General features: G+C 44.8%; 2 protein-coding genes across 10 annotated transcripts in view; one reads left to right on the forward strand and one right to left on the reverse strand.

Annotated features, from left to right (window-relative positions):
* The window catches only part of RAB17 (RAB17, member RAS oncogene family), a gene marked incomplete at its 3' end in the record, with an annotated part of 2,448 nt that extends 847 nt beyond the window's left edge, over window positions 1-1,601 (reverse strand). The window contains exons 1-3 of the mRNA XM_082285481.1: window positions 1,430-1,601; window positions 328-479; window positions 1-78 (exon numbers count right to left, since the gene is read on the reverse strand). The exon at window positions 1-78 is cut by the window's left edge and continues 48 nt beyond it. Coding sequence (XP_082141607.1) covers window positions 1-78; window positions 328-479; window positions 1,430-1,586 — 387 coding nt within the window. The 5' untranslated portion in view covers window positions 1,587-1,601. The remainder of the gene's footprint in view (window positions 79-327; window positions 480-1,429) is intronic.
* A 16,597-nt stretch (window positions 1,602-18,198) lies between these two features.
* Window positions 18,199-121,182, forward strand: LRRFIP1 (LRR binding FLII interacting protein 1). 9 transcript variants are annotated; one of them, XM_082284647.1, is made up of 25 exons: window positions 18,199-18,406; window positions 63,620-63,706; window positions 70,370-70,387; window positions 73,618-73,665; window positions 74,939-74,983; window positions 75,505-75,555; window positions 78,866-78,898; window positions 79,961-80,008; window positions 82,925-82,981; window positions 85,776-85,856; window positions 87,980-88,045; window positions 90,971-91,048; window positions 97,883-97,915; window positions 98,673-98,798; window positions 99,308-99,379; window positions 101,459-101,629; window positions 102,493-102,585; window positions 103,045-103,137; window positions 104,286-104,378; window positions 104,846-104,987; window positions 114,552-114,598; window positions 115,550-115,667; window positions 116,098-116,177; window positions 116,798-116,902; window positions 118,358-121,182. In XM_082284647.1, exons 1-25 carry the CDS (start codon window positions 18,317-18,319, stop codon window positions 118,466-118,468), a joined length of 1,986 nt encoding a protein of 661 aa, XP_082140773.1. In that variant the 5' UTR covers window positions 18,199-18,316; the 3' UTR covers window positions 118,469-121,182. The 9 variants fall into 9 exon arrangements, with proteins under 9 accessions (XP_082140773.1, XP_082140776.1, XP_082140775.1 ...); XM_082284652.1 differs by lacking the exon at window positions 18,199-18,406 and adding an exon at window positions 55,908-56,016; XM_082284648.1 differs by lacking the exon at window positions 18,199-18,406 and adding an exon at window positions 56,659-56,759.
* Window positions 121,183-127,607: the final 6,425 nt, after the last annotated feature.

The raw sequence follows: 127,607 nt of genomic DNA on the forward strand, positions 1-127,607 counted from the left end.
CAAAGCAATCACAATTTCATCGGGAAGGAATTTCTTCTCCAGCTCCTCCAGCCACACCTTTGCTCTGCTGAATGTTTGCTGGAGAGATGGAGACAAAACCACCCAGTGATCTGGTTTTGATTTAATCCCTTTGTCTCAGACCAAGCTGGTTGGGTGGCAGCAAACCAAAGAGGGTGAAAGAGATGTGGTGGGGAGGTTCTGATTGCCCTTCTCAGGGAAACAAATCACCAGCCCTCAAACACATTTAGGGACAAATCACCCTTGGATGGGGTGCATGGCAGCAGAAATCAGCCCTGGGTGGTGGCATGGTCCTGCCAGGGGCCTTACCTTCTTAGCAATGTCATAAACAAGGAGGGCAGCATGGGCATCCCGGTAGTACAGGTGACAGACACTCTGGTACTTCTCCTGGCCTGCCGTGTCCCAGATCTCAAACTTGACAGTGGCCTCGTCCAGGTTGAGTGTCTGTGTGAAGAAGGAGCCTGCAGGCAAGATGCAGGGTGTGTGTTCACTTGGAGCAAGAGCAGGGAGCTCAGGTCCCCTGACCTAAGGCCAAACCCATCCCAAGGGTCAGTGAAGATGTTCTAACGCACAGAATCCGGGGGGGGAGGGGGTACTTCTTGTGATCACTGGCACTGGGCTGACGTGGCCCTTCCTGGCAGCAGATTCGGGTGGATGACAGCAGGTTTGATGCTGGATAACTCTGAGCCTTGCAGAAGAGCCCCCAGATAGAGAGACAGCTCCACCCGGCTGGTGGGCCAGAGCTCTGAATGGGAATATCCACGGAAAGGGCTCCCACTGGAGGAGAGCCTCCATCCCTGCTCCCGAGGAGCAGATGGCTGCTTGTGGACCAGCCAGGGACAAGGCAGAGGGACAAGAGGAGAAGTTCCACTTTGTTCTGCTCCACCAGCTGGCTCTTCAGTACAGGTGGGATCACAGCCTCCGTGCCTGCTGTGCCTTCTTAAGGCAAAACCCAGGTGCATCACGTGAAATTAACATATATAATGTCTAGGGGCTATAGGACTTAGGCAGGGGGGATTGAAACTAGGTGATCTTTAATGCAAACTGTTCTAAGAGACCCTCCTGGGGTGCCTGAATAGCTGGGAGGGCAGCACAGCATGCAAAGAGGTGAGTTGCACAGTTTGAATCCCAGGGTTCACTCATTCTGCTGCTCGCCTGCTTCTAAAAAGCAGCACTAAGCCAGACTTGTGTGATGTGGCTTTTCTTGTGGCCTGGTGCTGAGGAAATGGGCGGCAGAGATGTGAAGAGCGAGGTTCTGGCTTTTGGGCAAATCTGCATCATGTTCCAGAGTGGGTCTGTGCTACTGCAAGATGGACCAAGCAGTTCTCCTGCATCCCACCCTGCTGCAGGGAAGTGCATCAGGCCTGGCCTCTGGCCCAGAGCCTTCGAGCTGTTGGAGCTGCTCACTCACATCCCACGGTTGGCAGCAGCTCCCTGAAGTCATTTTTCACGTATCTGTAGGCCAGGCTGGACTTCCCCACGGACATGCTGCCCAGCAGGACCACCTTGTACATGTAGGAGGGACGAGGCCCCTCCGGGGACGTGCCCGGTGTCACCGTCTGTGCCATGTCCTGCAAGGAAACCAACTCTGTTCAAGGCACATCTGCAAGTGGCCCCAGGATCAGCTGAGCTGCCTGCGGCAGCTCCAGCACAGCAGCAGCAGGGCACGTGGGGCTTAACTTCGAAACAGGCTGGAGAAAAATCCTTAATATCATTAATTGCAAATTTAATGCGTCAAAGTCAGTTATGACCAGAAGGTGGAGATGTTTAGGAAGAAACTGGATGCCAGAAGCCTCCTTGGATGAAGGCAAGGAGACTGGTGCATCTCCTTTAAGGGGACAAGCTGGAGGAATTTCCTGGCAGAGGGAAACCCCTTCTGGCTGTGCTTTGCTCTCCAGCACACCTCCTTCCCCAGAGTTCTGGTGAAGAGCTCAGGCTGATGTCTCACATTTATCCTGGTTAGAAGTTTTATCAGGAGAGCCTCAGGAGTGAGAAGCCCTGGCCTGAGCAGCCCTGAGGAGCAGCAGCACACAAATCAGATGGCAAATGCTCCTGCACCGAGGGTAAAGACCCCCAGGCAAACCAAGCCCCTGGAGTGCCACCCCCATGTCACCCTAGGGTGTGGCTGGGGCCACTCCGTGCCCAGGGATGGCAGGGAAACACAGACCCAGTGACAGTGATTGCCTCAAAGCTGACCTGAAGAGAGCTGCTGCAGAGCCTTGGCTGTGCCCTGGGCAGAGGCTGGTCGGCGGGAGCCCTCCTGGGTGGCCCGTGCATCCCCTCCTCCCAGCCCTGAGGTCAAGGAAGTGCCACTGCCCCGCTGCTCGTGGGGACTGCCAGTGCAGGGCAGCAAATAACACTCTGCCTTGCTTTGCCCTGGTTCCTCCTTGCAGAGCTCCTCCTCCGAAAACACTCTGCTCATGTGAGCAGTTATAAAGGAGAGAGGAAAGTTCATGGGGTGTTGGACTGAGCAGGATGCCAGGGTGAGCACTGCTGGAATGGGGGGCTTCTCTCCATGTGGGAGAAAGCCCTGGTCAGGCAGACAGCAGGGATCTGCAAGATTTATAAGGAAGATTTGGTGCAATTTCTACCTCAGGACCTCAGGAATCTGGCTGTGGAACTTGGCTGGCGAGCAAGAAGTACCTTTACAAAGACACCTACAGCAGCACCAGCAATGGAGCTCCCGGCTCTCTGCAGCTCCCTGCCCTGACAAAAGCCCCTTGTTCCTGTGAGCTGCTCATCCCACGTGTCTCCCTTATTTTGCCTGTCCTCCGTCTGCAATCTGGCAGGCTCCAGACCTTTAACTCTTCATTAAGGCTGCCATTAAGAGTGTTCCTTGGCTGAACCCAGGCCTGTGTCTTTACATCCAAGTAGTTTTTCTGCTGGGTGAGATGGGCTCTAATCCCCTTAAAAAACACAGGTAACATCACCTCCCCCAGCTCATGCAGCCCTATGATGAAGAGCAGGATCACAGTTTGTGCAGAACACCTAGTTAGACATATTTTTCAAGCAGGAAAAAGATAAGCCCTGTGGCACAGCAGAAATGTGCTCCTTACGGTATTGATTGCATACATTTGCCTCTTTGTAGGCTGGAAATAAGACTGCCATCCATTCTGGGCAGTTATTGTCAGTGATAAGCCATAAAACTCTCTAAGGAAGCAAGAAGCTGCTTGAAAACCACCCAGGATTGTCTATATTAAACACAGTTTCTCATCATTTCCCTCTGCTGCTCTCTGTTCAACCTTAGAAAGTTGGGTTGATGCTGGAACAAAACTCACCTGAGATTTACTGCAATGAGCTTTGCCAAAGCTCACTTGAAACTATTTTTTCCCCATGTTAAGAGGCAGAGGGTGAGTCTCCCTTCCCACCTGAGGAGGATGGCAAGGAAAGCAAAACAAGTGGCTTTGTTCCCGTTCAATGGAAAACAGGATTTAGGGGGAAATGGTGGTGGGGTTGCCCTCTTTTTTTTATTGGAAAAGGAGAGTACAAAGTAAAACCCTGCCCCTTGCTAGATAAGGGGCTATGGGAAAAGCATCCAGATATCTCCTGTGATCAATTTGGAGAGCAGCCTGGGGAACAGCTGAGGTGATGCAGGTCCTCTCCTTGTGCCAAGAGGCCACGCCGAGGGGCAGGGAAAGCTCAACCTGCTCATATCCAGTATAGTCAGAGAAAATAAACCAATTTATCTTCAGTCAGCTGTAAAAATCCTGCTGGTAGATTTAGTCTCCAGATACAGCTTAATATTTTGTGGCAGTTGTGTCTAACAGCAGATATTAGGGGCAGGCTTGCTTGATCCTACACTTATCTTGAAGGTGAGTTCCCAAACAGCCACACCACCAATCGTTTCTCACTTCCTAACAGAGGATTAAACATTGCTGCACCCAGGAAATTGTGTTCAGCATCTTTAACCTGGGCTGGAGGGATCTTGGTGTGTTTATCATTGGGGATAAGCCTTTTATTTCCAAAGGAAAGCAGTAAAAAAAGAAAAGTCATGCATACCTTTGGGGATGGAGTCAATGACAAGTCTTATTTAAAACTCTGTTTAGCTGCCTGGGAAATTAATGTTGTTTAAATGTAATGATGTCTAACTGGTGTCTAAGCTTTTCTAGGTCCTAAAACCATTAAAGACAGTTGCTGAGTCTCCACAGAGGTGCAACAGTGATCCAGAACAACAATTCATAACCACCTCAGAAAAATTACAGGACTTCAACACCTAACTGTGTAAGTCTGCAGTATTTAACCCTGCAGGTTTTGGATGTGATACTTTAGGTCCCTTCAGATTTAAATACTTAATTTCCCCCCCATACACACAAGGTAGTTGTCATGCACCTACCTCCCCAGTTAACTTCTATCATTCAGCTCAAAGCTCTCCTCTGTTTTTAGGAGCCTCCTCCTACCTGCTTAAGCTCCAGCTTAAGTAGGAGCACGGCCACTCGGAAAGTTCACTTAAGCCAGGGTTACCACGGGACGCAAAAATCCCAACTGCAAGGACTTAATGTGTAAATATTAGATTTACACTGTGATGATTTCTCAGAACAAACAGCTCCCCTCAAAGCGGAGGAGAAGGGAATAAGGATCATTAACCACGCAGGGAAGTAAGGCAGCAATAAACGGGACCGCCCTGGGCTGTGGGAGAGACCGGGAGCTCTGCTGAGACCTTCACAACAGCTCTGGAAGGATGGGGGCAGGGCAGAGGGCTTCCTAAAACCTCTTCTCTTGGGCAGGGAGTCACTGAGGACCGTGCCACCCTTCGTGCACCCTTCGTGCCTTGGACGTGAGGCTGCTCCCGTGAGGATGAGTCTTTCCGGAGCTTGCCTGGGAAAGGCACCTTGGAGAGGGCGGGTGGGGGCTGGGGGCCTGCCTGGTGAGGAATTCCTGAGCAGAGGATGCCTTTACCTTCCCGAAGCCTTGCTGTCCTCCCAGGGTTCCGGTCCGTGTGTCAGGGGTGACAGGATGACGGCCCCATCCGTGTGTTCGAGCCTCTCCGTGTCGGGAGCAGCTAAAAGCGAAAGCGCCGGCTGCGGGAGCGGTGTCAAAGGTGAGAGGCAGCCCGAGATCAGTGAACCTTAGACCTGACACCAGGTCTAAGGTCTGGCAGGCAGACAGCACGGCGCGAGGCTGTTGTCACAGTGGCCATGCCCCCAGCACCCCTCCATCCCTCCCTCCGTCCTTCCCTCCCCACCTCCCTCGCTGGGGTTTGGCGGTGGGTGGATGGATGGGCGGACAGACAGACGGATGAATGGGTAGGTGGGGCTTTCCCCATGTTTTGGGATCCAAGAGCAGCCCAGCTACCAAGGAAATGGGGGTGAAAGCACCTCGGACCCGTCAAGGTTTGAGGACCAGGGAGGGCTGGGTGTGCCCGGAGCCATGGCATATCCGGGATCTGTCCTTCTCCGGATTTTTATAACATGGCAGTTTTTGCTGACGAACATTAGGCCTGGCTTTGGTCTTGTGCCAGGTACAGGCTCAGATATCCCGGGCTTGGGATTGCAAAGGGGATTTCTTCTGTGGCAGAAGACGTGCCCGCTTGTCTGGCAAAATGCTTCAGCTGCAAGACAGCTGCTCCTGAGCTTGGCAGGTACAAAGTGAGCAAAACCGGAGCATTTTACTGCCTGTTAATTAAGGTAGTATCTGGTTACCCCAGGCAGCTGGGGCTTCAGTGTTTTGAAGAAGGCTGCTCTTGTTAAAGCTTTAATATCTTGAGAGAGAAATCACAGCATGTTATATTGCATTGGGATAACGGGTCTGGAATAAGAATAGGATGATCTGATAATTAAACATCTGAACAAAGATAATTCTGTGTTTCTGTCACTCCTCTTGTCATCGTCAGTGTCTTTCCTTCAAGTAAGATATCTGAAAGTGAAACAGACTTAGCAAAATCTAATCCTAATGGTTATAGAGAACAGGGTGAAAAGCAGAAGTCCTACAAGAAAGCTTAAAAACAATATCATCCTAGTTTTGAAATGAAAAATGTGTCTTGTGACTTCCAAGGCCTAAGCACTGCAGTTCAATTACTTCCCATTTCAGGAACGAAAAGCCATGCATAGTTTACCTTCCCAGGTCCTTCCCATCAGCTCTGCAGAGGCTAGAGCTGGATTTCGGGATCCTTTGAACACAGATCCTAACAACCCTATGAATACATGTAATTTTTCCAGCCCAGAAGCAGTTTAATGTACTCCCACCCCTTTCTCCTACAACTTGTTTCCCAAAGGAGCTGATCTAAAGCCTTATTTTTTTTTTCTAGGACTTTGGATTAGTCAGTCCTTCAGAGTTTGAGTCTCTGTGACCCTGTGCACAGTTGCACTGGCATAGCAAGGGGGTAGGAAGGTGTTTCAGGATTTTGGAAGGGCTGGGAGCATGGATACCTTGGGCTGGGGTTGCTGCAACAGGAATCCTTGCCCACAGCAATGACTTTACCCACTGGTTTGGACCTACAGGCTCTGGTAGCATCATGCACCTAAACTAAGCACCAAATTTTTAGTAGAAAAAAAGCCTGGGAGGCTTTGAAGCCTTATGAAAGGCTGGCTTTGTCACTGCTGCATTCCCAGGATGTGCTGCTCTGTTATTTTCATACCAGCCTCCTCTGCCCGAGCAGATGTCACATCTCAGAGGCCTTTGTGAAGGGCTTTTCTGAAAGAAGATGGTGGGGGTGAGGTGCCCAAACAAAGTGCCGTGGCCTGGCTGGTGTAAATACCCTGGAGGCCTGCAGAGCCCAGGGAGCGTGTCCCCTGTGTGGGCTGGGACAGCCTCCCCCGGAAGGCTCTTCTGCAGCTCCCCCCACTAGAGGGCACAGCTCATCTACCATTTATGACCGCGAGGTTGCAGCTGCCCAGTCTCATTTCTGAACTGGGCGGCCGAACAGACACCAGTCCATGTGAGATGGACTGAGGTCTCCTGCCAGAAGTGTGTCTGGACAGCCAAGCTTCTCTTGTTCTTTGTTCTCCAAACAATTGGAATGAGAACGTCTCTGATAAGCACCTTTGCAGTGCCAGGGAGCCAGAAGGTTTTCCCCTGTATCTCTGTCTGCTTGCCTGCTTCTTGTGAGGGAAAATATCCAGGATGGTCAGGATCAGGCCTTCTTCAGTGGCGAGTGGTTTGCAAATAGACACTGTGGCTGCATCAATACTGGATGGGTAGAGCACCTGGAGTGTCCTGCACAAAGGGATGCACCTTGCTGTGCTTGTGCAGTGAAGGGTTTCTCACTTGAAATAAATTTTACTGGTAAAAATGGGTCCTGGGATGTTTTTTCGAGGTTTAGGGACTGCATTTCATTTTATGCTCACCTGATGTAATTACATCACGAGAATTTGGAGGACGGGTCTGGCCACAGGAGTGGTGTGGATCAGATACAGCTGGAACCCCCTTGCAGACATTCCCCCACTGCTCCACCTAAGCCTTTTTCTTTTATTTTTAACTGTGAAGGAAAGGGTGATGTGTCAGTGGTGCACAAGAATGCCAGAGCAGGTCAAAATAAAACTTCTAGGCTAAGCACGCAAGAATAATTCCAATAATCTTGTATTTCTGGCTCTGCCTGCTGTGTAACTTTGAGCAGGATGCCTCTCCTTCCCCCTTTCTCTGAGTTAAAGGAGGCACAAGCACACAGATCTTTGTGGGGCAGTTTAGGAGCTCCTGGAGGGCTCTTTTTCAGTGGTTGTGTAGGATTTGGTTCTCCCTGACTGTGACTGCTGTGAGGAAGCATCGATATGGGCACTGTAAAGCCTCCCTTGCTTAAGGAAGAGTGGTTGTGTGGGAAAGGCAGCAGAGTCTGGCAATAAGGGCACTACCCTGAGCTGAAAACAAAGACTGAAGCCTCAGGTTTGCCACTTGTTTGCTGTCTGCCTGTGGGAAGAGTTATTTTTTCTCCCCTGACTTGTTTCTCCCCCTCTGCTTGGCTCATCCACGTGGATTCCATGTGCTCCCTGGTGTGCCCTGTGCAGGCAGCCCAGCGCAGGAGGTCTGATCACTATCAAGGCTCCCACACTGTTGAAATGATGCTTAGACTTTGTGTTGCCCAGAAATTATGCTCATCTTCAGCATTTTTGGTCCTGCATACCACGAATTTGTTCCTGATGGGTCAGTTTGTATCCGAAAAACACTCTCATTTTGTATTTTTTCAAGAACAAACACCTGAGACCACGGTCAGCAAAATTAATTCGAAATAATCAATCCATCCAGAGGTCACAACAAATGATGTTCTCAGAACTGTTTGCCATACCTGTGCTGTTAAACATGCCATCTCTTGTTTGTATGCTGGTTTTCATGCAAAACGTGGCTAAGGAGTTAAATCAAAGAACAGAAATGCTTGAAATGTCCTGGTCTTTGCTGTTTCCTGTTCTCTGTGTGTGACGAAGTAATGAAAACCCAGGGTAGCCCACTAGTGATCATGATGCCATGATGATTTTTTGCCTTTTCTTTTATATCCCTTTTATACCTTGTAACTTCTGTATTCTTAGTGTTTTCTAGCCTACATTCTTAGACTTACTTTGTTAAGCTAGGAGACTAAACATCTTAGAAACCCCAGACACCAAGATCCTCTCCAGAACACATTTTGTAAACTAAGATAGAACCATCCAGGGGAAGGCACCTTGGGGAGGGGGCTCACTTGAGCCTCTCATTGGGGAATCTTTGATAGATCTGCTAATTAGTAAGATCTATAATGTTATACTCGATCGATCGTGTGTGTGCATTGCGGGGCGCATTCTGGCCCATTCCACCTGGGCGTGGTGCAGCTAAGGATCCTTATAATAAATACAGAGGTAAAAGCCTGACTCTTGATTTTAAGACCAGGAGAAGGCATCAATCATACAGGCAAGGTCTGGCACCACTGCCATGGAGCATTAAAAGATCATTTTGTTGTGAGAGAAGGAAGGGTTGTGCCTTTGCTAGTGAAAAAAAACACTGAGATCCACACTGGTACAGTGATAAAAAGTTAAGAAATATTTTAAGGATTGGTGGAGTTGTAATGGTGAACAGATCATTCACACTGTGGCTCAAAACTGTGAGCCTGCCCTGAACTGCTTCAGGCCTCTAAAATGTTCGTCTTCCTGTATTAATTATTAACGTTACTAAAACACTCCAGAGATTGGCCTGGAAACATTAAACAAGCTTAATATTAATAGCTCCCAGATGATTAGTGATGGTGAACATTAGCATGTGTTAAAGACTGAGGAGGGAAAATAACTACTGACTACAATAAACATTTGAAGTGTGGTGGCATTAAATTACAAAAAGAATACAAGTGTGAACCACAAGAAAGGCTTTCCTACAGCATTAGCGCTTGAAGAGACAGGTGAGATTGTTTTCACCTCTGAAATCACACTTGACAGGTCACAATAAATAGCCTTGAGGAATGTGCTGAGGTTCTTGCCATGTGTGTAATAAGTAAAGCGCAGCTTGTGTGAAAAGTAAATGTATGTGGCTTGCTCAAGTAAAGACGTCTGCATTGAAAGGTTTGCTTATTTCAAACTTCACGTTCTCTTTTCTCAGCGGACCTTGGCTAGGAGGATGCTCCTCCACAAGTCCAGCCCACCTTGCCAGGAGAGCTGCCACACAGAGACCTTTGGCTCTAGGTTGGGTACCCAACTTCAAAGGAAAAGTCGGCTCCTGAGGGCTACGGAAGTGAAGGAAATGGTTCTGTGAAACAAGAGATATTGTTATCTAACAAGGCACAGGTTTGGCAGCATTTTACATGATTAAAGCATTTAAGCACTCTCTTCCATGTGCAGGGTCTGGTGTCTACCCTGAGCTCCACGTGCTGCTTTTTTGCCAGTGGGGATCACATCTGGGATGGACCTTGACCTCTGAGAAAAACTTGGTGGCAGCTGGCCAGCTGGCTTCAGCTTTTAGTGTGGGACTGGCAGAGTGATCACACGTTCCCTTAGGAAAGCAGGCTAAAAATGGCTGTCAGTGGTACCTTTCCAAGCAAAGGGCTATAGAGGAGCTCCATGACAGGCAGAAGTTGCTCAGTAATCTCCCCCAGAAGCGTTTCATCTCTCTGTGTTTGCGAGGCAGCTGTATCAAACGCAACTGAAAATGTTTTGCCTGTGCTTGGAAAGAGAAATATTTAAGCAATACTGTCTAGCACAGACTTGAAAAGCTCATGTGGGTGTAAATATAAGCTTAGTTTCCCTGAAGTCCCCACCCAGCTTTGGGGATGCCTAGCCCAGAAAACGTCACAGGGCATTTTATGACAGGTTTTGCCTCTCCATGGCAGCCAGGCCTGTGGCCACAGGACAGTCTTGTTTTTTTCAGGTCACATCTAAATGTTTGGCTGGTTTTCAGTTGGTTTTTAGTCTCAGGCACTGGGTGTTACAGGCATGGTCTGTACAGGCACAAGAATAGGAATTATTTCATCAGTTTGAGCCTGAGTAACCTCGTTTAAGGCCAGATGCTGCTGGAAGAGTTGTAAAGCAGTCCGCTTGGGCAGAGATTAAATGAGTCATCTGTTGCCAATAAACTTGGAAGGAACAGAGATGCCTCAAGGTGGAGGGGGGGACCATTATCTGCTGTTACCTCGAGCAACCCATTTAATAATTGAAAAAGGTATTAAAATTTATTTTGGGAATTTCTAATTAGTTGAGTTGAACCACTAATGCGCTCCGGATGTTTCGGAAACTTAACCTAGTAACTTCCCCAAAAGAGGCCATGCAGAGAAGTGTCTTTCCTCCCTTTCTCCTCTGCCACCACAGCTCCAAGGTCAGGGAGGATGAAAAAACCTCTGTAGAAACTGAAGTTGAGCAACAAAGGCGGTGCCTGCCAGCCCCTGGGGAGGTGCCTCCTTCTAACAGTGCCCAGACATCCATGGCTTAAGGCTGGAAACCCTGCAATATATTGAGTAGCTGTCCTTAGGGAAAGGCACAGATAGGAAAGGCAGAAGGCAAGAGGAAGGAAAAGCAGAGGCTTGGTGGCAGAGGCCATTCTACTCCTGCCTCTGGCATCTGTTTCCAGCATGACCCATGACAGATTGTTCAGCCTGCTATGGAAATAGGTAGTTTCTAGATGCAAAATATTTTGCTTTCTGTCCAGTTTGGGGTACTCCGTGCTTTATCTACCTATTGATTTATTTATTTACTGGTTTTACAGCAGCTGAAACAAAAGGGTTTCTGCAGCAACTCATTGTGTTCAGAGGGGGGAAAATTATTCTTCTAATTGTTGCCACAATGGGAGGGAAAACTAAACGCTGGAGACTTTGACAATGCTTGCCTGACTGTTTTGGCTCTTTGTTGATGGGGAAGAGAGGAGCTGATTCCTTCACATTCCTACAGGGAAGGATCAGAAGGGTTTTAGTGCCATAATAATTAAGGCTGTGGAAAAGCTCACAGGAAAATGTCAGAGCACATTACCTGCTGCAGGGCTGGGATGGATGAACTGGGTTGGGATGCCCAGCAAGGCAGAGGGCAGTCAGTCCCATATGCCATTCATCAGTCACTCTGCATGGAAAGCCAGGAATGCTATGGATGCCAGGAAAATGTGCTATTATTTAAAATCAGATGCACCAGCTCTAACACACTGTACCATCTCAGATGTTTTGTCTCCATTTCCTCTAATGTTTTGTTACCAGTATCATCTTTCACTTCCCAGTTTAGGCAAAGTCCTTAATTCCAGGAAACTATAATGACCTGCCTTCCTGCCCTGCTGGTGATTATCCCAGCTGGAATGCGAAATCCTTTAGCACCAGCATGGCTTTAGGTAAGCCAGGAATTGTTAGCTGCCATGGCTGGTTCGCTGCTGTTCTGTGTGGGTGAGCGACTGGAGAGGTGACAGGAGGTGGGATAGGGATGCACGGCTTCAGATCATAAAGCAGAACCGTGAGACATCACACAGGTGCTCTTCTGTCTGATGTCAAGTGGTTGGAACCATTCCCTGAGAACAGGACTGGCAATTTCTCACTTTGCTGTAGAATAGGTGAGTGGAAAATACCTCTTCCCTGACAAGAATGAAGGATGGTTAGAAGCCGAGCACAGCTTTCCGTGCTTGAGAAGAGGGATGGTTTGCTTCTGATTTGTGCCTTGGATGAATCTGGATGGATTTCCACGGGGACAATAAATGGCACCTCCTTCCCCTCTTCCACTCCAGCTGAGGGAGTTTTAACTGTGATGTGGTTTCCCAAAAGCTCTTCCAAAAGCATGTTCATATGGCTTTTTACAGAGCACTATGACTAATTAGTGCAAGCACTTGGTCTTTTGCAAACAACTGGTTGTTTTTAGGCCATGTGTTGTGGCTATGTTTTACTCCAGTCCAAAACAACTGGCGTTTAAGAAAATCTGGAGGGCCTGATTGGAAAATGTGGCTCAGCTTAATGCTGCAACATTTGGGATGGGAGTGGATGAGGCCACACAGCATGGAGCAGGAAAAACACAGGGAAACTTGTAGCGAGGCAATGTGACTCCTCACTCCCGTGTCTCCAGGCTGTCAGTGGGGTGAGGACACCGGCACCATGGCAGCAGGAATGCTTTGATATCTTAATCCCTAAGTGATGCAGGGTTAGTTCCTCAGCTGCTCCAGCTGATGTAATGCGTTGTCTGCACTGAAGCCAGCCCGATTTTGTCTGGCTGAAGGATTTACTAGTTCAGACTATTTTTTTGGACAGATGTAGAGACTGTATTCCCAGATTAAATATGTACATTGATCTCTCACCTGCATTCCTCCTGGAGTGCAGGCAGAGGGGATGAAAGGCATCCCACAGCCTGGAATAGGTTTTAAGTCCACAGCACTTGAGGTAGGGAACAAGGGGTGTTTTTAGACTAGGTGGAAGAAACTAGGATGTCTTTTCTTCTGAAAATAGCACGGGGCTCTCTTAGAATGTAGCTTTTTTTATGCATCAAGGGGGGAAGCCGCAGGAGAAGCAGCCAAATTTGGAGCTCAGCAGTGCTGTGGCAGGCTGGGAATAGCAGATAGGAGTGGAGAGAGCAAACAACAGACCATGACCATCCATCTTTGGGAGCCAGCCTGGGGTGGGTTTGGCTCCCCACAACCACAGCTGCTGTGGAGCTGGCTTCACTTTGCTGTGCTGCAACACTGAGCTGTGGCGTGTCTGCTGCTAATTAGATTAAGTCCACAGAGGCTGCCCTGAGTGGGTTCCCATTTTTGCCTGAGATGGGCTGTTCTCAGTGCGCTCAGTCGTGGTTTGCACATTGCAGGTAAGCTCCCTGCCTGGCACAGTCCCACAGAGCGTGTGCGTGTTGGTCTGCGTGAAGGCTGGCTTGTACCCTCCACAAGAGCATCGATGGGACAACAGCCACCTCTCCGGGGTCACCAATTGTCAGCTGGGCCGGATGCCCTTGTCCCAGATTTACTGGCAGGGTGAAAAGCCTGCAGTGTTTGGACTAGTGCTTGCTGAGGCACGCAGACTCTCAGGGTAGTGCTTACCACAGACTTGACATACTTCACCCCAGCTACTCGCAACCTCTTTTTGGATGCATGTTCATCTGGCAAGAAATCTCTGGTATCCAGACTAAAATTATATATGGCCTGTTTAGCTGGATGATTTTGTGCTAACTTGGCTTTAAGCTTCACATAGCATCATCCCCATCCCACTTATCTCCAAAAGAATTTATAGAAGAGAGATGCAGTTGTTCTGCCTTTGGCTAGACAAAGCAACCCCTTCTCATCTCAGTAAAGTCCTCCTGCTGCTTATCCTAGGAGCTTTTCTCTCCACAGCTATTCAAGCTTGATTTCTTTTTAATATGGAAAAGCAGACTTGCAGACACCATTTTAGGTAAGGTCTTGCAGATGGTTGTGCAATGACCCTTTCTTGAAGTGCTCTCAACGTTAAATCCAATATTTTGGTGTTTCTGTTGTGATGGTGGCACGCAACCATGCCATGGCCAGTTTATGACCCCAGAACTTCCTCCTTTTCCCATATTAACAGTTGGTGAGATCATGAACTTAGCCTTTGGCATGGTATTGGCTGTCTGCTTGATTTCACTCCACTTGTTTCTCAAGTCCTTAACCTCTTGTATGACTTTATCCTCCTTTTTTTGGTGAAGTTTAACACTGTGTCATCAGTTTATTTCATTAGTGCTGTCCTACTTGTGCCAGGGTGCAGATGAAAATACTTAATGAAATCAACCCCAAGGTTAACCTTTGAAAAACTCCAAGGGAAGATTCTTCCTCAACCCTAGAAGTGATCCAATTCTGAGACCTCGAGATCCCCAAAGTGGCATCTTCAGTGACCTGTGAAAAATTTACGAATGAAAAACTCTCTCATGGCATGCCAAGGTGATGAGAGGAGGCCAGTAACTCATTGAGGAGCTTTTGCAAGATGAAGCCAACAAATAAACTTTCTTCAGAACAAACCCACATCAAGTTGCTGTTGGTAAAAGGGATCAAGGTCTGCTGCTGTTGTAGGACTCTTTTTCTCCAGTCCTCCTAAAGCTTGGCTTGGAAGCCCACAGTATTCTCCCTGCCAACCCAAGCCCATGGTTCTCTTTTTTGGACCACCTGAGAAGACACTAATCAGGTCTGGCTTTGCTGTGTGACTACAAACCTCAGGCTAGACATGACAAAGCTAAGCAAGGCTCCCAAAGGGCCAGAGCTCTGCTGATGCAAATAGTGACCCTGCTGACTTGAAGAGATGGAATAACAGTAAGGAATTTCATCCAGACAAAATACGCATGGACACCACCACTCTCCTGAGGCCTGTCTTGACACTGCTCAGATGCGGCAACACACCTGAAAGCTTTTCCCAGGAGATATGATTTGCTGGAGAGGATCACCTTCCTTCCCTAGGAAACCTAATAAAGTACAAGCCCTTTGGTTGCACCAGTGTTTTTCTATTTTCCTGCAGAATTTCAGTGCCAGCACATACTTGTCTGTGATGTAATTTTTTTTCCATTAATAAATCCGCAGACCCTGCTGGATACCACTGCTGTTATGTTTGCAAAATATTGCAACGCTAATGGAGCTCTGCTCATCTCACGTATCCTGACAATCCGAAATACTGGCCTCCTCAGTCTAGATCTTCCAAGGTCTTTAAAGCATTCCACTCTCCTTGGACTAATGGACATCTTGTTAAAGCTGTCAGGCTTCATTTCTGGTTTGGCAGATGCTGTGACCTTCCAGTGGAGTGGAGAGGTGCCCTTGTGTTTGCTTTTAACACCCTCACCCAACCACTGGATTCCCCTATCCCAGGGCTTGCCTCTAATAGAGATGTAATCCCATGTTCTGGCACGGGACACAAAAACATCCATTTTATTATGTAAAAGAGGTTTGTCAAGTACACCACCACCCGTTTTAACAGCTGATCACTTTTTCTGATTCTCAGCAGTGAGGTTTTACAAGACAGTTGGGTTTAAGAGCAGCACAGAGGGAAGACTGTATCTTTTAGGGTGTGCTCTGCACAAAGCAGCCTCCTTGCACATGGGATGCTGGAGAACGAGGGGTGTATTATGCACTTAAAACTTAAAGAGCCCTTTAAAACTGGCATGGGATACTCAGTGTTGTCCGACTGTCATTCATCACAGTCATGACTTTCAGACAAAACGAGCCTCGCCTTCGTGTTGCTTGTTAAAATAAGGAATGTATGTTCAGTGTTTCATTTTCCCTCACTGCGCTCCACAGTGCAGCCAAAACCAACGTGGTTTGAATCATTATTTCACATTTATCTGGACAAATTCTCCCTGTATAGTATTTTTATAGCAAGATGGCTTATTTTGTCTATGTTCAAAGAAAAAAAAATTACTGTGCACGTCTGGAATGCAAGAAAAAAGAAGGATTTCTTACACTGCAGAGCACATTCAGTGGTGTGATTTGAAATCTGACTGCAGTCACCCACTAACGTGTTCTCTTCCAATTTCTCTGCTTTACTCTTTTAATTCTTCCTTCCCTCCTGCATCTTTCTTTCTCCCTTCCCCTGTATTTCTCTTTCTCTGTTTCTTCCCCCCTTCTTCCTTTCTCCCATGCTCTATTTCTTTCTTCTCTCCCTTTCCCCTGGATTTCTTTTCCCCCTGTTTCTTCCCTCTCCCTTTCTCCCACCCACTTCTTTCCTCCTTCCCCTGTATTTCTCTTCCCCCCCCCAGATTTCTATTTCCCCTCTCTGTCTTCCTCCCCTTCCTTTTTCCCCTTTCCTTTGTCTCCTCAGTAGTGTTTTTTGGACAAAAAAACCTGCCTAGCCCAAGGCTCTGCAAGGCTTTCAGCCAGCCAGGCAAACAGCACTGATGCAAATCCTACTGCAGCCCTGAACAGGGAAATTCCTTGCATGGATACAGTGATGCAGCTGCACAGGTGGCTGAAATCCCTGGGTAACAGGGACCTAAAAATAAGGCACTGCCCCGCCTCTTTAGCCAGAATTCCTCAAAGGGCAGGGGCAAATGCGAGGATAAGGGCTCAGGGAATGAGTTATGCAGAGCCTGAAAGAGTGGTAGTGCTAAGCCAGGGCTTGGGGAGGTGAAGAAGGGAAGCCTGAGGGATATCTAGGAAAACCAGACCCAGCAAGGCTTTGCCTCCAGAGTGAGAACTCAATTTAAGGCCCCTGTGCTGCCTTGCAGAGCAGGCCCTTTTTAATCCATTTGTGTGGGGTTCAGAGTAAACTTGACGCCAAATCTGAGGGTGTGACGCAAGTTCTGCTGCCCAAGCAAGGAGGGGACTCATCCATCTGCTTCTGCTGACAAAATAATCACTTGATTCTTGCAAAGATAAACAGTCCCAGGTGCAAGGAGCAGCATCGATGCAATATCACTACCCAGTCAGTCTGAGGATGACTCAAATTGCAGGTGTTGTACATGAAAACTGCCAATAAATATTGAGCAGGCAGGTGTTGCCTTTTACCTCAATCAAGTTTAAATCCATGGTAAAATTAAATCATTAAGATTAAACGCAGCTTTCTGGTCAGAAGGGAGTGGGTGGATTTTGTGGTCCTTTTTGTAGTCCTTTTTTCAGTCTGTGTAATAACGTGAGCTTGAGAGACTTTAATTCATAATTAGGGAATTAGCGTGAAAATTGAGGTGTAAGGGCTGTGACAGGAATCCCAGAAAATACATGTTCCTTGTCAATGTGAATTAATTAAGCACTGATGTACTTGACACTAAAATTAATCATGTCCACTTATACTTAATAGGAAAAGCCGTTGCTGAAGAGACCCCACAGGGCTATGAAGCTGTGTGAGGTGTCAGGGCACGAAGGGTCATATTTCTGTCCTGCTCCCCCTGTATTTGTGGCAGAGGGATGCCCCAGCTTTACTTCTGGTGACGTTTCGATGCCCATTTCCATGATTTATGGTAAATTTACTGCGTCCAGCTCTGGGCTTCTCAAAACAAGAGAGACAGAGCTCCTGGAGGGGGTCCAGCAGAGGCTGTAGAGGTGAAGGGACTGGAGCACCTCTGATGAGGAAAGGCTGAGGGAGCTGGGGCTCCTCAAGAGGAGACACAGGTGACAGGGAACCTCTGTAATGTGTGTAATTATGCAAAGTGGGGGTGCCAGAGCATGGACCAGGCTCTGCTCCACGGGGCTCAGCAGTGGGACACAAGAACAGGCAGAAACTGATGGTTCCACCTGGACAGAAGGCAGAACTTCTTTCCTGTGCAGTGACCGAACCGTGTCCAGAGAGGGTGTGGAGTCTCCCTCTCTGGGGATATTCCAGAGCTGTCCAGACACAATCCTGTGCCCTGTGCTCTGGGATGACCCTGCTGGGGCAGGGAGGTGGGACCAGATAACATCACTGTGGTCCCTTCCAACCTGACCCATTCCGTGATTCTGTAATTTCCCCCACAACTCGGCAGGGAGCCCGGGCACCCCAGCGGGAAGGGGGCTGGTCCACAGTGGGGCTGGGGGAGCAGGAAAGGGGCATGAGGGGAGCAGCAGGTACCCCCACACCCCGATTTTGGGTAGTGAGGTGAGTGAACAGGACCCTCTCACCCACCCCCGATTTCTGGCGAGGAGAGCGAGCAGGGTCCCTCAAACACACCCCCCAATGTCGGGTGGCGAGGGCAGTGGACAGGGACCCCCCCTCACACACACCCCGATTTCGGGTGGCGAGGGCAGCGAACAGGGACCCCCAAACACACCCCGATTTTGGGTGGTGAGGGGAGCGAGGAAGAATCCCACGCACACGCCGGCTTCGGGCGGTGACGGCAGCGAGCAGGGACCGCGGTTCCGGGGGGGCGTGAGGCAGCCCGTCCCCTCAGGGCGGGGGGCGGCGGCGCATGCGCGGGGCGGGGGGCGGTGACGGCCGCGCCGGCGGAGGCGGCGGAGGCAGCGGGAGGGTCGCTGGGGGCCGGCGGGCAGCGGGTCCGGGTCCGGGTTCGGGTTCGGGTCTGGGTTCGGCTCCGCTCCGGGCTGGGCCGGACGGGACCGCCCCGCCATGGGGACGCCGGGCGCCGGGCGCAAGCGGCTGCCGAACCGGGAGCGCCTGACGGCGGAGGACGATGCGCTCAACCAGATCGCCCGCGAGGTGAGCGGCGGGAGGCGGCATCCCCCCTTCTCCCTTCTCCATCCTCCTCCCCTCGCCTTCCCCCCCGGGCTCCCCCGAGCGCCGCGCAGGCGCCCCCGGCCACCGGCACCACGGCAGCTCAAGGGCGAGGTGGAAACCCGCCTTCACCCCCGCCTGTGCCACCATCCCCGGGCACCGCTCCGGCGGTCGGTGAGGGAAGGGCGTGCGGTGCCGGAGCTCCCCCCGCTCCAGCCCCTCCGGAGGGGACATCCACCGCCAGCCACTGCTGCTGAGAACCACTGGGATTGGTGTTAACCACTGAAAATAGGCCGCTCGGGAGTGTTATGGATACGTATAAATCATAGAATCACAGAATGGTTTGGGTTGGAAGGGATCCCAAAGATCATCTCGTTCCAAGCTCCCTGCCATGAAACACCTTCCACTGGACCAGGTTGCTCCAAGCCCCGTCCAAGCTGGCCTGGAACACTTCCAGGGATGGGAGTGAAAAATGAAAACCAGAATACTGCAAGGTGATGCTGGGTGTGGGCATAAGTGAATCCTCTAACTTGGAAACTGATTTTTATATTGCCGCCCACCGGGCGCTGCATTGTGCTCAGTGTGACTTTAACCTTCTAAACCAGCTGATTGCTGATGCTTCCTGCCTCCTTATTCTTCTGTGTACACTTAAAGTGGTTCAGTGGTAACCAGGATAATGTGAATTTGGTTTTTATGTTTACTAAATCTGACACAGGCTGTTCTGCATCCTTGCTCTGGTAGTCTTCCAGTGGGGGAGAGGGGGATAAGCAGCCCTGGGGTTCTTCTCCAGTAGGGAGACTATGAGAAAGATGGACAGGGGCGATTTACAGGAGCATGTAGTGACAGGACAAGGGGGAATGGATTCAGACTGAAAAATAACAGGGTTAGATGGGATATTAGGGAAAAATTCTTCCCTGTGAGGGTGGTGAGGCCCTGGAGAAGCAGGTGCTCCATCCCTGAAGTGTCCAAGACCGAGTTGGATAGTGCTCTGCGGAACCTGGCCTAGTGGAAGGTGTCCCTGGCTGTGGCAGAGGGTTGACCTGAGGTCCCTTCCAACCCAAACCATTCTGTGATTCAGTGTCTAAACTGCTCCAGTGCTGCTGTGAAGGTGGCCATCCTCTTCCCCTAGCGTGGGTTATGTGTGTCAGCCCAGCTGGTGTTGGTGTGACCCCAAGATGGGTTACAAGATAAATCGCTCTTCTAGAAGAGTTTTAGGTCTCTTGGTTTCCTTTCCTGATTCAGAGTTGCAGCAAGATCAGGTGAATGCTAATGTATGGCTGGTTTTCGGTGGCGCTGGCTGGGAGGTTGAGTTAGCTGTAACATCATGCTCCTTATTACCACCAGTGCCTTTCCAGTTGTTGTGCACCATTTGGAATACGTTCAGTAGGCTGAGTTTTGTGTGAGTGATTCAGATAGTATGTTCTCTGCAGGCAGATTTTTGAGGCAGGGTGATGAGAAGGTTCCTAAGGACGGAGTTTGAGGTAGGAGGACAAGAATGTCTTATGTCCTGGGCATGAGATAGCAATAAGAGTGATTGTGCTGTCTGTTAGAGTCATGATAATATCCTAAGAATTGTTCTGGGATGAGGATTTGAATTCCACAACTGTGTCCTGGCTGTGCTGTCATTTGATCAAGGAAGACATCAGTCTCTTACAAGGAACCCAGTTGCTCTTCTCTGTTGCACGTTTTTCTCCCACTTTCTCTTTTCTTTATCTTAGATCTACTTTTCACTGTGTTGTGTAGTGGTTTGAGGCCTCAAATATTGTGGTGGTTTGTGGCTTTTTTTTTTTCCTTCCTTCTCCTGGGGTTTGTTTAAAGGACAACTCCATTTGCTCAAAAAGCCCAACACAAGCCTGTCTTTTATCTTTTCCCTTGAGTGCTAAAACTGTGAACTGCCAAGTTCAAGGTTCAGCATTTTCCCATATTATTTTATCTATTTGCATTGCTGTCTCAGAGCACTTCAATTGTTTTGTTGTTTAACTGCCTGTTCTCCACACAAAGGATCCCAGATTAATCCTTCTCTATGATCCAGTCTTAAAATATGTCAACTAAGCCTTTTGTCTCCCATTAACAAGGATGTTGAGAGCCTCCATATTAAGAAGGTAGGAGGGTTACTGATATTTTGGCTCTTCCAGCCTTCCTCACAGGTGTTTAGACAAAGCTGGGACATGGACATGTTGCTTTTGCACGTAGATTTTCACTTCTCTCTTTGCTTTAGTCCTTTGTTATCCAGAAGCCAGAGACACTGGCAAGTTATTTGCAGATCCTAGAGTCTCATTTTCCCTATGTTCGTATGGAAGCCCAAAAGAGCATCCAAACTAGACTGATTCACAGAGGTACCTTTTATTTTGTGACTGTCAGAATATTTTGACAAATTCACTGGTCTCGCTCCTATAAGAAGACAGAAGCACTTGTAAGGGCTTTTTGAAACTCCTGCCATTTGAATATAAATATTTTGGGATTTGCAGCCAGGATGTCTTGCTCAGACCAGGAGAGAGCCTGGCATGGTGAAGAGGGCAGTGAGAGCAATTATGAGGGGAAGTAACTAAGCAAGAGGAAGGAAATTGTAAGAGTGAAGCATCTGGTAGTGCCAAGGGTTTAGTAGCAATGTTAGTCATGTTAATCAGTAGTAGTTTTAGTGTTTGAGGCAGTTCCTGAAGTAGTTTATCACCTTGTCTAGACCCGTTCAGAGCAGAGGTAGAAGGTGCAGTTACTGCAAATCACTCCCATCAGGAAAGGGTAGTGCTGTGCCACCAGATCTGGCTGCAGGGTTTGACAGACGCGGTAATTAAGTGGATGGCAAATATGTAAACATAGTTAACACGAAAGGTGGTGTTCTGGGTTTCTAACAGTCTCACAGACTGCTGCTCAGGATTTGCTGTTCACACACCTGGCTTGTGCTGCTGAGCTTGTTTTTCCCCGGGTGTCAGCGCTTGCAGGCGGGAGCGAAGCCGATCAATGATCGGCTTCTCCGCTTTCAGGCTCGCCTTGACGCCAGTAGATTATTCTGTGTTTAGGTCAATGGAAACTTTTGGGCTCTTTCATTCCTCTCAGTGAGCACGTGCCAGCAGTGTTTGCAAAATCTAGCAGTTTGATACTGCCCAAGGTCTGTGCCAGCAGAGCTGGCAGGAGCCGTGGCCGCATGCTGCGCGCTCATCTGCCGGGATGGAGTGTGTGTGGCTCGGGAAGGCACAGTCCTGCCCAGCTGAACCTTCCAGGAGCTGGCTTCCTGCTTGGATTAGATAGCTTTGATGTGATTACTTGAGACATGGTTTCTAGGGGAATATTTTTTTTGTTAACTTCCACTCCGCTAGCTACAGTAATAATTGTTACATGAGCGGGAGTTTTGCAAATCCAACAAGGAACTGTGTAAATGAGACATTTCTCTTGCAGGCAGATAATATTAGTTACTGTTTCTTATTTTCTTGAATGAGGAAGGACAAGGTCAATTTCTTGTTTTTATTAGGAAAATAATTGACACCTTGTTTTGCAGACAGATGTGTGTTATATTGCTCAGAAAAATGAGCTGTGTGCCTTCTCTGTGCTAGAAATCTTCATCCACCATTTTACAGAGCAGAGCTCTTTAGGCGATAATTAATTTGAAATCAGTAATTCAAGCAGCATAATTTATTTTTATTGTTAAAGAAAGTAATGTTGTGAGGGTTGTGCCTTCACTCTTTGTACACTTTGTGCCACTTTCAAGAGCTGTCACCTACATCTTTGTACGTACATAATTATTACTTTTTTTAAAAGTAGCATGATCTGTTTATGGACCATACATTTGATTATTTCACTGAAGTAATCAGTTTGGGAATTGACCTGTATTCTTAGTGATTCAAAAATTGGGATGTTACACTGCTATGAAGGAGCAGAAGGTGTTGCTAATTGGAAAAATCTCAAAATGCAGGTGAAACCAGCCAGCCAGCTTTAATGGTCACAGTAAGAAGGCACTAAGTAACTTCAATAGGCTAAATTGGAGTTTAGGGACTAGTGAAGAGATGCTGTGATGGTTGAATGTGGAATCTTTTAAGTTGAGGGGTTAATTTTGGGGGAGAAAACGCTGTTTTATACAGCAGTTTAGGCAACTTCCATCAACAGAGGTGGAAACAATTTGGTACGAGTTGAAGCTAAAGCAAGCAGAGTGGCTATTTGTATATGAGAGCACAGGCCACACAAACGGTATTGAACTGTTACACAAACCAGAGCATTTAAAGCAGTGTGTTCCCTAAGGATATACTCCCTTGGGATATATTCCCAAAGTGTAAGATCGGTGTGCCTCATTAGGGTAGTGGTGGAACTTTTTTGAGCAGTGTTTGGCATTACAGACGTGTGAAGGCTTTTGTAAGCTTGAGTAAGTGTTCCAAGAGAAGCCCTTAGAAACAGCCTGGCTTATGTAGCACCAGTACTTGACTTATTTTTTTATTGCCTTACTTTCTGCCTTTATGAGTGTTAACGTATGAGCCGAACAAATGATCTGAAAAAAGCGTGTCTGGCTTTTCTGTTCTAGAACAGAAAGTTACGAAAGCAAGGGATGCTCTTGGAGGGCTTGACTCAGCCCGGCTGACCTAAATATAGGAAGGAAGGAGGACTTTGTAGGCGATGCTTGCCAGTAGGGCGTGGGGAATTGTTCCAAATTCGAGATGATTTTATGTGGCAAATATGCTCTTCATCAAACACTCCTTCCCTCCTAATGCTTTACATCCATATATCCAACAAATGGCATTGGTATCACTTACAGTCTCTCCCAAAGTAAATGCATGAAGGAGCAGTTTAAAGAAGTGAGATAAAATCTCAGGACACATCTCATGTTGGATAAATGGGTGACTGTAGCCTGTCTACAATCTGCCTCACAACTTGAAATAATTAGTTGCCTGTTTTTGTGTCTCTGCCTGGCCTGAGTCCCCTTCAGCTGTTCTCCTGTGTCTGAGGAAACAGCTGTTTAGGAACTGTGATTCCTGTTTCAGTCAAGCTAGGGACTACTGGTAGGATTAACAGCATGGGAAGCCCAGCCTCTGTCTTTGTGAGCCCAGATGCTGAGCTTGGCTGCAGGATGTAACACTAATCATTACCTCATCTAGAAGGATGTTTTTCCAGGCCTGTTGCTGGATAAAGTTGGAGCTCAAATGTACTTGCAAGGCTTTCAACACTGGGATCTTTTTTTTTTTTTTTCATCCTTTGCTTGCAAAGAGCATAATCCACATAGTATTTTGGGCTTGTGAAGCAAGGTATTTGTCCCTCTTGTCAAGTCAGCAGGTTGCCAAGAGCAGTGAATCTGTCCAGCTAGACAGGAGCCCTCATAGGCAATCCTTAAAATAGCAGCTCTGAAATATCAGCTGTTGTCTCGCTTGTGCTGAAATACTTTCTGGGGAGAAGCTGCCTGTTGGAATGGTGTGAGGGGGAAGGGGGCAAGGGAGCTGCAGTAAACCAAATCTTCCTTCAGAAAGGTGGCTTTGGGGGTTTGTATTAAACCCCAGAGAAGGGAAGGTGCATGGTCATTTCAATACCAGAAGCAGAGAAAGCTCCCTGATAACTGGTGCTCTTGCTCATCCCTCTGAATCCACCAGTGACACAGCTGGCCTTGCAGGTGGTAGAAAAATACCTGATTTTTGGGCTTCATCACACAGTAAAGATGAGGGAAGTGCTTGAGGGCTTCTTGTCAGAAGACATTTTTAACCTTCACTCCCAAGACACTCTCCTTTCCTTCACCTTATTTTAGTTATGGAATGAGAAGTAGGCTGAAGAACTTCCCTGGCTAATGCTGGGAAAATAAACTGGTGTGTGCACTGAAATGAGAACATTACATCAGGCAAAAATACATTTCAAAAGCATCCTTATGGGCAGGCTTGCTGTAGAAGGTTGCAAGAAGTAGTAGGTTGCAAGAAAGGTAAGGCAACTTTCAAAGGCTTGTCTGTAGAGCTTTTAGCTGTTGAAATTAAAGCTTGGTGTGGCACAATAAATACTAAATAAAGCAATACTTCAGTGGAAGGCATGTGATGGTTTTAATTATGCAGGAAGAGCCATGGAGTGCTTGCAGTGTGCAAATGACTTCAGGTAGCTGAATGACCACGTGACATAATTTTCTGTTATGGAGATGTGGAAGTTCTGGTCATGCTGTTAAAAACCAGTGATTTTGGGGGGCTACAGAGAGGGTACAAAAGTCTGGGAAAAAACACACTTTGATGTTGGCAGGAATGTGCCAGAACTCTGCCCACTGGGAGAGTTTGACAAGTGTCCTTACCCAGACCTCAGCACCAAAGGCATTTCCGATTAATATTTGGATGGTTTCTGATTCTGCCTTGAAACAAACTTAACTAAGTGGCATGAGGTGTGAAGGGCAAGGCTGGAGAAGTACTTCCCAAGGAGCACTTTTGTGGCCTAACCAGCTGGGAATTTTGAGTGTTGAGAGAGGAGAAGATGCAAGCAAACTCATACTAATGCTGTTTCCAAAACTGAGTGTTGCTTGTTTTGGGATGTGGATGTGTGCCTAAACCAAAAACTGGGTAGAAATGGGTGGATCCCTGGCTAAATGAAGCAGTGTCCTCCCAAGATGGATTTGACTTGCACTTGAGCATCTAGCCTGTAGTTCTGTGCTCTGTTCCTCCATCCCCTCAGTGTTTCATGTTTTCCTGTAAGTGAAGTTCTGATTCACCGTGTGCTGTTTCAGGGTGTGGAATTCTGAAAGGAGGGATGTTTGTCTTCAAATCATTTGAAAAGATGTTGGTTTTATTCTCAGACATAAAAATGTGCAAGTTTTAACAAAACTATCTATTTCTGGGTTAAGGAAGGACGGGTGTTTTGGGGTTTGGGTATACTTGAACATAAAGGGCACAGCTCTGGTCTAAAAAAATTTAAGTGACTAGTTCTGACTTGAAAGTTTCACTGAAAATATTGAAATAACTTTTGTTAATTTAAGGAGCGAAGATCCTGTTCGATGCCAAGTAAAATGAGTGTCTGAGCTAATTGCTCATTAAAAATGTCTGACCTAGAACTGGAAAGTTGATTGCTTTGAGGTGTGCTTTCAGTAGGAAATAGCCTGGGTGTGATCGGAGGAGAGGCGCATTTGCTCAGTGGCATCTGCTTCGCCCTTCTGTGTGCCTGTGAGCCAGCTTGGCATGGGCCATGGGTTTATCCACCTAAACACTCCTGCAGCTTCTAAGAGTTGAGCTGGAGACAGGGAAAGTGATCTGAAAGTGCCAGATCCGAGCTGTGTTCCCATCTCAGATGTGGTGAGGAATGAGGAAGCCTCTTCATTTCTTGCTGCTTCTACTCCTCGCTGGTTCATCACCTGTCTTTCCTCCTTCCTGCACACTGCTTTTCTCTGCAAGAGAAGAGTTTCTTTTGTCATACAGCTTAATCCTCATATTAGACTTGCAAAAACACCATGTGCCTTCTAGTTCTCTGATGCTTTGTGAGCTCCCATGCTCCGGAAGACGATATTTAGATTTTTATTTTTGTATTATATGTTGCTGTACAAGAAATCAGAGGCTTTGGTAAACCGTAATTGCCAGGTGCACCACCATGGCCATGTTCCTATTTTTAATACCTGGTAATTAGGTAGGAGAGTGCTTGTTATCTTTGGCATGTGAAAAAATGCAAAGACAGTAGTTGGGTCTCGGGGCTACAGTTTCCTTTCCTCTTAGCTGTTGGAAGGTTTAGGTGAATGAGACTAGAATATTCGATTTGTATCCAAACTTCTGTCAAAGAAACAAGCAAGATGGTATCTCCAACTGGCTTCCTCAAAAATAGATCCCTCAGAGCTGGGCTTTTCCTGCCGTAATGTCATTACTTGCAGTTTTTGGATGTAATTAGTGTCAGATTGATTTATCTCTCCCAGAACGGCCAAGTTTACTGGAAGAGAGTTCCACAAAAGGAGTTTATTTGTGTGTTTGCTGGTGTAGCTGTTTGGGCAGTGACTTGTGTGTTAATATTGCCTGCAGTGAAGTGACGATGCCTCTGTCCCACTGGTGATTCTTTGCAAACCATTCCCCCAGTCCAACAGATGCTCTGCACAGACAGGGAATGTAAAGGAATAATATTTCTTCCCTCCTGGTTTCTGCTTGTGCGTCTCTTGTGACCTTTCCCTCCGCCAGTATCTGATTTAAATTTAATATTACTTTTTTTGCCTCTTTGCCCTCCTCTTTTGAGTACTTCCTACGTCCCAAAATAACCTTTCTCTAATCCCACTGAATACCATGTTTAGTTGAGTCTGTCTCTTCTGTCTGCCTTTGCCAGCCCTTTCCAGTAGGCAGAAATGGAATACAGGAGGATCTGGCACGCTAAAAGCTGGGTCAGGTTTTTAAACTCATTCCCTCAGGTCAGATGGATTTCAGGCATCCCCACTTGGGTCTTCTAATTATGGAGCGTTTATCAGCTAACATGCTGGGATGACAGGAGAGCAAGGAAAGGCTCTTGGTGTGCTTCACATGCAGAAAAATCCTTGGGCTCTGGTCTCCTATCAGGCTCTTGTAGCTTCACATTTTTTCCCTTTTAAAACACACGTTGCTTCAGAGTCAGATAGTTCAGATATGGCTGTTTTTATCAGTGCCAAAGTGCTGCAGTCTCCACACAAACCCATGAAATCATACTTGCTTCTGCTGACTACAAACAGAGGAAACAGCCTACTGCTTTGGGACTTGGTGTTTTTTTTTTTTTTTCTTTTAATCTGTATTTACGTTTGTTTCTCTCTGATTGCAAACTTGAAGTTCTTTCAACAGACTTGCCAGGAAAATAGTAGATACAACTTGATGTGCTCTAGGAAACAAGTCAATTTTTTGATGGTCTACAACCCTATTTCTTTGCTGTGCAACTGTGCTTTTCCCATAAGGTGTTTTCCTTAAAATGTCCATTCTCCCTTATGAAAAATGCGTGTGATGGTCTTGGTTTGCTTCCTTTGCATGTGCTGCTGGGCTCTAAGAGGATTTACACTGACAATTATGTTGAACCAACATCTGTTGAAAATGAAAGTGGGCTTTTGGGACATGTTTTGTGATACCCTGAGGTCATGCTGCTCCATTGTCTCTTCCATATGAAATTGAAATCTGCCCCGATGTGAAACGAGCGCGTTGGAACAGTGATGTGACCTAACCTTTACATGAACTGTGGAGGAATCCAGGGGCTCTGGGAAATAGTGTGCTTGTGTGTGGATACAAGAGATAATGTTGGTATATGTAGAGAATGTCACTGTTTTATTTATAGAGGGTTACACAATGGTTTTAGGAATATTTGTGCGTTCTTGTTTAATTACCCTGGGGGAAAAAAAATCAGTATTTGGTGAACTGGAGCAAGTGAAGAAAGGTTCTCTGTATGTGCTGGTGAAATGCTTTTGTATCACTGATGGAATAAGCATATCCTGTCAAACTTGGCAATAATTTTCAGTCAAGAAGTAACTCAGATCTTGTTGTCTAACCAAGCAATCTACAAATTTAGTGTTGGAAAATAAAGACCAGTGGGTTTGCAGTGCTGAACCTGTTCGTACAGAACCAAGCTTTTTAAAGATCTGCGTTACCTAGAGATGCTTCTCTGGGGTCTGCTACCTGTGCTGCTGGCTGAACAAGGCTCCTCTTTCAGTCTTCCCACTATAAAATCAATACAGTGCACCCAAAAAACGTCTTGGGTGCTCTGTGAGTACAGCGATCAGGTATAAAGCCCTTAGGAATAACATTTCTAAGGTTCCTTGCTGCACCTCAGGAGCTGGTAGAAAACCCTGAGGGAACTGGGGTTTCATTGTAATTTGCTCTAATAGAATGTGATTCTCCAAGGGCTAAGCTTTTGCTGCTGGCCAATCCCGTTCTCTCACCCCTTCTTGTTGCTTTGCCATTTTTCAAACACAGCTGCTCCTGACCTTAAACTTACAGGTCTGCACAATTTGAGTGTTAAATGATTGTTTGGCTGAGGATACAGTTTATAATTATTTCTGCTGGGTGGTAATGGCTGTTAGGGAAACATGGAACAGGCAAAGGAAGGAGCTGCCCAGGGCCAAGCTGTGTTGTGCTGTTGGTGCATTCCAGGTGGCATTCTGTGATTTCCAGAATTCCAGTAAAACAGCTGTGAAGGTCACTTTTGCTGTTCCCCTAGACAAGGTGTGTGGCCCGGTAGCACATTTCAAACTGAATTAATTCGTTAGTGAGGGTTAGGACACAGCTTCTCCAGGTAATCCATTACTGCTCAGACCCAGTTTGGAGGCAGTAATCCCGTCCCACCCCCACGCAAAAGCTGTCCAATCGTTTCTCAAACAATGCTGTTTTTTTAGCCCTAATCCCAGCTGCAGGGTGGTTCAGCGCCATCGCTGAACTCTGGGCAAGTTGTCTTGACATGTGCTGGCTCTCTCGGGGAATTCCTCTTCCCAGGAGGGAGAAGGTTGTGGAATGATAGCAGCATGAGAGGGTAACTCCTGTCTGCTGGCCAGGTAAGACCATCTGACAGATAACAAATTTTTGAGCTGGTTGCAGTAGTGAGATACGGAGGACAGTGCGGTTTTTAAATTTTGGGGGGGTTTAAAATTTATTTTTTGACAGGTCTTCTAAAATTGCTGGAAAAGTGTGAATTTTTAAAAAATGTGTTCCCTGTGAAATATCCTCTGTGTGCTTTCTCTGCAAACTGAATGTAGGACTTGGCTCCTCTCCTGGAGAGCCATGGTTTCAGCGCTGTAGCTAAATGTTTGAAGTTTGATATTTGTGCTTGAAGGACAGAAAATCCAGTACAGCATGGTGTAGTGGAAGCTGTTATCCATCCTCTGCAGCATCCAGCTGTACTAACAAGAAAAGTCAGGCTTTTTTTAAGGTGGTTTCTCTGGATTTAGACACTTTCCCCTATACCGGATTTGCTCAAGCAGGTTTTGGCATTCCCTTAGTGGATATTACAAATGGAGAATTTCAGCCTGTGTTTGAAGTGTTCTGGCTTTCCCTTGAGAATATGGGCAGCCTGAGGGACAGCTGTGGGCTATTTCCTGAATCTGAATATCTAAATTAACCAGAAGCACAGTCCCTCTGCAGGAAGGTGGTACAGTTTTGAAGAATTCCATGCAACTCTTTCCCACCTGGATCTCTCGAAACAGTTGTTACACAGAAAAGTGGTCCAGTGCTTAACAGAAGTGTATAATGGTGAGGAGGCATGAAAAATCACAATTTTTACAGTAATTCCCTTGTATATGGTGAATTTTTTATTTTTACAGGAGTTTCTCTCATGGTCAATGTGAAACATGGTTTGTTTTATACATAAAATTAAAACAGTCACCCCTGGTGACATCTCTTGTAGGGTCCTTCAAACAATATAATTTATATACTGCATTTCTGATCTTCTCCAGTGTTTATGATGACTCTGGGCCCTTCTTTTAAATTTCATATAAAATCAGTGCAGTTGAAGAGGGTGAAAAAACCAGTGCCCTGCAGCTTGTAACCATTGCACAATATCCAACAAAACCGCATTGTAAACATAATAAAATGGTCTATTAACAAATTGCTTTATTAACTCTAATCAGTCTAAAGAGCTAAATTTAATTAAATCTGCTTGTGGATGAGAACATTCCACTCATGGAAGGGTGCACTAAAGGTCATCTCCTGTTCTGAATCTTAATGTTTGCATGTAAAAATTTGGTTTTGTCTTTCATTTGATTGAGGTCAGTTAGGGATGTGCCTTTAATGATTTATTATTATTATTAATTATTTAAAGAGGTTTGGTCTCCCTACCTTTTTGTGAGAGAAATTAGAAATATACCTATAAGGCATGAGGAAAAACTTTGTATATTAGATGTATGTAGCTGTAGATATGTAACACTTTTTGAAATGGAAGTGCTGTGTAAAAGAAGATGGAACCCTTTGTTCTGACTTGATACTTGAATGTTTCTGTTTTGAACTCCCACTTATTGAAGTACTTAACTCTAAACAATAATTTGCTTTTTAAATATCTTGAATTTTAGGTCAATCCTTTCCAGAGCAAAAGGCTCTTAAATGAGGAAAAAGAGAATATCTACTTTCAGGTACATGGCTGGGAGAGGAAAACGCCCCTGAGTGCATATGAAACCTTTTTCACTACTAAAAAGTTGTCTTGGAGTTATTTTTTTAAAGGGTGATCAAACAGTATTGATTGTCCACATTTTTGAGTGGCTTCTACAGAGTTATCCCTTGTTTGGACATTTTTATATTAAATTCTGGAAGTAGGCTCTGGACATCTGCCTTACCATGAGGGTGTTCCAACACGCTGATTTTTCTCCTGCTGTCAATGAGCTGTGGGATTGAGGATCAAAACTGTTGCAATGAGAGCTTAGCAGAGATAAAATAATAATTACTTTGACTCCCTAACAGTTTAAATAGTCCTGCTAGCAGCTGCTAGTGTGAGGCCCATGTAACCTGCTTTGATTATGCAGTCTGGTCACAGTCAAGTGCTTTCTTTAAAAGAAATGCTGTGTGACACCTGAGATGAGGAGTGAGGCTGTGCTGAGCAGTCAGTGCTGCCCAAATGCTGGAGAGACACGTGCTGAAGCAGAGAACAAGAGTTCTGGGAGTTGGGCACGTTAAAAACCCTTCAGTGGTCATTACAAAAATTAATTTCATTTGCATTTTTGGCATTAAACTACAGAAAGTTCCAAGAACCTAGATCGTGGAATCCTGCCTAGCAGCCAAAAATCTGAGTGTCACCTTGGGAAGGCCTGCACAGTTTTATAAATTTTATCAAGGGTAACTGTGTTATGCCTATGTTATACCTGTGTCGTGTTACTGCTGGAAACCTTAGGTGTTTCTATTTCTGTGTGGGATAAAATACACTCTCTTCTAGGAGTAAATGCACGATGGCGTCTTGGATGTATTTTTAATATGTCATTTTTAAAAAAGGATGGGGAGGCAGAGGGGAGGAAAACAGAGGCCACCTGGGGGAAAGGTGTGGTGCTGGTAGGGAGCAAAGGAGAGCTGATAAGGTCTGATGATAGCAGTGGTACAGCTTTGTCACTCCTGAAGCATTTTTTGTGAACTCCTGGGCTCAAATCTTTGTTTCTACTGCTTTGAATGATGTTCTTTATGAAAGGCTTTGCTAACTTAAAGAAATTCAGTAATGAAGTGTAAGTGGTAGGTGTGATGGCTTTTTTTCAAAGACGGAGTACTCTTGCTCCTTGTGAATATTATGGGGTGCTTTGGTGCTTTGAAAACAACTCCAAAGGGGGACTTTTTTCCCCCCCCCCCCCCATCCAGGAGAACTTGGATTTGGCGTCAGGCAGGCTGTATTATTCAGACATAGTGTGCACCAGACAGGCAGTTTATATATAGAAGCAACACACTTCTAGTGCTTTCTTTAATGTGCTAAGCTTGACAGAATTCCATCTGAGATGCAGTCAGTGGTTGCTCTGGCTGGATTTGCTAGCTGATGAAGACTGGGGAAAAGCGGGAAAGTGTGCCCTGGCAAATAATGGAAATGCAGATAATTTACATCATACCTTGAATTGTTTCCTTTAAAATATTATATGTGCTTTCAAAATGGGTAATTAAGCAGTTACGTGATTGATTGATTGATTGTCACACTCTTCACTTTGCTTTTGCCTCAGTTGTACAACAGGAAAGCAGGCACTGGATGCAGTGAGATGAAGTATTCATCCCAATGCTGCCAAACCAGGACAATTGTATAAATGGGTTTAATTTCCAGTTCTTTACTGTTTCAGGGGGTTCTTTGTGCAGTGTGACCTGATTGTGCAGGGAACACCTTGGGAAGTACAGAAATGAGATTTTTTGTATAACATAGTGGGCCTAGTTGATAATCTTCTATGCTTAGTTATTTTTTTGATACAGCTTTTCTTGCACAATGGTTTTTAAGACAGCCCTTTTTTTATAGTACATGAGAATACTTAGGCAGGGTGGGAGTCAGCAATAAATACTTTTATTCCCTAAAGTGGTGGCTCTTGGCCAACTTCTGTGCTCTTACTTATCAGCTGCTGGTCTTAATTCTGCTGAATTCAAACTTTCTTTTTTTTTTTTTTTCCCCCCTCTAATCTCTGAGAAGCAGGAGTAGTTATTTATGCATGATTCTTGCTCCTGAGTGTTGTTTCATTAATGAGATGCTGCGATTCCGTAGTTCTTGAAAGGAGTTCATTCAGGGGCCTGGCTGTGCCACTGCCCTGTGTGACACCGTCAGAACTCAATCAATAGAGATGTTGGCTTCAAAGTGTCCTTGTTTTTTCTTAAGGTTTATTGAAGATGGAGTCCCTTGAAAGATTATATGGCTGGCAATGCTCAGTACAATACGTTTTTTCCCCATGAAAAATAAATGAAATCAAACTTTCAGCATAAAGGTCTCTCTTAAATAAAAGATACCCAAAGTGAGGGCTGGATCTGAGCACAGGAAGGAATTTTCACTGTGCTGGTTTATCTCCTCATCCTGCTTGGCTGCTTATGCTGTGAGATTATGCTGCATAAAAATGAAATCCCAAGGCAAAAGAGAAAAACAACCCACACACACTTACAGCTTCCTAGAAGTTTGTCAGTCAGTGCTTATTTTAGAAATGGGCTGGTTCAGGGGCATGAGAGAAAATTATGGTAATGCCACTGAATGCTTCAGTAGTCAGATGTCAAAGCACTCTGCATTTGTTTTGCTCGAATGCCATTTAATGTTGCTGCTTTTAGAAGATAATGTTCTGCTTTCTCACTTTCATGTGTCCCATGCTGGCATCAGCTGCTGTCTCCATTATGGAATGTTCTAAGCTCATCAAATCCAGAAATTTCAATCTTCTTTTTGGTTACTCTTAAGTGAAGTGCAGAAAACAAGAGTCTGGTTTGTTTTGTTGTCTGGTGGCTTTTTCTGCCATAGCTGGAAATTCCGGGGGAAAGGGTTATGGCTGGAATGGAAATGGAGAGTGAACTTGCCTCACTTGGACATGGATTCAAACCGAGAGCAGAGTGGTCCTGGCAGAGAACTCTGGGAAAATCTGTGCTGCTGGGACAGTGAAATGCCATGTTGTGCAGCTGTAATACTTACTCAAAAGAGGAAAAAAGGAAAAATAAATTCATTGTGGGGAAAAAAAAAAAGGGAAGAGAAAAAGGAGAGAGATGTCTTATACCTTAAAACATCTTTGAAAGAAGATGTTGGTGTTGATTTTACCAGCTGCTTGGAAGTTGTGCCATAATTAAGGGAGGGGACATGATCCTGTGTGTTCATCCAGGGCACCAGTATAGAGTGAGAGCGGAACCCAGTGATGGTGCATCTTTATCCCCTTTTCTTAATTCCCAAGCAGTTGCTTCGCTAACTTTTCCTGTTGTTGGAGAGGTGAAGCAATGCTGGCTCTGGAATGGTGTCACCCTAAGGTTCTGTCTTCTTGCCCTCCCTGCTCCTGACTCACATCACACATTTGCACCCAAATGGCAAAGTTAACCCCTTAGAAGAGGAAAAATAGTAACTCTTCTGGGAAAGCACAGTGCAGGAAAACTGTTGTCCTTTCTTTTTTTTTTTTTTTTTCCCTTTGGAGTTTGGATTTTGCCTCAGCACTGGAAATGTACTGAGCAGTTATCCAGGCTGAACTAGGTCAGTGTGAACTGGCTCAGCCTCTGGTTCAGGTGTCACAGAGCTTCTCTGCTTGCTGGCTAACTTTCAGTTCCATTCTGAAACAGATTAGAGGTTGGCAGCTTTTTTTTTTGGGTTCATCATCTTGGGTATTAGTGAAACCATTGCAGGAAGTGCTTTTTTTGTTGTTGTTTCTTGTAGAAGACTTGTCTTTTCCTGCCTGTATTTGGCGAGGTAGGAAGCCACAACTGAAAGATTATTGAGATGAATTGACAGGAAGGTTAACCTTGATGTTGATAGTCCTTCACTATCTCCATGTCAGGATGGTTTTAATCTAGTGCTGGTCTCTAGCATCTGAAATCTATTATAAAGTGATTACATTGAATTGCACTTCAGAAACCACAGCCTGACTTCAGCAGAAATTGCACCGGACCTACTTTCTGTGAGTATAAGCTCCCTGGTGTAATGGATGTTGTCTTAGGATACTTCTAGAAGACAGGGATGTATTGAAAACAATACTGATTTATTAGTAAAATCTAGAGAAAGTGGGATTTTGTGCTTGGCAGTTCCTCTCCTCCTCTAATACATCTTTTTTCCAGTGCAAATTTGAGAAGCTGTGTGTGTGTGTCCCCAAAGTTTGGCAAGTTCAAACTGTATAACTTTAAATATTTCATCCTGGAGAAGAGAATCAGTAGGACTTACGAATGAGATGTAAGAATAGACAGGATGAGCCAAGAGATTCTTAATAGTTCTGGCTGCTTTTCTATGTAGTGCACCTTTTATCACTGCCTTTGGACTGGAGTCACTTCCTCACATCCAAGAGTTTTGGCATCCTGGCTCTTCTCTTAATCTAGCTGCAGAAGCTTTAGACCATGATTGCTTAGCAGTAGCCTCAAAGAACTTTTTGAGAAGAGCTAGAAAAGTATCCTGGTAGAGTTCAGGAGCAGAACTCTCTCTTCATCTGTTCCTCCCACTCTCAGAGCGACCAAGCGGGACGTGTGAAGTGTGTGCAAGCAAAGGGGGCAACAAATGACGTTTCTGAATGGGCTGGGAATGCTCATGTTCACCTACTTCTGGTAAAAATTCTTGGTAGAACAGTGAAAAAAACTCGTTTAGAGCTTTGCACTCTGGCTGTGGCTGAGGTTTTCTCCCGTGCAGGAAGGCTGAAAGCTTAGCTCATTTCTTTTACAAGATTATGTTGCGATCACTTGCCATCTGAAGCCAGAGCTTTGTCAAAAAAGACATTGAAGATGACAGCTGAGAGCTGAAAAACTGGCACACCTAAAAAGGGAGGGACTTGTCACACTTGTTGCTGTTCAGATTTTATGCAAGGCTCTCTGAAGACACGTCCCTGCTCTGCAGGTGCAGTATTAATGTTACCATATGGTCTGTGAGAGTGAAGTCTGAGGGGCAGGAAATCTGTGCATGGCAACTACAATTGAACCAGCCTCTGCTGGAAACCTCCCTGTGGTCCCCCCTATTTCTCCTCCTCAAAGGTGGCAGTGTCTGCTTTTCCCATGGTGACAGTCCCCCTGTAGAGCCCTGATGCTCGCAGTCATTCAGGTGTCACTCCTTACCTAAAAACTAGGTTTCCTAATTGCTGAAAAATACCAGTTGAGATCTGAGCCTAAATATATCCCTGAGTCTAAATTTATGAAGCACGGCATTCCAAACAGGTGTGGGAGTAAAAAGATTTATATAAAAGTTTAAGAGAGGAACATCAATTCTTTTCAACACTTTCTCAAAAGCCCATTTCGTATCTCCAAGTGAATTTTGAGAGGGCTGTTGCAGACTCATAGTTGGATGCTAAAGCTTGTCCACAAAGATACTCATGTTTACCAGTTTCAGCTGCTCATTGTACTGGGTGAAACCGTTCCATCATCCTGAGCACTTCAGGATGACAGATGATCAAACTGATTCTTCAAAAAAAAAAAAAAAAAAACCACACCAAAAACCCCCCCTCAAAAAATTACTCAGAGCTTTGATTTGTACTGGTAATTATGGCTAAAGACCTCTCTGAGTCTTATAATTAACTTTAATAACCTTATAAATATTCTCCAAGTGTAATTAAGGGAAATTACATGTTAGGGAAATAAAGATTAAGTGGCTGTGTTGGTGAGGACTAATAGGCCCTAGCAGAGCTGTGCTTTACAAACAAGACCTCACAGAGAAAGTGGCAGCTGTCTGGCAGGGATTTTGTTGATACTTCTAGTTTGAGGAGATAATATTCTTTCAACACCTTGTGCATCAAAATTAGTAGTTATAGTGAACAATTCAAGACTGGTCAGCACTAATATCACCAATCTCTGCTTGTATTTTTGAAGTCTTGAAAGGTAAGTTCAGCTTGAGCCTGATCTACTCCCCTTACCCTTTTTCCCATTGGATGGGAAGGGTGAGAGAATCTTTCCTGGAGTCATTCCCAGGAAGGGAGGCACAAATAAGGAAGGGCTGTATTACATGAGGGAGTTATGGGAGTTATTTGGAGTTGGTCAACAGCTGCAGCCCTCTGCTCTCGTGTGAATGGTTTCCTTTTTGCCACAGTGCTTATTTTAATGAACTCCATCTGCACAGAGCTCAGTCCATCACAGAGAGCAGCTCATGATCCCTATGGATGCAATATGGATGCCATGAGTTGTCCAGTCTGTCAGGTTGCACATGAAAGCTGGATATGAAAACAAGCTCATAATCTGTGAAATTTATTTTGTCGTTCAATCCCTGGGGTTTTGTTGTCATTTGGTTTTAGTTTTTTTTCTTTTTTTTCCCTCCCCTCCCCTCCAAAAGTCGTGATGATAGTGGCTTACCATTTGGGATTTTCCTGCTGTGGAAAGTGATTTTCTTTATGGAACCTCTGGCTTTACTCAGATATTGGTGTAGAAACTTGATGCCCTGTCCTTCAACCTCTTGCCAAGACAAATGTGACAAAGGAAATACAGAGTGGGATTATTTTAAGGCAAATTCCATCTGAAATCAAAGAACTTCTCTTAAAACAGAAATAAGGAAGCAGAATCAAAACAGAAATAAGAAAAATAACTGTTAGATTTGTTCATAAGACTTGAATGACACTTTTTTTAGCCTCAGCTTACTCTACCAGGTAAAGTTGCTTCTGCCTGCATCTAAATATATGAAGGATGGCATCCAAAGCCATAGCTGGCTTATTGGGAATGTATGGTGTAGCATATTTTCCTTTTCCTCTGCCATAGGTTGCATATAAATCTTCAAACAGCTCACCACACCAAAAATAAGGCTGTATAAATATCTGAGCACATGGAAAAATACCTCTCCTGTTGCTGGCACAGTAGAAATTAAAAGAATTAATCCATTTGAGGCACTAGGCGGGGACCTCTTAAATTAGTAACAATTCTCTGAACACAAACATCCAGGTTTTAGGCAGATTTCTGGAAATGAGCAAGGCAGTGCTGGCACCAAGATGACAGTTCCTAAGCAGTATTTCAGAGGAAGTGTTTGTCTGAGGGCTTGAACAACTTCCAGCACTGACATTTTGCAACCAAAAGTGTGCCAAATTAGGTAATTTATGTTGCTTTTTTGCTCTTTGTGTTCCATTTGCTTCTCCTTAGATTGCAACATTGACACAGAGAATTCCTGACTGCCTGACACAGAGAATTCTGTGACTGCCTGAATGCATGAATTAGTCACCTGAGCACTTCTAATAATCTTAAAATGACACTGTGGAAAGGAATTAATGCCTTAGGCTGTTGCTGGTGGGATCTGTAAACTTTCATCTGCAACTGTCAGGTCTGCATTGATAAGGAATTGCTGTTGCAATTGGATGCCTGTGATAACAATTAGGATGGAAGAGATGCAGAGAAGAAACTCAACTGTTAATCTGGGGGTGGTTTGCTGCTGGAGGCTTCTTGGTGCCTCCTTTGGACACTTTCTAATGACTTTTTATCCTTCTTATATTGTAGTGCCCAAAACTGCTCACAGTAATCTCTGCACTCGGTAATCTCAGTCTCCCAGGCAGATCTGAGAGCACTCTTAGTGCTTTTCCTGTTAATGAAAAGTTAATACCACCTACTCCCCTGCGGAATCCTGTGGAAGGAAGAAAGGGAGAGTATTTTATGACTTCCTCTGATTGGCATAACTAAGAAGGTGCTAAAATTCAGGATACTGTAGCTGTCTTGGTCCTGTTCCTGAGGCATTTCTTCAGTTAAAGGGTGAACATGACTTTAATATCTTAATCATCACAATACAGGATGTTCATTCCTAGCTTTTAGCCACAAACCCCTCGTGTTCAGCTGAGCTGTTTGTGTCTGGTGTGGCTGAGTCTCATTTCTGTTCAAAGGAAGTGAAGTTTAGATGGATACTGTTGTTCTTCTGGTGGAAGCAAGAATTCACTGCTGTGTCTCCGGGCAGCTTTTTACAGCATGCGTGGCTTTCACTGCTTCCAGCCCTGAAGTTGGGAATAAAAGCATTCTTTCAGGTGAAATCAAGTGTTCATGAATAATTTAGCCTGTGTAGATTCTGCTCTGCAGGACTGAACTTCCTCCATTGCTCCCGGGGCTGTGGATGCTTAGACAGTGGGGGTGACTTCAGTTGGTTGTTTTCGGGAACTTGTCCTTTTTCTGTTCGTAATAAACACTGCTCAGGTGTAGGGACCAACTAAGTGTCCATTGGCAAATATAAAAACTAAAGCTAAACACGGGGTGAGAATAAAGGGATTGTGACGGGATTAACCAGGATTTTGCCAGAGAACTGGGTTAGAAATTCACTGTATCGTGTGCCAAGGTTCCCATCTGGTTGAATTTGCTGAAACGTTATATTTTAAAAATTGCGAAACTAAAACAATGATGGACCCTGCTTTACTAATGGTGTAGCTGATGGGTATTTCAGCTTTTTATATAGGCTGTTGTTGGTGTTGGTTTAAGTTTAGATTTGGAAAAATCAAGACACTGCCTATTTTTAAATGCAATATTCTGTAAATGCCTGTGTGTTAACAAAGCTTAGTAACTTTTTACTTAAGACCACTTTGTCCCCTCTGGAGCAGCATGAACGCTTTGAAACCTGTCACCTACCAGTGAATTTGAAATCAAAAGCTTAAGGCTCAGATATGTGAAAATATTTTCTTGATTATCTAGTTCTCAGTGACTTAAAAACCCCATCTCTGTAGTTGTCTGCATTTTTTTAACATGATCATTTGGTTAAGGGTCAGCTTGGAGACCTTGAAGTGGGATTTTCAGGCTCATTGTCTCCCTCCACTGTGGCTTTGTCACATCAGGGCTGATGTGAACATTGCACAGATCCTGATCTTGTGTTCTCTGAATGCTTGAAGGAAATGACTCCTGTAGGTTTGCATCCATGAAACTGAAAACTTGTTTAGAAGTATCTGAGGAAAAAGGTTCATATTTAAAAGGTTGATTCTCATAATTTCCAGTCTGAGCAGTGGTTGGTGATGGTGGTGACAAGAAGAGAAAAAGTCATTTTAAAGTGCATTTTAAAGTGTAGAAAAAATAATTTCACTATAATTTTTTGTATTTCAGTTTCTCTTGGAAATGGTTTCCTGGAAAGCCCAGTGATGTGTAGGATGGACCATTGCTTGGGAAGCTGGGGCTGGGAATGCCTGGGGGAAGTGCAATGTGAATCTAATGGAGTGGTCTTTGAGTGCTTTAGTGAACACATTTGAAGGATAAAAAAAGCACAAGAACTGTGCTGAATTCACGATGAAACGCCCCTGTAGCACAAAGGGTTTAAATGTCACTGTGAGGCATAAAAGTGTTGGTTTAAGGAGAAAAGACTATTTTTATACAGCTTGTGTGCTAGAAAAAACGTGGTCACATACTGTCAATTCTGATGCTTCTTTAAGACCAGGAATATAATATTCCACTTATATTTAGCAGAATGATGGCTCTGTGTGAACACTTGAACATTTGTTCTTTTTGTTAAGGCTATGGGCAGCTCTGTGGGATTTGGAACAGTGCTGGTGCTTTTTGACACTTGAGGGGCTGCAGAGATGGGGACTTAAGTACTGTTCATGTTAAGACAACATAGAAAAGCCCATAGTAAGCCACTAATAATTATGTTTATACAGAGCACTGCTACCTACTAGACAGGAAAGAATCTAGTTTTGGAGGGTGATGTGTGCTGTGAGGAACATGCAGCTTTCCAGAATCCTTTCCTGGCTTTCCTGTCATCAGAAAGGCATTTGCTCGTAGTAAATGCATTTAATGAAACTAATTTTAGAACTATAGGTCAGCACTTAAATTTGTTTTCTCCTTGTGAGTCTCACAGCTAGACCAGGCCTTAGATTTTGTAACAAACAGGTCTCATTCCAGATCTCATTTCTTCTCCCTGTGCCTGACCTGTCTTTCGCACAAGTGAAAGAACACGGTTGTTGCCAGTTTTGTACCCTTTATAAATCAGATTCCATTTTTTAACACTTGACTCATATTTCCAGCGCTAGGGTGGTGCTTCTTCCCCTTTCTTACTCAATTTTCCCTTTGTTCCTGATCCTTTAGTTCTTTTGTTAGCGACAGAAATAATGGTTGCGCGAATCAGCTGCGTTGTCCTGGGGAGGCTTCACAGCGTGAACGTGATGAAAAATGGCCAGTTCTAATTTTTTTTCTTCCCGAGACGCCACAGGGGGATGAGCAGGGCAATCACTGATTTCCTGGGATTTTCCAGGGGCAGTCTGTGGCCGGACAAGGAGGAACGGGCGGTTGGTTCAGCGGTGCTGCTGCTGCTGGGCTGAACAAAGGGAACTCTCGGAGTATCCCTTGGCATCCCTCAGCGGTCCAAGCGAGGCTGATTCCCTGGAGCAGCAGGTTTGTGGAGCGGTGTGGCTCCCGCAGGAAGCAGCACCGGTGCCATCTGTCCCCTGTCGCTCGGATCCGTGTGGCTGAGGCCGGAGCTGTCGCTGCTCCAGAGGACGAACGGGGTGGGTGGCAGCTGCCGTGCCTGCTCCGGGTATTAATTCCCTAAGGAGATCAGATCAAGCTGTGCCTGCAGAATGGGAATAGCGCAGGAGCTACGGGTTCAGCACGGGAGAAGTGTGTGAATTCCTCCTGTAAATGCCAAAGTGAATATTCAGGTTGTGCAGCTGCCTCTGTGGGCACCTTCTGGATAGAGGTTTTTAAGGGATTGGTGATAATCAGCCTATTTAAGGTTCTTCCCGCTGCAGGGACATTGGTGGAAGAACGTGGCAGAGGCTCAATCCTGAACATCATTGGGGAAAACAAACCTTTCATCTTGGCTCAGCGGTGGTGAGGGATGGTTGTTATTGCAACTGGTGCAATATCACAGCAAGATTTAAAAGTTTGAATAGATACAGGGAGGATGATCAATACTCCCAGCAGTATAATTCTGTGGGATTTACAGGACTAATAAAAAACTGCATGAAGAGGGAACTACGATAAACACCTAAATTTCCTCATGAAAGAGATGGCTGGAATGAAGGCTGCACAGTGGTTTGCTGTAAGGAGGTGGGAGTATATGACTTTGCAGTGACTGTGATAAAGCTTTCCTTTTCCAGAGTACATTTAAGCCACAGGAATCTGCATCAAAGTGAGGAGTGTATTCTAGGAGTAGCACACTAAACCTGTCACCTACTTTGCTAATTATGTGCCATTTTGAGAACAAAAGCTAAACGGTGTGAAACATCTAATAGAGAGCAAACTCCATGTTTAATCCTGATCAACTAAGTGGTTTATTTTATGTGGGTGATGGTATTGGCCAGATAAATTGAGTACTGCTGACCCTGTAATGGTATCAGTGTTATACTTGCATTATCCATCATAGCTAGAATCCTTACATAGTCAAATATTTAGACAAGTAAGTTGTGATCTCAGCTGAATGTCACCAAAACATCAACATTCAAAAGGATATTTTATAAATAAGAGATGAAAAATTCTTATTTGTGAAGAGTAAATATTGTAGCCTAACTGCAACAATGTGCTGTTACATTTAAGGTGAATAATTTATCTCCAAAGGTGATACCTGGTGAAAACAAACTAAGGGCAATTTGCTATCAGTCTCTTCAAATGTATCATCCTGGTTGTGTTTTTAGTGGGAGAGTCAGTCAAAGGAGATGAGATCATCAGAAGTGATGCAAAAGTGACCACCGGAGAGGGAGACTTGTAAAGGATCAGCTTGTGTGCACTGTCCTTTGCACTGGGCAGTCGGGCTCTCCTTTGAACTCAGAAGTGGCACCTCCCAAGCCAGGCTTGGACAGGACTCTGCAGAGCAAGTGTTTGTTTTGGTGTCTGAGATAAGCTCAGCAGGGTCCCGTGTCTGATGCGGGAGTGAAATCCCGTCAGTGCTCGCAGGGAGATGCCAAGCTGAGATTCAGTGCCTGGTGTTGGGAAGTGGGACAGTGGCTGAGTGATTTGCTGGGCTGGCTGCCAGGGCCCTGGAGAGAAGCTGCAGTGGCCAGCAGGAAGGCCTGCATCCATCCCCAAGGCAATCCATAATGATGGAGTTTTGTGGGTGTTCCCCATTGAAAGCTCCGCACGTCTCTGCTCCTGCTGGAAATGTCGGAGAGCAGGGGCATCCTTCCCTCCCATCCCTCAAGGCGGTGTTTGGAGGAGACTTATTCCTAGGTTGGAGCAGGAGAACTGGCCAGTGAGGGTGGAGGCTGGGCTGGGTTCCTGTCCTGGCTGCTGCTCACCCAGTCTGCAGTGTCAGTGCTCAGCTCTCAGTCTGCCATAAAGCAAATGCTGATATGTGCTTAATGTGAAGTGACTTGCTCCTCCTGAATTGCACATTGCCTAAATTCTTCAAAAAGCAGCCAAATAAGTTCTTCTTGTGTCGCTAAAGAGCTGTTTCAGGTGTATCTTTGTATGTAAAGTTTCCTTAGGATGATACTCTACGCTTACTTGTCTCTTAAATATTCTGTGGATCAGTTTTTCTTCCGCTGTTAAGATCAAAAATAATATGGTGGAACGTTTTAAAAAATAATAACACTTAGCAATATTCTTTCACATTCTAATTTCTAGGTGCTAAGTGGGCCTTTGATATGGATTGCACTGTGACCTGTTCTTGTGTATAACTTTTCCTTGTGTTGGAATATGAGCTGTAGGATCTTAGCAGGTGTAGTGTGACATGATAGGTACTCTTTTAAGCATGTGAGCATTTCCAAGCAGTTTTTGCAGCAGAACAGTTACAAAGGCATTTTTATAAAAACCTGGGCTGTTTATCATGCTTATTCCTAGTATACAGCTGGATTTGTGGCAGAGCTTCTCCCGTTTGAAGGGATTTAGCCTTGCTTTTCCCAGGCCTGCTCTATGGATTTGCATAAGCTGCAGTTATACACTCCAATGGCTTTTCCAGTCCCTGCACTACAGGCTTTCAGTGACTTTGCTGACTGCAGCTCTTGTCGAGCCATTAACTTAACTGGGGAGTGTCCTCTGAATGTTCAAGGTGGTTTCCAGATAACCTTGGCTTTGCCAGGATTTCAAAAGCCCAGGTTAATAACAGTAGCACTCCACAGCCTTTCCCCTGCTGTATGAATGGAGCAGTGACTGATTTTGTGATATTGCTGCCCACTGAAGTGACAATTTCATTAATTGAGTAATGGTGTGAAATCTGCAGCTCCACATGTTTTATTCAGAGGAAACCTTAAACCTGCTGGTAGCTAATGCATCATGTAAGCTGGATGCATTCATGTGCTGGCCTAATCCTCAGCACTTTGAGCTTCTGTCTTCACTTAAACACGTTTTTCAGAGAAAGAGTTCCCTTTTTTACTTAATTCTCTGCTAGAAACTGTATGAAGAAGTGGCTGAATAGCAGGAAAACTGCATCTCCTAGATAGAATGAGGCTTGATGACCTCAAGGGGGTTTTTTTTAAAACTTTTTTTGGCACCTTTATCTCATGTATAAATAGCTCACAAGTCTGTTCCTCGGCATTGGCTAGATGTAAAGTAGTGTTAGATGCTTTTGGGAGGTGAAAGTAGGCTTTCTCAGTTCCCTGTGGATGGAGCAAATCCAAGCTGCATGCTATATTTACACTCTTAGGTTCCCTAGCAGCTTTTACTCCCTAAGCAATATGTGCTGATTTGGTGTCCGTGGGGTTGTCTTTGCTCAGAGACCTGGTTGCACATGGTGGATGATGCAGAAAGATGGAACAACGCGTTGTGTACCACAGGGAGATCTGATTGATGGGTGAAAACCACCTGTAATGTGGAATGCCTGTGTACCACTGCTTGCTGAGTGTCACTGTCACTGTTTGTACATAGCTGTGTATATATATATATACTTATTAATATGGGTGTAGAATTAGAGTATCTTAGTTTAGGCATTGAGCCAACAATATGGGATAAGGGGTGGAATGTCTTGGGGTGACCTTATGATGTGTATCCCATATTGCTGCCCTATGCCCAGAAATTAATTCTTGTGCCTTTCTATGCCTCTGAACTGAGCCTGAGAGGGGGAAGAAAAAACTGAGCAAAACTTCTCCAAAGCAGTTTGCAGCTTGTTCAAGGTCACACGGAGATAGCGACTTTTTTTTCCCAGTCAGCTTTCAGCCAGTTTTTCAGTTTCTTTTTCTCCAAAGGGAGACTGATAGTTGAACTTTTTTTCCTTCCCTGGAATTTTGGATTTTTTCCCTTTTTCTATGGATTGCTTCAATATCAGAACACATCAGGAGGACTTTCCACTGAGTGCAGAGGGCCTGGCCCTGGGCCAAGCCCCAGCTCCGAGGAGACCAAAGGGAGGACTCGAACACTTTCCCAGGTTTGCTCTTCACAGCAAAAGATTTTATTATTTAGCATTACTTTCCTTTTCCTGTGTGTTTGTTAAATAAATAGTTTTTATCTCTTTCCTTCGAGGAAAAATTATTTTTCCCGACCCTGCTGGGGGGAGGGGTGGTTGTGCCTTCTCTCAGAGGATATATCTCTAAATCTGACCAAACCAGAACATGTATTTAAAGTGCACTCCTAACAAAAGATCTGTGCCGGACTTAAAAGCTGGAAAAGTGTTTTGTTCCGTCAGTTTGTAGCTGGATGCTGTCAGCAGCTCCATCTTAAATTTACTCATACAATCTTTTAGGTAATATTTTGATCAGCAGCAATTCTTACATTTCTTGAGGAGCCATTTAAGATGGTCAGGTAGTGCTGCTTCCCTCCGTGGTGTTTGCTGTGAGCAGCTGAATAAGCTTGTCATTCATGCCCTTGAGTCTGCACTGATTGATTTTTTTTTGGAATTGGCTTGGCAAGGGTACATTTTCCTCAGCTCACTGGTCGTACCACAGCAGAATTTCTCAACTGTATCAAGTACCCTGGCATTGGATCTTCCTGGAACTGCCAGGGAAGTGCAGGTGGAGCTCACCGGGGACAAGCCCCCAGATTTATTTGCATTTGCAAAAGGTCACCAGGAACTCTCAGTGACCTCAAGGAGACTTTTTTTCCTTTCAGGCAGCATCTCAGGTTTCAAGGAGCTCCGCTACTTCCCTGCTTAATTGGTGCTATTGAGCCATGGAGATTTGCTGCCTATTAAGGCGTCACTGCTTCTGGCCACATGGAAGGCTTTGAGGTCTTCTCTCCAAATTTTAGTTGGTTTAAACTCTTGTGCTTTTTGACTGCCAGGTGACATGGCTGTGGGTGTCATTAAAGCTTGGGAGAAGTTGCTGGGAGTCTTTTCAGAGATGCTACGCTCCATGGAATTGTTTTCAGGGCTGAGAAAATAATGGGAGTTATTCTTTGTATACCTTCCTTACGTGTTGTGGGTTGGTTTTTTAGTATAACCTAAAAGCCTGCTCCAGCTTTAGTAGTAAACTGTGTTGTGATGATTAATGTTTGACATTAATATTCTGGAATCATTTACAACAGATCTTCTGTTCTCTGGCAGACATGCCTCTAAAACCAGTCATGTTTTGTATGTCTGTAGCTCCAAGTATTTCTGCGTCCATAACAGACAGCTTTAAAAAAGTCAGGGGAGCAGTCAGAGCTTTTATTAAAGCCTGTATTGGGGTAACTGATGTGTGCAAGGTCTATTGCCAAATGAACCCAGAACATGTAAAAATGCCATGTGTGGTTTGGGTTTTTGGTTTGTTGGTTTTTTTTTTTTCTGTGATATTGGCACTGTGTTGGATTTTACAGATGAATATAAAACCCTCATTTTTTTAAATGATCAAAGGCATGGCTTCAATTAAATTCAGATTCCTTCTTTCCTCCCTTTGTCAGTCAGTAGGATGTGCATATAATGAAATACCTGTTGAGGTCACTGTGGGTAATCCCAGAGGGAGAAACCTAGGAAAGGAGAGCAGTAAAAAACCAAAATACCGGAGGGATGAGAAGAGGACCAAACACACCCTCCAGGAGCTGCCAGAAGAACTAATGATGGGTTTCAGCTGTGGTTCCTGTGTCAGTGACCAAGCTCAGCTGTACTCTGTTGGCCCTCCTGACATTGCCCTGAGGTACAAAAAGAAGAAATTCTGTCTCAATCTATTCTTCTGTCAAAAAGTTTCTGCCAGTCTCCCCTCTCTATTGTAATTTATAGTTGAATGGTCTCTCTTTACAATTTCCACTCTAAACTAAGAAAAGCCAGTAAATTATTAATAAGTTCCAAAATACTGAGCCTGGGAGGTAAGAGACAAAACAGTGCAGGATATTCTGCCCCTAAAGAAAGCATTTAGTTGAGTCCTCAGCTTCTGCTTTAGGCTCTGAGGTGCTCCTACTTGAAAACCATCTGTCAGCACAGCACATTGCTGCCTGTTCTTCCACTTAGCCACAAGGTTGTGGGAGCCTGCAAGAAATAATATTGTGAGCCTTTTCAAACCTCTTAATGTTTTTTTTTCTGCTGTTGAAGTGATGCTGAATGTGGAAGCTGTTACCTCTTGAAAGGCTGGCTGGTAGTTAAATAAAAACCGTGTAGGCTTTGATTGAATTCTTCAGAACTATTGATGGAGCAGAAAGTGAGGATACAGAACAGGAATTACTGACAACATAAAGCTAGCTAGGATTTGTGGGTTATTTTGGGAATCTGGGGGGTCTGGAGACTTAACACAAATTGTAAATACCCCTGCCAGCTTTGTTGGTTTGCTTCTTCACATAAGTGGTTGAAATTTATCTGGTAATGGTAATAATTTGAGGCTGAATTACTGTGTCCTCAGTAGGAACACAGAGGAGTGTCCCTTCTACTGTGCTCTCTTATCCTCTAATGATAGTTTTCATCCACATCCTCAATGACTGAATAGCCATTAAACATTTATATTGAAAATTCAGGGGTCCAGCTTTGTGTGGTGGAAGTAGTGTCTCCTTAGGAACACCAAAGAGTGTGCTTTGCTTGATTTACTTTATTTGCTTGATTGCTGCTCCCTCTTGTGGGGTTCAGGCCAGTTCAAACAAGCTTGGAGTTCATTCTTGGTCTGTTTAGATGGAGTAATTAATTCTCCTCTGATACACTGGGTGGGGTAATGACTTTAAGACTTGCTTCTCTGTGTGCCTCTACAAATCAGAGCATTCTTTCATATCAAGGGGACTAAATCTGTAAAAGCATTTAATTCACTTTTTAAATTTCATTTAGTTTTTTACAAGAACTCATCCTGTTGTGCTGTAAATGTATAGGAGGGTTTACTTTTCTGTCAAAGCAGAGATGAGCCAGTACCACAGCTGTAGCAGCCTTGGCAAGTCTTGCTGTACTGGCAGCAGTAAAATTTCCTGCACCTCCTCTCCTGTAGTCAGCGCTTCTGACTTGCACTCCTCGGGCTGCTGCCCTTGTTGAGAGAGTGGCTCCTGAAAATTAAACCCCAAAAAAGAGTTCTGCCTCCCATGTGCTCTCCTGTATCCCCAGTAAATGCAAATGCTGTAGCTGGGGGAAAGGTTTTTTTTTTTTCCTTATAATTTCTCAATTGCTTTGCTGGCATAAAATCTCCACATGAAACCTATCTAATGTGTTGTGCCTGAAGGTGTAAAAATACTGCTTATGTTTGTTTTCTTCCAGAGAGACAGATAAGATCTGGACATATAATCTCTGTTCTCTGGACAAGAAACTGAAGTGCGGTGGATTTCTTCACTGCTCCTAATTGATGGCAAAGACCTGTGCAACTTCACTGACCAGTTCTTGGCCTAAAACTCCCTCAGGAATTTCCCACTGAAGCTTAAAAGACAAATTGTCCTGACCTCTTGCAAAATGGGAAGGGCCCCACATCAGTGTGACACTGAAACAAGAGCAGTTCACATGATCTAATTTCTAATATTACACCATTTCACAATAATGGTAGGATTTGTCTCAGCACTGGAAGCTCTGCAGTTTCCATCACTTAACTCATGTTGAACTGTTTCTGTCCAGGAACTGGAATACGGGTATTAAATCTCAGTTTTGGGGAGTATTCAGTGGACTACCCGAAACTTTTGATCTTCATTTTACTTGGCTTTAAAAGAATAAATCAATCTTAAATGTGCCTGCATGTAAAGTCTGTTCTTCTGTGGACACCCAATGCTGTTGTTGGACACATAATTAATTCCCTGTATATGTATTTATTCTTTCTGTGATGCAGCCAAAGGTGGGATTTTGGCTGAGATTAAACCAGGAAGGAGGTGCACTTGATGTGAGACAGAAAAAACCCCCAAACAAAACAGAACTTAGTGTCCTATTTATGCCTTTGCTTAAAGCTTTATATCATTTCTTGTCACAGACTGGGTAATCCCTAGAACAGCGTCAATAACCTTTACTTCAAGGTTTGTGATTTTCTTGTCTTTTGACTGGTAGTGTGAGCATTATTTTAAGCAGTTGCTGGGGGTGTGTATCTACATTTTAATGTGCTCTAAGTGCAGAGCTGTGTTCAGGATTTGCCAGCTTTTATTCAGACAGAAATTTGCAGTTCAGTGGGGACCAGAGTGTGATCCCCACAGATTACATTGCTTGTAGCAGTCCCTGAATTTCACTTCTTATTTATACTTCAAATATTTTTACCAGTCAGGAACAAAACCTCTGTTTATGTCCATGCATCAAAAAGATGCTGGCATCCACCCAGCCCCGGAGCCCTCCCCAACCTGCATTTATGCTGTAAAGAAACCAGATTAAAACTTTCACTTCATTGCAGGTTCCAAATGGGGTCATTGTGCTTTACTTTATGGTCCAGACAAGCATGTTGGCTCTTCAGTAACATGTACCAGTGGCTGAATTAATTTTGCGTGCATGCTTCCTTATTAAGGGTATTTCTGCTGTGTGCTGGTGCCTGAGGATGAGTTCCCAGTGGGAAACACTGGTTGGGGGTTTGCTTCCAAATAGAAGTCAAGCACCAAAGGTCTGAAATACAACTCAGCTCTTTTATTTGTGAACTCTGAGTGACTTTAATTGCAGAGGCAGTTCTGCAGTCAAACAGAAACACGGTATTTAAACAGCGCTCTACTTGGGTGTTCTGAGGTTCGGTTTTATTTAAATTTTAAATGAGGACAACAGTTGCTGCAAAACACTGCTGTTGTCACTGCAAAAGAGAAACTTCTCTCTTTTCATAAAGAGGTTGGGTAAAACAAGTAGAAGAAATCACTGGCTGCAGCTTCAAGCAAATAACTATTTCAGGAGACAACACTGGGAAGCTTTTTATGCTTTCCTTGTGAAATTCCAGCCCATATTTGCTAATGCTGCCAGTGGGTTTTGTTTATTTTTATCCTTCTAGGAATCATTTCTGATTAATTTATTTGTGTGAGTGATCCAGCTGTTTCCAAAGTCAATTTGCCTCCCCCAAAACTATTTGCATGAGTTAACAGTCTTGATGTAAAATACATGACTGCAGGATTATCCAGGGTGTAGAAAACATATGGATTTGTTCTCAGAGGTAACAGCTGTAGAGGAGTATCCAAATTCTTCCCTGGTAGGAGCAACCACTTACTGACCAGAGAGCTATTTAGGGAGAAAATGCCAACTGAAGAAGTGACGTAAATGTGGTCAGTTGATACTAACTGAGGAGCTGCCAGCCAACATCCTATCCTGGAGTTGCTCTTTCATCCCTGTTTTGCTTTTTCGGAGTGGAAACAGGACGAGTGATTGATTGCTAAATAGCAGTGGAAGTGGTGCACTCTATATATAGAGTGGTGCTGGAGAATGGAGCTACAATGCTTATAAAAAAAAAAAACCCAAAACCAACTCAAAACAAAACCCCACCAGCAAAAACATTTTCTGAGATAATAAATGCCTCTAAACCACTGCCAAGATGGAAATGATGATAAGATACCTCAGTTTTAAGAGGTGTTTTAAGATCAGTTCCTTGTGGCAGGATTTGCTTCAGTAATCCATGCAAGCTCCTGGTAGAGCTCAGTTTTTGTTTAGATTAAATATTGTTTATTGTTGTATTTTTAGCAGCAGCTCCTTGGGACTCCATGGCAATATAATTTACGAGGTAGGATGCAGCTCCCTAATTGTCTCTTGCATTGTAGAGCTGTACAGGCTGTTCACTGCAGAATAAACATTCTCCTCCTTTGTGGGGGGGGGGAAAAGGTCTGTGTCAACAAGACTTTCCAGCCTCTGCTCACATGCCTAAGTTATATCTCCAAGATGGCTTTCCTGGCAAACACATCAGCAAATGTTTCTCCACAGCAGACAGCGCTCATGTCTAAATTCCTTCATTAGACGTGGGTCTCATTCCCTCCTCCCCTTCCCAGTCTTTGGCTCAAAATGTTAAGCAAGAGGACCAAGAATGCTGATCCCTTAAACACAGATAACTCACAACAGCACACTCAGCATGTCAGAGCAGAGGGTCTGCCTGTTCCTACTCCTGGTGCTTGGGAATTAAGGAAAACAGAAAACCAAAGCTCTGGCGTTCTGAGAAACCCTAAAAACAAAATTGGAAGTCACTCTTGGAATGCCCTTGCAAGAAAAGCTTTCCATGAAAAAAATTCATCATTTAATTTCCCACCAAACTTCAGTCTTGTAGGATTGCAGGGTGTGGATGAGCCTGACCCAGGAAAATAGCTTCAGGCTGCAGTCAGGGTGGTCATGGGGAACACCAGAACAGTTCCTTTGGTCAGCTGTCCTCTGCAGGTATCCTTATTATCCTCCTTGTACAGGAGAATTGGACACTTCTCAAAGGGAACTGTCAAGTTTTTTGCTAAGATGTTTGATAATGAGATTGTTTGGTGTTTGCAGAGGATCTTAAGGTAAAGATCCTGTACATTTAGGATGCCATCCTAGTTCATTCTCTCTAGTGAATACAGTCAAATATTTGACTTGAAGCCCTAAGGATGTTTAGCTGGAAGTCTGACTTTTGGACTTGATTTTTTACTCTGCATTTAATTGATTTGTCTTTTTTTTTCTTTTGCATGTTGAGTTGGAGACCTCAGTGACTTAACTATGGCACTCCCTTAGCTTGCAAATGCTGGTGGTGTTTTCCCACCTAATGTCCCTGATGTGGGGATAGGATGAAGTGCAGAACCTCTGCCCTTTTGTGTGGTACTTTTTGGAATTACTGTTGGGTTTCCAGTTCACAGAATTTACAGTCGTGGTGGAAATGGTTAATTTCAACTCTTTAATCTCATTAGGTTGGAAGTAGAGGCTGGGAGCTGGCAAAGCTGGGGATACACCAGCAGAGAAGCACTTTTCTACAAGTGAAAGGCTCTTGCTGGATCATTTTTGTGGTTTTTTTACACAGATACCTGTACACTCAGGTTCTGTGAGAGGATCCAAACCAGAACTCTTTTTCTAATTGGGTTGGATTTCTTTTTTTTTTTTTCATTATTAAGCAAAAGAATGGAAAAGCTTAAGACTAGGTCAGAACTTTTATTATGGGAACCACTCTCGAATCTGTCTCTTCTAAAACAGGAAGATCACGTAACTTTTCATACACCCATATTTCAAATTTCTGAAGCTCAAGTAGTCAGGCTTTAATATATTCAATACCAAATGTTGATGGCATCTCTGTTTTGAAGCTGAATGACAAATACGCCACAGGGTCCCCAAGAGCCTCCCAGCTTCCCTCTTGGAGCATGACTCAGTCTGACTTGTGCCTGATCCAGCAGTTTCCTTCCTCCTCCTCCTCCCTGCGCCGCCGTGCAGCCTGGACAGAAGATAATCTGTTGATCCTGGCAGGGGATTTTGGTGCTGAAAACCGGACATTGTTTTCCTAAGGAGCGCTTGGCTGCGTGCGCTGGAGTTCAGTGCCTTGGTGACGGGCTACAAGGAGGTTTTGTTCCCGTGGCCAGCTGAGCTCCAGGCGTGCCAGGGTGCCCAGCAGGCGGGGATGATGAAGTGATGAGGCACAGACGTCACTTTTCCTGTCTGTCTGACTTCGGGTGGGTGTCACTCCAGAGGTGTTCATTGGCTTTCTTCAGCATTCGAAGAACAATACTGTGAACCTTATTTTAAAAACCCCCCAAAACCAGAGTAACCAAATACTTCTTCTAATACAAAGTATTTTTTAGCTTTTTTCCCACAAAATTAAACTTGCTTTCTCTATTCCCACTGTTTGGAAAGCCAGGAGTAAATATGATATGGACGGACACTACTGAAATTCTAAGAATCATAGAATCATTTAGGTTGGGCAAGATCAACTCCAGCCAATAATCCAACACTGGCAAGTCCACCAAAAGTGACACCACTTGAAGAGAATGTGGGAAATGCCCAACAGAATTTCATTTTTATAGATATAAACGATACAGTCTGAGTTATGTATGTTGGTGATGGGTAGTGTTGAGAAGTGGCTGCTATATTCCTGAAGAATTAGAACTGAGGTGTGCCAAGCTGGAGCCAGAGTGCTCCATAGTGCAGGTTTTTTCAGTTTTTAAGCCTGTCTCTAAAGGTTTTGACTACTTCTTTTCCTGCTTCCATGCCTCTTAACCTACTGTAGTGGTTTGGTTCAAAACACCCTTTATTTACCTGCGCCGAGCAGGGCCCAGCCTGGCCCCCGCTGGGCTGCACCGCGGGCCCCCAGGTTACCTGTCCAAAAACCGTAAGCAAGAGAGTTTTCCCGGGCTTTGTTCGTTCTTAAATGTGGATCACAGAGGCACGTCAAGCTTCTTAAGTGGCTTTAGAAAGTTGCCAGTATTCAAACTAGCCGGTTGATTGGTTCTGTTGGGACGTAGAGGAAGCTGTAAGCACCTCTTTGCAAGAGAATCGCTTCTGTGGCTGATGGAGCCCTCTTTAACTAAAAACCCAAACTATGCTGAACCATGACACCTACCTACAACATGCCCTAAAGATAAAAGAAAAAGCAATTGAATATGAGCTGTGCTGAGGGCCAGGCTTCCTCGGAATTTGGGTTTATCAGTGATAATAGCATACCTGGAGGATGACTGGATGATCTTTCCCTCTTCCTTTTAACTCAGCTCCTTGGTTGTTATGGGTAAACTGCAGTTGTGGAAAGCTGATTTTTAGGATTTGGGCCATCGTTTGTGGAGGATTGCATTGTTCTGAGTGCAGGCATGCATTCTGTGTGTGTGTGTGTGTGTGTGTTTGCAAAGGAGAGGTGTGTTCCCCGTGGGGAGATACGGAGTCTGTGTCACTGGAATCAGAGCTGCTGTCCTAAGTGCAGTAAACTTCCTTTTTTTTCTTTTTTTTTTCTTAGACATACCCAACTCATAGTTATCCCACCAGGTTTCTGGAAGTGTCAACTGACTCTTCCCGCCCCCCCCCCCCCCTTCTCAATCTCCCATTGCCTGTTTTTCTTAGGCTCAGTTTAGCGTTGTAGTACGTGCAATGCATATTTCCACTGGGAACATCCTTCCTGCCTAGCTATGTCCTGGAATTAATGTCGTTCTTCCACAGCATCCTATTTCAAATGGAAAATGCATGGACACAAGAACCATGAATAAATAAATAAATATCAATAAATATTTCAACAGTGAATAAATAAATAAATATCAATTTTAGCAGAGCTTTATATGCCTGTGCTATCTGTCTGAACAGGAGAGAGCTGTGACGAGATAGGCACTGCAGTTCCGAGGGGATGTGTCAGCACCTGATTAGAATTCCGAGCCTCCCTTTATATAAAAGCAATTATAAAATGCTGAGGTGTGTGTTCAGAGCCCTGTCAGCTCTGTTCAGTATTACTGAAAAATGGAAGTTTGCTAGCATTGAAAAGACCTCTTGATCCTTCAGTTCCGACCCAGCAGGTCTGTAGTACAGTTGTTTGTTTGAATTTATCCCGGGGGTATGTATGAAGTGTTTCCTCAAGTAAACCAAATAAAACCAAACATCTTGGCTTGGAAAGTAAATAGGAAAAGGTGGGGGGGTGGGGGGGGGTAATTTATGCCTTGTGTAGGAAATACTTATATATTCAGTGTATTTTCCAAGTGACAGTGCAAAACCTGTAGAGATTTGCCAGTGAATGTAAGGAAAGGTTAATTCTTGTTAAGCAAGAACCAGAACAAATTGTCTGTTTCAAGCTAAGATGGAGATATTTGTCACGCTGAGTTGTTCTGATTCTTTGGATTGACACAGTTAACATCACTCCCCTTCCCTTCTCTGTTAAAACTTTTCTATGTATAAGGCAATATGTATCTTTTCCTGAAGAATTAACTCCAGTGCCTGGTCCTGGCTGCCTTGGGGTGAGTTGCCGTAGTCCAGAAGTGCCTTCTTCACAGCTGAGCACCAAACACTGCAGGAATCCCCAAATCGTGCTGTTACCTGCACCAAAACAAAATGCTGAGCAGCCTCGGGGAATTAGGGCATAACTCCTCTTGGACTTGAGGCTGTTCACAAAAGACAGACCTGCTCGGGATGGCAGGGCGGAGTGGAGAGGTTTCCAGCACCTGGAAAGCAGCTCCAGGCAGCCAGGGCAGGCCAGAGGCTTCCTTCGGGTCCTGCAGATCTCTGATGGTCTTTGCTCTTGCTGACAGAGGATAAGGAAGCGCAGCAGACTGAGAACTTTATCAGCCTTAAATAACGGGCTTAGGGCTGAAGGTTACACCACCTGGAAAAGGAGAGCGTTTGCTGATGGTGTTACATTGGCCTGGTTCCTGATTTCAGTATAAGCTGTGCTGGAGGATGAAGTGAGTGTGTGTTAAATGTAGATTTAAATTACAGATGCTTCACAGGAACATGCAGTATTTATTAGTTTCTTTTTACACACACTGGAGTGGATTTGAGACAGGTCAGATTTATTTTGTTAAAGCAAAATTGGGTCCTTTACCTGGTAAAGAAGTTAAAAATAGCTTGTAGGCTCAACTGGTTGCTTTGGAGTTTAATGAAAGATGTGACCTTGGAGATCTTATTGCAGCCTTTCAGCACTTAAAGGAATTGTTATAGGAACGATAGAGACTTTTGACAAGGTGTATGGGAGTGACAGGACAAGGGGGAATGTTTTCCCACTGGCAGAGGGCAGGGTTAGATGGGATATTAAGAAGAAACTCCTCCCTGTGAGGGTGGGGAGGCCCTGGCACAGGTTGCCCGGGGAAGCTGCAGCTGCCCCATCCCTGGAAGCGTTCCAGGCCAGGTTGGACGGGGCTTGGAGCAACCTGGGCTAGTGGAAGGTGTCCCTGCCCATGGCAGGGGGGTAGAATGGGATGAACTTTAAGGTCCTTTCAAACCCAAACCATTCTGTAGTTCTATGATTTACAGAAAACCGGTCTGCTTTACAATTGTAAAGCTTCACCTGACTTCAGCAGGGTTTCTCCCAGGGGCAGGGTGCAAGTTAGACATCCCTAATCCCTCGTATTTAAAGGAAGCATGACTAGCCTTCCCAGGGACAGTGGGACATGGCTTGGGTCCAGGGACTGCCAGTGAATCCAGCTGAAGTATTGCCCCCAAATGTAAAACAGTGCCAGCGCTTCCAAATTAGCTAAAATACTGTCAGCAGCATGGCAGCGTGTGCTCTGCCAGCCTGAGAAACCAGATTCCTTGTCCTGGGCAGGCAGCTCATGGAAAAACTGAGCTCAGACTCTGGGTGGAGGCTTCGCTGGGCTCCCTGACTGCGAAGGAGGGTGCAGGCTGTGTTGCTAAGGAGCAACCTGTTTGGCTTGCCGTGGAAAATCCCGTGCCAGGAGGAGATGACTCCCCGTGTGCTCTGTTGTTGCGGCTGCAGAATGGCCGTGGGTAAAACGAGCTCTTTAAGCTTCGTAGCTCTCCCAGCTCTCCCTGGCCTTTGCGAGGGGATAGGCGTGTGAGCTTGGGGCGAAGACAAGGGGAATCGAGAGATGCTTTGGGTGAAATCAGCTGGAATCAACAGATGGCATTAATCGCCACGGAGCCAGGATATCAGCTCTGACCGTGCCTTCAGCTGTTCTGGGGGTATCGTCCCAGTGAGTGCCACTTAAAAGCACTTGTGCCCTCTAATCCTTCTGTGCCTTCGGCTCATCCAGCTCATCACCAAGAACCTTTTGAAATGCAGGGTGTCCTTATTTTTTGGCCAGCCGCTATTCCCGATTGCTCTTCTGCAGTACTGTCAGACTTCGATTACGTGTTTTGGGTTTTTTTCCATTATTCCTTAGCGTGTAATGCCATTTCTGAAAGAATAAAACCAACACCAGCCCATCCAGCACGGATGGCTCTTTTTAAGCTCGGCTCTACACAACGCAATCCACAGCACCGATATAATTGCAGCAATTAACAGCAGTGGGGCGGTTTGTTTCTGCCATGCAAAGGCCGCCTGGCGTGAACATGAATATATATTTATAAGCAGGGTGTTATCTGGTGGATGTGCAGCCCGGAGGGAGGGCGGGGGTGGCGTGCGCCGAGTTGCTGGGATGTTCTGGGGCTGTTTATCTTCCTCGGGGACAAAAAGGAGGCGAGGAGGCCCTTTCCGTGATGGATGCCGTGCGCGGTTCGGAGCGATGCCGGGCGGCAGGTGCGCGTTCTCACACAGCGCTCCCTCCGCGCTGCCCCGGCCGCCGAGCGCAGCGCCCGCTCCCCGCCCGCGCCCCGCTCCCGCTCCGCCCCCGGGCCGTGCCGGGCGCGTCCGGGCGGGCCCCGCCGGGGACAGACGGCGGCAGCGGGAGCCATGGACGCGGCTGCCGAGTGCCTCAGCCCGGCTGCCCAGCAGCAGGTAAGGCCGGGGGGCCGCGGGGGGCTCGGGCAGCGCGGCCGGGACAGCCCCGCGCTCCACGTGGTAGCCGGGAGCGGCCGGCGTCGTGTGAGCCCGGCCCGGGGGCTTGTCCCGGGCTCGCTTTGCACAATCACTGACCGAAACGAAACGTGAGCTTCTTGCTGCCCCGGGAGCCGTCGTGCCAGAGGAACCTGTTAAATGATTGCTAAATAAAGTGTCACAGCAGCCCCGTGGGACCACCTGATGGCCACGGGCGGGTCAGGCATCCCTCGACACGAGCTGTCACTCGGGCTCACCGCTGTCCCTGCACGGAGGGACAGGAGCTGTCAGACCAGCCCATGATGGGCTGTCGGGCCAGCGGAGCTGGTACGGGGGTATTAGAAGGGAATCCCTATGTTTACGTGTAGGCTAAGGTTCACCAGCCTGCTGGTTCTGAATAGTAATTTGCATTTAAGAGAAAGGTGAGGAGTGAAGCAGGATGTGGACTGACCGAGCCCTGTATGAATCAGGGGTTCATCACCATATGAGTAAGTGGTGCAAAGTGTGTTTGTATTTATAGGTTTGACCTCTTCAGCATAGAAGTCATTATAGTTGCTCTTGTTTCGATGCTAAATAGTCACCACTCACCTGGTGAGCTCCTGGAACTCCTGGGTTAGGTCACATGTTGCTCAAATGGAGACTGGAAAAACATTGCCATAGGTTAGCACTGGTTCTACCCGGTAGCTGTGTTGGTCAGCTGTGTTACAGGAATATTGCAAATCAGGTGTTGCATGACTAAAGAGACTTTAAATTATGTAGGAGTGCAACAAACTTTATCAGATTTTTAACTGATGAAGCGTGACTTGGCTAAACAGAATGAACAGTCCTATAACATTTGAGGAAGAGGGTACGGAGTACCGGAATGGGACAGCATCCATCATGAAAAATTACGTTGGCCCCAAAAATGACCGGCTGGCTTTGTCTGAAGCATGTTGGCAAGAGGTTTAAATCAGCCTGAGAATAGTTATTGCAGCAATGCACAGTAGTGGTTGCTTACAGGGAGCAGGTGTAATTTAGTCAGGCAGGCTTGTGTTTTAAGGTTTCCCTGGCAGTGGGATCAGAGAGCTTTTCCGGGTATGGTTGGTGCTGGCAAGCTCACACTTCAATCCTCCACAAAAATTACGACGCTGATTTTGATTACTAGTCTCAGAAGCAGGTAATTTTGAGTGCACTGGAATTGAGGGGTGCTTTGTATAGCTGGAAAACCCTTACACATGTAACTATGTGGCAAGTCAACATAGTCATTTTTCACCGCTCAAAAAAGCAGCATAACTTCCTGTCTTTGTTGGCTGTGTCTTGGGGCTGCCGGGCGAACAATGAAGCCCTTGCCATTTCAGGAGGGAAAGGCTCTGAGAATGCACACCTTCAGGATGTGTGTGTGTCGTTGGCCTCTACCTCAGCAACTCACCTAAATAATTCTCTCATCGCCGCGATAATGACAGCGCAGCTTCCCTGGCGCGGCGCGCGGGGCCAGGAAGCCGCGGCTTCCGTCACCATTGTGCTTTATCCCCTGGCCACGGGCACAGCCAGACCTTGTGCCCACCAGTGGTGTTTAGAAAGAGGCTGTATAGGGGCCACTCCACAGCAGCTGCAAGTCCCATATTCCCACTTCTCCCCACTGCTGCAGGTGGCAGAAGACTCTTCTCACCCTTTCCAGCTGATACCCCATACCTGGTTTGGGTTTTTTTCAGCTGTAGTTGTGCTCCAGTTACAACCTGCTTAGTTTTTCCCTCTTAAGAGCTAAATATACTGAACTCCTTAAGCCAGGGTAAAGATTTGCTGCTGCACAGGGCTGGGTTTTTATTTTCAAGCCGAGTGACCCTTAAGCAGGAGTGTCAAGTGCTGAGCAAGTAGCCCAGCAAAAGCAACGAGCACTTTGCAGTTCAGCAGTGTATTTGTTTCAGAGCTTGGTGACTGTAAATCATTCTGAGCAACTGCAATAAAAAGACAAGAATTCGGTGTGTAGATTGTAGTATTTGAGTGAGTCCCATAAATTAAGGTGATGATTTTTCAGCTGGTGCCTAGTTCCATGTTCATCTCAGCGGTGTGGTTGCCACCTCCTCTCATTTTGCCTATGGGGCTTTACGGAAGCCTCTTATGAGGATTGGGGTTTTTTGGTGTGACCTGCTCAGTAGGGCTGAAGCTGCCAGTTCTTCTTGTCAGATGAGGAGTATTTCATAAAAGGGAAGTTGCAAAAGCTTTGTAATGAGTGCAGTTAGGCTTCATATTTTTATTCTTCTGTTTTTGACAGTGATCTGTCACTTTTGATTGAGGCCTGTGTTGCTTGCTGAGTCACTAGTGAATTTTAGATGATTTTAAGATCACTTCCTTCAGTCTTAGTGATTCCTAATTTCTTTTTTTTTAATCTTTAATCCCTTGAATAGTTAGTTGAGCCTTAGGCAGCCTAAAGAATAGCTTTCAGTAAGCTGAAGTATGTGAATTTTTGGGTGGTTTTCTAATGTTCAGCAGCATCTCTTGCAGGCTGCAGTGTCTGTCTCTGCTACTGTCCTTAGAGGTGACTCAACTCTGGGCTCTGCCCAGTGCTTGGGCGGGATGAAGACCAAAGTCAGCCAGGCAAAGCCTGTTTTGGTTTAGTCAGCACAGAGAGAGAAATGTAAAGTTAGCGTTGCTGCTTGCAGCCTGTGCAAGAAATCAAGGTATTTATAGCACAGAACAGAGTCCAAGAGTCTCAGAGAGTGTGGTTTGACAAACTCCCATGAGTTCAGTCATGCCCGTGCTTCTGAGGAAGAGGCCCACAATAAATCTGACGCTCCTCTGTGTTAGTCTGAAAGTCTGGTCTGTATTTTTGTTCTTTTTTAAGGTTTGCAGCTTGAGCAGGGGGGGGTGGCAGTGGGGCTGTTCTGGGCGTCCCTGCCCTGTGCCGTGCTGGGGGACACCTACTGTACCTGAGCTGGGCTTTGGCACAGGAAAACCTGTGTGCAACAGGCCCTGTTTGGCTCCCACACTCACTGCAGGATTTGTTGGGTGTTAGGGTTGCTACCAGGCTTTGGTTTGACTTTGATAACATCGTACACAGTGAGGGGTGGACTCCTCTCTGCCCTGATGGATTTACTTCCTCTGAGCTCACGGGTGACGCCAGGTTTGTCACCAATGCCACCTACAGAGTATTAAAAAAAATTTCATTCTGAATGAAGTAATTCCATCCAGTAAAGCATTCTAGAAATGGGATTATGAAGGCCACAGGTTGACCATTTAATGGCTGGCCTGACTGTAGCATAATACATTTCTGTTGAGTTGGAGAGCACCCTCCAGAGTCTCGTGGGTAGCCTCACATACTGAAGTCTATTTTTTCCTCCTTGCATATTTCCTGTCCCCCGTTCTCTCATTTTGCCGTGGGCTCGAAAACCCTTTAGGGAAGGATGGCCTGTTTCTTACAAACCCTCCTTTGTCCAGCACAAACGAGCTGGTGTTTGGTCAGGAACCACGGTGAAAATAACTGTGTAATCATCTAAATGGCACCCAGACACCCTTGAGAAAGTGCTTGAAAATATTCCTTAGTGCTTGATGCAGACCTTAAGGTACAGCAGCCTTCTGGCAGAGAAGTTGGGGTTACTAAGGAGCCAAGAGCAGGTTCTGACATGATTGGGGGGGGCATTTATTCCTTTGTTCCGTGAGGACAGTCAGGCAGTGAAACAGGAGCCTGGAGAGGCTGTGGAGCCACCAAACTCGGAGGTTTTCAAGAGCCATCTGGACCAAGCCCTAAGCAACATGATTTGAATGTGATGCTGACCCTGCTCTGAGCAGGAGACCTCCTGAGGTCCCTTCCAGCCTGAGCAATTCTGTAATTACTTGTTTTGATGTGATGAGAACGAGTTGCTTTAAAATATGAGTGTTCAGGATGGAATAACACTTGATGACTTCTTACAAAGTATATGCTAACAACAGGTTTTTAGCTTAAAGCTCAAGAACCCAGGATACAGTTTCTGTTGTTTGTATTCAAAGATGCTTAATGCTGACATGTGGTCACGGAAAGAAAAAGTTCATAAATAAACAATATGCTTGTTCCAAGATGTAAGCCATTGTTAGTCAAAGCTGCTGAGTGAAAATGTGTTTTTATTCTTAAAAGGTTTGCAGGTTGGCTTTAAATGAGCAGCTGGAGGACTGCAAAGATGAAATAGAATAAAGTAGAGATGCTCCATGGATTGGCACTAAAACTAGAATTATATCCTTAGAAATGACGGGTTACACATGTGATTTTGCACAAAGTAAAATTCATTTAACTTCCTGTGGTTAGTATCTGTAATTTAGAAACTGGTGAGCCTCATTCTCAGGAAGGCCTGAGAAAAACTGGCTAAATTTTTAATTTTTATTCCTATTGTTCAAGTTGCTGCATTTCATATTATATTGTGCTTGCTTCTGAGAGAATATATAATTCTGCAACATGGCTAGCAAGTGTGTAAATCCTTTGGCCCTTATCATACAAGGAAAACAAGGGGAAATAGGTATAATTTGAATTACATCTGAATTTTACACACAGGCACCTAGTTCTGATGTGAAAGCTCAGCTGGTTATTGAAATTCCTGAGGTTTGACAGCTACAATCATGTTAACATCCAAATAATCTTGTTTCCTCCTTTTTCTGTCAGGAAGATACACAGCCTGTAGTGTTTGGTGTGTTTTGTTTATGGAGGCTTTAGGGCCCTTGGTTTTCCATAGGGGAAAAAACAGTCTGTGCTGATGTTATTTCTCACCTCTATCAGTTAGGATTTGCCAGTGTTTATTTTTAAATAAACAGAAGGGATCATGTCGAGTCGCCATCAGGCTTGTTTCCAGAGCTGTGATTTCGTGCCTTTAGCACACATCTCAGGGCGTGTTTAGATAGTGGGCGTCATGAGCAATTCCAAACACTGCAGGTGCATCACAGCACTGCCTGGCAGGGATTCCACCCAGGCTTTGCCCAGCAGCAGCAGCAGGGCTGGGGCTTTCTTTTCTTGGACAAACTGCTTCAGGTTGTTGAAAACACGTTTGGGGATTCGTGCCTGCACCCGGGAGCCTGCTGTCACCTGGTTATGAGTAACAGGTTATGAGAGGGGATGGTTTTGGGTGCAGGTGGGGAGGGTCTGCTCCTGGCATGAGTTTCTGTCCATGGCAGAGCCACTTACCCAAAATTCAGGCAAAGAACTCAAGGGAGAGCAGCTTTGTGCAAAACCAGCCCTTTGCTCCTTCTGCCATGGGCTTCTTTAATTCTCTGTGAAGGCTTGTTTTCTTGTTACAAGTAATTTTTCAGATTTCAGAGAATCACAGAATATTTGGGGTTGTAAGGGACCTCTGGAGTTCATCCAGTCCAATCCGCTGGGTCACCTAGAGCAGGTGACACAGAAGCCTGTGCAGTTGGGTTTGGGATGTCTCCAGAAAGGGAGACTCCACAGCCTCCCTGGGCAGCTGTGCCAGGGCTCTGCCACCCTCGGTGTACAGAAGTTCTCTCTCATGTTGAGGTGGAACTCCTTGTGGTTTAGTTTATGGCCATTGCTCCTCATCCTGTTGCTGGGCACCGCTGAGAGGAGTTTGGCACCACCCTCTTGGTACCTGCCTTTGGGATATTTGTACGGATTGATGAGATCCCCTCTTGGTCTTCTGCAGTCTGAGGTTTTAAGATCTGCATCATCGCAAGGCTCCTGGTCCTCCCATACATCAGCTCGTGCTTGATTTTCATCAGCCCTTTTCTGTTAACTGCAAGTTTCAGCCATCCTACTCCTTTTTTTGGCTTCTTTTCCATATTTTCTTTGTGTTTTTGAAGGCTGTGGCCCTTTTCCCTGAGCTTGAGTGGTGAATGCAGTTACAGAAGGGAAAAGAAATTACACCTTTCTTTTTTTTTTGTGATTTTCCTTCTGTTTAGAAGCCCTGCTGAAAGCACCGGCGTTTTGATTTCTCTGTGTGCTTGACCTTGCTATTATGGCAGTTTTTCCTGTCCATTTGGAGGCTGTACTTACAGTAAAAGGTTTCAGAAGCAGAGGAGTTGGGTGTAGCACCAGGGTGACTGGCTGTGAGCTGTGCCTTTGGCTCCCTGCTGAGCTGTTCTGAATTCCGCTGGGTGAGCTGCTCACGGTTGTACTGTACCAAGCCTGAGCTAATTTTACTTCTTCCTCTGTCAGACCTACTGACTTTGCCTGGGATTTAAAGCAGAATATTAAAAATGTTACTCTCTAGCATGTTCCAGCACTTCCAACTGGGCTGAAGTGAGGAAGCACTGTAGATCTTCAAGAGGTTCGTTCTTGGCAGAATTCCACTCCAGGGAGGTTTGGACTGGAATATGGAATTTTGGAGATTTATAATGGAGCTAGTGCATTTTCTCTCCATCATTTCAGCCTTAGCTGTGCACACTCATGCTGAACTCCAGTGTTTACCCAAATCCTGTGCCCAGGTATGTGTGCACAGTGTCAGTGGTTAGGAAAAATGGCACATAATGTGTTTGCTGTTGGTCAAATTAATTCATCAATAGAAAACAATCCATGCTGCAGGGGAGGAAAAAAAACCCCAAACCCAAAACAAGAAGAGCAAAAGCTGCCTTTCTTAAATAAATGTCCCTGTTTCCTCTACAGCCACACAAATAATAATTAAAGAACTCTTTTAAACACAAGTGCTCAGGGAGGGTAGTGCCTGCACGGGGGTGTTTTACCTGACTGTGAAGATAACAAGTTAGGGAAGGCAGGGCCATTACCTGCAATAGGGAATTAACTCCTACAGACGTGTTTACAGCCTTGCCGAGTCAAGCCTCCCCATTCCCTGCCCTGCTTCCGGAGCGTGTTCCCCGTTGGGTTGCCCAGCTTTCATCTCATCCCATCCCTGTGTTCCCGTTCCCAGGCTGAAGCGAGACTCGCGGCGAAGCGAGCGGCGCGGGCGGAGGCGCGGGAGATCCGGATGAAAGAGCTGGAGAGGCAGCAGAAGGAGGTAAGGCCGAGGCTTTGGGGGGTGCCTGGGTTGTATCTCCAGTGAGGAAGATGTTCAGAACATCTGGGGTACAGGGGGTTAATCTATATTCTGTTGAAATAGTCTGCGTGGAACTAATGTTGATCATAGAAGATCCTGGAAGAAACACAGATCGTGGCAAGGGCTTTATCTTGGTGAAGCCAGTATAATTATTCACAGAAAATCCTGGTGGTTAGTAATTCTTGTTTAATGTTAAACTTTGAAGTATGCAGCTTGTTTGTTTGAGTATCGCAGGTGGTGGATTCTTATCACTTCTTTGGAAATCCAATTAATGTGGAAGATTCCTGGCCCTTGTATAGCACCACTGTGAAGTTGTTCTGCTTCCTGCTGTGAAGCTGGTGCTGTGCCCTCCCCCAGTTTCTAAAAAGGATGGGCTGCTGTTGGCAGGAGCAAGGGTAGAAACTGCACTTGGCAAAGCATTACCTGGTGAACTGAACCAGAAGGGCTCAAAACTTGTGTATGGTGATGTGCATTCAGTGGAACAGCAGAACAGGGACAACAGTTAACCACAATTTAGTTTTTTCAGTAGATTTTTGAAGGAGAAGGAAGAAGTATGGAGTCTGGGGGCAGGGTCTGGGAATACACAGTAAGAATAAATGTGGGGCAGGACAAAAGGGAAATGGCTTCATGCTGACAAGAGGGCAGGGTTGGATTGGATGTTAGGAAAAACATCTTCCCTGTGAGGGTGGGGAGGCCCTGGCACAGGTTGCCCACAGCAGCTGTGACTGCCCAATCCCTGGAAGTGTCCAAGGCCAGGTTGGATGGGACTTGGAGTGACCTGGGCTAGTGGAAGGTGTCCCTGCCCATGGCAGAGGGTGGAACAAGATGATCTTTAAGGTCCCTTCCCACCCAGGCCATTCTGTAATTCAGTGGTTCTACATTTGCTTTAGGGTGCAGAGCAGGATCTGGTTGAGCTTTTGAGCAGTGAATCAGGAGGTGACAGCAGGATGTGGATCAGGATGTGACAGCAGAGCAGTGCCAGTGAAGGCTGCAGCAGCCAGCCCACAAGAGAAGCTCTTGGGCAGGTTGCCCACGCTCAGCTTTTGGTGAGGCAGGTCTGGATGTGTCTCAGCTCCCTTGCTGCAAACACAGAGCTTGAGGACGGTGGGAGCCTTTTCCTGCTGCAGTTGCTGCTTTCTGGAGGATGTTTCTTGCAAGCTGTCCCACAGTGGGAAGCGTTGTCACTGCGGGGCGGTGCGGTGTGGGAGCAGCCGCGGGAGGGCTGTGCTAAACAGGCACCACGTGTTCTGTTTGGGCAGCTGAGTAAATAGGGGCGTCCTGGCAGCTGACACCATCTAATTTACAGGTGACTTAATGGAGCTGATGACCCCTTTGCAGATTAAAAGCTGATGCTGCAAAGGGTGTCTTGGTAAACTGAAATTCAGGTGTGAAAACTAAAGCTCCTGCAATTAAGAGCTTGTCACCTGAAAACCTGTGAAAACTTCTTTGTATAGACAGAAATTGAATAGGGCAGGATGTCCCTCTGAGATACCACATTAATTGAAAGCTCAGATACACATCACAGTCTGTCTTGTAACTCACTGCCATAAATGACACATTTATTTAATATTTTGCAAGCTTGGACATACTGTAACTTTTCGAAATAGTTTCATCTTAGCCCCCAGATGCCAGGTAGAGATATTAAGGATAGCTGCAGGAAGTTTTTTATTGCCACAAGCGTCTTGCAGGTATAACAAAACATAAACACAGAAAATCCCGAGCAGTGGTCAACACAAGATATTTGGCACCTACCCCTTCCTTGGAGGGGAGCCTGCTGTGACACTGGGGTCTGTACACCTGGTTCTCTGCCATCTTCATTTCCCTTTGCAAACTTTTCAGAGACATAAAGAGCACTTTTCCACTACTGCCATGTTAAATAACCAGAAGTTAAAGCACTTGCTTTACTACTTCAGAAGGCTTTTTAGAGCCCTAGCTCCCTTCTGGGAGTTAAAAAGCAATAAATGAATTTATTGCGTGTGCGTGTACAGTTTTTCATGCTTAAAGCCATGTGCATGCCCTGGCAGGCTTCTTGTGGAGCATGGATTACTTGAAAATATATTTACACTGCTGGTCTGAGTTAAAAGTTTCCAGGTGCTACCACTAAAGACTATAACTATGGCAGTGAAAGAGGGTATTTTAATGATTTGGGTTTGGAAACTGGCTCCTCTCCTGCCCGCCACCTCATATTTATGACATTTCTCAATCCCGCACTTCATTTCCCTCATTTGAAAGTAATTGGGTGATTTTTGCACGAAGAGCCTACACATGTGATTGAGAAAATGTACAGCAGGAATAGATTGGCTTTCAGCAGAGAACACTCAATTGCAAGGTGAGATGTGGGAAAGTTCCTGTGGAGGACTGCACTGTGGTGGGGCAGGATTGCAGGTGTGCTCCAGAGGCGGTATCGTCTCATCACCTGGCACCACCTCATGCCAGGCAGCACAAAGAAGGGTAACTGTGCCAGTGGTTTGGCTTTTTTGGTTTGGTTTCTTTGTTGTGTTTTTTTTTTTCTCCAGGGAGGGGAAGCTAAGGAGGAGAAGATGAGCACAATTTTCATAGCAAAGCATAAGATGGGTACATGAAAAGTGTTTTCTGAAGCTGAAGAAAAAAAGTGAGCACAAGAATCGTGACCTGATCACAGAATCCCAGAATGGGCTGGGTTGAAAGGGCCTTAAAACTTATCTCATTCCACCCCTTGCCATGGGCAGGGACACCTTCCCCTATCCCAGGTTGCTCCAAGCCCCTTCCAACCTGGCCTTGGACACTTCCAGGGATGGGGCAGCCACAGCTTTTCTGGGCAACCTGTGCCAGGGCCTCACCACCCTCACAGAGAAAAATTCCTTCCCAATATCCAGTGGAAGCCTACTCTCTGCCAGTGGGAAGTCATTCCCCCTCATCCTGTCACTCCAGTCCCTTGTAAATAGTCTTGCCCCATCTTTCCTGTTGAATGGGGCTCCTGTTGGAACATTTCTAATTCTCCCAGCCTTTCCCCACAGCAGAGCTGCTCCATCCCTCTGATCATCTCTGTGCCTCCTCTGGACTCTCTCCAGCAGCTCCAGGTCCTTCCTGTGCTGGGCCCCAGGGCTGGAGGCAGCTCTGCAGGTGGGGTCTCACCTGAGCACAGGGGCAGAGGGACAGAATTCCCCCTTCCCCTGCTGCCCACACTGTGGGATCAGCCCAGGACATGGGGAGTTCCTCTGAAGATAAGGGTATTGATCACTCTTGAATCACAGAGATGTGAATCAATTGATGTATTTATTAGAGAAGGTGTTCTTGGTGATAAGGCTTTAGGAAAGGCACAGATCTAACAAGTGTAACAGCTTGAATGCTTCTGACTTCTCATTCAGTGCTGCTTTGTTGTTGTTACCCACCAAAGATGTCAATAATTAATCTGGAGGCCTGGTTAAGTTTCCTGGTTTGCTTCCACACATCAGTGAGTGCAGGACAGCTCTCACTGGCAGTGCCTGTTCTGAGCTGAAGGGACAATTACAACAGGTGGTACCTCCTCCCTTCCCTGTTTTCCCACCACTGGTGGGAGTCAGAGCAGTGATGGGTCCTGGTTTACCATACCATGCTGCCAAGCTTTTGAAACATTTGGTTGCCAGCTGCAGAGTCTGAGGCCAGTCCCTCTGGCTTGTACTGTCAAGATGTGCTTGGTCCTGGGACAAATTCCTGTGTGCGCTCAAGTATTTATTGTTAATTCACTCAGAAGGGCAAGCCAGGAGTGGTCAGCCCAGTTTTTCTGAGGAACATTTGCTAATTCTCATGGGGCTACAAGGTAAAATGGGAAGAAAAATTTTTTTCCTGTGCATTTTTTTTTTTTATCAGAAGCTTGACCTAAAATGTACTAAAGCCTTTTTTTCCTCAGCAATATTTAACAGTAACATTTTGAGACATGCAAAAGCTGCAGCATTGGGGCTGATTGTGGAGAATGCTTTCTGTAGGAGTGCCTTCTGTGTGTTCTGCTGGCAGGGCTTTAAATGTCTCTTCAAGGGCTGACACTTGGAGACCACAGTGTAAGCTGATATTAGTGCCTGAAGTGAAAAGAGACTGATCTCCTCCCACTCCTTAATCGGTGGGATAAGGTTCTTCCCTGCCAGTTCACACAGTAGATGAGCCTGTACTTCTAGTTCAAAGCAAGTGCACTGTGCTGTCTCCTGGCTTCGTTTGCAGCTCTTGCTTTAAGGGCACAGCGCAGAACTTGCCTTGGCTGTTTTGTAAATTCCTTCCTTACCTCACTTGTACATACTTTTCCCCCTTTGGATTCATATTTCTTTGGAATAAAATGCGCTACCAGTGCTTTCTAGTAAAAAAAATAAAAAAAGGGAAAAGCAGATTCTTGTGGCTTGAATGGGGAGGGGTGAGACTGACTATGAAACTTGGTGCTTACATAAGCAGGCAAGAAATCAAGGAGGTTTGTGGTGGTTCATCTGTGTCTTACACACTCAGTGTGAAGATTCCTAGGCAAATTTGGAGAGGGATGATGTGGAAGGTGTTTTTAGCAGACTGTTCTTCTGCCACCATCTAAGCATGCAACGCTGGCTTGCTCTGTCCCGTTTTAAAGCGACTTCTATGAAAAACTATTTTTGCAGGCAGCCTCTTGTGATGAGGAAACCAGGAAAGCTGGCTGCTGTTACTGCTGTGGACGAGACACGTTTGGGTTTCTTGGTCATACCCTAATACAAGAAAGTGCTCTTTAAAGCATTTGACTGCTTAGATGTGTATTGACTCTTTTTGGAGGGGGACACATCTGCAACAGAGGTGATTGTTTAAAAGTGTGTGTTTTCTCCTGTACCACACTTTCTAAAGAGGACAGTGTCGTAACAGAATCCTAAAATGGCTTGGGTTGGAAAGGACCTTAAAAACCACTTAATTCCAACCTCCCTGCCGTGGACAGGGACACCTTCCCCTAGTGCACTGCTGAGGGATCAGTCACTTTGGAGCTGAGCTATTGTAATTCCTGCTGGCTAATGGGTTCCTCCAAAATTCCAGGCTTTACAAAAAGCTGGAGTAGTTAGATGATGTGCTTGGCTTTATCCCTGAGGCCTCTCCATCTCCCTCCACTGTGCCTGGCCTGAACAAGGGCCCCGTTGTTAGCTCGTCCATTGGCAATCTGGGTCCCAGGCACAAGGCTCCTTGCATGCCTGGCTTTGGACTCAGCAGGGAATACCTGCCGTGCCAAGCCTGAAGCACTGGGCTTTGAAAAATAAGGCTACGGGGAGTTGCCTCGAGGCATGAGTGAAAAAACCAGGATGGAAAAGTTAAAGCTTTAAGGTTAATCAGCTGTGTGGTAATTGCCACGTCTGAACCTGTGGTGTTTGGCTCCTGTGCATGGATGAAAGGCACTCTGAGCGTGCCATGGAGAAGGCAGAGATTGGAATTGTGTGCAGCCTTGCGGGAGGGAGGGCCCAGTTCATTTTCCTCTTCGTGGCTTTCTTTGGGAAGGGGGAGCGGGGTGGTTACTTGTGTGGGAATGCTGGTTTTTAAATGGGTCCTCATTTTCCCTCCTGCACTTGTCAGAATGGGAATTAATGCTGCCGAGGCATTAATCTGGGTTGTGCAGTTGTCCTTCGTGAAGGGGAACCTGATCAGGAGGGCAGGGATTGAGAGACATAAGCTCTGCTTCCCAGCACTGGGATCCCTGAGAGCAGTGAATGGTAGGGATCCTCCAAATACCCCAAAATCTGGGAGGCTTGACTAACCTGCCACCAGCTGGAGGATTGTGCAGCCAGCCAGGTGTTTTTGAACAAGAAGGGTTCTTTGGGTTTGTTTTTTTTGAACCCAGAAAGGTTTCTGGTTTTAGGAAAGATGTGAGAAAAAACATGTTTTCTGTTTTCACAAAGCTCATCAGTCAAGGGCTTCACGAGCACAAAATTCAGATGCAGTAGAGTGGCTGTAAAGGTTTTGTGTATTATCAGTGTGCTCCAAGACTGCGGAACAGCAGTGTCAGCAGTGCATTTATTAAGGCCTGAGAACAGTGTGAGGCTCTACAGAAACATTAAAAATTGAAAGAGGCACCTGCAGGGATCCTTTAAGGCCAGCAATACGTGCGCAAGGAATTTTCCATGAGTTTTCACACGCTGGCACTGTGCTGTGCACAGGTGAAAGGTGTGTGGGCTCGGTGCTTTTGTAACTGTGCTTCATCCCTCAGGGACAAATTCTGTCCTTCAAAGAGGAACAGTTGGTCTGTGCTTAATGCTGTTTGCTTTTGTTGTGGTGGTAGATGCACATCTCGTCCTGGGCGAGTATTTGGGCATCCATTCCTGTCATGGAGAGAGGCTGGAAAAAAGAGAGGTCCTGGCTCACAGCAGGGCTGGGCTCTGGCCTGGTGCAAAGCCTAGGGATAAAATGAACCATGTGCATCCCAGAGCCTGGTGGGAATGGGAACAGGAATGCTGTGTTCTAGCTGGGCTCATGGAGGAGGCCTGCAAAGCAAACACTGCTTTTGTCCTACCCAAATCCACAGGGCTTCACCGTGCTCCTCTCTGTATTCATGTTTTGCTGTATTTTCTCTATAAATGCTGTTTTTTCCCTCCAGAACGAGCTGTGGAGCGTTGCATTGCTCTGTATCCATCATTCACGCTAGCTTTGTTCCTTGTTTCTTTCCTCTCCCTTTCCCCCCAGATCTATCAGGTCCAGAAGGTAGGGCTTGCTCGCTTTCATTCTTGTTTGCATGCCTTCTCATGTTGTGAGTCTTGCTACGATTTCAGAACCACAGAGCCATTTAGGTTGCAAAAGACCTCCAGGATCCTCAAGTCCAACCTGGGAAATCCTCTAAAGAGGAGGGGATGCCCAGCAGGCTGTAATTTCCCTGTAATTCTGCCCTCCCCTCCCACAGTCTCGTGGGCTGGACAATAAAGGGGAGTGGGGGAAGATGACTCATGTAAAATGTCTGGTCAGGCACTTAGTATGATTTTTCCTACAGCCTGTTTGGCAAAGAATAGGCAGTAACAGAAAAGTGACTTGGCAAAGCAGGGTTAGAGGCTCCCTGTGTCACCAGGGGCCTGTGTGTCCCCTCTGTTCGTGTGCTGAAGGCCGAGAGTCACTCTTACGAGTGATTCTTCTTCAGTACCAGTGATACTGAAGTGTTTCAGGCTGGGCAAGCATGTAACAGGTGCCAGCAGGAAGAACGACTTTCAGATGACTTTATTTGCACCAAGTCACTGAAGGAAATCAGGGATGCTGTGTTTGAACTCATAATTCTTTGGTAAACAAAGTGTACGGCCTTCCTTCCAATGACACCCAAGCATTAAAAGTGCTTTTACATTGTTTAGTCCTCTCTCACCTCATGATCTCTTCCCTCCTCCCAATTTCCTTTCCATGATGATGGCAAGGAGGATGATCACAGTAGCTCTAACTGAGGTCCTTTGCTATGTAGCAACAGAGATTTTGGGGTTTGTGTCGTGATGTTTGGCTGTTCTACACTTTCAGCATGTGTACTGTGTGGCACCTAGAAACAGAAATAGTTCCCAAGAAGATTTACAGGGAGGGAGAAAGCACATTTTTCTTCAAGGCTGCCATATTCTGCCTTATTGAATATTTCTCTTTTTTCCTGAGATATTTTTATGGCTTGCTGAGTGATGAATGTCTCCCTAAACCACAGTGTGCTTGGTTTTGTTCTGGCACTCCAGCTGCCCTAACTGCATGCTTCAAAGCCTGACCCAGCCCTGCATGTGCTTCTTGGAAGTGTGTTCCCCTCTTTGAGTGTGTATGTATATGAAGAGGGCTGCTCAAATCATGTGCTCTGGTGTTTAATCCTGACCCCAGCAATTTGCCAACAAATCTCTCTCGCTCCTGGTTTTATTTCTGGAGTTGACTACAGGCTGAGTGACTCAATGTCTGCCCATGGATCAACAGGCTCGTTATTAATCTCCTTTATGGGAACTAATGTAACCTTCTGGTGCAAAAGTAGCCTCGTGGGAGCCCAGGAGGTTGTTTACTGCTGGTGTCCTGACGTGGATGAGGAGATAAGTGGGTTCTCCTCTCAACATCCCGTAGCAAGTTTGCGAGTCTGGCAGTTTCACTCTCAGTGAGCAAATTACATCTGGAATTCTCTCTCAATGGTATTAACATCATTAATTATTTAATTGTAATGTCACTTTTCAAGGTAGACGGGAACCTGAGTCCAGCAAGGGCCTCTAACTGAAACCTAAATTAATGGATAAGCACCATTTCCTCCTTTAACCCACTGGAATCAGCCCCTGGGGGCAGAACAGAAGAGTCAGTGGAGAGAGAGAACTGAGAAAAGTGGCTGTGAGGGGTCAAAATACTTGAGAGCTCAAAAGCTATCAGTTAAGTCCAGTATGACATGTGGTCTTTAAAAGATTATAAATTAAAAATAGTCTCTGGGTAGTCTCGTTCATTAAGATTTTTCTTTAGGGGATGTTAAACACGTAGCTGTGTAATTTGAAATGGAGAAGGAGAGCCTGTAAGTGGAACTTAAACTGTGGCAGAGCAAGTCTTGTAAGGGCTGTTTCCTTATCTGCCTTTTGCAAGGCTGAATTCAGAAGCCAGTGACAGGCAGTGAGAAGAGAGGGCAGGAAAAGGAAGCAGCAAACCTTAAAAAAATTACAAGTGTGTTTATGGAGCCTTCCTATGTGTGAAAAAGGATTCTCCATTTTAATAGTGGTTTGGTTTTTTAAATTGATGTCTAGTGTTAGAAAATATTCTCTGTTGCTTAATGGCTAAAAAGCCTCTAATAAGGCTTTACCTGACCTGCTTTACTACAAAGCATGTAATCTGTAGGTTCTCATCATGTACACAGCTCTGGGAGTTCATGGAATTTTCAGGGGCCGTTCTCAGGCTGAGATGTGCATAAAAGTTAATTTTATAATGGGCTGTTGCATGGGTTGTGATTCTGAAGTGGGGATAAAGTAATACAGCGCTGAAGAACATGCAGCTCTTTGTTTTGGTTTATCAGTAAATAGTGAATGAGGTCTTGAAGGGTGAAAATAAAATTAGATTAATACCATTGAGCGAGTGCTAAAACCAGAGTGCAACACAGACCAGGTTTCTGATTTTTTTTTAATCGTTTCCATTTGGCTGTTGATACTCCTGCCTCCTCAAGCCTGTAAGAAAGGTCTATAAAATTATTCTTCCTTAAGCAGGATTTCCATTTGGCTATTGCTGCGCTTTAGGCCAGTGATTTCAATTCACAGAGGAACGTTGTGGGCACCATTAAAAACACAAAATTCCGGAGACCAAGATTTGACAGGCTTGTTTGGGGAGGAAGAAAAGTCCCATTAAACCTGTGGATCTTTGAACAACTTGCTGCCTGATGGAAATTTAAGTTAATTGGGAAGTTCCCAGTGCTGTCCTCGCCTGCACCGTGGATCTTGTCCTCTTGTACCCTTGCTGGTGCTGCCACCACTGTCAGGTGGGTCAAATGTAGGCAAAAAGCCTGGTGTTCTGAAAGGAGCTCTGTGGAGCTCTGATCCAGCGAATCGGGGTGCCCAGAGATTACTTGAATCCAACCTGTCTGCCCAGTTTGACAAACCTTTATGGGAAACATGATTTGACAGCAATTTTCATCCTAGAAGTGCCCTGCGCTCGCCTCCCTTGTAATGAGCCTTGACTTAACTGGGTCAAGAATTCAAGACTCATTACTCCCTTTGCTCCTGTCCCCCAGCACAGAGGGTTTTGCACTGCTGAGGGAGAAGAAGCTGCCGAGCACCCAAACTCCCCTTTCCCGTTTCCAGGCAGCTTTTCCCAGGCTCGTGCTGTGGAGGGCTCTGGTGCACTCGGCACAGCTCTCCCTGGCACGTTCGTGTGGAGCTGTGTGGCTTGGCCAAGGCTTGGCAGTGCATGTCTAAATGTTCTGTGTTTGCTTTTCTCATCTAAATTCTGGTTTTTTTTCCCTTTTCTGTCTGTAGAAATATTATGGTCTGGATACTAAGTGGGGAGACATCGAGCAATGGATGGTAGGACTTGATCAACGTAGCTCAACAACTTTTGCGTGTTGAAGTTCTGTGTAGTTTCCTAGAGTTTGAGGTCCCTCAAAGGAGGTATTTTCATGCATTGGGAGTGTGAATTCTGCTCCAAGCAATCGCACAGTCTTGCTTTTCCAACTGAAATGTGACTTTTGATCAGCTTAAAACTGGCAAGGACTGGGTTAGAGCCATGTCTTTTTACAGGCCCGTGTCCATGCTATCGCTGGAAGATTAGGTTAGGGTAAAGACCTGGTAAAGCCCCTTGGGATACAGGGAATGTTTGTGCTCATTTTACTTTTTGTGGGTTTCATCACCATTTGAGTCTCCTTAAATCTGCCTTCAGGTGAATTGTGGGCAAGTTTCACTCACGCTGCTTCAGTTTCCTTTGCACTTACTGGCCCAGGGGAATCCCTGAGAGGAATTATTACTGCTACGGGGGCAATCCTTGCTTTGTTTCAATAATACAATGTCCTGGATTTTAGAATTTGCTAAAGTCGTTGGATAGCAGCTACAAACTTGGCCACTAGCAACATCTGACTGTTTTAACACCCATCTTATGAGATTAAGAAGTTGCTGATGGGCTGGAAGTTACTGACTTCAAATATCTTGCAGCCCTAAGTTTATAAAATCACTTACCAGCAATGCCAGATGAAAGCTGTGGCCTTGCCCTGCAAAGCTGAGTAGTGCACACTGGAAAAGGCAGAACTGAACAGCTGGCTTCCAGTGTGGAAGGTAACTTCCCAAACTCCCCAAATTCTTTGGCCTTCGATAATGAATCAGTGTTAAGTACTGGTTTGCATGGACCACCCACCCACCGAGGGGCCCCAGGCTCACACTGAGTCTCCTCAGATCCTTGCTGGATGAGCAGAACTCCACCTTACTGGCAATTCCCTTGCTTGGAAATCAGCTCACCTGTGAGAATCTGTTGACTACAACGTTGAAACCTTTTTTTTTTTTGCTGTTTTCTACTGCCATTTCTAAATTAAGTGGCAAATCAATTTGTTAAAATCAGCTTGTTGAAGTGTAAAACATCCGATGGCGTTTCCAGTGTTGCAGAGGCTGTGTAGCAGAGGGGAAGAAATTTGGGGTCACAGAGGAGGGAGGAAGGGTTTTTCTGCTTTGACAGGGTGTCACCTCCCATTGTTTGGTTTAACTGTACTGATTCCTAAGCGTGGCTGGAGTTCACTGTGTGTTTCTGGAACACTCTGTTGCTGTGTCTGTCCTCTCAACGCCTCCCTCTGTTTTCTCTCTGCTGCCTTGGTAGGAAGACAGTGAGCGTTATTCCCGTAGAGCCCGAAGAAATGCCTCGGTCAGTACCTACTTTTGCCTTTTCTATTTAGCCAGACATTTCAGGTTAAGAAAACAGACATGTGTGAGGCACTTCCTTCTCAAAAGAAAAGAACCAAAGCAAACTCCCGCCACCCCCGCAAGTGAAAACCCCAAAGCCACTTCCTGACTTCTCTGCCCTCTCCCCAGTCCAGGGAGCTTCTGCAAATGTGCAAGAGTAAAGGGGGTGGAAAGTGGGGAAATAACCTGTTGGGAGTGTTTAATGTTCATTTATTGAGCCAGAGGCCAAGAGCATAGAGCAGGAAACACCTGAGCACAAGCTCCTCCTTCACCCTATAGTAAAATGCTTGACAGTGTTTCTTGGGCAGGGTTATGATTTCATTTGCTTTCTGCTTATAGTTTCAATGCAATTCTTTTTTAAAGACATTGAGTTTGTGCATCTTTCCCTTCCTCCTGTCCCATCAAAGCCTTCAGCGTTTGCCTCAGTGCCTGTTACTCGTGCTCTTTTCACTGTTTTTTTGTCTCTACGCTTTCTCTCGCTAGGCTTCGGATGAAGATGAGCGCATGTCAGTGGGTAGCCGTGGAAGCCTGAGGGTTGGTAAACTGTGCAATCTCTGTGTGCATGTCTGTGTACGGGTGTCACTGTCCCCCTGTGCCCCCACACTCGGAGGGCGTTGTCCTGCCAAGGTCTTCACCTGTTCCATGTTGGGGTTTTCGACGTACGTGTGGATCACCGACTCCCTCCAGTGTGTGCCCTGTGCAGGACCCTTTGTGGTCACTGCTCTTCACTCTTGCAGGAAGGACTTAGCCAGGACATCTGCAGGCACCTTGTAAGCTCCCCTGTTTCACTCCTGATACTGGAAATTTGGGAAGGGGAAGTGCTGGTGGGGTCAGTGTTTATTGCCTCAGGAAACCAGAAGCGATTGGTCAGTGGAAATAATTCTTAGGCGCTTTGGAATTGCAGGTGAATGCTCATAAAATAACAGAGTAGCCTGAGCTGGAAGGGACCCACAAGGATCATCCAGTCCAGCTCCTGTCCCTGCACAGACACCCCAACAATCCCACCCTGTGCATCCCTAAGAGCGTTGTCCAAATGCTCCTGGAGCTCTGGCTCCTTGGGGTTGTGCCCATTCCCTGGGGAGCCTGTTCAGTTCCCCAGCACCCTCTGGGGGAAGAACCTTTCCCTGATATCTAACCCCAAATCCCCCTAACACAGCTCCAGCCGTTCCCTTAGATCCTATCACTGGTTACTTGCTTTAAAAATGCTTTAGAAATACTTGAAATTCATCTGCAGACCTGAGTTTTGTGGAGGGTGGGATTAGTAAAGCACTGAGTACTTATCTGTAGAAAAATTCAAACAGTTTTTTTCTCAAAATATCCAGACAGTATTTTCCCAGATAACACAAACTTACATAAACCTTAAATCTGTTGTAACATAGTCTAGAAGACTCATTAAAAGAAAAAAAAATTTAAAATTGCTGCTGCAGAGCCTGCTCAGAGATCCCACTGTAGAATTGCACAAAATGTGCTTAAAAATATGAAGTGCTGCCTTGCTCCCTTTCTAGTGGAATCCTTATTGCTACTTATGAAATGCTGTTCAAACCTTTTTTCCTCAAGATGACAAATTTGAGTGCTTTTCAGAGCTAGGAGATGCCTCAAAGCTCCAAAGATTCAGTGAAGAAAAGCCTCTCTGCACAGCTGAACGTGAAAAGCAGTGTTTATTTTACTTAGGGTTAAACGTTGACATGTTTATGAAAGTGATTTTTGGAGGGAAAAAAGTCTCTAGTTCAATTGAAATATCAATTTTATCTGTTTAGAAGGTGGTAACAACACAAATGGGTTGTTTATGCCTGGCTGTAATGATGCAAACACACTGGCTCTGTGCTTATAGCACATCTTCATCTGAAACACCTTCTCTTCATGGAAATCCACCACTGATTCTTTCTGAGATGTTTTTACAACACAGTCCTGTGGTTTATATACATTTAAAGAGCAGAAGCCTTACATTCTGCCTCCACACCATTCCTTGGAGAAGCTTTTCTCACCCTTTTTGCCTGAGCACTCTCAGGGCTGCCCACGTGCCTTCAGGCTGAGATAACCAGCGCTGGCCTAGGGAACAGCAGCCTCCAGCTGCTCCATGGGATGGCCCCAAATTCCTCGTACTTCTGCAAGGAATGTCCTTCTCTGACAGAAGGATCTGGCTGAAACGTTCCACGCTGGTGTTTCTCAGTGATGTTGCACAGGCCCTGTCCCCATAAAGCAGCGTTTGGTGCGTGCACTGACATTTTGGCAGGCACAGGAGAAGTTTTGACGGAGTTTCCGTCCCTCATTCTTGTGTCACTGGGATTGTAGGAGCACATAAATATTTGCCAGTCTCAACTGAAATTCACAGTTGTTTTTTATTCACAGTTAATTGATAGAATCACTGGATGGTTTGGGTTGGAAGGGACCTTAAAACTCATCCTGTTCCACCCCCCTGCCACGGGCAGGGACACCTTCCACTATCCCAGGCTGCTCCAAGCCCTGTCCAGCCTGGCCTTGGACACTTCCAGGGAGCAGCCACAGCTTTTCTGGGCAACCTGTGCCAGGGCCTCACCACCGCCACAGGGAAGAATTTCTTCATTATACCCAATTTAAACCTATTTTTTGTCAGTTTGAAGCCATTCCTCCCTTTCCTGTCACTCCAGGCCCTTGTAAGCAGTCTCTCCGAACACTTTCGCGGTGTGGATTTACAGGAGATGCTTTTAGTAATTTGACCACATCTCTGGCTCATCTGTGAAGGTTTGGCTCTTGCTGCATTTGTCTTCAAAATAACAAAGCTAAAAACCCCATAATCTTTGACCAACCTTAAAAAATTACCTGAGTTCTAGTGTCCAGTTTGGCTTTGGAGCTACTTTAGCCTGACGACAGCACCAAAACCAGTTGCCTTGGGTCCACGAAGGATTTCCAAAATGACGTGGAGAATTCTGAATGATGCTGTTTTTTCAGATATTTGAAGGCTCTCCTTCCATGGTTGCAGGATGCCATTTTTGGAAAATTCATCTTCCATCTCTGGCACTCGGGCTCCTTGCACTGTGAGGGGCTGGTGGTGCCAGGGATTCCTTTTTGAAGCTCTGCTTCTCCTCTGTACAGGAAGTTTTCACTGAAATGAGCCAATACCGGACATTCACTTCTCCCTAGGACTTCACACCCCACTAATCTGTGTGGACTTTTCTCCTGGAATATTTTTGAAGTGGATGCCTGGACTGCAGGCACCAGAGATGTGCCGAGGTAGATTTTGGGGAGCTTCTGGATCCTTCTGGCGGAGCAGGCAGCACTCCACACTGCAGAACCTTCAGAGATGTTCATTAGATCAGGCCAGCAAATTGATTGAAGCTCCCCAGCTGTGACTGTGCTGTAAACAGGGACCAGGGGGCCTTGGAGTGCTGGCTTTTTCAGCAGCTTTTCTGATGATCCTGAACCCATCAACAGCTCCTGCTGCTCCTGTTTCAGGAGTTCTGCAAGCTCAATTCTTTCTCATGCAGATCTTCCTAGGGAAGCTCAGTAACATCAGCCTGTGTTTGTTGAGGCTCTCGAGCCTCTCTTCAGTCCCTTTTCTTTCATTTGTCCTGGTTCTCCCACATCCCAGCTCACTGTCTCTAATCCAACACCATCAGCATGAAATATTGTTGTGTTATCAGTCACTTGTGATTAATTTGTGCATCCTTGTTTTGTATCCCCCCAACTTCCAAACTTGTGCCTTTGTGCAAGAAGTCCTGCATTATCAAAGTTCTTTAGTTGGGATTTACATCTCCCTGCTTATTTTTGTGTTTGTTTGCTGTTTGGTTTGTTTTGGGGAGTTCCTTTGATTGACATAACTTGTGTTTTCCTTTGTATTCTGATTTTTCCTCTCATGCCTTTACAGTCTCATTTGGATTATGCCAGCACCTACCCAGTGGTGAGAATAGTCTGCAAGTTGCAGTGTGTGTGTGTGTTCAAAAACTAATCATGAGGAAGAAGCTAACACAGGTTGTAATAACTGCTCTGAGATAAGGGTGATCTGGAAGGATCCTGAGGCAGTTTGTGGTCTGTGATGTCAGGGTGCCATTTCCCTCTCCTCCTGCTCTAACACAGTTCACATGAGAAGTGACAAATGATTAAGAGAGATCTGAGCTAGGTTTAGCTCAGTAGTTACCACAGGACAGAGCAGAATGGCTTGGATTTCCCCTAAAATACTGTCTCTGTTAAAGCCTGTCCATCTTTGGACCAGATGCGTCTGGATTTATTTCAGCACAGATCTGGAAAGGAATAAAACTCTCATAAACTCACTGTAAATAGATCTAGCAAAGGTGACAGGACAAACACACTGCCTACCACAGGTGCAGCTTGTGTTACCTTCAGTTTAGAGGACAAAATCAGATTAATAATAATGCTACGACAGCGAGTATTTGCTCTTGTGAACACTGAGATAAAGCTGACTCCTGACAGAACAGAAAGGGGCAATGAGGATTAAAGCTCAGTTTAAAATATTTCTGCTGCCTTGTCTTGAACTAGAGTTGTCCTGGTGTCTGCAGGAAGCAAACTGGGCAGTGCAGTTCCATAGATCCTCCCGCTTTTCCCCTCTCCCCTCTCGTTCCCGGCGCTGTTTCCAATTAGGAGTGCAGCGCATCTATTTGTGCGTGACCTACATCCCGGAACAGTTCAAACCCCTCTGCCTTCTGCATGGCTGTATCCATACAGTCAGCCTGGACAGCTGGTAGCTCTGCTAATTGACTGATCCCAGCGAGCGTGACTGACTGGAACCGCGGCTGCTAAATTTAACAGCGCTGTCATCATTTTAACAATATTCCCTAATAACTGGGCATTTGACTCTGAGCGTGGATTCGCTGCCGGGTGCTCACTGAGCCGTGCTGTGCAGAGCTGGGCTCGTGTTCCTGCATGGGGATGTGCATGCCTGGCTCTGGATGGGTGTGCACAGACTCATTGATCTTCTCACCCTGCATTCTTAATCCCACTGCAGGCTGGATTAGAGAGTGAGAGGACCAAAAAGAAGAACTACTCCAAAGCAGTATGTATTTTTATCTGTCTCAGAGAGGGTTTTGCCTACAAACCCGCTGTGGTAGGACAAGGAGTGTGTGCAAGTGTGAGAGCTGCCAGCCCAATGTCAAGGATACGCTGTAACTTTCAGCACTGGCTAGAGAATAACGAGCATGAGTTCATCCCCAAAACGTGGAAGAATCCAAACTCTTACCTTAGTGTTGTACTTAAAGAGCGTGTGGAAAAACTCAAAACTTTACTGGAGCTACATGACTTGAGCTGTAACATGACACAGAAATAGGCAATATTGAGGGAATATCATAGAATCCCAAATGGTTTGGGTTGGAAGGGCCTTTAAAGCCCATCTTGGTCCACCCCCTGCCATAGGTGAATCTTATGGAGAGCGATTCCAGGGAGGCAAAGAGGATATGAGAGAGGGCAAAGTAGGAGTATTTCTGTGGAGGGAAGGCTCTGCATCACAGGTGGAGGCTGGGTTGGGGTTCTTTGGCACACTGGAAATGAGCAGAGGATTTTGCTGAGGGCTGGAAGTTGGATGTTGGATTGAGAAAGCCTGAAGGAGCAGCACGAGCCACAGCCTGAGGTAAAAAACATTACAAGGAGAAGTGGACACAATGGCAGTGAAATGGTTTTCTTTGTCTGTCAAAAGCAAGAAGAAAATACAGAGAGGAATAGGGTCACTGAAGGGACAAGAAGTAAAATGGAGTCATTTTAGCCTCTCTAGTACGCAGTTTTATTTGTTCCAGTTGTCATGAGGGGTAGGGTCAGATGCTTTGCATGTAAACGTAGCCTAGAACAAAGGTCAGCGAGGTCTGATAAAACTGACCCTGCTCTCCAAGAGCTGCCTGGAGCATTTGCCCTCAAAAATATGCACTGGAGAGGTTTCTGGAGAGGATGGGTCAGAGAGGCAGGGGAAATGGCCTCAGCTCTGGGGCTTCAGGCTGAAATCTGAAAGCCACAGAGCAAATGACGCAGATTCCTGTAGAAGGGCCTGAACTGTGAAGTGATGACCAGTTAACCTGGGCTCCTAGAAAGTTCATCATGCCAATTCAACTGGAGTTCCAAGCAGGGTGATTATTTCAGGGCATAAAAGATGTTACTGTAAGTTGACTGTAGGGCCCTTGGCGTGTCTGTGCGTGACATCAAGTGAAACCTTGGGCCAGATCTCATTCTTGGAAAAGGAATGTACAGTTGGAAAAGAACTTTGTTAGAAAACGAGACAGCTGGGAAGGATCCATTCCCATCTAAGACAGCATCATCTGGGTTTTTTAAGCAGGGAAAAGCAGTTCCCCAGGAGTCTGTCTTGCCTGGCTGTCTAAGTGCAGGGAGTAAACGCAGTTTCATGCAAGGTTGGACTGAAAATACTGATGATAAACAGGAGACAACTTGTCAAAATGGAATAACAGTAAAAACAAATGAGGAATACCACATCTGGGAAAAATGAAGGTACTATTACAAAGTAATAGGATGATTCAGATGGTGATCTGAGGTTACATTTAGTCAATATTACACAGCTGAAAACGGCAGACAGTTCCTCAGTGTAGCAATAAAAGGGGTGGTGGAGGTAATTGGTCTGCACAGGGTGCTGAGGCTGAGCTGCAGCGTTGCCCTCAGCTGCTGGAGATCCATTTTAACCATTCTTCAGGGGAGTGTTCGAGAAATTCAAGGAGCCTGGAAAAAAAAAACCTGGTGAAAACTGGGAAGAAGCCAAGCTGTGTGAGAAGGCTACAGCAGTATTTGAAATCAGTTCTTGAAAGAAAAGAAACTTGGATGTTTGCCTTCTGTTTGGGGTGATAATATTGCATTTCAATAGAGAATCTAAGCTTTTCCCAGAAGTAGCTTTCCCAGCTTGGCTCTGAACTGACTTCTAAGTTAATTTAATTTTTTCATGGAAGCTGCTGTATAGTAGATGATAAATATTTCTCTTGGAAATTGATTCAGATTGGTTCTAGTGGATTTTCATTTCGGGGACGCATTAAAACATGGACTTCAAAACTTAATTTGAATAGAAATTCTAATTAAATTTCCACTAAACCCCGCCCCAAATACACAGAGTGCTTCCTTGTTTTCAGTGTTAAACCAGGGCTCGTTGTGAGGTGATACCAGAACAGTGAATTGCTGGGGAAACCTGAGCTTTTAATGCTATCGATTGAGGTGACTTTTGGGTCTGTCCTCTTTTCTTCACCACCACTTTCCCAGACTAAGGACTGAGTCACTGTGATTGTTTTGTTTTATTCCCAGCACTGCTGCCATAGGGATTTGAAGCACCTCACCCTGTTTATGGAACAGTCCTTCTGGGCCTGTTTGTTTTTCCTCCTTTGAGAGAAAACATCTTCCAGACACCAGGGAGGACAGCTGAGCCCACCCAAATCTCTTACTAGCCCTCAGACTGCTGCAGAATCCTGGGGTGTGGCAGATGGCCACTGTCTGGGTTTAATTTTGATGCTCAAAATCAAAAAGAAGAGAATTTATACAGCACTGCATGTTTACTAAGCTGGATTTCTCAAATAGAATTAGTTCTCCTACTACAATTTGCTGCTTTTTAGTTGCTTAGCTGCCCGAGGTATAAATAGGTATGGTGATACAAGTCTCTAATCTCTTTTTTGTCCCCTATTCCCTTCACAGAGTGTTTGAATATAGACCAGTAATAATAGGGGAGGCAAAAAGGGGATCAAAAAGGGCAAGCAGGAGTATCCTTGACATTTTTGGCTGTTACAGAGGTATTGACACAAATGTTCGTGTCCTCGTGTTTGAAATCATGACCTAATCCCGCACTGCTCCTGTTCCTGGTGTATCTTTGAAAAGTTCTCTCTCTGCCTTTGCTTTTCATAAGTGATGACATTTGCTTAAAAACTCCCTTTGGGGTCTACGTCAATTTTTTTTCTCTCCTTTTTTGTCTTTTCTTTTTTTTCCTTTCCTTCCATAACAGACCAATGGTTATGAGGAAGACGTGTATGGATCATCCCAGAGTAGAAAATCTAGCAGGGTTAGTAGATGATTTCTACTGCTATAAAATTCTATTACGCTATTTAATGGGATTTACCTAATTAGCAAATTCTTTTCGGCAGTGAAGCAGGTTTTTCCTGTCTTGCATGTTGTGGGTTTGAAGTTTGTCAGACACTGGAGGTGCAGCAAAAAGCTGTCTGGGAGAAATAAAAAAATCAAAAATCAAGCCATGAGTGGGAAGGGGAGTCTCTGAAATTGGTACAGAAGGATCTTGAAAGCCAGAACTGCTTTAACTTGTAAAACAAAATTGGGTAGAAATTACATTGTACAGCACTGGCAGGGAAGATTTCCACGTGCTGGAAACAGAATGAGTGCTTTTCAACCTCTGCAAGGTGTTCACACCGTGCTCTAGCACTGACTCTCCTAATTTAGTCCATGCCTTGAGATTTGCATAGTTAAAATGGACTTTGGATTTTGAATTTTCCCCAAATGCGTGTTGTTTATTTGAAGTTTGCTTAACTAAATGCCTTTGGTTTGGTTTTTTCCTCTATAAACCATATCCTAGGGTTTCTGGAAACGCCTACAGAGGTGAAGAGCCCAGTGCAAGTGCTCCCACTTAGCTACTTAACATTGATGAACTTTTACTTCTAGTCCAAAAAAGCTTAATTATTAACTGCATTGTGAGGATGTAGGTCACAATGTTCCCTCCTGTTCCAGCTCAACAAGTGTTGTGTGTCACTTACAGCAGCTCCTGGATTTGTTAAATATTGGGGTTTGTGCAAATGATTTAAAGGGGCTGTCCAAGCACAGCCTGGGGTCAGAGGGGGAACTGTTTGGGGATTTTTTTTTTCCTCTTTATTTTAACAAAGCCAGACAAAAGCTCAGAGCCTGTTGATCTTTGTGCTATCAAGGCTTCTAAAGAAACTTAGCGGTATGAAGCCTAAAGCTCAGTGTTTAGGCGAAAAATAAACTCCTTTTAAGCCTCCATTTAGCCAAGTGTTTAAGCAATACACGCTGAACATGAGAGAGAGTTCAGGGGGTTACTTTGTAGGCACGGAGTTAAGCAGGCGCCTGGATAAACAGTGAAACAGGACCTGCTATTTCACGTCCATTTTAAATTGTTGCTGCCAGATAATTTAGCTGGCATTATGTGGATAAAAGACAATGAAATACTGTTGCTTGAACTGCTAAGAAAACAGCCTGTCCTGTTGCTGGCACTCTTGCTGGCCCATCTGATGAGTTCAAGGAGCTTTATTCTGTAGCACTGGTGACAAATGATGTTCTTACTCTTTGCTGACATACTCCAGTGCTCCAAGGACCGCAGGGAGAGCAAAACATCTGCAAGAAAGTCATCCAGGGAGAAGAAGTTGTTTGGTTTCCATTTAAATAATTTAAAATCATCCTGGAATTAGGGTTTTCAGCGTGAGGGTTTAGTCTGAGGAGAGCTTAATTACAGCAACATCGTTAGTTCCTTGTAGTTCCATTGCTGTTTGGAGTAATCATTAATTAGGAGGGGGAGGAAAGTTTGGGGGTAACTCAGAAGAGCTGAAACTTCAAACCAAATTGATGCCAGCCTGGCTGGCATTCACTTTTTAGGAATATTCTCTCCAAAAAGCCCAAGCTGAATCATAAAGGAGAAGGAAAAATGAAAAAGAGGAAAATTCTTCAGGCCAGCAGGGAAGCGATGGACCTGCTGGCAATGGCTGTTTCCAAAGTAGGTGTCCAGCTTTAAGTCACAGAATGGACTGATCTCCATGCGGACACTGCACTTGCAGTGTCACAGCTTGATCCCTTAGATGTGATTAATGCCATGTGCTCAGATAGTCCATGTGCAGATTGCAAACTCCCTAAGTAGGAATGAAAATAATTTCTTGAAGTTCAGTTCAGGCTTCCTTTCAGTAAAAGTCTTATTTTACAGGCATTGTTTGGGGGGGTTTTAGTTTGTGGGTTGGTTGTTTCTTAGGTTAGGGTTTTTTTTTTTGAGGTCAGACAATGATTTACCCTCAGCCTGTACCTGTGGGTATTGTGTCATATCCAAACATCGGTTTGCTTGCAGTGAGAGAGGAAAGCAAACAAGTTTCTTTGATTTGCCACAGGTCTCCCTCCTTTGTGAAGAAATTAACACCTCCATGGACCACAGTGGTGAAGCAAGGATGAGTTAGGGCTAGTAAGGAGCTGACTGCTGAAAGCAGAGAGAACCTTGGCTGTCTAGACCGCCATGAGAAATGTCTGGAGAGGAAAGGTGTCAGGGTATAGCTGTAAATGCAGGGCTCTGGAGAGTAGCTAAGGAGGTGAAGGCGTGATATCTTTCACAGCAACCATTCCTCATTAAGATCCCCTAAGTGGACCAAAAGTGCAAGGATGACTGGATGCAAGGTAGAAAGCAGGGAAAGAAGGTGTTTAATTTAAAGAAGGTGTTTAATGTGCACAGTCTCGCTTCTCAACGAGGAGTTATCTCCCCACTCAGCCTTGCCATATCTGACAGTGGCTTGCTCGCATTTCCTGCTGGGCACAGCCAGCAGTTTTGGTCCCTGGCTTTGCTCTCTATCTCCCAGGGTGTCATCTTCTCCTGGGGGTGTAGCTAACAGGGCATAAACTCCTCAGGATCAACCTGACCAGCTCTCTGGTCAGTGCATTTTTCCAGTGCCCGAAAGGTCCCACAATTTTTACACATCCTCACAGCTTTAATGCAGTCCTCTCTTCCTTTTGCATCTGTGACCACTTAGACTGCTTGCCGTTTGTAATCACCTAATTTACATTTCTTCCCATTTAAAGGAATAAAGAATGAAGCTGAGTTCTCCAGGAGTTATTTTTTGTTTTGTTTGTTGATGCAGGCTTCGTACTACTCTGACCTGGGTCTGCCCAGCAGCAGCTATGCTTCCACATCTCAACTTCCTTCCCAAAATGGAAATTGGGTCTGTTGCCCTCTGGCTTCACCTGGCCTGGACTTTCTTTGGATAATACAACCTCCTGTACTTAGGAATCAATTTGGTCTCTGTAGCTCTTTTTAGTGAAACTTAAACCCCAAACAAATCAGACCTTTTAAGATTGGAATGAGTAATGGAAAACTGTTTTCAAATGAGCACAATCAGTTTTCCTTTGCTGCTCCTCCCTTTCCTTGTCTGCCATTGGCCTCAATAGGTCTGGAAAAAGAAGGGAAATCTTAATTACCTGAAATTCTCTATTTGAGGCAGCTCCTCTGCGTAGCATGTCAGTCTGGTGAGCTTGAGACAATCCAGTCTGTACAACATGAAATTACAGGGAAGCCATTCCCAGAGTGCCAGAAGAACATCAGTGAAGCTGTAAAATCCCCAGGAGGTTGGATTATCCCCTGTGTGTGGCAAAGCTCGGCCAGCCCAGTGCCAGCAGAGCTCCAGCAGTGCTCCAGGTCCTGCCTGGGGACATAGCACAAGGGGTGTGAGTGGGGCACTGGCAGTGGGACCTGGCTGCAAGCCCTGGGCTGGGGATCACTGCTGGAGTCTCTCTTGCACCCAACTCTGCCAGACACGGCAAATGCTCTGAGTTTGTTTAACTGCTGCATCTCGGGGGAGGATGGTTACTAACACTTGTTTCAAGCTGCTCTGAGTGAAGCACTTGTGATTTTTTCCTGAATTATTTGGATTTTCTCTGCGTTTGTGAATAATAAAATACACAGGAGATGATCTTACAGCTGTGTGAAACACTTAGAGTGTGTATCTTGAAGCACTTCTCTGTAGCTCTTTTTCTGGCTTTGGTTGAAGTGAGGAGAAACCGCCTTTCTCGCTCCTGTACACAAACATGTGGGAGACAGTAACAGCTTAACAACCTAAACTTAAATTATGCTGGTTTTCTTTTGCACACTGTCGTGTCCTCCCTTCCTGTAGGAAATGCACGTGTCTGCTTGGTATTCTTATTCTTTGGGAGCTGAGATCTAATGCTTTTATAGTGCAGATGACTAATATTCTCTGTACGGAGTTTCCTTCTGTTGTAGTGTAGTGATCCTAATCTCTCACCAAGAGGGTTAATTCTGCTGTAGGTGCCTTTTTTTTGTTTCATTTTCTCTGCCAAGGAAAAAAAAAGTGTTGTGCTTGTCTCCCTCAGCCCTCCCTGCTGTACAGCGATGCCCTGCCAGCCAGGAGTTACAGGGTTTGTTGTGCTGATGCTCTGAACACCAACACCAGAGCCACTCCCCCCCAGCCATGCACATGTTGTCCCCTGCCTCTGTCTGTAATTCCTGTCGGGTGCATTTGTCTCACACCCCGGTGTCCCATCCATCTGAATGCCACGTGTGTGATGCTGTTTGTGCAGACCTGGATTTGCTGATCCTTCCTTTGATTCCTGTTGGGACAGTGCTTGTGGGGTTGCGATGCTGCCATGGGTGTTGTGTCCGTGTGGAGAGAGGTGTCTTCCTTGGTGTATTAGCAGGAGCAGGACAGAGAGGCAACATCAATTCTTTCTGATTGCTTAACAACTAACAAAAATCTGTTCACAAATTTTTTTAGACAAATTCCTGCCTTCTTGTTTAAAATGAACTTCTCAGAATTTTTTCTCAAAGCTTAAAGGTAGAATTTCCTACTCCCCTTGTGTTTCCTGAATCACAGATCTCTGTGCTAGACTGGAGTCAGTCTTAAAATACACATTTTCCTCCTCTTTTATTAATTTACCAAACTGGCTGGTAAGCAAAGCTCATCAGGTGGGAGCTTTTCCTCTCACTGCCAGCACCAGCAATGGAAGGTGAAACAGATGGGAACAGTTTAAGAATTGATGTAGCCATTGTGTGGATAGGCAGTGGAAGTGTTAAGGTGACTGCTGAGTTGAAACCCTGGGAGAAGGGTTAGGGACGCATGGGGTGCGATGGCCTGCGGGATGTGTCGGACCTTGCACGTGTCCCGTGGTGTTCCCCAGGTCGCCTTGGATCTTCCCTCGCATGCTGCTTGTGGTTGCACACCGGAGATGTCCCTGTCCTGCCCGTCCTGCTCATGGCCACGTGTCCTTGGTGAATTTGTGACTCTGCAGCCTGAGCTGCCACTCCTGTGCTGACTCTGTGTTTTAATTGTAGGCGTCTGTGTACGAGGAGAGCGTTTACAGCGGGAGCCGGCGCTATAGTGCCCCCAGTTCCCGCGCTGTAAGAGGTTTTCTGCATTTCCCTGCTCTGTGTCTGTCCTTTGCTGGGCTGAGGAACGTTTTACACGGGCTGTGTGACATCCAGGGCTTGCTGCTGTAGGCAGCAGAAGTGGGAGCACCATTCCCGTGGGTTTCTATGAACTAATGAGTGGTGATCAATGGGAACTCACCCCTCTGTGGGACAGGGAATCCAGTTCTGCCTCGCGCTTGGTTTGCAGATAAAACACCTTGGAAAGGCCATACATGAAGTCCTTTCCCTCCCTGAGACTTTATTCTTCTTTTCAAAACTGAGAAAAATACAAGTTTAAAAAACAATCAGCCAAAAATTTTAAAATCAATTCCACATAAGCAGTGTGAATTAAATGATTTGTGTGAAGATATGGCTTGCTTGGTTTTGTTTCTTGGATTTATACTCAAATATATTTTACATTCATATATGTGACAGTGCCTCCAAAATACATGTTCCTGAGAGTGGAGGGCTCTGTCATGGTTGGGGAGCAACAGTGTGAGGAATGACCATATAAATTATTTCCTTTCAAAAAAGAGAAACTCCAGGAGTCTATTTACAGATTAAAAGGCAGAAAATGCCTTCACCCCTTCTCCTCTGTTGGTGTTTGGGCCAGGTAGTCCATCTGCTGCTGTTGTGTCCACCTGGAAAAAAAAAGCCAATCTCTTTTGATTTTTAAGTCCTCCTCTGTGGGCCTGCTGCTTTTTCTGCCTGTCATCCCCTTCACTGATGATAGCAAAACCCACCCACCCAAAAAAACCCAGCAAACAAATAAACACCCTCTCAGGCCGTAAGAGTGAAAAGCCTCAAGGCAGAGCACTGATGTTACTTTAAACATTACATTTTTATTAGCTTGGAGGAGGAAACACTTTCAAGAATGCTTACTAAGCCCTTGTTGGTCCTTCAAGGGCTGTGCCATCCTCTTGCCATCCGACTGATTCACAGCTGTGAGAAGTCATTTACAGCCCAAAAACCTGTTTGCAGGTCTTTCACGGGCTGTCAGTGCTTGAGCAGGGAACACTGACTAAAACACTGGGGCTCCTTCCCCTCCCTCCATCCCCATCTCAGCCTGTGCCACAGGTATTTGGAGGCCTGTGTGTAACCCAGCCCTTCCAGTTCCTGCTGCCTGTAGTAATGAGAGAGTTGAAACAGGAGGGCTTTGCCTCAGAGGGAGTGGCTTCGTCTCAACAACTGTGGTTATTTTAATGCCTCTGCACCTTATTAACGTGGAGAGGGAGTGTCACTTGGCTGGCTGTTCCCAAAACGTGGTTTTGGATGAGCAGGTGAATGCAGGGGGTGAGGCTGAAAGTGGCCTTGCTTGGTCACAGCTACTTGCTTCCATAGTCAGCCCTGCAATGCACAGGGAGCAGCTGTGGAATAAATAGGGCCTGGAAACATTAATATGGGACTTGTCAGTGTTAAAAATGTATTCTAAACCCTTCTTTTGTTAAACAAAAAACAGTGCGGTGACCAAACAAACCCTGTATTTTTACTTCAGTCTTTTTTGTCTTTGGTTTAGGAGTTATTGTGTGATTGGCAATAGCTGTGAACAGTGTGCAGCAGAGTTTTACATTGTGCATATTCCCCCCTCTGAAATGAAGATCAGGTGCACAAAGCCAGTGTTAAGACATAAAATCCCAGAATGGTTTGGGCTGGAAGGGACATTAAAGGCCACCTTGTTCCAACCACCTGCCCTGGGCAGGGACACCTTTCACTATCCCAGCTCGGTCCAAGCCCCATCCAACACTGAACATTCCAGGGATGGGGCAGCCACAGTTCCTCTGGAGATGCCAGGGCCCCCCTCTGGGTGCATCCAAGGACACTGCCCTGCCCGAGGGCTCGCTGAGGGCTGTGCACCTTGCACGGAATGTTTTGTGGTCAGTGGCTGACCTTGTGCTTCTGCTCTAGCTGGGGTTATTTCCAGCTTACCCTCTCACCATTTATTAGTGCTGGAAGCTAATTTTCAGTTGATGCTGTGCTGCTTTGTTACTGTGACTAAAGATGACGGAGCAGCCCTGCAGTGGCCTGGTAAATGCCTGGCTGTTTCTGTAAAGCTGAAGAGTCCAGGGATTCCTGTAGTGGCCAGCTGACTTAATAAAAAAAGCCTTAAAAAGCCCCACAGCATCTCCAAAGTATGATAATTCTTCAGATTTCTGTGTTTGTATCTGAGAAGCAGTCCTAATCACCTCTAAAATAAACTCATTATTTCCAAAGTGAGTTCTAGTTCTGTTTCCCTGACACTTTAAACTTTCACTTCCCTGCTCCACTTTCACTGCATTAAAACCTCTGGAAATAAAACAGTGTAGACACGTTCTTTGTCCTTGTCAGCAACCAGCCAGCCCTGTCCTGCATCTCTGCTTAGATGTTTCCTTTTAAAAAAAAGCTAAAAGACTTTCTTTGGCAGGAGATGAGGACTGCAGGTGCTGGAAAACCAGGAGAGATACTCAGTCTCTGAGCTGGTCTCAGTTTTTACTTTAATCCCCACATATATGGATGTTTCTTCCTGTGGCCTGTGGAGCATGAATTAATTTTATATGTGTGCAACGTTGGGGAACATGGGGAAGGGATTCACCACAGAGCCTCAGAGCTCTTGCAAAGTAGTAGGATTAAGCCTTTTGTAGAGAAACTGAATTGTTTACTTGTGACTGGTACCTGAAGAGATTAAAATACATCATTAGTATTCTAAGAATTGAATCAAAACTGTACTTGAACTGCCAATGGAATTACTGCTTGCCTTTATTTTCAAATTAACAGTCTGTTCTCTGACTTTCACTGCTGTCCCTTTGTCCAGCTGCATGTAACCACCTCCTTAACTAATTTCAGATGTGATGCTCTACATCCTCTCCTGCTTTCCTTCCCAGTTCTAATGCCTTTCTCTTCTCTTCTCTCTGCCTGCTGCTCCCGGTTTTCCTGCGGCAGCCTTCCGAGTACAGCTGCTACCTTGGTTCGGGATCTCGGGCATCCTCCAGAGCCAGCTCTGCTCGGGCCAGTCCAGTGGTGAGCTCCTCTATTTCTCTTTGTCCCTCAGCTGTTTCATTCCTCTCTTCTTCAGGTCTTTTGTGTACAGAGAGGTCACTGTCCCTCATGAGGCAGTTCCTTAGGGCGTTAGTTGGACCTCCTGGGCAGTGCTTAAGACAGAGAAGCCAGAGGAGAAATTGCAAAACTGAAGTGATTTCTGTGCAGATGCACATGTTTTTACAACAGAAAGTATGCTTTGGACTCTCATGACAATGCCATATTTGCTTCAAATTGAGAATAAAGCACAGCAAGGTTATTGTGGAAAAGACTGGGTTGTTGATGGAAGTGCTGTGTCTCCTTTGGGGGAGCAGGAAACCCAAACTCTTAGTTGCAGCATTCAAGCAGTTCTGTTTCTCTCCAGTGAGCAGTATTTTGGTGCAAAGCTGCAGGGCTCTCCAGAGGCTGGATTGGAACATCTTTGTGGGACTGTGGAGTGCCAGACACTGCAGTCTTTAGCATGGTGAAGTGCTGGAAGGGTAAGAAGTACCCAGCAGAAGTTGTGGCTGAACAAGGCTCAGGTGCTAAAGGCTTGTCCATCCCTTGCTTTTAGGGCATTTCTGTCTTTAATTTTTTTAATGGCACGTTATGCTCTCTGTGGCTCTTCCTCTCTGTAGCTGTTTACAGTTCTGAGTATCTTCCCTGATTTTTTTCCAAGCCTGGGGACAGCTGCTGAGTGCAGTAGGATGTCTCGTAGAGGAAACATGCAGCTTACAGTAAACTAAACTATAATAACATTAATTTGCCACAGAGAGTGAGTTTTGTAGGCTGCCATTTGAAAACTGACAGAACAGAGCTGTGTGCTCTGAAGTTTTGGTGTTCCAAGAGTACATTCATAATAGAGGGATTTTCATCAGATAATGTATGGCAGCTGGTGAGCTAAAAATAAATCAGTATTTTAATTAGCCCCTGAACCTGAGTCCCTGAGCTATGAGTTCTTGCAGAATATAACTTATATTAGTAATACTTCAAAAATGGCTTTGCAAACTGAATTTCAATTACCCCCAAAGCAAAAATTAATCAGAATAAACAGGGGTTCCATTAAAATTCTGGAAAGGCAATAAGAACTGGGTACCCACACACTGCAGTTGGTTTCTATTAGGTGTTTTCTGTATTCCAACTGAGTCATTGCTGCAAGTTGCTTACAGGAGTCACGGATGCTGAGAGGTGCAAGGGAGGTTTTTTAATTTTAAATTCTCTGCTTGCACTTTGGCCTCTTGGTATGCAAGTGGCTGGAGATGGTTTGATGTGTCAGCACCACGAATCTGCTCTGCAGGGAGACAACAGGCACTCCTTAAATTACCTTTTTTTGTTTCAATTAGTGGTTTATTGCCCGGTGTGAAGAGCTTCCCTTATCTCTGTCACCTTGAAGAAGAGCAGAGAGTTAATGTCACAGTGAGTCTAGCTGATCCTAAAAGTTCTTAACGCTACACGGGGTCAATCCCGCAGCTCCTTGTGATTATAATATTTTTTTCCTGTATTAAACAGATATTGCTTTTCCTGTAGCTCAGACTGAGGGATCACTTTTACTGACAGGCTTCAAAGTGTTCTGGTAGCATTTTCAGTCAGGTGCTTGAGAGTGGAGAATGATTCCATGGAACTTTCTAAATGAAAGCATACAACAGCTTGTCACCGCAGCTCTGAATTTTTTCTCAGCATGTTGTTTCCCCCTTCTATCACTGTTCACTGAACAGTGAACAAAAAGCAGCAGCAGTTTTCCTGCAGTAGTTTTCCTGCTGTGCACAGCTTTGCCAGCCCATGTTCTCATTTGTTACCGTGTTGGTGATACAGTCACAGGCAGGGAAATACTTAAACACAATGTGTGAATATTTGTCTTTGTAGTTATTTTAAGATTTTACTGTATCTGAATGAAGTTTGCTGTTTGTTTATTTTTCTTTGACATTTTTCATGTTATCCCCACTGGTAATTATCTGCTGTCCTTGCAGTTACTACAGATATGCAAATACGTTGTTTAATATTAAACGATCCTCACATAAAGTACAGATCTTAAGACTACTGAGAGCAAACATCAGATATTTCTGTACAGATGGGGGTAAGTCTTGTGCCTGAGTTCTCAGCGTGTTTTGGCAGAGCTGGGCTTTTAATATGAGTTGCAGGAGTTTTGTTATTTTTCTTTTTTAAATTAAGAAGCTACGAGTGAAAAGCAATTATTTCTAAATCTGGAACAGACTCAGAATGCAGTCTGAAGAATTTATCTGAAGGCTTTCTAAGGCAAGGCAGGCAAAACAAGAGGAGAGGGCACATTTTGCTATGGTGAGAAGATGATGGCTCATCCTGGGTCTCTCCCTTCTTTTGGAGGCTCAGGCAGCAACACAAGCAGTCGGAGTTCAGCCCGAGCACACAGAGTTGTGAAATATCCTGAGCTGGAAGAGACCCACAGGGATCACTGAGTCCAGCTCCTGGCCCTGCACAGACACCCCAACAATCCCACCCTGGGCATCCCTGGGAGCAGTGTCCAAATGCTCCTGGGGCTCTGGCAGCCTTGGGGTCGTGCCCATTCCCTGGGGAGCCTGGTCAGTTCCCCAGCAGCCTCTGGGGGAAGAACCTTTCTCTGATATCCACCCTGACCCTGCCCTGGCACAGCTCCAGCCGTTCCCTGGGTCCTGTCTGTGGTCACAAAGAGCAGAGGTGGGAGCTGCCCCAGGGGAGGAAGATGCAGGCCATGGTGAGCTCTCCCCTCAGTCTCCTGAGCTCCAGCTGAACAAATCAAAAGCCTTCAGCAGCTCCTCGTGTGGCCCCTCCAGGCCCTTCCCCCTCTTCATTTGGACAATCTGTAACAGCTTAATATTGTTCTTATATTGTGGCACCCAAAACTGCCCCAGCACTCGAGGCGAGGCTGCCCCAGCCCAGAGCAGAGTGGGACAATCCCCTCCCGGGCCTGGCTGGCCATGCTGGGCCTGATGCCACAGGATGGGGATGTCCCTCCTGGCTCCAGGGCACTGCTGACTCAGATCCAACCGGCCACTGACCAGGATCCCCATGTCCCTGCTGCTCTCCAGCCTCTCATTCCCCACTGTGCCCATGCATCCAGGTCATACATGCAGTGCTCAGGTCATACATCAATGCCCAGTTGTGAACACCTTTGACCATTGACAGAAGCTCATCATGTTCTCACCAGAAATGAAATGAAGATATTGACAGACCTAACTTTGATGGAGGCACTTGCGAAGCTTTGCCTTCTCTGTATCTGAAGGTTTGGGGTAGGTTGTATCCTAGCCCTGCCTCTGACAGTCTGGATGTGCTTTGGGCCCCTCTGGGGTGAGGATTTGCTGCAGTGCTAACTTGCATTTCTGGGACTGATAAGTTTGTTTAGGCAGTGACGTTTGGCATAGCACTCATTCCTGAGAGAAGATTCTTCTCACAAACCCTCTTCAGACCTGACAAATTTCAGCAGTGGTTTTCCCCTGCTGACTGTGAAAGGCTTGTTGCTAATTGCTAGAGTTAAGGTGGCTCTCGTTGGAGAAACAGCAGGAGCTCTGTTACTGCCTGCCCCAGCCCAGCTGATCAGACTGGTAAGATGGGGGTTGTAGGAGGGGTTGTACTGACTGCAGTACCTCTTTTCTGCTTTTTAATTCCAGATTTTGTAGATACCATCCCGTGTTCAGCTCTAGCCTAACAGCTTTCCTCTGCTGTGGGCCATATTTCTATTTCAAGCTGCGCTGTGCTGCTTTAAGGGCAGGAAATGATCTTAATTTGATTTGTCACCAAAAAACCCCCTTGCTTTCGTGAGGAAGTTGAGCTAAGTGCAAGATCTGAGCTGGACCTGGGCAGTGACAGCCACATGCTGAACACTGAAGTTGTTCTGATACCTGAGCTTGGGACAGACAGAAGAGTTCCAGGCTTGTTCAGGAGCCTGGAAGCTGGAAACTGTGCCTCAGTCCTGGTCTTTGTTGATTATAAGAGCCCTTTACTTGCAGTAGGTGTTTGTTTGGTGGGATGCTCTGTGGTAGTGCTGCAGGGATTCATCTTGGCCTGGACACTCCACTGGTGGCAAAGAGCTTCAAGGGTTAACCCTTTTAATCTATGGAAAACAGGCACTTTATCCATATAAAGGCTTGTGGGGTGGCTTTGCTCGTGTTATGTTTCCAGCTGTGGTGAGCTCTGATACTGCTGACATTTTTGTAATGTGCCTCTGGATTTATTCCGAAATCACTGTCAGAAGAGGCTGAACTCTGATCCCACTGCACTTATTTTGCAGAGACCAGCCAAAACAAAGATGTGCGTGCTGGAGTTCCTCAGAAAATTACTTCCTTTTCCTGCTTTTTTACGCACTAAAGTACAAATTGCCCCAGTTGTTGGTGAAGAGGAAGATAATCTGTGATTAGAGACAGACCCATACCCTTGTGCAAATGAAAAGTAGTAGTATTGTGTAAATTAAAGGTACCATTAGGTGAATCCCTTTTTAAATCTCCTTTACCGACAAGTATTCTGTCAGTCCTTTATATTTGTGTGTGGAAAAGTCCCAAAGCCAGGATATTTTTATGAAGGGCTGTGCTGAGTACTGTGAAGGTGGAGAAGTTCTTTTCAGCCTATTTAATAATAGCAGTATCCTTGATTGAATGCTAATACAGAAGGTAAGTGTTTTGGGCAAGAATTCTGTACAACATCAAATAAAAATAAACATTTCTCTCCTGACCTTTCAGTGTTTCATTTATTGCTGAATCAACTGCCAGAGGGGGACTGGCAGAAGGCTGGAAACCTGGAGTTCCCTCTAGTGGCTGATTCCTTCAGGAAAAGTTTATATTTTTAAAGGAGTGATGCTGTGAATTTCTCCAAACACGAGCAGGATGAAAGCTGAATAAAATATTAACCTAAGATTAGGCTTCTCTCTTTCTACAAGACAGATTTTGGCTTATCACTGCCATGCAACCATAAAATTAAATGCTGCTTGTTTCCGACTGGCTTTTTGCTGAGAAAAGTGTCGTGTAGCAGGAGGCATCTAGGTAATGTGGGGGTGTTATTTTGGTGTGAGGAACTGGCTTTTCTCAAAGTTGTTTGAGTTTTTAAGTGTTAATATTTAAACAAATTGGTAGGGATAGTTACTGGTTTTGAGGAGGAACTGCTCTGAGTATGGCATTCATGGCACCGGATGGATGTGTGCAAGGGCATCACTAGGGAAAATGAAATCTGGTTGGTTTTCTTAACCATCTCAATTTTAGATGTTACTCAATAGCTTTCATTATTAAAGATTATGCCCCATTAGGGTTATTACTTAAGATAGTTTTGCAATAAAGGTGTAGCAGGCTTCATAGGTGTGGTTATGGGTGCTCTGAGTAGAAATACTCACTGTAGTTGTATCTCTCACCACCTTGTCTTCAGCATTCCCCTTTGTAAATGGAAGCTTTTATTTGACTCGTGATGCATCATTAAAACAATATCAATATTTGCTCCCTTCTTTTTTTTGCTAAAAACTGAGGTTGCACTTGGTTTCACAAAATAGAGGCCATTGTGCAAATGGCTGAAGGAAAATAAATATTTTTAGTTGTGCCCTGGAAGACAGATTTTGCAAAGGCTGTACACAGATTTCCAGAGGTAGATGTGTGTGTACACACTAATCTTTTGTCACATGCCACTACTGACACTGCCACAGCTGTCTTGATAAACAACAACACAGTGTTTGGCCGGGCTAGAAGGCTGCCAAACCCAGCACTTGGAGCTGTCTGGCATGAAAATAAAAAGCTCTTTGCACAACTTTTGTTCATTGGGTCTAAGTGTCTGCCTTCATTAATGACCCTCTCTTATTGCCTCCAAATTCAGAGATTTGAGGGGGTTTTCCCTAAATATTTTGTGTATTCAGTGTCTTTGCAAAGTTTAGATCTAGTGCTTTAAGTCTGGCTTATTTTACTTCAAAGCCTCAGACTTAAGTTTTCTTAGTGTTAATTCATAGGGAATTTTAGCTGTGAGATGCCAGTGTAAAAAGCTGATTTGTAACAGGTATCTCTCAGTTCTGGGATTTTTTTTTTTAGTAGGGTAACATTGGTAGCATCAAAAATGATGAGTAGGATCATACCCGTATTATTCTATATAATTCAAAGAAAAAACCCCAACAACTGTGCCAAATGTGTACTGATTAGAAAGAGATGTAGGTTTTTTGAGTGTGTTTTCAATGGAAATTATCAGCTTAACCTCAATTATCCCCTGCCTTCCCCTGAATCAGGTCTGTCCTGATTGTTTTTCCAGTCATTTCAAAAACACTATTCCCTTTGGCCATTAGACTCTTCTTGGTGTGGGGAAGACATTAATTTTCTAGGAGTCTTTTGGGAAACCATCTTGACTGTGCTGAATGTTCCAAGAAGAATTCAGGACTTGTTGAGTTCTGCTGAGTTTTTCATTTCATTCAGTCCTTTTTACACTTAGTTCCATTTTAGATGGAGATATTCCGTAACTTTTAAACATTTAAGCTGTCTGCATCCATGATAATTTCCTGTCCTCCTAAATGCTACTTTCTCACTGTTTGGGTTTTTCTAGACTAGTTTTAGTGCAGGATCTCTCTTCTAAATTAGTAAATTGCAGGGAAGTACTGAAACCCTAAAAGAGCCATTTATTTAGACTTTGGGCTGATCCCTGATGTTTGACTCAAGGATCAGTTTTGTAGTCTTGGATCTCTGAAGTTGCAGTCCCTGTTGTCTTGGGTGGGGAGTATTTACCACAGGTTGGAAGCTTTAGATTTCAAGTTTAACTTGGTATCTTGCTTTTTGGGAGGGGGAGGATGTGGTGGCATTTCTGGTATATTACTGCTTTCTCTTACCCTTTATTGACTCTATTAATGATTCCTTCTCAATCTCTCTTTTACAGATTGAGGAAAGGCCAGAAAAAGACTTTGAGAAGGTAAGAAGCATCTTATCAATTATTCTGACAATAGTGCATTCTCCATTCCTTTTGGTAGGTAGAGTTTGCCATGGGTGTACAGAAATCTCCTTTAAGATCCATTGTGGGGCAAAAATTTGAATTTTTGGAGCCTTCTGCTAAAGGATTTTTGAAGATGAACTTTTCAGCCCCTGCTGACTCAATGTTAAATAGGTGACCTTCAACAGCAGTTGGCTGAAACTGCTTTAGGCCAAGCCACACAAATACTGTGTGTGTTTATTAGATCTTGGTTATGAGACCTAAGTTATTTATGTAAAAATAAATAAATCATCATAATAAAAGAGGAGGCTACTACATTAACCCTGAGTACAGTTGAATAGTTCATGTGGCCACTGCTGCAGAGTAAATAAATATCCATAAAGGAGAGGAGCTTCCAGAGCTTCCACAGAATGTACTATTACAAGTTTTGAAAATGCCTGGCAGGTTTATACTAGCCCCTAAGGACTTTGTCCAATTAAGAATTTATAGTTAAAGGCTAAATTATGGAAAATCCTATTGCAGTACTATTTAAATACTTCTGATCTGCATTTTCTCATTAGTTTCCTTTGTTAAATCTTGATTTTGATTTTTTTTACTTAGAAAGTCTGATTTTAATCAAAACTGCATAATTTAGAAGTGCAAGGATTGGTGTAATGTGTGTATAAAAAAAAAAATCTAAAACCCCATGATTTGTCTGGAAAAGAAAGTTCTAAGCAGGTTTATCTGTGTGTGATCCTAGGGAGCACGAACTGTCTCAAGTTTATCAGCAGCTACCTTGGCTTCTCTGGGCGGGACTTCTTCACGGAGAGGCAGTGGGGACACGTCCATCTCAGCTGACACAGAGGCATCCATCAGGGAAATCAAGGTGAGAAGTAATTAAATCCAGGATAAACTATGGAATATCCTTCAGGCTCCTTTCCCAGGAAGAAGCTGGCAGTTGTGGCGGTGAATCGGGTGCTGTGAAGGAGGAGTGAACAGCTTTGTTGGTGATATCTCTCAGCTGTAAAAGGCACCTCCCATCCTGAAACAGGGAATGATAGGAGGATGGAGATAACACACTGCACTCCTGGAGAGGAGAGGAGAGAGAGCCTGTGACAGAAGATGATCATCAGTGAAAGGAGTAGAGAAGGGCTGGGCTGTGATTGTTGGAGCCTTTGAACCTGGGTCTGCGCCTTGTCCTTAATGCTGAAGATTCTGTTTTTTCCAGCCAAGAAAGCAGAATTAGCACAAATTCCTAACCAAGAAATCTGCTTGTTTGGCAAGGCCTCAGCTTAGGATCAGAGCCCTTAACGTGTGTGGGAGAGGTGTTGAAAGGAGCACTTTGAGCGCTGCTTGTCCCTCCCGGTCACTGACCTTTCTCACCGTCTCCCTCAGGACATCTATGAGTTAAAGGACCAGATTCAGGATGTAGAAGGCAAATACATGCAGGGGCTGAAAGAACTGAAGGTACTGGTGTGTGAGCATTAACCCTGGCCCCAGTGTGAGCCCCAGAGCTGCCCTTGCATGCTGTTCTCCTGGAGAGGTTGGGAGCTGTGTGCAGAGTGTCTCATTAACCGGCAAAGTGTCTGTTCTGACCTGGGTTGGTTGTGGTGAGAAATGCTTCCAAGTGTTCACTGAAAGGTTGCTACTGCATGTTGTCTTTGCTGGTTTGAGGTGGTTATCATTTTATTAGCAAATTAAGATTATTTGGGGGTTTTTTAATATAGTTTCCTAACCCAGGAAACCTTCCAATATTGGGAGATGAAGTAGAACTCATGTCCTGCAGGACTAAAACCAAATCTGAGTTTAGAACCTTATATGTTTTTATTTTTATAAGGTCATGTGAGGTGTCATTTTGGTTTCATCTTTAGATGGCAGAAGACGCCCTTAAAGAATTCTTGCAACAAAACTCCATGTAACATAGCCTGTTACATGAAGAAGGAATGCTGAAGCATTCCATGAAGCCATAAATACACTTTGGTGTCACAACCAACTTGTACATCCATGTACCACTCTCCTCATAAGTGAGCAGTGATGTGAGCTGTGGCTTTTTGGAAGAGGCAAATAGATAAATGCAACATTTGCCAGCATTAATTGCTGATTGTGTTATCAGCTCAACGCTGTGACAGATGAAGGTGTTGCCATCTTAAGTGAGTTTTCAATGGAAACAGAGTAGTTGAGCCATTTTTTGGTAAAATTTGGGTTTTTTTCCTGGTCACTGAGTTAGCAGATGGAGCAAAATAATCACTCTGCTAAAAGATTTAGGTAGTTTTTCAATCCATGCCCCTTAGACTGCCTTTTGGGGTGATTTGGACCTAAGCTGCACTGTTTGATGCTAAGAAACCAAAACGTGGCATGCTGAAGGAGTAGAGCAGAACTTCCTCAACTTTTTCCTGGCACATACTTCCTTTCCAGCTTCTTTCTGAGCTTTCCAAATCCTGGTGGCTTTCCTGTCCTTGGTATTTCCAGTCTGGAGCTGGAAGGTGCACCAAAGCACGGTTAAGCATTTGGAACTGGACAAATTGATGTCCTCCAAGACAAATCATCTCACTTGTTAATAGAAATGTCAATTAAACTGATCTAGATTTTGCCAATATCATCCTTAGTTCTGTTTATTGGCTGAAAAAGGAAGTATATGAAACTCACCCGTACTTCAGTTGAAATAATTAAAATTACACAAGTTCCAAGAGAACATATTTGATCTGTAAACTAAAATGTTGACATGTGTGTCCTCCTTGTTTGCACATTTACACCGCTTTGTTTATATAACTCTTTGTTTAAATAACTCTTTTATTTCTGTATTAAAATCAAGTAGCGCAAAGTTTGCATGCAGAAATGAAAAGTTATGCTAATCTTTATTTTACCAACATTTGTTGTTATAAATATCTCAGAGTCTCATATTTGAATCAAGCTGGTAGAAGGGGTTTTCAAGACACTGGGAGTTGTATCTTAGAAATTAATTTTGTAAAGAAGGCATGTGATTTAGGAAACCTAATGGGAGATCACACATCAGGTCACAAAAGCTGTAGCAGCTTTCTCTTTCACAGTGAATTCTAATCCCTGAGTCAGTATTTAAGGGTTCCCACACTGCAAGGATCTCTGAAATTAGTGTGAAGTGGCTGTCAGACTGCCTTAATTTCAGGCTTCAGATCTTAAGTGATCTTAGATCAAGGCCAGTTTACCTTTAAAAAAAAAATCCCGACTTGTCATCTTCAGCAGCTGCTTTGAGCTGCCAATGTGCAGGGGCAGGGGGAGGAGGGAGAAGGAAGAAAACCGGGAAGGCAGAAGCTGAAGCAGCAGAGAACAGGAAGCATTTTATCCGTGCTGAGGTAAGGCTGCTTGCTTGGAAGCACAAGTGTGGTGGGGACACGGGAGGTTTTCCTCACCTTGGGGACAGCTGGGAAGCCTCCAGCACAGGATTAATGCTGCTTTCCATAGGCAAACTTAGTGAGCTTGTGGTTTGGGGCTTTATTTTCTCACTGAAGGTCTTGGTTGGCAAAGTGTCCTTCAGTGCTGACTCTGACCAGGGTTGCTTGTTCTCTGCAGGACTCTCTAGCTGAAGTTGAGGAGAAATACAAGAAGGCTATGGTGTCAAATGCTCAACTGGACAATGAGAAAACCAATTTCATGTACCAAGTGGACACCCTGAAGGATGCGCTCTTAGAGTTAGAGGAGCAGCTGGCAGAATCCAGGAGGCAATATGAAGAGAAAAGTAAAGTATGTAAATAGCTCTGGCATGGGACATCACAGGGAGAGATTTGGAGGGGGGTAGAGATCTTTAGGAGGAGGCAGCTAAATTGTTATTCAAAATTTTGAACAAGTTGCTGGTTTAATTACTGCTAAGGCAAGTGGAATAGCAGCTTATTGTGTATTTGTGATCATATAAATAAGAATTTTCCCCAAGCCATTTCTGAGGAAGGGGAGAAATGTTCTAGCTGGTTGATATATTGATATTATCACATCTCCTTTTATATTCCATCTCTAAAGTTAATCTGGAGCTGTTTTACACGCAAAGATGTCTCCAGACAGCCTGTGGGAGAGTTGTGCAGTTCAGGCAGCTCCATGGTTAAGTGTTGAATTTAATTTTACATGAATTCAATTAGTGATTTGGTGTTAAATAAAATAACTGGGGCTTATGTTCTCAGAATTGCCTTCTTGTAGCTTGGGGCATTTGACTACACCCCACTTCAAAACACAACTCCTGGAAGATACAGTGTGGTTTTTCCTTTTTATTTAAAAGTCCAGCTAACCTTCAGTGCATGGCCGTGTGGGAAGAGTGAGTTAAATTCCCATCCGTTCATCTGTGCAGTCTGTAGGACTGGAGTGTCAAAGCTCTTCAGCCTGCTGCTCAGCTTATGAAATGGGCTAAATGATGCCACTTCTATATTTGGTGCAATAATAGCATCTTGGAAAAAGGACAAACTCGATAAAAATTGTACTCTTGTGGGATTGTGATTAGAGGAATATTCAACAACTACATTGCAGTAAGCATTTTCTTTGTGTTTGGGCTTATTTTCCCCATTTTGATGGGATGCTATTTTTGATTAATAATAATCTTGTGAATATTCCATTATTCACAGGAATTTGAGAGGGAGAAGCACGCTCATAGCATATTGCAGTTTCAGTTCATGGAAATCAAAGAGGCTTTGAAGCAGAGAGAAGAAATGCTTGCAGTAAGTAACTTTTTTTTTTCTTTTAATGGCTTCTTTGATTGGTACATTCCAGTTAGCAGTAGAGTGGAGAATGTGAGGTATGGAGAAATTTATTCACTATTCAAGTTTCTCACCAGAAGAAATATTAGTGTTTCAGGCCAAACAGGTTCAGAGCTGACTAATGCAAATAGTACTTTTTAAAGTAGTATCTTACTCTTCCTAAGTATTGCATTTTGGACAGTTGTTTGTGGAGATTAGAGGAAAATAACAGAACTGTATAACTTGTTTTAAGTCATGTTGTGGAGAAGAAGATTGTCTTCAGGAGCACAGGTTCAGTTGGGATTTCAGAAACTGTGCATTGCAGATACTCATTTACTTTAGCACCTGACTTTTTTCATTCTTTGCCATCACTGCAATCTTGGCCTTCTTTGTTAACCTGTTACCTGCTTTCTGTCTTCTTGTTTTGCTCCTGCCCCTCAGGAAATCCAACAGCTGCAACAGAAACAGCAGAGCTATGTCAGGGAAATTTCCGATCTTCAGGAGACAATAGAGTGGAAGGACAAAAAAATAGGGGTAGGACTTGTCAACTCCTGAAATCTGTTCCAAGTGGCACTGTCATTCTCCACCTGGTCCTGCTTTTATAAAACCCCATGGATAAAACCCTCCTTAGTGCCTTTGCTTGGTGTGGCTGTCCTAAGATGTTGCCAGTGAAGTAGCAAATAGCAAGTTTTGTCTTTGGCCAGTATCTTAAAATCCAAGGAAAATCTAGCAGCTGGTCTGCTTTCAGACCAAGGGTAATTGATTTGCTGTGCTGCACCATTTGCATTTGCCATATGGAGAAAGGAAGTGCTATTTATAATGCAATTCCATCAGCACTGAATTTTCGCTTATTCAGATTTAATCTGCGGACTGAGCAGAAACGGGAGTGGGATAAAGAGGTAATAGAGCTATTTATAGGCTGTTGGGATGAAAGTCTCCCTTGCTTCTCATCCCTTCCCACCACCTCTTATCAAAGCCACATGGAAGTCCACTCTGGTTTTCTTTTCCAGCTGAACACTAAAAGGCTTCCTGTGAATAGAGCAGGAGAAAGAAATATGGCAGCTTGCCCATGTTTGTGATGTCCAAGAATTTGTAGCAGCTTGAAACTGAAAATTTCTAATTTTTTTTTTATTGTTCTACTTGTACTTATATAGAAATACTGGGAGGGGGGAGTTTGGTACCAAATATGCATTTGCACATGGTACATCCCAGACCAAGGATGACTTAATGGCAGTTTTCAAATTAATTAAAATGTAAAATAAAAAGGCTCCTGAAATCCAGTGGGTCTGCTTCCATGCCCTTCTGTTAATATGTAGGAATGGCATGATGCCTTCAGTGTGCATGCTAAATCCATGTGGATATGGATTAGCTTGTCTAGCAGATAGGAATAAAAAATGGACCCTCATTTGAAGGATCCCTAATGAAGAATTTGGCTCTGAATGTCTTTGGCAGGAATTCTTGGTTATTGAATAAGCTGTGCCTTTCTTGGATTTGAAGTTTCTCTCTCTGTATGCAAACTCGGTCCTTGAATCTGTAAACTCGACCTTTGTCATGTGTGCCCCTTCCATCCGCTGAATATCTTAAATCTGCTCATTCTTGTCTACATTTGCTTTTCATGGCCTTTACTTGTCTCCCTTCCTTTCTTCACATCTCCTCGCCCTCTGTCTGTGTTGGGAACTCAGGCACTAGAGAGGCAGAAAGATTTCTTTGATTCCATAAGGAGTGAGCGGGATGACCTTAGAGACGAAGTGGTTGTGCTGAAGGAGCAACTGAAGGTATGCAAGAGGGATAAAAGAAATTTATATTCATCTGCTGACCCTTTCCCCCTGTTACATTTGGGCAGAAAAATTAAGTCTAGTAGCAGTAACTCAATTTTCATGTTGCCTATAAATTGCCATTTCAGGGATTTTCTATATAAAGTCTTTTCCCCTACTATTGATTGAGAGTTCTTAGTGTAGACTGGAGTCTTAAGAAGTTGTTTTTGTAGGAGACACTTCTCTGAGGAACATCTTATGCAGCAGATTTATGTTTAAAAACAAAAAAAAAAAGAGCTGGGGTCACATGCTTTCTGTCAGGATGGCTGAACTGAGAACTGCAGTATCTGTTCTCCTTCCTGACTTCCAGCCATGTTTAATGGAATGATTGAAGCAATTGTTTATTCAGAGTATCACGGACAAGAGCACTTGACGATCCTTCCCTTTCTGAGCAGCAGGCTCTAAAGCATTGCTTTTGCTTCCCACAGAAACATGGAATAATCCCAGACTCTGATACAGCCACCAACGGAGAGACATCAGACATTCTGGATAACGAAGGACACTTGGATTCTTCCCGAACTGTTCCAGGCACGACTCAGGCATTAAAGACAGGAGGGGAGGGGATGCTAGGTAAGTGCTGTGTGTCCTTTCAGCCCCTCCTGCCTGTCTGTCCTTCATTCATCCACCTTTGCTTGGATGGGGCAGTTGTTAATGGGACAATTAACACACCACGAAGCATGCTCCTTGTCGAATCACCCCCTGTGCATTTCCCTGCTTCATGTTGATTATCACTCCCAGCGTGTAGTGCAGTCTCCTCCAGGGGCAAAATTCACTTCTCCTTCAAGGTGACAAAGGATGGGAATACAAATAGGACATTACAGATAAGTAGCAATCATTCCCATGCCATTTAAACCCCAATAGGAAAATTGTCCCAGGATAATCCTACTGTTGCTCAGTATTTTTCAGCTCATACCTTAAATAATCAGGAAGAAAAGGCATTTTAGGTTTCTATAAAGAACTTGTATGTGGTTCATTTCTATCCCTGAGAACTGTGTCTGCTTGAACAGCAATGCTGGGCTCTGCCAAAGCACACCAAAGGATAAATTCTTTGCTCCGGGTATCTTGTGCTACTGAACAGTTAAAATTAACACTTCTGCGTTTTTACTCGTTACATTAACACTTAAATTCAAAGGATATAGTTGATGTGGATAGCATTAGGAAGGAGAAATCTGGTTGGCAAAACCTCTTTTATGTGGTGAATGGCCATTTAGAGAACTATTGTACTAGTGTAAGGAAAGGAGGAAATACTTCCAGTTTGTTGGACTTTTGATCTAAATGAACACACTAATAAATAGCAGCAGGCAGCCAATTGTTGCAAGTGCAAGTTCTCTTGCTTTGAGCTTTTGGCTGCTTCTTCCTCACTCAGTTTCTGTGTGGAAACAATGTGGAACACCAAAAACCAAGGTAAGGGTGTATTTTTAAATGTAATATGTTTTCCGTATCTCCTAATTCTGGTGGGTTTTTTTCAGAAGAGGTACAGCATAGACTCAAAAACTAACTAACAACAAACACTATTGTTTTAATATCTGTTGCTTGTAAATACAAATTGAAGGAAAACTGTTACAACAAAAATAACCTTCAAAAAACCACAGAAGTCCCCACCCCTTTGGGTGGCTGAAATAAGGGGCACAGATTACCTTAGCTTTGATCTGTGTTGGGAGGTCTGAACAGGCAAACCATTTGCTTGCCAATCAGATTTTACATTCAGTGCCTGTCATGTGCACTGATGATGCCTGTTGGAGATTTTAAAAGCAGAATATGACTGAATAATCCTTCAGTATTCCATTGTAATGGCATCAGACTCCTGCATGAATAGAGAGGTATCAGGGTTGAAGTTGCAGAGAATATTGCTGAGGAAAAACAGTCCTTAGAGGTACATCTGCAAGTATTGCTGTTAAATTGCACTGCTTCAGCCAGTTGTTCTCCTCTACGAAAGCTGTCCTTCCCACAGCCAAGAGCATAAATCTCCTCCTTTACAAAAACACGAGCCAGCACCAGAGACTTCTTGCTTTGAGAGGGTGGTGGTGAGTTTCACTGATCAAACCCCCTGGATCCTTACTAATTCAATCGCTGCTTTGCCTCACATAATTGGCAAAAGCTGATCTTTTATTAACCTGTTCTTCTCATTCTGTCTTTCGGGTTTTAAGTGGGGAGATGTGCTATGGTGTGGCCCCCTCAACTTTCTCAATGGTCTTTTAGGCAAAGCCAATGAAGTGGAGATGAAAAATGAGATTTTGGAGGATGTGGGGAAAAGAGAAATCTTGCAGAATACTGAGCATGAGGAACACAAAGAGGAGTCTGAGGAGGAGGAAGTACAGACATTGCATGCTGCTGAAAATGCAAAGGCAGAACAAATGGTTGAAGAACGGGACACCCTGCCAACAGTGATGTTACCAGAGAGTAGGTTTGCAGAGCCAGCTCAAAGCCTCACAGAACCTGTGTCAGGGAGCACTTCTTCAAATAGTGATAGTGACACAGATGGCTTGAGAAAGGTCACAGAGTCCCTGGGCACAGCAGTCCAGCAGCCTGAGAGTACAGAGGCTGAACACCATGACTTGAGTGCAAGGACAGATGAGAACTTGGAGCAGCAAGGCCACCAGGTTTTTGAGACTCCTCAGGAAATGCTTTGTGACTCAGGTACAGAGCAGGACCTGGGAGAAGCCACACCCAAGCAGGAAGAACAAGAGGATCTTAAAACCAGCCATGCCCTGAGTGATAATGAAATAGATGAAGAATCTGACAGTACAAGTGAGAGCAGTGAGTTGGTTTCTAACGAGACAGGGCTACCTGAGGGAGCAGTGGCAGGCTTGCTTAGGGAAGAGGGAAATGTGGAGAGTTCCACTCCAGAGGAACCCCAGCACTCAGAAGAAAGTGCTGACAACAAGGTTGCAAATGTCTTGGAAAAGTTTGTTGACTGCACTGATGGAAGAAGTGATAAAACAGCAGGTGACAGAACTGAAGAAGATGAGGTTGAGAACACAGTTCAGGGTCAGCCAAAGGAGACTGAGTCTGTGGGTTTAGAGGGGACAGAGTCACATGAAAGGGATGTCCCAGCAGAGTCACTTGAAAAGGAAGGCGGAGAACATCAGGCATTCATCCAGCCAGCTTCTTCAGAGGACAGTCCTTCAGCGTCACCAGAGGAACCAAGTACAGAAGGTAAAACTGAAGACGAAAGTTCTACAGCTGAGAAGGGTGGACAGAAGGAAGAATTAATGGAAGAGCTGGAGAAGTGTTCAGGTTCTACTGAAACAGGCGAGCAAGGTGTGGCATCTGTGGAGGCAGGAGACTGCATTCCTGAGGGAAAGGGAAGTGAGCTGCAGCAGGCACAGCCAGGCACGGAGCTTGTGAGAGAGGTGACCATTCCAGAAACCCATTTAGACCTGAGTCTTTTAGATGAGAAAATTAACGAGTCAGAATTGGAAACAGGGGATGAGGCTGGGGAAGGAAAGGAAAGTAGGACCAAATGTGTAGAAGATTTGAATCCAAAGGTAGAAATTCAAACAAGTCAGTGTAGTGAAGAAACAGCAGGTGGTACAGAAGGAGAGAAAAATGTTCCTTTAGAAGGTGAACTGCAGAAGGTGGTTAAACAGGTAGAAGGTGAATCTGAAGAGGAGTCAGCTGTAGGCGTTACTGTAACTACTGAAAGCAAAGCCAGTAAAGAAACACGGAAAGAAAATGAACAAGAGGTAGAGCTTGCAGACCACCCTGGTGGGGAATTTGCTTCTGAGGAAGGTGCAAATAATTCCCTGGCACAGAAGCTTGTGCAAGATGAAAATGTTAGTGAACAAGTTAAATTGGAGGAAGGTGCAAATAATTCCCTGGCACAGAAGCTTGTGCAAGATGAAAATGTTAGTGAACAAGTTAAATTGGAGGAAGGTGCAAATAATTCCCTGGCACAGAAGCTTGTGCAAGATGAAAATGTTAGTGAACAAGTTAAATTGGAGGAAGGTGCAAATAATTCCCTGGCACAGAAGCTTGTGCAAGATGAAAATGTTAGTGAACAAGTTAAATTGGAGGAAGGTGCAAATAATTCCCTGGCACAGAAGCCTGTGCAAGATGAAAATGTTAGCGAACAAGTTAAATTGGAGGAAGGTGCAAATAATTCCCTGGCACGGAAGCCTGTGCAGGGTGAAAACATTAGTGAACAAGTGGAATTGGAGGACCAAGCAGAGGAAAGCCTGGAAGATGATGGTGATGCATTTGATTTTGATGAAGAGTCAAATCAAATATTAGAATCTAATGAAAAATGTGATGGAGAGAAAGCTGATACACAGGGAGAAGAGAGTGATGGAGCAAATGGTGCTGTTGGAAAAACTGCCCACACGGACAAAGCGGGAGAGGGAGCAGACAAAATGGAAACCAAAGATGCCTTGACCGAAGGTGAAGTCTTGCAGCATAAAAAAGATGAGCCCGAAGAAACATGCTGCTTACAAGGGGAAGCGTTGGGGAAAACTGATAAGGAGGCTGATGTGGAGGAAGAGGAAATCAAAGTATCAGATTCTAGTAAAGTGGAGAAATTACAGGATCAAGATGTTTTGGAACAGGATTTGCAAAGTGCTGGCATTAAGAGGGCTGAAAGCAGGGAGGATTTGCAGGCTGGTAGAAAGAGTAAGGGTAGATCCAGAGATGACTGTACAATCTCCTGAGTTCAGAATCTCAAACCTACACGAGTTCGTGCCCTGTGGCCAGTCCCAGGACACAAACATGCACTTTGCACAAGACATCAGACCTTGGAATACTCTTAGAGCTTTTTCTTTGTAGGTAACTCAGCATAAAAACATGTATGTGGTAATGATGCAAGTATTAAGTTATTCACTGTCGTACCCAGCCACGAGAAATCGTGACTGGGTTTGGTTTTGCTGTGTCTCAGGTTGAAAGCTTATCACCTACTGAGGAAGCTTCACAAATTGCCTGTTCAAACTATCATGCAGTTGAAGTACCTCTAGTGTGGATAGCTGCTCCTGGGGAATTTCTATAGGATTTTTTTTATTCTAGCCTCGTTGATCAATATCTTGAATGTACATTTGGCCTTTGTGAACTTATGCACATTATGCTTGCTTGTACTTAGATCTATAGCAAGTACATTAACGCTTCATGAAGGAACTCAGCAAATCAGCCACAGTGATGGTGAAACTTCTTTCAGAATGATTAAAGCCTATGAACGAATCTTTTTTTTTAATATGGAAAAAAGATATTTTCATTCCACTTTGTGTTACTTCTTATATGGTCATATTCCAAAATATAGTTAGATCACTGTGAATCTGCTTAGTCTGAGCACTTTGGAAGAGCAATATGCAGTTTGGAGAAAGTGCAACATACAGGTCTTCGTTTGCTGAAAGGAATAAATATATACATGTTTACTTCATCTAGGCACTTTGCACCACAATAGGCCTTTTACACCATGTCTCACATGGGGGTTTTATTTTTTCCAGAGAAAGTGTCAATACACACTGTAATGTGTGCTTAAGTTTGCTATCAAGTACTGTCTACATATGAATATATAAAATATCTATTTTTCCAAGAAGATTTTTGCTTAAAATTGCATTTTCTTACTGCATTATATTTTTTTGCAAATTCTGATTCTGAAAGAATGTTTTTATCTCTGAAACAAGTCTTACCTCTTCCCTTCTGGAAAGAAGATAACTTGGCATGTCTTAACTCTTACTGGATATCAGACCAAAGACGACTGTTGTTTTGTGTACTAGCCCCCCTGTGCCTTTTGGAAAAGCTGGATTGCTTTGAATTGCTGGCATAAATTAGGCTCTTGGACTCCCTTGCTGTATTTCTTCTTGTAGCTCTGCTAGTGCTTGGGAGGAAGAGCATGTTTTGCATATATAAATATTCATTTAAAGTGTTAAGCAATGAATGTCCCAAGGGAATGTAAACCAATGGGGGGTGTGGGCTGTGGAAGGCTGTATTTGTGTTGATGTTACAAAGTTGTCAGAGCACAGACAGACTGCAAAATTTGAAGATGTATATCAAAATGTACTGCTGTATATAATTTAAATAAACATATTTTATACTTTAATGTACCTGTCCAGAGCACTGTTTCTAAACCTGCATAAGTAGTTAATTAAACCTGTATCATTTCAACACCATTTTTCTGCAGCTTTTGCTCAATTTATTGCCTTGTGCTACGTAGCTACAAGAGCCATCTCCCTAGGACTGGGCAGCCTCGGGGTTTGAGCACCTTGAATATGTGATGGCACCTTAACTGTAGAGCACTAACAGGTCTGTAACCCTGTAACTCCTTTCTTGTGGCTTCTCTCCAACTTAACAGCAGATCCACCATGGTTTCTGTAAGTATTGGCAGCTGTTCCTAAGGGGTTACACTAAATGCTAATCCAAAAAGTCATAGATCTTATAAGCATTTCTTATTAGCATGTAGCAGTGTTTATTCAAAGATTTGGCTCTGCTATACTCTCAACAGTAATATATGGTTTATTGTTGGAAGTGGGTTTTAACTGTTAAGTAGACTTAAATAGATGATTAAGTGTTCTTACCAGGCTTCACCTGTATTGTGGATGGATCTACCAGGGTGAAATTCAGCACATGCCATTATATCCTGTGTTTCTTATGAGTTCATTTCTGATTTTAACTAGTTTTTCCACTTCAGAAAACAAAGCGTTTTTAAGAGAATTCCTTCTTAAAGACAAGTCACAGGAGCAGAAACACCTGCAATCCTACCTGTCCATGTACCAGTTTTGATCCCACTCCCAGTGTAACTGGGAGCAAGAACATGGAGAGGCAGTGCAGAGTAGCTGGTGTGCCAGAAATCCATCCTGGAATGTTGAAAATGAGTATGTGACCCAAGGATGAAACCCTTGTCTTCCAGAATAACCCCAAATGCTCACTGGGTTTTCTGGTCATCACCTAGTGGCACATAAATCCTGTAGCCCAGGTTTGTGCATATCTGAATTCAGAGCTGGCCTGAAATGCTTTCAAAAGCAGTATCTCAAGAAACGTACTTGGTAAAAAAGGGGAAAAAACAGTGAAAAGGTCTTGGTCAGTATCTTCTTTACTATAGAGAAGAAGAGTCCTCCTGTCCCGCTCAAAATTGTACTGCAAGCTGGTGTCTTCCAAATCCTGTGCTGTCCCTGGCAGTGCCCCTCTTCTGAGAAAGACAGGGAGGCATTTTCTCATCATCCAAAATAAATGGACAGATCTGGAGAAGGAGTACTGCCCAGCCTGCTCTGAGAGTTGGATTGTTGCAGGCTGTTCTGAATAGCTGCTTGGGGCTGGGATTTTATGGGATGCCTTTTCATCCTCCAAGAGCAGTTTACCCCTTTCATTGACATCAGGGTTAGTTTCTTCCTGGGCCACACATCATGTAAATCAGCCAGGTAAAACCAGCTGCTTCCCATCCCATGCTCCCCTCCAAGTGGAAAGAGGGTCTGTGGCTGATTTGGGAATGTTTGGTGCCACTGGAGCAGCCTCTGAGTAAGCAATGCCTTGAGTCACCTGCAATGCCAAGGCAGTGGGAACAGTCACTGGACTTAGAAACCATGGCAGAAGACAGTGGTCAGCACCATCCTCACCCCTCTGTGTCCTGCTCCCTCACAGGCCCCATCTCCTCCTCAGTCCTCTGTTAAACTCCTTGACATGTGTAGGCCGTGAACTGGTGCAGTGAGTACCCTGGAATCACATTTCCAAAGTTAAGTGAGGTGAATGTCACACTCTAATTATTCACTGTAGTATCTTTGTATGTGGAATAAGGCTAATGATTGTTACAGATGAGAATTTTAATTAGCTGCTTCCTGTCCTGATTGAGTAGATTGTTCTTTTCTGCTCACTTGTTCTCAAGGTCCTCAGATCCTCGATTTGTTGGAAAAAGGTCTCCTAAATGCAAAATTAAGGTGACCCTGCAGAGTAAGTTTTCTGTGTTAATGTGGGGGTTTAAGATAAGTGAAACCCAAGAGACCCTCATTTCTACAGGCAGAAAACTTCTCTATGTGAATGGCAATTTTTTAGCAAATTAATTTTTCCCTGATCTGGTAAGTCTTGCTGTCAGCATGTCCCAATGGGGTGCACAGATGTCCATAATGAGGGCAGAGAGAACTGAGGGTGAGATCAGACTTGAAGGTTCATCCCAAAATGCATCCTTTTTGCAGGGAAAGGGGTTTGGGAAGGCCGGTGTGCTTCCTCACTGGAAGCTGGAAGAAGTGTCCTTTCTTCAGGCAGGCAGATTTCACCCCACAGCGGTGGCTGTGTTAGTGAAAGTCACAACTAAACTATTTTCAGGATCAAAGTGTGTTACTTGGCCCCTTTGCAGTCAGTCAGTTTGGGCTAATTTTGTAGTGGCCTAAAGGTTTCCTGCTGCACCAGTCCTCATTCTCTTTCCAGTCCTTGGAAATCCATTTCTCAGTCTTTGCTGACCTGTGAATCCCAACACAATCTCTTGAGTCCAAGCATCTCCAACCCGTTTGCTGTTATTTCTTTCTTCATTGACCTTTATTTTTCTTCCATATCCTTCATCTTTTGCAGAATTTCTTTCTTAAGTTTTATTTCCTTCCCATACAGATCTGTGAAATTGTTTTACTGTTTTGAAGGGGTTTATACTTGTACATTTTGGTTACGGGTGGTATTTACAAAAAAAGCGGTTTGGGTTTTTTTGGTTTTTTTTGTATCAGTGCTCAGGTGTAACAATGTTGGGTGTGTTACAAATGGATGAAAAACAACAAAAGGATAGGACTTCAGGAGGTTCAAAATTAATCCATAGATGTGCTGACCTGGGATGTCATGCTAAGATCTGTATTTGGGTATTGCATCAGAAGCCAAGGTAAAGGTTTTATTCCACGCTCTGGAATGGGACTGTATGGGAGTGTGTGTACCCAGGAGGGGAATGACATACCACGTTAATGGACTCCACATGTCTGCTGTACAGAGGGACTTCCACTGGGAAACCAGTTTTCCCTGTGATTTGGTTCAATACAGACTCTTGATTCCCTTTAAGTGCATGTGCTAACAAGAAAAAAGGGAGAACCACAAGACTTTGGCCTGTTCAGGAGTTGTCAGCAAAGAAGAAATGGTATTTTTAAAGCTCTTCAAAAATATTTAAGTTTGCCTTTCAACAGAATTTACCTGATAAAAGCCCACCAGGCTCTTATGTGTCATTTATCTTGCTTTCCTAAAGTTTACAAACAGATCTTTTTCTTGAGTAACCTTTGGATTTTAACCATTTAATCAGCAGGCCAGACCTCAGCTGTGGAGTTGAGCTCTGAACAGCCTGGGCTCTGCACTGCTGGCAAGGGAGGACAGCTGAATAAACCTGCAATGAGACCCAGCTGAGGTCAACAGATCCTCTTCTAAGGAGTGTATTTGAATGTGATGTTCCAGTGTACTCCTGCCTGAGGTGTACCTGAAAAAACTGAGCTTGCTAATTCATGAGGTCATTTGGGTGGTAAAAACATGTGTGAACACCTGCTAAAATGCTTTCACGTTTTGCAGCCCTTAATGGGGAAGGAAAAAATTACTTGGTTGTAGTTCTCTTTTCCAGTTGTCTCATTCTGTAGAGTGCACTTTATTAATGAAGGCTGCACATACCCATGTGCTGATCTGTAGCACTTCCAAGTCCACGTGTAGCACAGAAGTTGGTGCAGATTGTCCATTGCCTCTTGATGCTTGACCTGGAGAATTGACAATGAAGAGAAAAGAGAGTTTTACCAGACTGCTGCGTTCGAAACACAAATAATTTGATGTGCAAATGTTTTTCTGGTCATAATATTGGAGATAAAATGTCACTGGGGAAGAGTTAAAGTGCTGAGAATGTGCTTAGCTGTGATTATAGGTGTTTACAGTATTGTCATTGTATTAAACTGTCAAGATTTGTGAGATTTTGTGTTGCAGTTGTGCTTGACCCTAGAGTTCTTGCATGCTAACCTAACGTAGAAGATTAGCCTCTTTGCATGCAGCTGGCTGCTGCTACTGGCGGGACAAGCATGTTCTGTGAGAATGACATAACTCCCCTGGCTGCAGCCCCCTGCCAGCCCTGTCTGGGCCTCGTGTCCTGTGGTACGTGCCCTAACTCCCCCCATCAGTAGATCACTAACCTTAACGGTTCAGTCACGTGTCTCAGATGCGCTCCCTGATTGCCGCGCGATCAATCAGCGCTGAACTCTCCCTTTTCTCTTCCAGACAGGCTGAAAAAGCTCATTGATGAACGGGAGTCCTTGCTAGACCAGGTAATCACACGGGAAGTGAAATTCTCTTACCAAATCATTAATAACAACAGCAAAGGATTAAGAAAATGAAAATAACCCCCAACACAAGGGGTAGAGCAGCAGTGCTGCTGTCTGGTTGCTCCAGCTGCCTTGCTGGCCACTCTATTCTTCCTCCAAAACATTCCTCCTGTAGGTTAGCTCAGGATACATGGAAGATACAATACAGTGTGCGTGCACCAAGCTGTCACGTTCAGTGTCCTTGGCCACCTGAAACTTCCTCTGCAGGGCCATTTCTGAATAATAACCCTTCAGACTGGCTAAGCCCAGGGGAAACACAGGCATGGCTCAGAAACTGTAGAAGCAAATTTTCTTTCCAAGAGTAAGCCCTCCCCTTTGCTGAGTCTGTGGGTAATGGGCCATTTGGAAAAATATGTTGGAGGAATTGCAGATGGGTAAAGAGCAATTAAAGGAATTATTGCTGGTACCATGGTATTCCATAGTGGCTATAAAGCTTATTCAAAAAACTTCAGCTGGTCTGTTGCCCTGCAGGACGCTCTGTGCTTTCATTTATGCTCCATGACCTTGGCCTTGAGACTTGAACACAACCAAACACAGCTTTGGGAGTTCTTAAGAATGTTTTACATCAATGTGCCTGCAGAAGATTTATGGCTTTTCTAATAAACCAGTCATCTTTCACTCATTGTTTTGGTCCTGAACTTGTACATAAGCACTGATGTGTAAAATACCACGAGTCATTTGCCAAAAGAGTTTCTAGGATGTTATTTTGTAACAAAAGAGGTTTTTCAATTTAGGTTTAAAACATATGTAATTACTTAGATATGTTATTTCTATTCTATTTTTATAATACAATAATTTATTATATATTATGTATTACAATAGTTTTATAATACTGGAGTGAATTTGAGTGATAATTTCCCTTGGTGATTTTAGTAACTGTTTTGTGTCCTTCAGATTAAAAAATTGAAGGGACAACTGGAAGAAAAGCAAAGGAATGGCAAGATGGAAAATACCCAGTCAGAAGATGAAGTTCTGGAAAACGGGACAGATATGCACATGATTGACCTCCAAAGTGAGCTGTATTTTGATTTTAAGAGAATTTCGTGCCCTGCATGTGAGTGAGAAAATGTATCCGTACAATAATAACCACATGGCTCTGAGTAAGAATGAGCCTTTGGTTCCAAGGGAGCTTCAGCCTGGGAGCAGCCATGCACCTCTACAGAGGTGAGGGAATTAGGAGCCTTTGTCTAAGATTGCAGTTGGACATCTCTGTTATTGCTCCTCAGGAGAGCTGGGGTGAGTTCAGATAAATTCTGCCTTCAGAGTGGTTGTCAGGGAATCAGGCAGGACTGGGAATGGTGCCTCTCTGCTGGGCACTTACTGAGAGAACTACTCTCCTGCTGCCCCATGGAGATCCCTGATGCATGGAAATTTTATGACAGACTTGTTAGAAACTGTTCACACTTGTTCTGACATCTCTGATAAATCTGCAATTCTTTTAGGAGATGCCAACAGACAGATCAGTGATCTCAAATTTAAACTAGCAAAGTCTGAGCAAGAGATAACAGCATTGGAGCAGAATGTAAGTTTTTGGCTTGTTCTGTTTGTTCAGGCATGGTGAGAATACAAAGAGAAAGTGTATTTTGATAAATGATAAATGAAATTGTGATTTTTCTCTTAAAAAGAGACATGGGAGTGTTGGAGCATGAGGGCTACGATGACATTTATGTATGGGGAAGAAGGAATATATTACTCCTCTGTACTGAAGGAAGAATGTTCAAAGACAGAAGTACCTGATGAACTCTGCAGAACACTTCCTTATGCCTAGCTATCAGCAAGTTTTAAATGGGTCCCAGCATGTGATGTGGTAGAGATGGGTTTTATACACAGCTGTTCCATTTTGATTGTTTGCTCTTCTCCAGAGTGCATCAGCAATGCTCTTGCTAAGAGAAATTTAGTCAGTGGACTGTATTTTTTGTTGCTGGAAGCATATTAGATAGGGATATGTGTAAAAGGTCGGGAGTAAGTTACTGTTGCCAGGCTTCCTTGGTGTATGGTTTTTATTCCCTGAAAATGTGCCTTTGTTTTATCAAAGAGGAGTCAGCATCTCTCTGGTTATTCCTTGAGTACTTGTGGAAGAGTAAAGCTTCAGAGTAACTTCTCGGTACAGCTTCTAATTCCCAGCCTTTGCCTTCCCCTCAGGTAATACGACTGGAAGGCCAGGTAGCCCGATACAAAACTGCTGCTGAAAATGCTGAGCGAGTAGAAGACGAACTGAAGGCAGAGAAACGCAAACTGCAGAGAGAGGTAACTCCACCTGCAAGCTGTCACAGGTCAGCTCGCTCCATGTGGGGAAACCTGCCTCTCTGGGGTGTTCTAGAGGAGGAACCACCCTTCCTGGCACAGCAAGGAATAAGCATCTAATTTTTTTTATTGCTTTAGTTACTCCTTCTAAAAGTGCAACCAAACTTGCAGCACTCAAACTGGAGTAACAGTCATGGCTGTGAGCTCCCACTGCCTTTTCACCATTCCTTCCTGAACTGACTTGCTAAAGGGATGCGAGTTGCTCTTTGTGATCCTGTTTTTCTTGCTCTGCCAATCTGTTCACGCCTGTTTGGGGTAGTGTGGCTGTCCGCAGACTCTGTCCATGCCTGTGTCTCTTAGAGCCTCAATACCTTTATCAGCTTCTCTCACACTGCCTCCTGAGGCATTTCTCTTTTTTTTATTCAGTGTGGCTCCTTGCTTGCTCTAAATACTCCCTTATGCTTTGCTGCCTGTAAATATTGCTCTGTGCAGTCCACCTCTTTTTCCCTACCCCGACCCCGTGGTGGGTTTTACAGGAAACTGAGGCTCCAAGTCACAGCTGTGGATATAGTTCTGGGAACCAGAAACATAAAAGCTGAGCAGTGAGACAGGTGTACGTCACCCAGAGCCTCGTGCCTCTGGATTGAGGGAAATTCTGTGAAGGAGCGTCTCCTGTTCCACAGGAGTAGCCTTCTGTTCATGCTGACTGCCTCAAAACACATGCTTCTATCAAGCCAAATCACAGAATCACAGAATGACTGGGTTGGAACAGACCTTCAAGGTCACCGAGTTCAACCCATGCCCTAACACCTCCACTAAACTGTGGCACAGAGTGCCACATCCAGTTTTTTTTTAAACACATCCAGGGACAGTGACTCCACTACCTCCCCAGGCAGATGATGCCAAAGCTTTATCACTCTTTCAGTAAAAAAAACTCTTCCTGACATCCAGCCTAAATTTCCCTTGGCGCAGCTTGGAGACTCTGTCCTCTTGTTCTGTCAGTTGTTTCCTGGAAAAAGAGACCAATCCCCACCTGACTACAACCACCTTTCAGGGAGTTGTAGAGAGTGATAAGGTCACCTCTGAGTCTTCTTTTCTCCAGGCTAAACAACCCCAGCTTCCTCAGTCGTTCCTCTGTAGGGCTTGTGTTCCAAGCCTTTCACCAGCCTTGTCACCCTCCGTTGGACACATTCAAATCCAGGCTTGGGAGACCACATTTCTTCTTAACTTGGCCTTCTTTGTTCAATTTTCTGTAAAGACCCTGGGTTCTTGGTAGTGTGCTTAAATACCTGTGTGTGTGTGTGTGACCTTCAAAGCAGTTTAACTCTGCTAAAGGAATTTCCAACTGCTCCAAGTTGATATGGTCAGTTAGCGTTGGTAACTTGCTTGCTTTGCCTTTGGAAAGGGATAACACGGTGACAGTTACAGGGTTTTTTTCTGCTTCCTTCCTTCCTTCAGCTTCGTTCAGCACTGGATAAAACCGAAGAGCTGGAGGTCAGCAATGGCCACCTGGTGAAGCGGCTGGAGAAGATGAAGGCCAACCGGAGCGCTCTGCTGTCCCAGCAATAGCCACCCCCTCCCACGGGAACCACCACTACTTGGAACCGGAACGACGTCGCAGCTGCTTCTGTGTCCTGCTGCCCGGGACACTTCGTGTCATTGCCTTCTGAGATCAGGCCACCCCAACATCTGCTCCGTGCCTCCCAGCCAGGGTCTCCCTGCGCAGATCCAAGCCTGCTGCACTACATCCATAGGAGGAGCTGATCCAAGTGGCTGTGCCCGCAGGAGCCCTTCCACACCGAGCTCTGGGGACATTCGAAGTACAATACATAAGAAGCACATGGAATTCTCCATCCAGAGGGCACAGCAGCCATTTATTTGCCATTTAAAATGGCACGCAAAGAAAACACTTTGACTGGAATTTTGTGTCTTGCTGAAAATTTTAAAACAAACACTGTAAGTTTGGGACTTTGCTCATGACAGTATCTGTAATTTAGTGACTACAGTAGAGTTATTCATAGTAGGTTTTTCATTTACAAATCACTGTGGAACCACAAGCCATTACAAAGCAAAACTCCTTCAGTGGAAACCATGGAAGAAGATGGTCTTGGAAGCAAAAGTGACCTTAAATGACTTTGCCAATAAAACAAATGTGTTTGGAGGGATTTTTGCACCAGTAGAATCGTGAGACTCTTTTATTTCAGGGTAAATAGGCAATAGCTTCATTGCATCTTCAATTTTTATTTGTATTATTTAATCCCTACTCTTGGAGTTGAAGTAAATGACTTTTAAAGGATGTAAGGTTGCATTAATAAACCAGCATAAGGCCGTGTTTTCAGAAATGGTGGGGTTTGCACTCAGATCACTCTCTTTGGTGCATTTATCAAAGCAAGTGTCATTTGCTTAAACAAAGTATGTAATGGGTTTTTTACATCAGAAACTATCTACTGGTCCGTGACCTAATAGAAAACGATGCCGCTACAAAATACAAGTCTGATTTTTAAAAGAGCAACTGATAAGTAAAGAAGCACTTTAGAAAATATTACTGCCTATGGGTTTTCTACAACTACAGAAGTAGCGAGTTATTTCCTTCTGAGATCATTGCGAAGGTTTTCCACTTCTCATGCAGAGCAGAGTAACCAATTAAGATGTTGCAGACGATTCTTGTGTGTGTAGAGATGGCACACGACTGGCACTACAGCTCTGGTTTATTGGAACTCATTCTGAATGTACTACTCAAAGGAGAGCAGCAGCTGCCTGAGGAATAAACGCCCATCCCACATCAGCCCTAACAGGAAAGCCAGTCCCTTTGGGATCTGCTCACGTGGTGAAGCAGCATCTGCTGTTCCATGGGAGCAACCTTGACTGCCTCATGAGGTTCTACCAAGCCAAATCTAGACCCAGGAGATCACATTTCTTCCTAACTTGGTCTTCAGACCCTGCGATCCAGGTCTTTCCTCAGCCTCTTCCTCGCAGATGGGAGGTTAGAGTAGGAACCGCTGCTATTCTCAACGCAAGGGGATCGCTGGTATCTTCCTCGAGCACCTTCACAAATTAAATAAACCAAAACCACTGTCTGAATGTGTTTCTCTGGTTTGGCTAGAAAACAACACCCTCGTCTTCATCTCTTCCAAGTGCACAAGGAAATCTAGGAATGAAGTACTGAAATTATTATTCCAGGAAAAGGATGAAGAAGGCTTTTTTTTGTGCCCCTGGCAAATTAAGTATGTCCTTGTTGATGAAATGTGGTGAAACATGGGGATGGAAGGAATCTTTTTAAATTAAATTTCCACTCCAGTTAGGGCTTTGGGTTCATTTTTTTAAAATTGTTTTTGAGAGGAACATTCAGGTGCAGAGCCAGGTTTCTTGTGGAATACCTCAAAATGGCTGTGGATACCAATTTACAATTTGCTGTGCTTGACTTGCGTAATTTCTGGTGTACAAAGCCTCCGGGGCCTAAAAAACAAGCTAAGGGATTTTCAGAACGCAAACAAACGTGCTAAATACAACACCTTACCAATGGTAAGGTGCGTGATTGCCACCAGTCATCTTTTCATTTGTGGCAGCAGTGAAAGCCGCCTCTCCTGGCAAGGTTCAGGAGAAACAACCCAGCAAACAAGTCTTGGTCCAAAAGGCAAAAAAACAACACTTTGTTCATCAAAAAGGGATGTGTTTATCATTTCAAAGTAGATTTCATCTTGCACCCCATAAGCATTAACCTCATGACAGAAATCAGATGTGTATTTCAACCTGGATATGCTCTTAGTAGAAACCTTTGTGTGTGATAAAGTAGGTGAATGTTGAAGCCACATTTTCCACCCCTCTCCCCTGACTTCCAGTATGACTTAGTGTTAGAATAAGGGAAGAAAAAGAACTGGTTGGTTTACTGCAAACTGTTCTATGTTTTTCTGTGAAGAATGTACAACAACAGGGCTTTGAATGGTAAGAATAGCACATGTCCCAATCCTTTTATTTGAGCTCCAAATGAGAGCACCTTGGTACCCTGAGAGCGGGACCGAGGTCGCGGCAGCCGGGCGAGGAACAGCTCCTGGGGGAACCAGGATAGGTTTTCCTATAGCTTCTGTTTCAATTTGTTACCCTCTGTTTTATTTTCAAATGTTAAATGGCTTTTATCGTTTGCAAATGGAATGTTACCCAAAATGTTTTTGTTTGGTTTGGTTTTTTTTTCCCCCCAGTTGCTCTGTTAGGAGATGTGAGCGTGGAAAAGGAAATTCATTATGAGCAGAACTCGCCAATAAAATGTCACTTGTTTGGGTAGTTTTTATGGAGTGGTCTGTCCATGTTGTTGTTACCAGTACAAATTCTCTTGGAAAATACAGACTTTTTGGGTGATACGGGTGTAACAGCTCGTTTTCCTTTTCAACACGTTGCTGCAGGATCACACCAAACATGAGCAACACTGGTTGGGAAATGTACAAATTCAGGGGCTTGTGTGGCTGAGGGCACTGGTGTGAGACATACCTCCAAACATCAACATTTTTAATGGCAGGCTGCACATACACCTCCAGATATCAACATTTTTAGTGACAGGGTGCACCTGCACCTCCAAATTTTGACATTTTAATGGCCAGGTGCAATTGGGGAGTACAGAGACAGCCTCCCATCAGGAGAAATCTGAAGGCTGTTCCTAACTGGATTAATTCTCCGCTTTTATTTATGGTGAACACAGAGGTAACCCACAAAGTAGCTTTCCCTGGAAGAATCCTTCACAGCACAAAGTCTCCATCACAACAGGAGGCAGCCTGGATCATCAAAAATATGTTATTTTAGTACTAAATGTCCTCTTGCCCTGATGTGTTGCCAGAGTGGTCACTTACATGAAAGGGACTAAGGCACTGCTTGTCTTGGCTTTAGATGCTCTAAACCATCGCATGTGGTTGGAGGTTCGTTGTAGGCAGCTGAGTGATGTTTTACACACTCTATTCCAACCTCTATACATACGTGTTTAAAGGAAGAAGCAGAGCCCCTTGCACAAGTAACATGTACCTGTGTGGCAGGTAGGTGCCTGTGTTTACCTCCGCTCCTGTAGCACGCGCCTTCAGGCTGAAAACTTTCAGGTAGGTTTTATTATGTGCCAGAGGAGGTTTGAGGTGGATATTAGGAAAAGGTCTTCCCCCAGAGGGTGGTTGGGCACTGAACAGGCTCCCCAGGGAACGGTCACGGTCCCAAAGCAGAGTTCAAGGAGCTGCCAGAATTTGGACAATGCTCTCAGGCACAGGGTGGGATTGTTGGGGTGTCTCTGCAGGGCTAGGGGTTGGACTCAATGATCCTTGTGGGTCCCTCGCAGCTCAGGATATTCTGTGATTCTGGAGTAGCCGTACAAGGGCTACTGCGCTCCCTCCCCGCCGGATGCGCTTCGGTCTCTTCAGTGCTCAGCGGCGGGAGAGCCTTGAGAGGAGGGAAGGGACCGTGAGGGGACACGGCGGTACCGATTCTGAGGGGATATGGCGACACCGACAGTGAGGGGACACGGCGGCACCACCTTTGAGGAGATACGGCGGTACCGATTCTGGGAGAACATGGCGGCACCGACTCTGAGGGAAAGGGGGAGGAGCCGCGCGCGGCGAGAGCGGGCTCCGCGCCGGCCAATCAGGCGTCGGAGCGCTGCCCGCCGCAGCCAATGAGCGCGGGGCGCGGCGGCGGGCCTTGGGCGCGGCTGTGGTGGGGTCGTGGCGCCGCCGCCGCTGCCGCGTGTGGGACGCGGGGAGTCGGTAACGGGAGCGGGCGCGGCGCGGGCCCGGGGCTGCGCCAGCGGGGCCGGGAGCTTCGTCCGGGCAGCGGGACCGTGTCTCAGCCTGCCCTGGAGCTGCGGTGAGACGTCGTTCCCCCGCCTGAGGGCTCCCCCTGGGCGAGCGGGAGCACTGGGCTGCCCTGAGGGCTCCCCCGCCCTCAGCCAGCGCTGCAGGGGGGACGGGCTCGGCTGTGGTTCAGCGTTTGGTTGTGTCACAAGTAGCGACAGGAAGGTTGTTGTAACTTACCTGGGACGTGGAGGTGTTCCGGTTCTTGTTCTCAAGGGAAAAGTGAGGGAGAAAAGCCACTTCTCTGTGATAATAGTGATGAGATTTTGTACAGGCATCTGGGATGTGCTTTGGCAGCGTTCGACTTTTAATTCCACGGAGCTGCTCAAAGCTTCAATTAGGGGGTGAAGGTAAATTCAACGTAGTAAAAAAAGACAACGTTTTTGAGGCAAAAATGATTGTAGAAGGGTATAACTAAACCTTGGAAATGTTCAAGACCAGGTTGGATGGAGCTTGGAGCAACCTGGGATAGTGGAAGGTTTGAATATTTGAACATTGGAATATTAATCCTTAGTGTCCCCCCGGGGAAGGGCTGTCAGAGACAGTGACTAAAGTTGGGATGTGTTATTTAAGTAGTTTGGAAAGCAGACGTAATCAAGAAATACGGGTAATGATTTTATGTATTCCTTTCTTCGTTAGAAGCTTCTGAGGGAAGGCAGAGGAGAATTGACAGTATTCCTAAGAAACAAGCTTCACAAAGAGCATCTTCCATCCCTACACACTTCTTTGCTTTTTGTTGGTGTTTGTTACTAAACTGGGTTTGCTGTAAGTTCAGAGCAGGTGTACTGCTTTGGTCTGGTGAATTGTCCAGCTTCCTTCTATTGCTAAATGACCTTCTTGTGTTCCTTTACGACTTTCTGGTTGTAAAGATTCTCAGGTTTTCTTAGGGTTTTGTCCTTGGTAACAGTTTTTTCTTGCTTCCCCAGAATTAAGAGGAATATACTTTAATTTCCAACACCTAAGGGGTTTTTAGTTTTTTGGGAGGCACAGAGCTCAAAGTTCACCTCTTCCTTGACATAAGTAACCTTTGTTTGACCACTTTGTGTACTGTATGATGTAAACAGCTGACTGTGTATCAACAGGGATTCCACCAATTCAGAAATGAGCTCTTGGGATTTCTTTGGGAATGTGCTGTAGAATTCCTAACTGCTCCAGTACCATGCAGTAGGTGAAAAAAGGATGGTTAATTTAATGTATTTTTTGGTCCTTTTGTATACCATAGAGCATCTTGAGCTTCTCTTAATTTTTGTTAAGGTAGGACGAGCCAAACCAGCGACTTTGAGAGGTTGCAGTGGAAGTGAATTGTGTGGATTCCTTCTGAGGAGGAGGAGGAGGAGAGCGTGTTGGTGCCATGGAAGTGGAAAAGGGCAGCAAAAGGAGTTGCTTCACTCAGACCTCCTATCTGAATGAAGATTTAGTTGAAGACTCCCAGCTGGAGTATCTCAGTGCTCACGAGGAGTATGAGGAGGATGAGAATAACTCGAGTGAGTTTTCTGAGCAGAGGGAGATTGGAGAGGTGAAGGACATGCCACTGATGGGTGACAAGGTGCCACTCCAAATCACTGCAAGGGAAGAAGAGTCTGGAAAGAGCGACAGACCCATACCCAGCGTGGCAGTGGAGCCAGACATTCCTTTCCTGCTACACAGGGAAAAGGCCCAACTTGACAAACATGCAGAGTCCTCCGATATCAGCAGCTGTGAACAACCTGCGGTGCACACACGCGGTGTTGACAGCACCGCAGAGGATGCTGAAAGCCAGTTCCCAGTCTCTGAAATCCTCCCTAGCAAGAATCCTGATGCTGGCATGGAAGCTGCAGGGCAATCCCCTGGTGGAAGCTGCAGCGCTGGGAAGCCGGAGCATCGTGAGGGCCTGAAGAGCGTTGCCAGGGTCTCTGTGGTTGTGCAGGCCGGCTCTGGTGGCAGAGCTGGCTCCCCAGTGAGCAGAAGCAGCAGTGCCCAGGTTTGTCTCTGCTCCAGAGCAGTTAACACAGAAGTAACGATGATGAACAAAACTCAACCCCTGGGATGGCTGGGTCAAACCTTCATGGATGCTGCTTCCAAGACAAAACAGTCCTTCAGAGCTCAGAGCTTGCACATTCAGGTAATTGGAACAAAACAGGGGCCACCAAACCTGTTTGATAGAACTCCTTTTAACTTTAACTTGTCTGCATGGTTGTTAATCTGTAACTTTTTCCTTTTTTTTTTTGGAAAAGCAGGAATCAAAAGATCATCTGTTTATCCGTGACTGGAAGGCAGGCACCAACAGGTGGGTCAGGAGTTGTTCTTAGTTTGGAATTTGATATTCTGGGTAAGAGGGGTTTTTTATGATGGAAAGGTTGTCTGTGACTTGGCAAAATTGATGGTATTAAAAGCTTGATGGGCTGCAGTTTCTGCTGCAGGGACCTGGACAGGTGAGAAGAGTCAGCTGAAGACCTCCTGAAGTTGAACAAAGACCAAACCAGCCTCGTTCTGCAGTTGCAGAACTCCAGAGATCCTTTCCAACCTAAATTACTCAATGGCTGTGAAAACAAAAAAAGTGCATTTGCAGATGCACAGTGTTGCTAAGTTTCTTTTTGTTCTTAAGGCTTCACTTTTTTGATAGAAATTATTATGGTGCTTGTGCAGTTCCCCTGTCTCAAGTAAAACTGCCTGTAATGCTGCTGTAAATTGTTATTGTGGGGTAAATAGGATTTTCCTTAGATAATACCAGAAATGGCTTCTGGCAAGCTCCTTGCTTCACAATAAAACACCATGAACGTAAAAAAAATCTTGAAATCCTGGAATCAATATTCTGTTATTGTTGTTATTATTTTAAAGGCCAGAACATCCCAACAAGCAAACCAGGAAGAATTCTGCTTCAAGCTGCTGTCAAAACATCCTGCAGAGAGCGACTGAAGCAGAGCTGCAGCTCCTGGCCGTCCATTATGAGATGTGCTACCAGCACTGCTGGAAAGTTTATGAGCTGGCTTTGGAGGAAAACACATATTTTGGGAGGCACGTACTTTAATGTCCTTTTAAATTAAATGGATAACTGGTTATCAGGCAAAAAATGCTAAATGGTACTGGTAGATTCTATCTGTAGCTTCTAGGAGTGTTTATAATTAGTGGTCCCCAAGAGGACCTCCAAGTCTTACTTCCAGCCTTAATATTTTTTTTTTGTGGCATTCACAGTCCCAAAATCCAGCTTTTTTTTCCCAGGAATGAAACCCAAATGTTGCACAGTACAGTTGTTAATTTGTGTTGTGGTATAACGTAGAGGAATCTTTAAACCTTGTAGAATCTTTGGGCATTTCCAGAAGCAGTAAAATAAATGAAATATCTGTCTAAGTTGGTGTTGTTCTCTAACCCGTATTTTAGATGCGAGGAAAAGACTGTGTTACATTCATCTCTCCTGTTGGTTTTGGATGAGCTGGACAATAATTACAGCAATATGAGAATGGAAATAAACATGGGCATACCTTTAAATGAACTTCCACCACTGTCAGTTGAGCTGAAGTTTCCCCCAGTCTCTTCCCTGTATGCTCCCTCCAAGGTAATTTCTTAATTGTTTCTGTTTTTAAATATAAATTGTTACCTTCACAAAATTCAGGTACATCTTTCTCCTTTTTTTTTGACAGTTTTTCAGAAAGAGCCTTTACTCTGAGTAAGTAGCTTTCATTTGTTGTTGTACTTACTAAGTTAAATGAGGAATGAGTTTATAAGATGTTAAACTTAGAAGTTCTTTATTTCAGGATGTATCTTGTTGTTCCAGGCTGTTTAGTTGAAAGATGAGTATTGCCCTGTGGGTACAGTGATTTTATTTTAAGGGCATTTTTCCTCTGTAGTGTTCTAGTATGCAAACTAGGGAGTGTCTTTACTATCTTCATAGCAAAAGTTTTTGACGTGCAGGTCATTTTCCTGGTTCCCTGCTTTCACTACTAAAAATCTTTGTCTCCAGTCATAATAATGGTATCTGTCTTAAAAACCAACCAAAAAACCCCCAAACCACAAAAACCCAAAAAGACTTTGCTGCCAGCAGAGATAATATTAAGCATATAGATAATATTAAGAGATAGTATTAAGCTGTTCTGCTTAGATTATCATTCAGCTATGAAGAATGATAGAAAAATAACTTAGTATTTCAGGCAGATCCATGATACCACATGCTTAGGAAGCATGTCCAGTGACTTTCTGTAAGTGGAGAACAAATTTGGCAGTAAGTTTTTACTGAGCTGGGTAAACTGCTAGAGACTGAAATTTCCTGTTAAGCATGAATAAAGTTAACCAAGAAAAAGTAAAGGCAATTAGTTTTTGTTTTGTAAATAATGAGTAAAAGTTGCACAGATATTTCAGATTGTAAGGAATGCATCAGAATATCACACAGAAAGCTATTGAGACATCATTTTAAAAGCCAAGGTTTATTAAGTATGGTTATTTCACTGTGAGCTTTTGGAAATATTTAAGCTACTGTAGAACTTAGAATTGTTGTACAATATTTGGTATGAAATTCTTGGATGTGTTTTAGTGATCTTTCAGGTGAAGGGAAAGCTGACTTTGAAGAACCAAAAGTGCAAGAAAAGGGGATTTCTGTCAATATGGTAGGGAATTCTTCACTGGTGAGTTTTGAGATGTTAATGTCAAGGAGCATTTTCTCCTTTTAGGTACCTGCAAATGTGATCAGAGTCTTCAGGGCTCTCAGCCTGGGATCCTCTGCCACTAATGGCAAATGCAGCTCATATTTACACAGTTTTAATTGCCCTTTCAAAATACAACAACTTGGGGGTTCTTGAAGTTGATCAGCAGGTTAACTTCATTAAATTCACCTGCTTCATGGGCTGATATTCTGAAAAATAACTTATAATCAGGTGGGAGTGCTGTGATGTAACTGAATGGTGTTTTTAGGACAAGTC

The sequence above is a fragment of the Coloeus monedula genome (assembly GCF_965178545.1).
Source record: "Coloeus monedula genome assembly, chromosome: 7".
NCBI classification, from domain to species: Eukaryota; Metazoa; Chordata; class Aves; order Passeriformes; family Corvidae; genus Coloeus; species Coloeus monedula.

Excerpts from the sequence above, each read along its gene's own strand:
- LRRFIP1 (XM_082284647.1), top strand. The coding sequence starts at position 18,317 with ATGGGGACGCCGGGCGCCGGGCGCAAGCGGCTGCCGAACCGGGAGCGC. Across the intron at positions 116,178-116,797 it reads TAACAGCATTGGAGCAGAAT|GTAATACGACTGGAAGGCCA; the intron begins GTAAGTTTTTGG and ends CCTTCCCCTCAG. Across the intron at positions 116,903-118,357 it reads AACGCAAACTGCAGAGAGAG|CTTCGTTCAGCACTGGATAA; the intron begins GTAACTCCACCT and ends TCCTTCCTTCAG.